At 42.1% G+C, this 144179-nt stretch overlaps 2 protein-coding genes and 1 long non-coding RNA gene across 3 annotated transcripts; 1 reads left to right on the top strand and 2 right to left on the bottom strand.

Moving 5' to 3' along the window:
- The first annotated feature begins 48373 nt into the window (after positions 1-48373).
- On the top strand, positions 48374-116488 carry B4GALT6 (beta-1,4-galactosyltransferase 6). The gene is made up of 9 exons (XM_020902016.2): positions 48374-48488; positions 70307-70423; positions 78659-78772; positions 94452-94576; positions 100038-100154; positions 108613-108800; positions 111433-111555; positions 111837-111938; positions 112805-116488. The coding sequence occupies exons 1-9, from the start codon at positions 48374-48376 to the stop codon at positions 112950-112952; spliced, it is 1149 nt and encodes a 382-aa protein (XP_020757675.2). The 3' UTR covers positions 112953-116488.
- Positions 90533-97106, bottom strand: LOC139030390 (uncharacterized). The gene is made up of 3 exons (XR_011482755.1): positions 96809-97106; positions 91603-91711; positions 90533-91210 (listed from the first exon to the last, which is right to left on the bottom strand). It is a non-coding gene; the product is annotated as an uncharacterized lncRNA (long non-coding RNA).
- Positions 116489-130006: 13518 nt separating the features above from the next.
- TTR (transthyretin) lies at positions 130007-138578 on the bottom strand. Its single transcript, XM_020902015.2, has 4 exons — positions 138469-138578; positions 137047-137177; positions 133663-133798; positions 130007-130257 (listed from the first exon to the last, which is right to left on the bottom strand). The coding sequence occupies exons 1-4, from the start codon at positions 138535-138537 to the stop codon at positions 130150-130152; spliced, it is 444 nt and encodes a 147-aa protein (XP_020757674.1). The 5' UTR covers positions 138538-138578; the 3' UTR covers positions 130007-130149.
- Between the last annotated feature and the right edge of the window lie 5601 nt (positions 138579-144179).

The raw sequence follows: 144179 nt of genomic DNA, 5'->3' as shown, positions 1-144179 counted from the left end.
CCAGGGGAGATGCCCTGGAGGAGGGCATGGCAACCCACTCCAGTATCCTTGCCTGGAGAATCCCATGGACAGAGGAGTCTGGCAGACTACATTCCATATGGTTGCAAAGAGTTACAAACAACTGAAGCAACTTATCACATAGGTTGGTAATAGCTTTTCTTCCACGGAGCAGGTGTCTTTTAATTTCATGGGTGCAGTCACCTTCCTCAATGATTTTGGAGCTCAAGAAAATAGAGTCTGCCACTGTTTCCACTGTATCCCCATCTATTTGCCATGAAGTGATGGGACCGGATACCAATATCTTAGTGTTTTGAATGTCGAGTTTTAAGCCAGCTTTTTCACTCTCCTCTTTCACCTTCATCAAGAGGCATGATATTCAAAATGGCAAATGAATTCATTCATTCTTTAAAACTGTGTAATTCTTCTTCTATGTCTCCTGTGCATCTACCATATGTTGCACTGGCCTCCTGGAGTGTCATCAGGGAAGACGGCGAACAAATTCCTTGCCTCCATGAATCTTACATTCTAGTTGAAGAAGCAGAAAAGAAGTGGACAGACATATCTTTCAGGTAAGTATGTATTTTAAAGCAAAATAAAGCATAGCAAGGTTGCTGGATGGGAGGCTATTTGAAATGGTGTTCTTAGCTATGATGTCTTTGGGGAGAGGACACATGTAGGTGTGGCGAGAGTCGAGCAAAAATCTTGGGAAGTGTGTTCTGAACAACAAGAGCACTAAAAGGTGGACTGGACCATGGTGTTTTCAAGAAATGCTGTCAGACTGGAGCAGAGAGGCAAGAGGAATAACGCTAAGAACTGGCTCTGGATATGTATCTTTGTGTCTACGTTCCGTCGGTCAGTCGCATCTGACTCTTTGTGACCCCATGGGCTGCAGCACGGCTGGGGTTGGAATGAAAACTGATCACCTAGAGTCCTGTAGCCATTGCTGAGTTTTCCAAATGTGCTGGCATATTGAGTGCAGCACTTTAACAGCATCACCTTTTAGGATCTGAAATAGTTCAGCTGAATTCCATCACCTCCACTAGTTTTGTTCTAGTAATGCTTCCTAAGGCCCACTTGATTTCATATTCCAGGATGTCTACACTACTCCAAAAAAAATATTCTAAGTCTGCCCCCAGTTGTGCCTGATTCCAGGAAAATGGCCACTCCTGTAAACAACAGCTCTAGGGTACTAGAGAAAACCCCTGAAATGCACATATTAATGAAGATGGCTGTTATAGTTCACATGTGCATTGCCTCAGATGGATTTTTAAACATTAACATGATTCTAAGATTCATTTATTTGGTCCCAAATATCAGTTGATTACAAGTGTTCTTTTCTTTTTTTAAAAAAGTATTTATCTATTTGGCTCTTCCAGGTCTTTGTTGCACCATGCAGGTTCTTTTAGTTGCTGCATATGAGATCTGGTTCCCTGAACAGGGGTCAAACCCAGGCCCCCTGCATTGGGAATGCAGAGTTTTACCCACTGGATCATCAGGGAAGTTCTTAAGTGTTCCTTTCTAAGTCAGTTAAGAATGCATTTTCTAACAACTGTAGTGCTTATGCATGTGGGTATGCTAAGTCGCTGCTGTTGTGTCCGACTCTTTGCAACCCCATGAACTGTAGCCCTCCAGGCTCCTCTGTCCACGGATTCTCCAGGCAAGAATACTGGAGGGGGTTGCCATGTCCTCCTCCAGGGGATCTTCCTGACCCAGGGATCAAACCTGCATCTCTCTGTCTCCTGCATTGGCAGGCAGGTTCTTTACCACTAGTGCCAATTTTCCAGAATGACTTTCAAAGTCCTGTTTGGCACCTCTGTACTTGATGGTATTAATAATGGTACATAGCCAGGATGATAGCATTATTTCTATGAGGAAGTCAATTCTGTGTTCCACTCAGTGGGGTCAGTTCACACCCTCCTCTCTCCTGTTCTGCATTCAGCTCATTCTTGTTCTGCTGCTTTGTAGCCTCAGAAGCAGCATCCAACAGCGAAGTTTCCAGGGTTCTTGGGGTATCAGAGGTAGCCCTGAGTCATCAAACAGGGCTCTGATAATCAAAGTGGCAGTAGGGAATCACACACACACTTCCCCAGAACCATTAGGAAGGGGCAGTGATCACATGTGTCCTCAGCTGTGCAAGGGAATGGGAAGCACTGTAAGTCCCTGACAGATGAACAAGTTCTGTTCTGAAAGTGCATTCGTTAAGTTCAACAACGTTAGCTTAGGTACCCAGTGAACACAATCGGCTATATACTGCTGCTTTTATGCTTGCTTCCAGACCTCCTGGGCTTGAAATAAAGATACTGTATTACTAGAACTCTCTTCAGTACTTCACAGTAAAGTACACAAAAGCACATCCATTTGTAGAGAATGCACGCACATGACAATGTACACCAGACACGGGAACTAACTTAGGTGACATTTGAGCACACATTCACATCTTTGAAAGTTCGCAACTTGAAGGTTCATATGTAGGGAACTTGCTATAAAGGTGAGGGGGAAGCAAGCAGAAGAGAAGGGGCAAGAATCACTGATGACTGCAGCACCGTAGGGAGAAGTCATCCAGTTAGTACCTCTCCGTGGCCAACACTCGGGAGCACCGTTGTAGCCGAAGGCGTGGCCCTCACTGGGAATTCACCGCCCTTGGCGTTGTACAAGTGGAGGCTCTGCAGGAAATTGGAGGAAGGGAACTCTTGTGGAGACACCTATGTCCAGGTAAGAGATGTTTATATATCAGGTATTTTTAAGTCATAAACGACCTTACACACTTTTATTAATATTTTATAACATTATCCATGTGTTTAAACAAGTATACATTCAATAAACCAGGAGAAACAATAGGATTATATGGCTTCATGCTTTTTCATAGACCAGGATTTATGACCTCAAGTGATATTTTCTCTCCAGAAGTGCATTTTGGACACAACCTTCTGGTTGCATTGAGGATGAATGCAGAGAAAGGTAAATTTGGATACAGAAAGGATAATTAGGAAGTGATTGAAACAATGCAGGTAAGAGATGTTCAGAGCCTGATCTTGGGCAGGAAAATTGACAATGCTTAGGTTGTAAAATTGAACAGGCTTGAGAAATCTGACACGAAGGCAAGGAAGAAGAACAGCAAAGGGTGCTCACTGGCTCTTGGCTGAATAAGCAGATGACAGCAAATGCTGATGAAGGAACAGTCAGGGGGGAAAGATGGTGAGTTCACTTCTAGACATGTTGAGTTAGATGCATCCAGGGAATATGTGTATGGAAAGATGCAGCAAGCTTGGAACTCAGTGAGGAGTCTAGAGTTGGAGATAGTGATCCAGGTATCACATGCAGGTGACAGCTAAGCCAGGAGAATGCAAGGAACCTGCGTTACGAGTTTATAGAGGACAGGATGTCTAGGAAAGACTCTTGAGGCTCAGCAATATTAATTGTCAGAGAGAGGAGAGGTACTGGCAAGAGTTTATATTCTGGAAAATCAAAGGGTGTGTCTTTAACTAGGTTTACAAAGACCCAAACCAGTCTATCTGCTCCCCAACTACTTAAGATTGTTCAGTGATGACTGCCGAGACTACTCACAATGAACAGGGAAGCCTGGTTTGCTGCCATGGGGTCACAAAGAGTCGGACGTGAGTTTCGACAGAACACAACAAAACAATTAACATAAAATAAGTAGCTTCTTCCTTTAAACTATTACTGAAATATATCCTTATGTAATAGTGTGCAAAGAATTTAGCACAAAACAGGATTAAGTAGTCTCTGGTGATCTTTTAGAAGAGACTTTTAAAAGCTATGAATATGTGCATTGACTTGAAAATTCTTGTTGCAGAAACAATAGACTTATTTCTGTCAATTTCATATTGTTTTAATTACTCCTGATAACAGTGTTAAAATTTCCATATTTTTGACATTGTCAGTAATGAATCTGTCATCATTTTTTAATTGGAAAATATATCTTAGTTTTTTAGGAAGAAATTAGTTGGAAGCAAATGTGAAAAATATTAACAATGACTGTGTGATGGTGGAAATATATTATTATTAAGTTTAAAATTATGTAAATTTTTAAAAATTAAATATTTAAAAAAACTCCATTTTCCAGCTGTAGCTTTCAGTGAGAACATGTGATTGTAAAATCCTTTCTATATATTTTGTGTGTGCCGGGATTTAGGATCTGACATCCATGATTTATTATGTAAGTCATTTTTATGTCAAAGGCTATACTCATAAATAGAAAAATCATACCACAATTTTATTTTCTAGTTTTCTATTTTTGACCATAATAAATGATCATCAGTATTTCATTCATGACTGAAAACCTAGGCTCAGTTCTGTTTTAACATGTGTGATTCTAAGAGATTTCAACAGAGCTATGGTTTTTCAAGTTCTGATTCCTCTTGCTTTCATAGTCGTTGACACCACCATTACAGGAACCACTGGCTTGTAGGCAGGGGAAAACCATCTTGTAAGCAATCACTGCATGACTGTACTCCCAGAGTAACTGGAGGCTGGATGGTGAGGGGTCCACAGGAAGGGTATTTCAGGTTCTTCTCAAGGCAGCCTCTAGAGGGCAGAGAAATCACAAGCCTGTTAGCAATTCTGTACAGGTACTCAGGACTCTACATCCTTTCTTTAATAATATTCTGCTTTTCAATTTCATTTCAAATTGATGTTTTCATGATTTATTTTTACCAAATTTCAAAGTTACAAAAGAGTATTCTTATTTCCCAGAAACAACTAACACTACCAACAACCCAACAACCCAACATCGCCAACTCCTTATACATCTTTCCAGAGGCAGCGAGGGGTGTGTGTGTGTGCGCGTGTGTGTGTGTGTGTGTGCGTGTGTGTGTGTGCGCGCGTCTGCACGCGCGTGTGTGCGCGCGCGTGTGTATCACCCTGTCTTCTCCCTTGCAGTGAAAGTGTTAATCACTCAGTCGTGTCTGACTCTTTGCGACCCCATGGACTGTAGGTTCCTCTGTCCATGGAATTCTCCAGGCAAGAATATGGGAGTGGGTTGCCATTTCCTCCTCCAGGGGATTGCCCCAACTCAGGGATCGAACCCAGGTCTTTTGCATCGACATGTGGATTCTTTACCATCTGGACCATCAGGAAAGCCCCATCTTCTCCCTTATTTTTATACAAACGTTAACCTCCATATACGTTATTCTGTATCTTGCCTTTTCCACTTAATATTGCTTTTTTTGTTTGTTTGTTTTTTATTTTATTTATTTATTTTTTACTTTATTTTTTTTCTCCCAATTATTTTTATTAGTTGGAGGCTAATTACTTTATAATATTGTAGTGGTTTTTGCCATACACTGACATGAATCAGCCATGGATTTACATGTGTTCCCCATCCTGAACCCCCCTCCCACCTCCCTCCCCACCCCATCCCTCTGGGTCTTCCCAGTGCACCAGCCCCGAGCACTTGTCTCATGCATCCAACCTGGGCTGGTGATCTGTTTCACACTTGATAATATACATGTTTTGATGCTATTCTCTCAGATCATCCCACCCTCGCCTCCTCCCATAGAGCTGGAGAGGGTGTGGAGAAAAGGGAACCCTCTTACACTGTTGGTGGGAATGCAAATTAATATTGCTTTGGATAAAATTCAGTGTAAGGATAGAGAGCTTTCTTGTTTATGACTGCAAATTCTAGCTACAGGGTGCATAATTTTCCAACTAATACTTCAGTGAAGGGCACTTAATTTTTTCTGCAGTGCTACTGGACCTTAGGCATGTAAAATTTCACTAGCAATAGCAATAGCTCCACCTGAGTCTTATCATACAGTGTTCTGGGGGCTGGTCTTAATTTTGCTGGGGAAGGAGGGGAAAATGATACTGAATTTGATTTTTAAAACATCTCCTTCAAACATTAAATTCCCTTTGTAAACAAAGTTTTTCCCAAGAAAGCCTCTCCATTCCCCTCCCAGCCCCCCTACCCATCCCCACTCCCCACCAAGACACTGCTTTCTCTGTAGGCAAGAAGAGTGCTGAGAATTGTTCTTCTCTTGTTTGCCTCTTCCAGGTCATTTCATCTCCTCCCCAAACACCTATTCTTGAATCTCAAGTCACCGGGCTTTTCAACCACTTCTCTTCACTGCTGGGATTCTCCACCAACCGCCAGATCACATTCCTTCATTTCTCTCTATTTTTTTAAGTTCCTGAATGGCTGTTATTCTCTTCAACTCTATTTCTGTTCCAGTGATTGGCTATTTTAATATCTACACAGGTGAGAATTTCACATTCTGCTCTGGTTGAACTGGATTTCTAAGGACAAGTAAAGATCTAGGCAAACAAGACGAGAAAGGGCTAAAATTAAGGTTTTGTGACTAGGAAAGCAAGGTGTGAAATTCAAGTTAAATTGGGACAAGATCTTGGCCAAATAGAACTTTCTTTCTTTCTTCTTTCCTTTCTATAGAAGATTATTGACATGTGTGTGTGTGTGTGTGTGTGTGTGTGTGTGTGTGTATGCACACGCGCATGCGCACGTGCTCCCACTTATGTCACTTCAGTTGTGTCTGATTCTTTTGAGATCCTACGGACAATAGCCCATCAGGCTCCTCTGTTTATGGGATTCTCCAGGCATGAATACTGGAGTGGGTTACCATTTCCTCCTCCAGGGGATCTTCCTGACGCAGGGATCGAACCGACATCTCTTATGTCTCCTGCATTGGCAGGCAGGTTCTTTACCACTAGCACTACCTGAGAAGCCCATGATTGACATACACTATACTAAATATTGGAGAAGGCAATGGCACCCCACTCCAATACTCTTGCCTGGAAAATCCTGTGGACGGAGGAGCCTGATAGGCTGCAGTCCATGGGATCGCTAAGAGTCAGACACAACTGAGCGACTTCACTTTCACTTTTCAATTTCATGACTTGGAGAAGGAAATGGCAACCCACTCCAGTGTTCTTGCCTGGAGAATCCCAGGGATGGGGGAGCCTGTTGGGCTGCCGTCTCTGGGGTTGCACAGAGTCCGACACTACTGAAGCGACTTAGCAGTAGCAGCAGCAGCATACTGAATATTAGATTGGAGTGTACAACATAATGATTCAGTGTTTGTATACATTGCAGAATAACAATTTTATTTAGACTCTATTGGGTAGATGATGAAAGTCTCAAATATTTTCATTGTAGGAATAACAGACTAAAATTTGTGTTTATGTAGATAACTCTGATTGTAATGTAGAAGATTGATTGTAGAGAATTGTTGTCATGGATTCTACCCAGCTAAAGAGGTGTATTTCTTGGTGGCACATTATTATTTAGATGATGTATTTGTTCATTGTGCCACATCCTGGATTTTGGTGGTCAAGGTAAACATATCCTGATTGGCACTGTCACCCATTACCCAGACTGGAGTTGTGCTCACTGATGAAATATCTTCAGGGCATCCAAGATAAATTAGGTAGGTGGGATTCCATAGCCCTGTGGGCCCCCTCCCTTAAGCAGAGTAGAACTAGGGGGAATTTTACTTTAATTTCTCTGAAGATGGATGGTAGTAGAAACTGTAACGTAGTGGATAAGTGTGCAGTTTTGAAGCCAGGAACCCTGGGTTCAAATCAGAGGTCTGTCTTCCCTGGTGGTTCAGTGGTAAAGAATCCACCTGCCAATGCAGGAGATGTAGGTTCCATCCCTGGGTAGGGAAGATCTCCTGGAGAAGGAAATGGCAACTCACTCCAGTATTCTTGCCTGAAAAATCCCATGGACAGAGAAGCCTGGTGGGCTACAGTCCATAGGGTCGCAAAGAGTCAGACATGGCTGAGCACATGCACAGACACACACACACACACACACACACACACACACACACATCACCTGACAGATAAGACTCAAGCTTATAGAAGAAATAATAGTAGGAGAAAAAACGATTAAAGCCAATCTCAGCATATATTTTCTTCTTCATCAGCATAGAGTTGGCATCACGACAGTAGACACAATCACACTGATTTTTATAAAGAGAGAAATAAGTATTAAAGCTTGGGAGAAAATAAGTAAGCACAAGTCGTGCCAGCTTAAAGGCTAGCATTTATCTCCAGCAAATACTGGGGCATCCATGCCCAGAGATTTCTAGAAGCCCTCCCTCCTCACCCTCTTGCTTCAGTTCCTGATGCCCTATCTCCCACAGTGGCTATGCCCTCTGTCATCCTGGAGGCCTGACCTCTCACTTGCCTATCCACATGCTCTTCATTACCTACCAACTTCAACTGCAAGTCTGAGCCTAGCTAGTGACCAGTTGTCAGCATCATTATTATCCTTGGTACAATATCAGAATGGACCTAGTGGGAAATTTTCCTCAAAAGAGATCACACTGGCTATTTTCTTTTGTCTCCCATTTATGCTGGTTTAGGGGCAGGAACACATATTTGCTGTTTAAACGTTTTATTTTGGTAAGTGTGCATTTGCTCACGTAATATGGGTCTGGAAATGAGTCTGGAAATAACTTCTAAAGCTCTCTGATCTCTAACCTTTTTATTTCCATGGAGGACTATTGTTAAACCAACCGGCACATAAACTCATGGACCCTATTTTTACCTACTCTGATGTCTTATTAAAAGCAAGAGCATGACGTTTTAAGCCTCAGTCAGAAGAAATTCCTTGGGAAAATAATTTTTAGGTTATTTTCCCTGGTTTTTGGAGGAGGTCATCGAGAGGACATGACCGTCATTTGAACTACAAGCTGGACCTGAGTGATCAGAGGCTCCTCACCCCTGCCCCTGACCTTGGAATGAATGTTCTGCCTGCTGTTCCCACAGGGATAACTGTTCCGAGGACACAATCACGAGGGAGGAAGATGTTGTTGAGACCATGTGGATGGTATACATCATAGAACCCCATTAAAACTTCTACATACCCTTGTAAGATTCTGGTGGGCAGGTGTAGAGATCTACTTGTCTTGCGGTGCCCAAGACAAGCCGCTTCAGTAAGTTCCCTTGCTTATTGAACCTGCCACCTGCCAGTCTGGATGGTCCACATCTTCCTTCCATCTCTCCTTGCCTTCTGTGCACGGGGGCCGGTTTGTAAACCAGTACTGGTCAGGTGCAGGAAACAATGCTTTAGGCTTCTTGTGCCTCAGGCTCTTGGCAAGCTTAGAAATTCTCAATCTCATAACTGTGAAAGAGTGAAGGAGAAAGCTGACTGCAAATCTAAGTATTTGGTGCATTTTGCGTGCGAAGTACCGATAGTATTATCTATTATTCAGGAGCACTATTTGAGTGCTTTGGAGGTTAATAGAGAGAGACTTCCAAAATGATTCTATGTCTGAGCTTTTCTCATGAGGGTCACATATTTATCATAATAACTCGTTCACTCTGCTACAACCTAATAAGGGCGCACTGTTTAGTTATTAAGAACATTAACGAGGAACAACAGGATCCTGAGCATGTGCTCTCCTCCCATGCTGATGCGCTGATGGACCACGACATCCAGGCTTACGTGTCTGCAGTGGGGACCTCTCAATCAAGTGTCAGAATTCAGGGATATTTCAAGATTCAGTGGGCTTCCCCAGTGGTGCTCAGTGGTAAAGAATCTGCCTGTGGTACAGGAGCCGCAGGAGATGTGGGATCGATCCCTGGGCCAGGAAGATCTCCTGGAAGAGGGCATGGCATTCCGCTCCAATATTCTTGCCTGGAGAATCCTCATGGACAGAGGAGCCTGGTGGGCTATAATCCATAGAGTTGCAAAGAGTCAGACACGACTGAATTGACTTAGCACGCACACATGCCCAAGATTCAGTATATTAATAGCTCAGAGAAAAGGTTAAACATGAGATATACTAAAATGGATAGATGCTGCTTCAACTCCTTTAATTCTTTTGGAAATTCACTTTACTAATTGTATTTCTCGGAACTGAATAGGTCTCTTCTGGTAGCACATTAATGTTCAATATTATTGTGGATATGTGATGACTTGAGGCACCTCCAGTAAATCGCTCTCAACAGCAAAGAGCTCAAGGATATGAGTTCTGGAGGCAGCTCTGCTTCTGACATCCTCCTTGGGCTTTCATTTGAGTGAAGCCGTTTTCTCTCCTCTGATTCCTAAGAGCCTAGGTTTACCAGGTCTCTCTATTTCCCTTTCTTCCCCAGTAGTAACCCCTCTCTGACCCTGTTTACGGCAAGGCAGCCCAAAGGGTCAGTTCAGGTGCAGAGCTATTCATTATGTTACTGTGAGGAAATTCCAGGGTATGAACTAGGTGGTTGAGGTAAATTACAGGCAGAGTATCTCATTACTCAGTTTAACAACTGTTCTGAGCACAAAACATTCTTTCAGGCATTCTCTGTCATCATTCTCATTACTAGTCCCAAAGCCAATTTCTAGACTATTCTTTGTATCACCCAGTTCTGAGTTCTCTCTGAGACTCCGAGATTCCTGGGGACTTGGGACCTTTTGAATTCTGGGTCCCTGGTCTGCCCCTTCAGCCTCTTAGCTGACTGGTGGGTAAGAGAGCTGTGAGTTTGGGCTTCTCTAGTGGCCCAGTGGCTAAGATTCTGCACTCCCAGTGCAGGGGGTCTGGGTTCGATCCCTGGTCAGAGAACTAGATCCCACATGAAGCAACTAAGACTCAGCAGTCAAATAAATTAAAAAACAGAGAGCGAGAGCTGTGAGTTAACAGAATGGAAAGAAGCCGCCTGCCAAGTAGGAGACACAGGTTCAATCCCTGGGTCCAGAAGATCCAGAGAGGGGAATGGCAACCCCCTCCAGTATTCTTGCCTGGAGAATTCCATGGACAGAGGAGCCTGGCGGGCTACAGTCCATAGGGTCACCAAAGTGTCGAACACAACTTAGCGACCAAACAACAACAACAACAATTGGTTAGTTAGTCAAACTTTTGAAGAAACATTCTCTAACTCAATTTCTCTCTATCTTTGTATCTGATATTAATCTGATCCCCTTTCACTCTCATCCTGATGAGTTGAATGAGCATTGAAATTGGAACCCAGAAGACTTGGGTATGAGTCCTAGGTTTGCTACTTACTAGCAGTTATGCCTGAGAAATTTCTTTAAGTCTCTGAGCCTCAGTTTTCTCATTGAGAACATGGAGAGACTGTTACCTTTCTCACTTTACCGGGTTGTCGTGAAGATCATAATGAAGGCCACAGACATGTTTAGTTTCGTATTTCACTATAGGAGACTGTGATTCCATGAAAAAGACATGTGATAGAGATTTGGCTAAGAAATGAAACATGGCGGAAAGGCATGTGAATTGACTGTGGTCCATCATGCCTAAATCTGAGTGACTTCGAATTAGTGGGGTTAGAAAAACAGTATTTTTACGAGAGCACCACAGGATTTCCAAATCAAACACACATTGCACAGCATGTGGGACCTCTTTATACTAAAAAGTTACTCATTATTTTAGCTGAAACTCAATTTAACTTGGGTTTCCCTGATAGCTCAGTTGGTAAGAATCTGCCTGCAATGCAGGAGACCCCAATTCAATTTCTGGGTCGGGAAGATCCACTGGAGAAGGGCCTGGAGAAGGGATAGGCTACCCACTCCAGTATTCTTGGGCTTCCCTTGTGGCTCAGCTGGTAAAGAATCTGCCTGGGAATCTTGTGTTTTACTTGCTCAAGCTGGTGATCCTACATGGGTGAACCTCACAAGCAAGCTGCTTTTGAAACTTCTGACCCGGATCCTGAGTAAGGCCTGATTGAGAACCAGGGACATGGGGTAACTGACTCTGTGGCAGGACTTCAGATGCCGCAGTGAGAAGATCACGGTGTCTTCCTCTGAGAATAGAAAGTCCTGCCTCACCACCCGCAGGTGTGACATTTTCTTCTTAGAATTGTGTACACTGCAAATGTAAATAACCAAGGGAAAGATAGAGAAACATCAGGCAAGTACCCATTATTTACATTTGACTGTAGTCAGACAATCTAGAAATAAGTTAAAAAAAATTTTTTTTATTGGAGTGCAATTGCTTTACAGTATTGTGTTAATTTCTGCTGTATGACATAGTGGACCAGCTATATGTATACACATGTCCCCTCGTCCTTGGGTTTCCTTCCCGTGTAGGTCAGCACAGAGTGCTGAGTAGAGCTCCCTGTGCGGTGAAGTAGGTTCTCATCAGTGATCTATTTTATACACAGTATCCATAGTGTATATGCATCAGTCCCAATCTCCCCAACCAGCCCACCCTCCTCTTCCCTCCTTGCTGTCTATACTTTTGTTTTCTGTGTCTGTTTCTCTAAAAAAATAAGTTTTTGAGAGTAAGTAAAGAATATGAAGGCTGCCCTGATGGCTCAGGCGGTAAAGAATCTGCTGGCAATACAGGACATCCAGGTTTGATCCCCGGGTCAGGAAGATCTCCTGGAGATCTGGGAATGGCAACCCACAGCAGGATTCTTGCCTGGGAAATCCCATGGACAGAGGAGCCTGGTGGGCTGCAGTCTGTGGAATCGCAGAGTCAGACAGGACTGAGCCACTAACACTTTGACACTTTGAAAGAATATGAGGCCCTGAATCTCTATAGAAAGGGGAGAATGGTGGCCTGACTTTTAATCCCAGAGCCAGGATATGGGAAAGACTAAAGACTCACGTTGCTGCTCCCCAGGCTTGCCCTGGATCTGTCTGTGTGTCTGTCTGGTTTTTAGGCTGCCCCAAGCAGCCGGCAGGATGTTGGTTCCCTGACCAGGGATCAAGCCTGTGCCCCTGCAGTGGGAGCTCAGAGTCTTAACCACTGGGCCACCAGGAGAGTCTCCTGCCCTGGATCTGCCTTGTTCTCAGTTACAGTGAAGCCCAGTCTAGCAGGTGACCTTCTTGACCTCTCTCTGTTCAGGTGGAAGAGAAGTGGCAGGAATGGGCTTAGAGGAGTGGTATCTTAAGCACTGTAGTACCAGCGGGAAGTAAATGACACCGCAACCCAGTATTCTTGCCTGGGAAATCCCACGGACAGAGGAACCTGGCAGGCTACAGTCCATGGGTCGCGAAGAGTTGATCACAACTGAGCAACTGTGTAACAACAAAAATAACAAACGAGTGGGAAGATTCTCATAGAAGACACAAAAACAGCCCAAGTTTTCTTGTTGCTCTAGTTCAGAGCTGTCCAACAAAGCTCTCTGCAATGACAGAAATGTTCTGCACTGCCCATTACTGTAGCCACAGCCACAGGTTGCTACCAATCACCAGGAATGTCACTAGAGTCACTAAAGAACTGGATTTCAAACTTTATTTCATTACCATTAAAATAGTCACAGGTGGCTAGTGGCTACCATATTGGATATGTGGTTTATGGGCCAACATCAGTCTCCAGCAGAGTCACTTGCTGGCTGGCAGCTTGTGGGTTGTTGTAGTCACACTTAGTTTGCACAGTTAGAAAAACAAACTAACCTGATTTTAGTTGCTAACATTTAATAATTAGACTATTTCCAATGAAAATTTGAATTTCTGGCTTCTATGGAAAATGTCTGGCAACACTAAACCAACAGTCCTTCAAGGTACCCATTAACTTGAGTTTATCAGTGGTTGTTTTGCTTTTGATTTATTTTACACCCCACCTGCTTTCCTCATTTATTTTATCTGCCTGGCTGCCATGGGCATTGATTTGGGGATCCCTGTTTGAGAAGCAGTATTTTGGTTTCATCTTTATGAAGACAAATGAATTAAAGACTAACTTTGAGGTGCTTTATACAAATATCAATTAGAAGCTGCCTCTCTCACACTGACTAATAAAGGGGGCCCATGTACAGGAAAGGAGTAGCTTCAGGCTCTGTCATAGCAGGATAGCAAGCTGGATGACTCCTGTCCCATGTGGACAACTTTGGAACAGTCCTTTGGCCTCTCAGAAACTCTGTTTTTCCACCTACAATATGAAGCCAGTAATGGTAGCTACCTCTTTGTGTTGTTACGAGGTTGTTCTACAGTGAAGTATATAAAGAACGTTATATCCATGCTCAATAATAAGCTTAAAATTTAGAAAGTAACATTTTCATTTAAGTCATTGTTTTTATATTTAAATAACATCAATTTTGAAAGAAACTGGTGAGAACTAAGTGCCTGGGAAAAACTTTCTTCATTAATAAAGGAAGAAATAAAGTGCTGCAACCACATGGAGGAAATTTTTAGAAAAGTTACTTTTTGTATGTTTACTGGGTTAAACTAACTGTCATAATCTAATATACCCCACAAAAAATAACTGCATTTTGAGCCTGTCAAGATGAAATTAGCTCATGAACACACTTTTCCTTGCTTAGTGGCATTGCTAATTTTGGGATTTGAAAGAAACCAAATGTAGAAAAAGAAATAAAATTCAGATGGAATTCAATATCACCAAAAGCCCTTAAACATGGGGCAATAAATATAAATGTGAGCACAACAAAGCAAATTATAAAGGAAGAAATAAAAACGGTCTTCCTGAAAGATACTATGTGAGGAAAGCAAAATGAAAGACTATGTTTCAATAGAGGAGCAAAAACCAGTGGCAACCACAAACTGTTGCAGAAACCCAATGGTAAATAAGAAAAGGACTTTATGTTATAGACTGTCTACATCACCAGAAGGGATGACAGGCAAAACTTGTCAAGCTTGAAAAATGGCAAGAGTCTAAACTTGAGTGACTATAATCCTTTTAGGATATTTGGTAATTAAGGAATGTTTAGGAGACAAACATTTGAGCATAAACTAAATGCAGGGAAATGGGAGCAACTAGTCAGGGCTCTGCTCTCAAAGAATTATCATCAAGCTGAGAGAGGTAGGGGTGAATAGAGGATAATATGTAAAAGATAGATGATGACTGGTGAATTCAGATAGGCATTGCCTAATCTTCACTTTTTAATCATCCCATTTCTTTCATTTATAAATGGAGTTTGAAAGATGAATAAGTAAGTAAGAATTTACCAGGTGGACAAGGGGAGAAAGTGATTCCAAGCATAGTGGCCAGCATGTTCAAAGGCTCAGAGATGTAAAATAGTGAATACAAGCTGGAGAATAGTTTATCCTCCAGAGTATGGTACACAGAGAAGATTGGTGGGATGGCTTATAGTAGGAGCAGAAATGTGTGTAAGAATTTGGGGATTTGGGGAAGGAGAGGGTAACATGAGGGGAAAATTGAGCACAATGTTGAAATTGTACAGTATGTGATATATTTTTCCTCTATGCTACCCTCCCCCCAACTGGGTAGTTCTAGTAGCCTCAAGAGATGCTTGATGTTTGGTAATTATTTGTTGGTACCAGTCTTGGGAAAGAGCCAAGATCATGAGACCAGAGGCAAGAGGACAGACATAAAGAACCACCAAGACCATAGCTGATGTTGTCATTTTTGTACAAATGTTACAAAGAAACCTCTTTGGGACCCAGTGGTGGTTTTGTGCCAAAAAGAGGCATCTGCAGCCCCACAGCAGGGGCACAGCTTTGAGGGCAAAGTGCTAATTTATTGCAGCTCCCACTTACCCCCATGGCTGCACACTCTTCTGCAGTGCACAGCCTGAGCAACCCGATGTGGCAAACCCTCAATGGTGAGAAGGTATGCACGGAGGAGGGTTTGTGACTGTGCGAGGTCATGGAAGTGATGTTTAGTCCAGCATCACTTACCCCTAAAAGGATTCAGAGATTATATCTCATGTGCCTGTGTGCAGTGTGTTCAGGGAACTCTGAGCAGATCGGTGTCTTTGGAAACTATATTTCTAAAGGAGTGTGTTTGTTTCCTAGCGCTGCTGTGACATATTACCACAGCCTGGATGGTTTAAAAGAACAAAAATGAATTCTGTCACTGTTATGGAGGCCAGAAATCCCGAAGTCTGAAACCAAGGTTATCAGCAGGGTTGGTTCCTCCTGTGGCTCTAGACAGGGTTTTCATCCTGTGTCTGTCTCCTGTCTCTGGTGGCCGCGGGCAATCCTTGGCTTATAGACACCGTCGAATCTCTGCCTCTGTCTTTCCATCATCTCTTCCTCTTTTACGAGCACAGTTATCACTGGATTTAGGGTGGCTCAGTGGTAAAGAATCTGTCTGCATTGCATGAGATATGGGGTCCATCCCTGGGTTTGGTAAGATCCCCCTGGAGAAGGAAATGGCAACACACTCCAGTATTCTCACCTGGGAAGTCCCATGGACAGAGGAGCCTGGTGGGCTACACTTCATGGGGTCTCAAAGAGTTGGACACGACTGAATGACTGAGCACATACTACATTTGGAAAGACCTTGTAGCAAATTGTGTCACAACCACAAGTGTTGGGTGGACGTATCTTTTGGGGGCCACCATTCAGTCCACTACAAGAGGAGTCATGGTATCCATTGGGCCAGCAAGCAAGCAGGAACCTCCCATCTGATACTGTGTGATCAACATATGGTATTGGCTTCTGGTTCACTGATGCTGAATTATTTGTCCCTTACTTGGTGTTTATGTCAGCCTAAGCAGTCTTTCTTCATTTTATACTGTGTGGTTTGGTCTTAATCCTGATAAGGCAATTGCTTTAATCAGAAAAACGCAGTTTTGGGCTTCCCTAGCGGCTCAGTGGTAAAGAATCCATTTGCCAATGAAGGAGAAACGGGTTTGATCCCTGATCCGGAAAGATCCCGCATGCTGTGGAGTAACCAAGCCCATGTGCCACACCATTGAGCCTGTGCTCTGGAGTCCAGGAGCTGCAACTACTGAGTCCATGGGCCACAACTGCTCAAGCCTGAACACCAGAGAGCCCGTGCTCTGCCACAAGTGAAGCCACCCCAGTGAGAAGCCCTGACCCCACAACCAGAGAGTAGCCCCAGTTTGCTGCAACTAGGGAAAAGCCCATGGCAGCAATGAAGACCCAGCACAGCCAAAAATAAATACATAAAAATTATTTTAAGAAAGAAAAGCACAGTTTTCATTGATGCATTTCTTATTGCTGAAAGATGAAGAGTACCTGAGTTGTCACTTGGTAATCTTCGAGTTTGAGCCTAAATTTTCTATTTGCCTAGAATTTGTTTACAATTGTTCCTATCCTAGAGACATCACTTCCCCAGTTGTAACTCATTGTGGATTGATTTCCATTGAACCATTAAAACCTTCCCGCAGTCAAGGAGCTCTCTTTGGGCCTCTGGGTTGCAGAATAACATATGGTATCCGATGCACCTTGAATGAGAAAGGTTACAGAAGGATGGACATTGATAGCTGCAGAATGTTCATAGTCACATACCCCAAGTCCCATGGGTTTTAAAATTAGAATAAAGAAAAGGAAAAGGCTCTTTTTCTTTCTTTTCTTAACTGGAGGAAAAGTGCTTTACAATGTATTGGTTTCTGCCTGTACAACAAGGCAAATCTGTCATAATTATACATATCTCACCTCCCTCTTGAGTCTCCCTCCCCTCCCTTCATCCCATCTCCATCTCCTCTAGGTCATCACAGAGGACCAGGCTGGCCTCCTGTGCTATACATTAACTTCTCACCTGCTACCTATTGTACACACGGTAGTGTATATATGTCAGGGCTGCTTTCTTCATTCACCCACTGTGTCAAGTCTGTTCTCTATATCTGCATCTCTATTAAGAAAAGGCTATTTTTTCTGCAATAGGGTTAATTGCAAAATAAAATAAGTTACTGTCTCATAGAATTAAAGAATATTGGTGGCAAACGATGCTTTTAGATTAACCTGGATCACACATTTGACAGAGAAACTGATGCAAGAGAGATGAGCTTGCTGAACATTACACAGCTAGCAAGTGAAAGAGAACTCATTTGCTTTTACTGCTTACATTTGCAACAGTTGTGAAAATTAAATGCGTGAGGTAGATGTCCTGATGAAATGAAAACTGGCTGAAAGAAGCATTTCTATTTCACAAGGATACATCTAAAATAACCCACCTGCCCTCATGTTTCTTCAGTCACTTAATTCCAAAACCTGAAGATAGCCTCTCTCACACATTATGTCACCATTTTGCATCTTTCTAATTAAATGTATCAGTTAAATTAATGAATGCTTTGCCTTTTGACTTCATTTTCTTCCTTTCTGCCAGTATCTCCCTATTATCTGTTGAACTCCTTTTTTGGTCCAAGCTTCCTTCAGCACTTTGTTTTCTCCTAAATCTATCTAATCGTTTACTATGGAAAAAATGGGAAAATCAGAGATAAGGAGTAGGGCAGAAACGAGGAAAGCTGGAAAGGAATAAAGGGAGGGAGAGAGAAACTAGATTCTTCTTAACTTTCTACTTCACAGCATATTAAAAAGAGACATTACTTTGCCAACAAAGGTCCGTCTAGTCAAAGCTGTGGCTTTTCCAGTAGTCATGTATGAATATGAGAGTTGGACTGTAAAGAAGGCTGAGCACCAAAAAACTGATGCTTTAGAATTGTGGTATTGAAGAAGACTCCTGAGAGTCCCTTGGACTGCAAGGAGATCAAACCAGTCAATCCTAAAGGAAATCAATCCTGAATATTCATTGGAAGGACTGATGCTGAAACTGAAGCTCCAATATTTTGGCTACCTGATGCAAAGAGCTGACTCATTGGAAAAGACCCTGATGCTGGGAATGATTGAGGGAAGGAGAAGGGGGCAACAGAGGATGAGATGGTTGGATGGCATCATTGACTCAATAGACATGCGTTTGAGCAAGCTCTGGGATACAGTAAAGGACAGAGAAGCCTGGTATGCTGCAATGCATGGGGTTACAAAGAGTTGGACACTATTGAGTGACTGAACAACAGTTCTCTGCTTCTGTTTTCAGATGTCAATATTCTTACAGTATTATAAATAAAAAAATAGAAACTAAATATCCACCAACTTTCTGGTTGGTGGATATAACAACTTTCTTTCTTGTTAACTAAGTTGTTAACTAAGTGGTTCACAAATTTTGGCCTGTATTAGGATCTCTTCTGAACACTCTTAAAAATATGGATATTTGAGCCAAACACTAGACCTTCTGAATCTAAATATGTATAAGTTTGGACACTGGAAGCAGGACAGTCACCAAACCTCATAGGTGATCCTAATGTAAATTGCAATTGGTTAATTAATACATTGAATTACTTCATGATACAGCCATACAAAGGAATATTATGCAGCCACCAAAAAGGACAGTGTAGGTCCATATGAACTGACACTAACAAATGTCCATAATGTGTGAGTGAAAAGGTCAGATTAAAGAATAATAGATTTAAGATGATTTCATTTATTTTTATAATATATATCATATGTATAATCAGTTCAGTTCAGTTCAGTTCAGTCGCTCAGTCGTGCCCGACTCTTTGCGACCCCATGAATCGCAGCACGCCAGGCCTCCCTGTCCATCACCAACTCCTGGAGCTTACTCAAACCCCTGTCCATCGAGTCGGTGATGCCATCCAACCACTTCATCCTCTGTCATCCCCTTCTCCTCCTGCCCCCAATCCTTCCCAGCATCAGGGCCTTTTCCAATGAGTCAACTCTTCGCATCAGGTGGCCAAAGTACTGGAGTTTCAGCTTCAGTGTCAGTCCTTCCAATGAACACCCAGGACTGATCTCCTTTAGGATGGACTGGTTGGATCTCCTTGCAGTCCAAGGGACTCTCAAGAGTCTTCTCCAGCACCACAGTTTAAAAGCATCAATTTTTTGGCCCTCAGCTTTCTTCACAGTCCAACTCTCACATCCATACATGACCACTGGAAAAACCATAGCCTTGACCAGATGGACCTTTGTTGGCAAAGTAATGTCTCTGCTTTTTAATATGCTACCTAGGTTGGTCATAACTCTCCTTCCAAGGAGTAAGCATCTTTTAATTTCATGGCTGCAGTCACCATCTGCAGTGATTTTGGAGCCCAAAAAAATAAAGTCTGACACTGTTTCCACTGAGTGGAAACATCTATTTCCCATGAGGTGATGGGACCAGATTCCATGATCTTAGTTTTCTGAATGTTAAGCTTTAAGCCAACTTTTTCACTCTCCTCTTTCACTTTCATCAAGAGGCTTCTTAGTTCCTCTTCACTTTCTACCATAAGGGTGGTGTCATCTGCATATCTGAGGTTATTGATATTTCTCCCGGCAATCTTGATTCCAGCTTGTGCTTCTTCCAGCCCAGCATTTCTCATGATGTACTCTGCATATAAATTAAATAAGCAGGGTGCCGATATACAGCCTTGAGGTACTCCTTTTCCTATTTGGAACCAGTCTGTTGTTCCATGTCCAGTTCTAACTGTTGCTTCCTGACCTACATACAGGTTTCTCAAGAGGCAGGTCAGGTGGTCTGGTATTCCCATCTCTTTCAGAATTTTCCACAGTTTATTGTGATACACACAGTCGAAGGCTTTGGCGTAGTCAATAAAGCAGAAATAGATGTTTTTCTGGAACTCTCTTGCTATTTCGATGATCCAGCGGATGTTGGCAATTTGATCTCTGGTTCCTCTGCCTTTTCTAAAACCAGCTTGAACATCTGGAAGCTCACAGTTCATGTATTGCTGAATCCTGGCTTGGAGAATTTTGAGCATTACTTTAGTACATGCAATATAAAGTACATTAGGTGATAGTGTGGTGGTTCAGTGGTAAAGAATCTGCCTGCAGTGCAGTAGATGCGGGTTCAATCCCTGGGCTGGGAAGATCCCCTGGAGAAGGAAATGGCAACCCACTCCAGTATTCTTGCCTGGGAAATCCCATGGTCAGAGAGCCTGGCAGGCTACTAGTCCAGGGGGTCACAAAAGAGTCAGTCACAACTTAGTGATTAAAACAACAATAAGAAGCATAATATAAAAAAAAAAAATACAGATGGTGTTCTATAGTGGTATTAAGAGACTTTTGCTCTTTGTTCAATATATCTCTGTTTTCATGTTTTTATAATGAATCTATTATGAACCATGTATAATTGGGGGGAAAATATTAAAATAAGTAACTGTCTAGAAGCCCTTGTCCTTAAACGACAGTGCCAGGGAAGGTTCTTCAGAGCATTAAGTTAGTTAATACATTTAAATAACTTACTACTGTGAAAGATGTTTTATTCATCTCTTTCCTGAGCTTACTCTTTACAAATGTTCTCAATTACAGATAGCACGTGTTTAACTTGTCCTATAAATTAACCTTTTCAACTAGAACAGGGAAGAATACAAAATGTTCTCAATTACAGATAGCACATGTTTAACTTGTCCTATAAATTAACCTTTTCAACTAGAACAGGGAAGAATACAAAATTTCCCTCTCACCTTATTCATTGTGATGAAAGTGAAAACTCTTAAAGAAGTCAGTTGATCAGCTTCTATGGGTGAAGAAACAATAAAAATGATCATCTTTCAAGGCAGACACATTGGGTCACATGCACTACTGAAATATTTTACCATGTACTAAGTCCATGGGGTCGGAAAGAGTCAGACAGGACTGAGTGACTGAACTGACCTGAACACTATAGTATCTTGGAATATAAGTGACTATTTAAAAAAAATTTTTTTTTAGTAGGAGGATAATTGTTTTACAAAGTTGGGTTGGTTTCTGCCAGGTGACTGTTTTATTGATGAGGGAGAAACAGATTCTGTTTTCCTCTTGTTGAGTTGTTTAGTCACCAAGTTGTGTCTGACTCTTTGCTACTCCAGGGACCCCTCCAGGCTCCCCTGTCCACGGAATCTCCCAGGCAAGAATACCACAGTGGGTTGCCATTTCCTTCTCTAGGGGATCTTCCCAGCCCAGGGATGGAACCCATGTTTCCTGCCTTGCAGGCGGATTCTTTACCACTGAGCCACCAGGGAAGCTCCTCTGTTTTCCTAGGTGAAATTATATGTCTAAAAAACTTTAAAAAATAACTCGATTGACTGTTTTTCATAGTTAGAGGTATAGTTAATCATTTTGGGTCCCTCCCTGAGTAAAAAGTTGTAGGATAAGTCTTCCTTCATATTTTTATTTGCAAGGCATTGTGTTGGCTGAAATGTTCATTCTGTCATAAGATGCTATGGGGACCCAAACGAACTTTTTGGCCAACCCAAAAATAGTTTCTCAGACACTCTGTGGTCACTTTTACCAAGAGAGAAGTACAGACAATAGTGCTTATTTATCTTTTTCTGTGCTGTTTCTTCCTGCCTTTTATCCACCTCCCCTGCACATATCTTGGCCACATGAGTAAGTGTCTGTTCAAGATGGATGTTCATAAATGAGTGACTCTTGTGATTTAGGCATGTCATGTGGTTAGTATTTCTCAAGAAGTCTGTAAATGCCTCTTATCGAATTAGTATAGTTCTCAGAGTTAACTTTATGGTCCTGCTATTCTTTCTGCTTTGATCTGTTTAAGTACTTTCAGCTTAGAGATATAAAGCCAAAATCAGACTTGAGTGTATCGGTATTGGTTATTAATATTAATATTTTCTGTAAAATATTAAAGTCAATTATAGGAATATAGAAATATGGAGGTTTCCTAAAAGTTATCTAAGATTCCTGTAGTAAATGTTTTATGTATATGATACCTATAACAGTATAATAGATATAATATATATGTACATATACATATTAAACAGATTTATACACCATATGTATATATATTTATTCCCTCTGTGAATAGTGTTACATCTTTTATAGAGCATGAAACTTAATAAAATCTAATACTGATTGAACATTTACTATGTTCTAGGTGTGTTATCTTATTTAACCATCATAACTACCTATCTAAATAAAATTTTTAAGAAGCTAAAAACATGATTATCATTTCAAAATAGCATGAACACATGCTAAAATGTTTATTAGCTCATTAGTGAGAGAATCAGCATGATGAAAAAGCTGTTCAAGAAGTAGGTTTTTATAGGCATTTAAGAGGACATGCCTTAGTGACAATATCAATAAGAGAGAAATGTTAATATAAGATTGATCAGTAGGGCAATTAAAAAAATTACTTTTGGGGCTATCTTTTCTACCCAACAGAAATTACCTGTGGTTCCACTGTAGCTACCTTCAAGTTAGCACTTATCTCCAAAGAGTCTAAACTCTTAATTCATGTACTCATACCAAAATTTCTGTACAAATGTCAAAAAGGAAAGTTACACTAGATAATAACATAATCCATGAGTGGGCTGATTAAACAGTGTCCCCGTATGACACTGAAAACACATGCTGAGACTTCTGCAGTGGCAATGCAGGAGGCATGGGTTCAATCCCTGGTCTGGGAACTAAGATCCCACATGCTGAGGGACAACTAAACCCATGTTCCTTTGTTGCGTTATAGTCAAGTTTTAGATCATGTCTTTTAACATACCCTGTCGTGTAAGTGGGGGCCTCCCTGGTGTGACCCAGTGGTAAAGAATCCACCTGCTAATGCAGAAGATGTGGGTTCGATCCCTGAGTCAGGAAGACCTGGAGAAGGAAATGGCAGCCTACTCCAGTATTCTTGGAAAGGACATCCCAGGGACAGAGGAATCTGGCCGGCTATAGTCCATGGGGTTGCAAAAGAGCTGGACATGACTTAGCAACTAAATCAACAACAAAAGTGTGTAAGTAATTTTATTATTCTCATTAATTTGGTAGAGATAAATCAGATTCAAATAAGCAAAATCACATATTTTATAAGGCAATGAAATGATCTGAGTAGGAGCAGATCTATTCTACTCTATATTCCCATCTATAAATAGAAAATAGCTATTATTACCATCTATAGATAGAGAATAACCAAATCCACAGAGTTTCATATTTATTACCTAGCTTTCGTCTTATTTGACTGATTTGGCATTGTTGTAACTGTGATTTTTAAATGACAGGCTATGCCAAATTCTTTTGATGGGTAAACAGAATATTAATATAGAGTTTTATCTATAAAGATTTAACTTTGTATGCCTATTGTAAATTAATTACTAATCACTTGACTCTTTCCTCTTTGCTAAAACCCTGAGCCACTTAGCCCAATTGATTATTGTATGTATTGTCTACAAATGAGGTCAATAAGTGTTGCTTGACTCTAATATAAAAAACTCTTCAATAACCATTGTCTGCATTCCTAAACCAATTGGTTAATTCACAAATATGTATGAGTGGTGAGGAGAGAGCAAAAACCTACATATTATGTCTTCTAAAGATGCAATCCATCATCACTCTTAGAAAATTAAGTCCAAATACTTGATTTTATCCAATTTTATATATTTGGGACAAGGCGTGTAAAAAACTTTAGTAAGGAAGGATGCAGGCCTTTTTTGATACGAAAAAGCTCTTTTATGCCCCTTTATAAGATAGCTTGATTTTGCTCACCCAGTTCTATTTTTTCTGTGTATCTTAAAGTCCTCTAAGTTCTACAGATTATTAATTAATTATAAAATTATTATTAATGTTTTGTATTTGTATTTGATGTTCTGATTTATCATTTACTGCAAAACTTGTAGGGCTAGTTTTTCACATTCAGTTTTTGTTGTTGTCATTAACATCATCATTTTGGTGGAAAATAGAGATAACAGAGGATTAAAGTCCTAGGGCCTGGGTACATGATTTATTATGACAGAAAAGTTTTGGTAGTTAGTTATCTTGAGTCATGAGGCACTGACTCTCAACTCCCAGAATAATATTTAAACCTCTTAACCCCACTGCTACACACACACACACACACACACAAAGTGTATTAGTCACTCAGTTGTGTCTGACTCTTTGTGACCCCATGGACTGTAGCCCAGCAGGCTCGTCTGTCTGTGGAATTCTCTAGGCAAGAGTACTGGAGTGGGGTGGCCATTCCCTTCTCCAGGGGACTCTTCCCGACCCAGGGATCAAACTCAGGTCTCCTGCATTGCAAGTGGATTCTTTACAGTCTGAGCCACCAGGCAAGCCCAATATGCAAAAGAGCCCGCACAAATTAGCTGCTCAGAGCTTTACATATTTCTCCATATGGATTCTTAGACATTTACGGAATATACCCGAGTCAGGTCTGTCCTTGAATACACTTATTTGGCTCTCATCTGATTCTATTTATATCACACAGCTTCCCCAGGTGTTCTCAGAGCTCCAGCTATGGCTCCCTCCTCTCTCAATACCGGTGTGATCTCTGACCTTAAATGTGATACCGATGAAGACTTTATAGGGGCTTATGCTTTTCAAAGTCTCGCCCTATATCTGGTTTAGGATGAAATTTGTTTTTAATGTCTGGCCATCTGTAACTCTTTTTCACTCTTATCCTAAAGCAGCTGGAACAACAAACAGAATTCGCATTCCTTTAATCTCTCCCATCTACCCTATCCACATAGCATAAACACAAGGTTTTTCTGAAGGATTGGGGTAACACAGAATGGCGTGTACAGATCCCGTTTTTCAATTCTAGTTCATCCTGGTCTTCCTTCTCCTCGGGCTCAGCCACCCAGCGTTTTCTGGACCCCTGTATTTCTCCTCGATTTTTTCACTTCTCTCTATTGTCTACCTATTCTTGGATTCCCTTGCCCTCTCCAAATGATTCTTATTTTGTTATGCAAATAATTTTTCTTTTATTTTTAATTGTCTTTCTTTTTTGCCTTCCTGATACCCTTTTCTTCAGCCAGGATAACCTACACATGTATATTATCAAGTGTGAAATAGATTGCCAGCCCAGGTTGGATGCATGAGACAAGTGCTCAGGGCTGGTGCACTGGGAAGACCCAGAGGGATGGGATGGGGAGGGAGGTGGGAGGGGGGATCAGGGATGGGGAACACATGTAAATCCATGGCTGATTCATGTCAATGTATGGCAAAAACCACTACAATATTGTAAAGTAATTAGCCTCCAACTAATAAAAATAAATGGAAAAAAAGTAATAAATAAAATACTAAAAAAAAAAATTCTGCCACCAGCTAGTTTTAAAATAATTATATATATGTATGCACTTATGTACACTTGTATGTGTATATATATATATACACATATGTATATATGTGTATACACATATGTATACATATACATGTATACATATGTGTATGTATACATACACATAGTTACAAAAATTCAACAATAAATAAATATAAAATTATAAATAAAATTAGTTTATAAATAAAAATAAAAAGAATAAATAAAAATAAAATACATGAAAGTGAAAATAAAAAGAATGCAGAGAAAGTATGATTTTCTTTTTTTAAAAATTTTTTAATTGAAGGATAATTGCTTTATAGAATTTTGTGGTTTTCTGTCATATACCAACAAGAATCAGCCATAGGTACACCCATAAATAAAAAATACATAAAAATGAAAATAAATGAAAATAAAAAGGATGCAGAGAAAGTATGATTTTCTTTTATCTTATACTTCAACAGCTCCTATTCTTTTTTAAAATTTTTATTTATTTACTTATTGTTACGTTTGGCTGAGCTGGCTCTTCGTAGCAGTTTGTAGGATTTCTCTAGCAGTGGAGCGAGGATTTCTCATTGCAGTGGCTTCTTTCGTTTCGGAGTACAGGCTCTAGGCTGTGTAGGCTCAGTGGTTGTGATGAATGGGCTTAGTTGCTCCTTGGCATGTGGGATCTTCCCTGAGCAGGGATCAAACCTGTTCTCCTGCATTGGCAGGTGCGTTCTTAACCACTGGACCTCCAAGGAAGTCCAGAGACTCTTATTTTTATATGATTCTCTTTTTCAAAGTCCCCTCATGCCAGAATTTTGGGTACTTAAGTATGTGTATAACTCTGCTTTCCATAAAACAGAGCTCTGTGTATCTCCCATTTCCCCCTCCAGATCTACTCTGTACTTTTCGTTCCCTCATTAGAGCTCCGTAATGGATTCATCCTCAGACTTCCTCACCTCTGGCTTCAGGCTGAAAGACCTAAGTGGGAGAAAAGAGAGATGGGGCCTTGGCCTGGCTTCCTAAGGTCCCCTGGTGGCTCTCTCCAACCACTCTCTCCTTCCAGATCCCATAACTGGGCCTTTCCTTCCCTCTTCAGGCCTATTTTATGGTTATACTGTGCCTTGTACTGCTATCTCTAGGGATTTCTAGAGAAACCCCCATCCAGAATGTATAAGCAGTTTCCTTTGAAAACTCCTTAGATGTTGAGTGTCGCCTGCTAGAATCCTAAAGTTGTAATGGGAGCACCAAATGCATGAGTTTTAGGAGCTTTGATGTCAGGCTGTACTGACTCCTATGAAATCGATCTTAGGCCTTTACAAGCATGATTTTCAATTGCATTGATATAATTTGTCCACCCTTTCTGTTATTGATGGCAGGTTATTTCCAGTCTTCCTATGTTTATAACGTTGCTGCAAACATATATCCTTTGCACATATGTACAAGTAGGATTGGAGAATACTTTTTAAAATTAGCAGTGGCTGTACCAAAAACTATATGCATTTAAGACAGAAATATAATGTTGACATTTGCCCCCGTAGAGGTTTGTACTAGTTTATACTGTCACTTGCTAATACGGTTGATTCTTTCTCAAACCAGTAAGTGGAATATGATATCTCATTGCCATTTTAATTTGCATTTTTAAAATTTTGAGTAAAAGACAACAACTTTCTGGTTATTTAAAACTTTTTTTTTCCTGTGAGAACTTCCTTTCCTTATATCTCTTATTGATATGTAAGTGACTTTTTTAATATACTAATTAATACGTTGTCTCTTTTATGTGTTTCAAATATTTATTTTCAGATTGTCCTTGATTTTTAAAAATTCTTTATTTCATTTATTTCTTTTTGGCTGTGCCAGGTCTTCGTTACTACTGTGAGCAAGGGCTACTCTCTAGTTGTGGTGTGCGGGCTTCTCCTTGCAGTGGCTTCTCTTGTTGCGGATCACAGGCTCTAGGGCTCGTGGGCTTCATATTTGCAGCACATGAGCTCAGTCGTTGCAGTTCCAGGGCTCCACAGCACACAGGCTCAATAGTTGTGGTACACAGGCTCAGCGGCTCCGAGGCATGTGGGATCTTCTCAGATTGGGGATCAAACCCGTGTCTCCTGAATTGGCAGGTGAGTTCTTTACCACTGAGCCACCAGGAAAGCCCTGTCCTTGATTTTTATCTTTGCTTAAGGCACATTTGAAATTTTGTTGAGCAACATTTCTTAATCATTTCTTTTAATGTCTTAGTTAGAAAGACCTGGCTCATTCTATAACAAAAGATTCACCTTTCTTTCTTCCAGTATTTTTACCATTTCACCTTTTATATTTTTGTGTTTAAAACTTTAAACTCTCTGGGTATAAAATTAGTGCATGGTATTTTCTTTCCCTGGTGACTTCTGAATATTATTGAAGAAGTCAGTGTCCCTGTGGAGAAGCCTGGAGTCATTCTTTGTGCCCTTATGTCTTTCTCTATTTATATTCCAGATGTGTGTATGAACATGCTTTTTAATTAAAAAGAAATCTATACTGATCTCACTCAGCGTATAATTTTTGATGATATAATCTTTCATACTCCTGTTTTTTTTTCCCCTCCTGTTTTTCTTGTGTTTCATGCTGGCCACTTCTTGATCAATCCTCTTTTGTCTGGAGTTACTCCCAGTCTGCGGAAAGCATGGCAACGCATTCTAGTAGTCTTTCCTGGAGAATCCCATGGACAAAGGAGCCTGGTGGGTTACAGTCCATAGGGTTGCAGAGAGCAGGACACGACTGAAGTGACTTAACAGGCACACACGCACTCCCAGCTTATTAGGGGTGAGGGTCAAGGAGTGCACTTGAGGAGGATCTACGTGACCAGGTGTTCCCTACAAAAACTTCCATGAGGCATTTTTCCCTGTGGCATGATTCTAACCCAGATTAGGAGATGTTGCACTGCTTTTTTATGAATTTCCATATAATCTAAGTTCCCAGTATGCTAACGTGTGGCTTAGCATTCACCACTCTTCAGATTGGCTTTGACTTTGTGTGGATCACAAAAAACTGTGGAAAATTCTTCAAGAAATGAGAATACCAGACCACCTTACCTGCCTCCTGAGAAATCTGTATGCAGGTCAAGAAGCAACAGTTAGAACTGGATATGGAACAACAGACTGATTCCAAATCGGGAAAGGAGTATGTCAAGGTTGTACATTGTCACTCTGCTTATTTAACTTATATGTAGACTGTATCATGTGAAATGCTGGGCTGGATGAAGCACAAGCTGGAATCAAGATTGCCAGGAGAAATACCAATAACCTCAGATATGCAGATGACACCACCCTAATGGCAGAAAGTGAAGAAGAACTAAAGAGCCTCTTGATGAAAGTGAAAGAGGAGAGTGAAAAAGTTGTCTTAAAACTCAGCATTCAGAAAATGAAGATCATGGCATCTGGTCCCATCACTTCATGGCAAATAGACAGGGAAACAATGGAAACAGTGACAGACCTTATTTTCTTGGGCTCCAAAATCACTTCAGATGGTGACTGCAGCCATGAAATTAGAAGAGGCTTGCTCCTTGGAAGAAAAGCTATGACCAACCTAGACAGCATATTAAAAAGCAGAGACATTACTTTGCCAACAAAGGTCCATCTAGTCAAAGCTATGGTTTTTCCAGTAGTCATGTATGGATGTAAGAGTTGGGCTATAAAGAAAGCTGAGCGCCGAAGAATTGATGCTTTTGAACTGTGGTGTTGGAGAAGACTCTTGAGAGTCCCGTGGACTGCAAGGTGATCAAACCTGTGAATCCTAAAGGAAATCAGTCCTGAATATTCATTGGAAGGACTGATGCTGAAGCTGAAGCTCCAATACTTTGGCCACCTGATGTGAAGAACCGACTCGTTGGAAAAGACCCTGATGCTGGGAAAGATTGAAGGCAGGAAGAGAAGGGGATGACAGAGTATGAAATGGTTGGATGGTATCACCGATTTGATGGACATGAGTTTGAGTAGGCTCTGGGAGTTGGTGATGGACAGGGAAGCCTGGCGTGCTGCAGTCCATGGGGTCACAAAGAGTCGGACATGACTGAGCGACTGAACTGAACTGAACTCTTCAGATTATAAAATATTGGCAGCTTAGGACGACGAGTCATCCAAGGTTTTGTCTCGGCAAAACATACCGACAGCCTGCTTCTTAGAGAAATGGTGTGGCTGTACTTTCTGTTGAATGCTTCCCCTGCCATGTTGTAAGAGGAGGTCAGAGAGGCTGTCTCTGCATCCTGGCACCACTTTGCCTTCCACGGATGCAGTGTTGGTTTTGCCTCTTAGGGCTCCAAGCCTCAGAGAACTCGGAGCTCTGACACCTCTGTCTCAAATGTTCCGAGCAGGAAGCCTTTGCCAGCATTCTCTCTGATGGGGGATCGTCTTCCCAGACTTTCTTCCTATAGGCTTGTTCAGAGTTCTAGGTGTTTTCCAGCATCACTGAAGATTTTTCTTGTACTCCTTGTTATTTTTGGTTGATTTCAGGCAGGAGAGGTGGCAGACTGTTTTCATTTTATTGGTTTACACTGGAAACTTCTTTCTGCCAGCCTGGCCTTTAATAACAAGCTTTCTTTCGGCTACATGTATAATATTTTTATTGCTTCAGCCCCTTTTCTCTGTGGCAGTGGAGAAGAGTTGACCAGAATTTTTTTCTTAAAGATAGGAAAAAAGTTAAGGCCATCTCATTTTAATGAAATTTAAATTTCATGGTATTACTATTCCCTCTCCATATATTGCACGGTTCTTGAGACTTGCCATACATGATAAAGGCTCCTAGGGGATTTTAATGTTATTTTAAGTAGGATTGAATCAGGAATTCAATGAAAGTGTTTAAAATTAAATGTCTATTTATTAGCAGCCATGAAATTCATATTGATAAAATTCTTCTACCATTTACAATTTAAAGATACATGAGGTGTGGGGATGCCTGGATGTGAAATGTGAACAGGTACATTTCAGTTGTTTCATGTCATGCTATCAGTTTCACAGTAATGCATATTATTGTGGTAATGTGGGATTTGGGGTTAAGCCAAAAGAGGGAGTTTTTCTTTCCACTGAAATAAGTTATTCTAAAAAAAAGTTGTATCAGGACCAGTAATAACAATAACTCAGTAATAATGGCCGGTTGTTGTGAATATCCATGTGAACAAAAACCCTACAGATGGTGACTTCCCTGGCAGTCCAACGGTTAAGACTTTGCCTTCCAATGCAGGGGGTGCGGGTTTGATCCCTGGTCAGGGAACTAAGATCCCACATGCCTCATGGCTAAAAAAACAAAACAAAACAGAAGCTATATGGTAACAAATTCAATAAAACTTTAAAAATGGGTCCACATCAAAAATATCTTAAAAAAAAAAAAACCCAAAACAACCCTATGGATGCTTATCACTTGACTAGGGAAGATCTTACAGTAAAGGACTCTGAACTCACTTAGGTTCACTCCTTGGTACTTTGTCTCTTATAACCCACTGGAAATGAGAAATCATTCTCTATCCGCTAGCCTCCTAAAGAGGTTGATGTGTTTAAAGATGTCAGGTCTTGCTTGGGATGTATCTGTGCTCTGGGTAATGAGCAAAGGGGTATTATGTTTAGTGCAAGCAATAATGCTTCCATCTAGGAAGGCAAAGTGTTATTTACAAGTGCTGACCTTCTCCATCTCAGACACCTGAGTTGATTAATTGGGAAATGCTTCCTTTTCGCCTTACATCTTCCTGAAGGAGCGACTCCACTTATTTAGAGATGTATCAGTTATCTTTCTCACCCTTATAATAACCATATCTTTCCTGTCTTGTCAGATGAACAATACAAGAAACATAATTGGTAGTGATTATGAATATTGTTGGGCTTCCCGGGTGGTGCTAGTGGTAAAAAACCCACCTACCAATGTAGGAGACAGAAGAGATGTAGATTCAATCCCTGGGTCAGGAAGATCCCATGGAGGAGGGCATAGCAACCCACTCCAGTATTCTTGCCTGGAGAATCCCATGGACACAGGATTCTGGCGGGCTGCAGTCCATGGGATTGCAAATAGTCGGACATGACTGAAGCAGTTTAGCACACACGCATGCACGCATGAATACTGTTACATTACATCTTGAGAGCAGTCTCTTGATTTGGAGGCTTGCTTATTTCTGTGTGTCCTGTCTTAAAGCATCTATTTTGGGAGAAGTGATTGTAACTCTCTAACCTGGTCATTCTCTAACATTCATCATCACATTTAAGGAGAATCCATATCTTTATCATATTGAATTTCCTACCCTTTCCATTTTCAAGCCTTCTATTTGATCTCCATTTGGGGGTAAGTGGCAATCCACTCCAGTATTCTTGCCTGGAAAATCCCATGGACAGAGGAGCCTGGTAGGCTACAGTCCATGGGGTCGCAAAGAGTCGGACACGACTGAGTGACTTCACTTCAAATTAACTTTAAAAAAAATCTGATTTTCAACATGAATTAAATTTATTTTTATTTATTTGGCTGTGCTGCTTCTTAGCTATAGCACGTGGGATCTTTGACCTTCGTTGCAGCATGTGGGATCTAGTTCCCTGATCAGGGATCCCCTGCATTAGAAGTTCAAAGTCTCAGCCACGGGACCACCAGGGAAGTCCCTAAACTGATCTTTAAATTGGTCCCTTATTTTAAGAGATTGGCTTTTTGAAAATTGTTTTTTAAGTGCAGATTCAGGATTGCAGACAAATTGAGAGGGAGATACAGAGATTTCCCCATGTACTCTCAGCTTTCACTTATTCATATCCCCCAGACCCCTCCCATCATCAACATCCTTCACCAGAAGTGGTGCATTTGATACAATCAATGAACCTCCAATGACACATCATTATTACCCAAAGTCCATTGTTTATATTAGGGTTTACTCTTGGTGTTGTATAGTGTACTGGTTTGAACAAATGTATAATGACATGTGGGCTTCCCAGATGGCGCTAGTGGTAAAGAACCCACTTGCCAATGCAGCAGACATAAAGAGACGTGGGTTCAATTCCTGGGTCGGGAAGATCCCCTGGAGAAGGGCATGGCAACCCACTCCAGTATCTTGCCTGAAGAATCCCATGGATGGAGGAGACTGGTGGGCTGCAGTCCTTAGGGTTGCAAAGAGTGGGACACGACTGAAGTAACTTAGCATGAACGTGTAGTAACATGTAATCATAGTTACTGGAGAAGGAACTGGCAACCCAGTCCAGTATTCTTGTCTGGGAAATCCCATGGACAGAGGATTTGAGTGGGCTACAGCCCACAGGGTTCCAAGGAGTTGGGCATGACTGAGGGAGCATGCACGCACACACTCATTCATCACTGCAGTATAATAGAGTATTTTTCACTGCCCTAAAAACCGTCAGTGCTCTGCCTATTCATTTCTTCACCTCTCTTCAACCCTGGCAAGCACAGGGCTTTTCACTGTCTTCACAGTTTTGGAATTATACAGTATGTAGCTTTTTCAGATTGACTTCTTTCATCTAGTAATATGCACTTAAGCTTCTACCATGCCTTTTCATGGTCTGATAACTCACTTCCTTTTAGCCTAGAATAATATTCCATTTTCTGGATGGATCACAGCTTATGTATCCATTCACCTACCGAAGGATATCTTGGTTGCCTCTAAGTTTTGACAGTTACAAATATAAAACTGCTGTAAATAGTTGTGTGCTGATTTTTGTGTTGACATAAGTTTTCAGCTTTGGGTAAATATTGAGGAGTATGATTGCTGGGTCATATGGTTAAAGTGTGTTTAGTTTTGCAAGAAACTGCCCAACTGTCTTCCAAAGTGGCTGTACCATTTTGCATTCTCGCCAACAGTGAATTTGAGTTCTGGTTGCTCCATATCTTCATCAGCATTTGGCATTGTCAGTGTTCTGGATTTTGGACATTCTTATAGGTTTGTAGTAGTATTTCGTTGCTTTTTGTTTTTTCAATTTGCATTTCCTAATGATACATGATGTGGAGCATCTTTGCATATCCTTATTTACTATCTATAATCTTTGGAAACATGTCCATTAAGTTCTTTGCCCTATTTTTAATTGAGTTGTTTGTTTTCTTAATATTGAGTTTTAAGAGGCCCTTGTATATTCTGGTTTGTTTTCTTGGCTGCACTGTGTCTTTGTTGCAGCTCAAGGGCTTAGTTGCCCTGAGGCATGTGGGATCTTAGTTCCCTGACTAGGGATCAAACCTGTGTCCTCTGCATTGGAAATTGGATTCTCAGTCAATGGACCACCAGGTAAGCGCCAAGTGTTCCTTGCATATTTTGTATAACCGTCATTATACATCTGATAGATGTATTTTTGGCAAATATTTCCTCACAGACTGTGGCTTGTTTCCTCATCTTCTTGACATTGTCTTTTGCAGAGAAGATTTCTTTTAAAAAGTCTACCTTATTATGTCTTTTATGGATCATACTTTTGGTGTTGTATCTAAAAAGTCATCACCAAATTCAAGGGATTCTAGTTTTTCTCATATGTTATCTTCTATGAGTTTCATAGTCTTGCATATTATATTTAGGTCTCTGGTCCATTTTGAGTTAATTTTTGTGAAGAGTATAAGCTTAATTTTTTTTTTCATGTGGATGTCTAGTTATCCCAGTATCATTTGTTGAAAAGACTATCTTTGCTTTATTTTATTGCTTTGCTCCTCTGTCAAATATCAGCTGATTAACTATGTTAGCCTACTTGTCTGTTCTTTGGCAATTTCAAACTAGCTTGATTAACACAGCTTTATAATAAGTCTTGAAGTTGGGGAGTATCAGTTCTCCAACTTTGTTCTTCTCCTTCCATATTATGTTGGCAATTCTGGGTCTTTTGCCTTTTCATTTAAGTCGGTTTGTTGATATCTACAAAATAACTTGCTGGGATTTTAATAGGTGTTACATTGAGTCTGTATGTCAATTTGGGAATAACTGACATCTTAATGATTTTGAGTTTTCCAATCCATGAAGAAGAAATATCACTCCATTTAGCTTTTATATTTCATTCATCAGTGTTTTCCAGTTTTCCTCATATAGACCTTGTACATTGTTTGTTAAATTTTATAGCTAAGTATTTAAATTTTTGAGATTCTAATGTAAATAGTATTATGTATGTAATTGCAGATCCCACTTGTTCATTGTTGATATACAGGAAAGTAATTGATTTTTAAAAAGGATTTATTTTTATTTTGGTTGTGTGAGTCTGTTGCTGTGCATGGACGTTCTCTAGTTGCGGTGAGTGAGGGTTATCCTTCACTGTGGTGCATGGGCTTTTCATTGTGGCGGCTTCTCTTGTAGCAGAGCGCAGGCCCTCGGCACACGGGCTCAGTAGATGTGGCTCACAGGTTTTAATTGCTCCACGGCAAGTGGAATCCTCCCAGAGCAGGGATCTAACCTGTATCCTTCATTGGCAGGCGGATTTACCACCAGGGAAGTCCAGTAATTGGCTCTTTTATATGAACCCTGTATCCCACAAACGTGTTATAATTGCTGATTAGTTTCAAATTTTTGTTTTGTTTGCCTTTTGTAGATTCTTTTGGAATTTTTTCCGTTGATCACGTCATCTGTAAAAGACTGTTGTATTTCTTCCTTCCCAATCTGTATACCATTTAAATCTGCCCCCCCCCCTTTTTTTTTTGCCTTGTTGCATTAGTTAGAACTTCCAGTATGATATTGAAAATGGGTGGTAAGAGGGAACACCTTTGCCTTGTTCCTGATCTTAGTGGGAAAGCTTTGAGTTTCTCACCATTAGATGTGATGTTGGATGTAGGGTTTTTTTGGGTTTTTTTGTAGCTAGCCTTTATCAAGTTGAGGAAGTTTTCCTCTATTCTTAGTTTACTGAGAAGTTTTCTTTTTTTTTTTAATTTTTATCATTAGTTGGTGTTAGTGTTGGATTTTGTCAAATGTTTTTCTGTATCTATTGGTATAATCTGTAATTTTTATTTTTTAGCCTGTTGATAGGATGGATTACATTAGTTTTAAATATTGAACTAGTTTTGCATACCTGGGATAAATCCCTCTTGGTCATAGCACATGTTTCTTTTTAGACATTGTTGGATTTGATTTGGTAATACTTTGTTGAGGATTTTTGCATCTAGACATGATGCATTTTTCATCTGGACATGAAAGATATTGGTCTGTAATATTCTTGTCTCGTAATGTCTTTGGTTTTTGTGTTAGTAAAATGCTGGCCACGTGGTATGGATTAAGAAGTATTTCCTCTGTTTCTACCTCTTGGAAGAAAATGTACAAAATTGGAGCAATTTCTCCCTTGAAAGTTTGGTATAATTTACCAGTGAACCTATCTGGGCTTCATACTTTTTGCTTTGGAAGGTTATTAATTATTGATTTAATTAGACATAAGCTTATTCAGATGCTCTATTTCTTCTTGTGTGCATTTTGGTAGCTAGTATCTTTCCAGAAATACATCACTCCACTCTCTTCTTGATTTCTTATCATGATTCTTATCTTTGTTCATCTATAGGTAAGGTATTTTTCCCCTCTGGCTTTTTTAAGAATTTTTTTTCTTTGATTTTCTGCAGTTTGAAAATGATATCTCTAGGTGTAGTTTCCTTTGGCGTTTATCTTGCTTGGTGTTCTCAGAGCTTCCTGGATCTGTGGTTTGATGTCTGGCATTAATTTGGGAGAAATTCTCAGACATTATTGTTTCAAATATTTCTTCTTCTTTTCCTGGTTTTCTCCTTATGTGTATGCTGTCCCACAGTCCTTGGATATTCTGTTTTTGTGGGTTTTTTTTTCCAGTCTTAGTTTTCTTCACTTTTCAGTTTGGTGGGGAAGGGTTTCTACTGATATATTTTCAAGACTATAGATGCTTTCCTCAGCTGTGTCCATTGTAGCAAAAAGCCCATGAAAGAGTTTCTTCATTTTTCTCAAAGTATTTTTTGTCACTAGCATTTCCTTTTGCTTACTTCTTAGGATTTGCATTGCCTGTTTGTTCATGTGTGTGGTCTACTTTATTAATTAGAGCCCTTAGCTTATTAATTATAGTTGTTTTAAATTCCCTCTCTGATTATTCCAATATCCTGCCATGTCTGGTTCTGATGCTTGTTCTCTCTCTTCAATTTACATTTTTTACCTGTTAATATGCCTAGTGATGTTTTCTTGATAGTTGGACATGATATATTACACAAAAGGAACTACTATAAACAGGTCTGTAATAATGCAGTGGTGTGGGGGAAGGGAAAGTGTTCTGTAGCCCTATGGTTAGGTCTCCGTCTTTTAGGGAGTCTATGCTTCTGGGCTGTGAACTTCGCAAGTGTTTCTCAGCGTTTTTCCTCCCCCTTAGGTGGGGTCAGATAACTGGAGCTGATTGGAGTTGGACAGTTCCCTTCCCCAGGACAGTTAGGCTCTGATAATGCCTCAATCAGTCAGACTCTGGTTAGCTAGTTCCTCCTAGGGGCATGCCTTGTTAAGAACATAATTCTCTCCTGGAATCGTGAGGAGATTTTTTTTGCTGATATTTATTACGGGAACATGTTTGAACTCCTGGAGACAGCAGTCACAAAAATGTGGGGTCCTCTATGACTGGGTCCCCTAGAGGTTTTAACCCTCAGGTTTGTTCACACTGAGCCTGTGTTTCTGTGTGTGTGTGAGCTAGTTGCTCAGTCCTGTCTGACTCTTTGCGACCCCATGGATTGTAGCCCATTGTCAGGATCCTCCGTCCATGGAATTCTCCAGGCAAGAATCCTGGAGTTAGTAGCCTTTCCCTTCTCCAGAGGATCTTCCTGACTCAGGGATTGAACCCTAGTCTCCTGCATTGCAGGCAGATTCTTTACCATCTGAGCCACCAGGCAAGCCCACAGAGCTGCTAGCAATTTGTTATTAATAGTTACCGGTCAGGTTTTTCTACACCAGCACTGATTCCCTAGGTGGTTTCTGCTTATCACTTTCTGCCCCCGGAAGTCCTAACTCCCTGTATTTGCTTGTTTCTCCCAGCTTGGGGATAGCGGCTTGGCGTGTATCCTCATCTCTCTTAAGAATCCAAGAAAAATTGTTGATTTTTTTTCAGTGTGTTCAGTGTTTTCTCGTTGATGGGACAAAATAGTGATTCCCAAGCTCCTTAAGTCTAGGCTCCATTTTTTTTTCCTTCATGTTACTTTTATGCATTTCCTTTACAGTTTATTCATAAGTATTGTGTGTGTATGTGTGTTAGTTCCTCAGTCATGTCTGACTCTTTGCAACCCCATGGACTGTAGCCCGCCAGGCTCCTCTGTCCATGGGATTCTCCAGGCAAGAATACTGAAGAGGGTTGCCAGTTCCTTTTCCAGGGGATCTTCCTGACCCAGGGATCAAACCCAGGTCTCCTGCATTACAGTGGATTCTTTACTATCTGAGCCACCAGGGAAGTCCATTTATAAATATTACTTACATGTATTTGCTGCTGTTCATGAGTTCTTTTTGTTGTGGTGTGTTTATTATATAATTTCAAAGGTTAATGTTTGTGCCAGGTAATTTGATTCAATTTTATCTAGTTTTGTAATATAATCAGGTACTTTATAGCTTCCATTTGCTATTCATCTTTATATTTTTATTTATTTATTTGCCACATGGCTTGAGAAGTCTTCAATCCTCTACCAGGGATTGAGCCAGGGCTCTGGCAGTGAAAACACCGAGTCCTAACCACTGGACCACCAGGGAGTTCCCTGTCTTTACATTTTAAAAGCACATGTTATACATATGCTATATATATATATACACATAAACAATGCATTTAGATATAGAGTAGTCTATCACGTCATCCTGTTACTGAGGCTTTCTCTCTGTTCTGAGTGCCATCACATGTCAGCCCTATGAGGGACCAGTGGAATACACCGCTCCTAAACAGAAGCAGTGAGGACTGTCCTGGCCATCTTGAGATGAATGATTCTATCGCATATGTTGTTTTCTCTGCTCTGTCTTCTCCAGGGATTTATTTTCAGTTCTGGTAAATAATTCTGACACAGATTGACTTCCAAAGTTATGGGACCGCAGTACTCTACCTACTAAAAATGAAAAGGGTGAAGGACTAGGCACCAGGTTAGAAACATAAATTTTGTGGCAACTTGTGATGATTTAAGGAAATGCTGCAGGAAGCAGAGGATAAAGATAATTAGGAGATTGGTAGCAATCTTTTGACATTTTGAAGGACATCCTAAACAAGCAAAGCTGAGGTGACTGGGCAATTGCTTAAATATAATGCTTAAAATACTTCTCCATAGAAACTACGGGACTCTGTATAATCAAGCCCAGTTAGAGCTCTAATTGTTAGGGATGTATCCCCATGTTGAACTATGTGTGTGCGTGTGTGTGTGTGTGTGTGTGTGTGTGTATATTTGAGTCACTGTTTATTTTTTCCACTGTATTTATTTTTTTTAACTTTTAAAATTTATTTTTAAATGGAGGATAATTGTTTTACAATATTGTGTGGGTTTCTGTTGCACAACAATGGGAATCAGCCATAGGTATACATATATATCCTCTCCCTCTTCAGCCTCCCTCCTACCCTGCGATGTCACCCCTCTAAGCCACCATGAAGCGCCAAGCTGGGCTCCATGTTATATAGCAGCTTCCCCCTAGCTCTCTGTTTTACACATGGCAGTGTATACATGTCAGTCCTACTCTCCCCATTTGTCCCACCCTCCCCCTCCCCTGCCATGTCCAAAGTCTGTTCTCTAAGTCTGTATCGCTATTCTAGCCCTGCAAATGGGTTTATCAGTGCCATTTTTCTAGATTCCATATATATGCATTAATATATGATATTTGTTTTTCTCCTTCTGACTTCTTGAGTGGCTCTTAAATTAATCTCTAATAGATCTAATATGTTTTCTAGTTAATGCTTTTTATGGTAATCATAAACCTATAAATAAGAATAATTTTTCTTATCACGTTCTATTTTTAGCACTTAATTTTATTATCCAAGCGTACTGGCTAATTCTTTCCAATCCAAATCTTTTTGTGACTTGAATGAGTATGAGTCTACATTAATCATACTGATGCAAATGGTTTGCAATAGCTCTTTACAAAATAGAACATACCTTCATCCTTATTTTATGAAGAGTTTCAACATCAGAAATTGTTTCATTGTATCAAATGCTTTTCAAGCCTCAGGAGACACTGTACGTCAATAAATTTATGAAAAATTGTTCAATCCCACTAACCCTCAGGAAAAGTGCAAATTAAAACCAAAATGAGACACTCATCACATTCTACCTGAAATGCTAATGTTAGTAGGGTTGACTATACTAAGTGTTGGTGAGGTGAGCAACTTGAACTCAAATGCTGCTGATGAGATTGTGAACTGGTGTAATCATCTTGGGAAACTGTCTGCCATTGTCTCTGAAATCTGATCATTCACATATTGAAAAATCTAGAATTTTGACTACTAGGTATATAACCAAAATAGTATGTGTATATCTTAATATATTTTTATTCATAATTGAGTCAAACTGAAAAGCCATATCCTTTAATAAGTAATAGCCTTCCCTGGTAGCTCAGATGGTAAAGAATCTGTCTGCAATGCAGGAAACCCAGGTTTTATCCCTGGGTCAGAAAGATCCCCTGGAGAAGGAAATGGCAACCCACTCCAGTATTCTTGCCTGGAGAATTCCATGGACAGAGGAGACTGGCAGGCTACAGTCCATGGGATCACAAAGAGTTGGACACTAAGTGACTAACACACAAGGTAGGTAAATAAATTGTGCTATATTTATACATTCACCTATTGAAAAAAGACACTGTATTTTTTTCTCTAACCTGTCAATAATTTGCTTAATGTTGCCAGGTTGTTGCGTTTCGGAGACTTTCCTTATTGGTCATGGTAAGGAGGTATTATTCATACTTTTTAGGATGAATATATTTTGGTTTCTTTCTTTTAGTTAGATCTGGTGTATCTGAAGTTCTTACTTTCTCACATGTCTTGTTACAATAACTTACATCAAGCTTGTGAATATGAACTCGGGGATTTCAGCATGCCAGGACCTCAGTATTCCAAAATTCCCTTTCCAGACACAGGCACTGAAATCCTTTATTGAATTTACCTGAGACCTATTTCTCACTTCAACATTTACCCAGTTAAGCTTTGAAACCAGTATTTTTCCCAGAATGATTTAGTCACAGACTGAGAAAATCCTGTGAGGCATATGTTAAACATGAAAATAAATGGATAGAAAGTGGCCTATCACTGTCCTTCATTAAAAGCTATTCTGTATCATAATTTCATTTCTTAAAAAGCTTTTGTCTGCCACAGCTATTAAGATTCTTGATGTGATAGAACACTTTCACACCATGCATCTTTCACCTACTTTATCCTCTACTTTTCTGAGTCATTCACCTATAAAGATGGCTCTTTTGATAAAAAACCTCTGGAAGAGACAAGGTGAACTAACTTGTACTCCTTGTTATAACTGAAAAGAATATACATAACTGTGTAAAAGTTAAGACTGTGTTAATTAATTCATTCACTAATTATCTACTGCCTTGCTTTGTACTGAGTCCTGGGAAATAACTATAAATCATCAAAATAGAATTGTGTTCAGGAAATGACTTCTTAAAAAAATCAACTGACTGAGAGTAGGCTCTTTTGACTCTAAGGAGCAGATTCTTTTAACTGCATCAAGCAATGGGCACTGTTTTTTCCTTCTTTATATTATGAAGTGAAGTGAAAGTCACACAGCTGTGTCCGACTCTTTGTGACCCCATGGACTATACAGTCCATAAAATTCTCCAGGCCAGAATACTGGAATGGGCAGCTGTTCCCTTCTCCAGGGGATCTTCCCAGCCCAGGGACTGAACCCAGGTCTCCTGCGTTGCAGGCAGATTCTTTTGTTTTGTTTTGTTTTGTTTTCATTTATTTTTATTAGTTGGAGGCTAATTACTTTACAATATTGTAGTGGTTTTTGCCATACATTGACATGAATCAGCCATGGATTTACATGTATTCCCCATCCCGAACCCCCCTCCCACCTCCCTTTCCATCCCATCCCTTTGGGTCTTCCCAGTGCACCAGCCCCAGGCACTTGTCTCATGCATCCAACCTGGGCTGGTGATCTGTTTTGCAGGCAGATTCTTTACCAGCTGAGCCACCAGGGAAGCCTTTATATTATGAATATGTATATTAACAAGAAAGGTCTTTCTCAGAGTTACCTGGGACTGAGTGCTGCCTCTTGAGAAACCTGTATGCAGGTCAGGAAGCAACAGTTAGAACTGATCATGGAACAACAGACTGGTTCCAAATAGGAAAAGGAGTACATCAAGGCTGTATATTGTCACCCTGCTTATTTAACTTATATGCAGAGTACATCATGAGAAACTCTGGGCTGGAAGAAGCACAAGCTGGAATCAAGATTGCCAGGAGAAATATCAATAACCTCAGATATGCAGATAACACCACCCTTATGACAGAGAGTGAAGAGGAACTAAAAAGCCTCTTGATGAAAGTGAAAGAGGAGAGTGAAAAAGTTGGCTTAAAGCTTAACATTCAGAAAACTAAGATCATGGAATCTGGTCCCATCACCTCATGGGAAATAGATGTTTCCACTCAGTGGAAACAGTGTCAGACTTTATTTTTTTGGGCTCCAAAATCACTGCAGATGGTGACTGCAGTCATGAAATTAAAAGATGCTTACTCCTCAGAAGGAGAGTTATGACCAACCTAGATAGCATATTAAAAAGCAGAGACATTACTTTGCCAACAAAGGTCCGTCTAGTCAAGGCTATGGTTTTTCCAGTGGTCATGTATGGATGTGAGAGTTGGACTGTGAAGAAAGCTAAGCACCGAAGAATTGATGCTTTTGAACTGTGGTGTTGGAGAAGACTCTTGAGAGTCACTTGGACTGCAAGGAGATCCAACCTGTCCATCCTAAAGGAGATCAGTCCTGGGTGTTCATTGGAAGGACTGATGCTGAAGCTGAAACTCCAGTACTTTGGCCACCTCATGCGAAGAGTTGACTCATTGGAAAAGACCCTGATGCTGGGAGGGATTGGGGGCAGGAGGAGAAGGGGATGGCACAGGATGAGATGGCTGGATGGCATCACCGACTCGATGCGCATGAATTTGAGCAAACTCCGGGAGTTGGTGATGGACAGGGAGGCCTGGCGTGCTGTGATTCATGGGGTTGCAAAGAGTCGGACACGACTGAGCGACTGAACTGAACTGAAGTGCTGTTCAGAATTTTATGCTGCCCAAGGAATGTGTATATTTGTTTGTCTGTTCGGTAGCCAAGTTGATGAGTCTCCTCTCTAGGGCTGAGTTGCCCAGCTGCTGTACACAGCACTGGAGGTGCCTGTGTATCTGGGTTACACATGTGCCAGGACTCCGATTTTCCTCAGCTTTCAGAGGAAGCCTCAAGCAGGTCCGGAGACAGCCTCTGTGTTTACCCTGGAAGAAGCCAGAATAGTGCCCTCTCCACGTAAGGCACAGGGCACTGCCTGGTATGTGACTTGCCTACTTTTTCAATCTCCTATCTTTGCTTTTTGTTGTCTGTAGTCTGTCTCTATCCTCCAAGTTTTCCAAACAGATTCTAATTCCATTGCCATTGGTAGGCTTCTTTTTCAGGGGTAAATAAGCGGCTGCTCAGATTCCTTTTGAGGCAAAACAAGCCATCTGTGGACTAAACCTAGCATTAAACTAAGAAGAATGGATGGAGCAAACACGATCATTTTCTCATTCTGACTTAATAACTGATGATAGGCAAGAACTAAACAATTGGGCCCTAACTTTATGCACCATCCTGTTGTGCTCAGATGCTCAGTTGTGGCTGACTCTTTGAGACCCCATGGAGAGTAGCCCCCCAGACTTCTGTCCATGGATTCTCTTGGCAAGAATACTACAGTGGGTTCCAATCCAACAAATGCTGCTGCTGCTGCTGCTGCGTCGCTGCAGTCGTGTCTGACTCTGTGCGACCCCATAGATGGCAGCCCACCAGGCTCCCCCGTCCCTGGGATTCTCCAGGCAAGAGTACTGGAGTGGGTTGCCATTGCCTTCTCCGAAAATCCAATGAATATAGTTCCTGAAACAGATGTCTGAGACAAAATTGGTAGAGAAAGTTTGAAAAAAATGGATTGCATATATTCCTTTCTAGAAGAATTGAAAATATACGCCAAATCAAACATTTGCCCAGATAGGCAAAGAAATATGTGTGAAAATAAAAGCTAGTGTAGTTTGTGGAAAGGGCACTGAATGAAGCTGTTAACATTCTGGCTCTCTCCTCAGTTCTGTTACTACTGATCACCATGTGACCCAAGGCCAGACATTGTACCTCATTGAGCTTTAGTTTTCGCACGCCCAAATGACATACTAACAATACCCCAAAGGGATGTTATGAAAATGATAGGAAAGTTATTTGATACTTGAAAATGCTACAGGGCATTTTTATGATGTGGAAGAATGATCTGGGATTCAGGATGAAAAGATTAAGGCAATGTAAGATGAGTATGAAATTTGGGTCAACTGCTGAATTAGGGATTGTTGCCACCATGGTGGTTTTCTTTTTCAAATTTAACTATAATATAGTAATATAATTACATATACAACTTTAATATTTTGGCTTTAAGGGGATTATGTTTGATCTCAGATGTAAGATAACTTAAAGGTAAGGACTAATTTTTTTTTTTTCTCAGCAGAACTCTGACTATATTTATAATGGAAATCAGTGGGAAGATGGGCTTTATTTAAGGGAAGTTTCTGTAATAATATTTTGGACTATGTACTCCATTTTATAAATCAAGCCAATATCTAACTCATACAATCTACATGCCAATTATGTAAGTAAAAAAATTCAACTGTCTAAGCACAATTTATCAACCTAACAATTTTCTTGAACTGAATCTCAGATGCTGAGACCATGTACTTAAACATATAAAATTACTATATTTAATCAGTGATTGTAATATGGAGGTCTAAACCGTAAGCAATCATAGAAGTGAGATTCTATGTGCTCTTTCATTCTCTTTCCCCCCCCCAATTCACAAGGAAAAAAACTTACTTATTTTTATTTAACCAAGGTTATGAGCAAGGCCAAAACACTCAATGGGTACTATTTATCCTAGCACAAACCAAGTGAAATGTCATCCATCTCACTAAACAAGTACATTTTTCCTTTTTTCATGGTAATTACAATCTCAGTAATATAGTTTTGATTAATATAAATAGAAAACCATTAGTTGTAACTTAATTAAGTTGGTTCTCCTCAGCTGGTAAAGAATCTGCCTGCAATGCAGGAGACCCCAGTTCAATTTCTGGGTCAGGAAGATCTGCTGGAGAAGGGACAGGCTACCCATTCCAATATTCTTGGGCTTGTCTGGTGGCTCAGCTGGGAAAGAAGCCGCCTGCAATGCAGGAGACCTGGGTTTGATCCCTGGGTTGGGAAGATCTACTGGAGAAGGGAACAGCTACCCACTCCAGAATTCTGGCCTGGAGAATTCCTAGGACCGTATAGTCCATGGGGTTGCAAAGAGTCAGACATGACTGAGCGACTTTCACTTCACTTCAGCTCAAAACAGCTAACATGAAACGTACTGGGTCTTGCTACTATGTCTTACTACCTTAAGTTTAAGGTCTTTTTGGTATCATAAAATGAACCTGAGTAGGTCACCCTTCTGCTGTGGGCCTTACTGGGCTCCTGCGAAAGGATCAGGTGATAATCTGGGCTGAAAAGATTTGGTTCTGAGTATTTCATTGCTCTTTGCTTTATAAACAAGCTGAGACCTTGAGGCATACTTCAGACTATTAGACTGAGACTTCAAGGCTGACTCAGTAGGTGTTTTTAAACAGGAATAGACCAGCATAACTTGTTACTGTTGGCACAGAGTGATCTAAAGGGAAGATTTTAAAACAATTTTTAAACCAAATATTCAAATAGTGCTTACTAGGTACCAGGTTCTCCCAAGCTTTTTAAAGCACTGACTCACTCAATTTAATCCTCACGATGATCCTAACAGGTACTATGGTTATTGTCTTTAGCTGATGAGAAAGTGGAAGCACAGGGAGTTTTAATTAACCTTTGAGGTCATTTGACCAGAATGACTGAGATTCAACCCCAGGCTGCTTGGCAAGAGGCATGGTTACCTCTCTGTGTGGCTGGTGACCAATGGTGCTAAAGAGCACACCGACTCAACTGGTTTTTTAGTACTTGCTCAAATCCGGGGAAGAACTAATCAGTTCTAACAAGTACTGTGGCGAACCTGGAAGAGAGAGAGCAATGGCAGTCGTCTATGCCAGCCAAGCCCATCTATACAGAGACTTCAGAGTTCTTAAAATAAGATTAATCATTAATTTCTAAGATGTTAATCTCATTCAGTTTTATGGTAAACTTTCCTTTCAAAAACCCAGTCTTCCCTGAGAATTATCCATTACCAAGCCAGCAATGGTATTAGTGGTATTAAGCACTGTAAACAATAGTTGATCTGGTGAAAATAAAGACAGATAAAAGTCAGCAGGGTGAGAGAAGGAAACAAGAAAATTTTGCTTTCTCACCATTCATGGATTTCTTCACTTGTATAGGTTATTTTTTTTTACAAGAGATTTTTTATCTCTTATTTTATATATTGCTCAATTTTGTATTTCAGATGTTACAAAATGTTACAAAACTGTCACAAAACTGTCATTTAAATATCAAATTAGCCAAAGAGGTCGAGTAACTTGTAACTACTCCAAAAAGCAAAATGAAGATGAATTTGCTGATTCTATCCAGTCGACCCTCTAAAGAGATGTAAGGAAACCTCTTAGGTGCCAGAACTCATGTTTAGCTTTTTGCATAGTTATCAGGTTTAATCCCATACCCTGCAAGGTATCACACCCACCATTTGAAGACTGAGAAGAGAGGCTTGGAGAGGGTAGTGGCTTGGCATAAGTTTCACAGTTAATAAAAGGCCTTGGCAGAATTATAAACTCAGGTGTTTCGGGCTCCACAGATCATAGTGCTACATCAGAGTCGATGGAAGGCATGGGTCTCTTGCTAAGAAGGTACTAAATCTGCTGGCAATCAAGTGGTAATTCAATACCACTGCATCTAGAAATACTGAGCAAGTCATGGCAGCAGGGGGCATCCAGCGACCTCCTACGTGACTAGTTGCAAAAGAAACACCCACAAACACACTTTGGAAAAATGTGATATAGCTAAGGACGAGCTAGGAGGAAAAAAGTAGCTTTTGAACAAAGGGTAGACCACGACCTTGGAGGTGCACTAAAGCAATTTGCCCATTGAAACTGGCTAGTGCTGCAGCATTTAAGGGCCTATTGGTTGCACAGAAGTCTTTTCTGTGCCGCCTAAATACAGCTAAAGCGGGGTTACCCAGGGCTCACCTTCAGAGCTGAAGGCAAGTTCTATTATGAGAGATATACGTAGATCGTTATCACATCCCGATGGTAATATTTCTATAGTTAGTGCGGGATGGGAGGTTTCATTAATCCAGGATCAGAAAACACCTTGTTTCCGGAGAGTATATTTCGGGAGGAACGCACATCACTGAAGCCTCCTCGTTGAGATACAAGCACAGCATCGTTCATTATCGATCCCCAGGGTGGAACATATCCGACGCTCAAGAGCGGTCCCTCAGCCCCCGGGAGCGCGGCGAGCGCCGGGGTCCCCGCGCGCGGGCGGGGGCCGCGGTGACGCAGGACGCGGTCGGGGCGCGGGTCCTCGCGCGGGGAGCGGGGGTGGCGGCGCGGGCCAATCAGGAGGCGCGGTGTTTCGGGCGAGGGGAGGGGAGCGGTGGGCGGGGGCCGCCAGGTTTCCTCGCGGCCGGCGCAGCGCCGCCTGCAGTTCCGAGCGAGCGCGCGGAGCCCTCGGGGGTCTCCGGCCGCGTCGCCGGGCCCGTGTTCTTCCGCGGCTCCCCCCGCCCTCTGGAGTTCGCCTCTTCAGCGACCCGGACGCGGCTCCGACGGCTCCGGGCCGCCCTCCGTTTGGGCTCCTCGGCCTTGCCCGCAGCGCAAGGCGACCCGCGGCTCTCCGCCTGGTGTCCGCGGGCCGTGCGGGGGCGGCGCCGGCGGGGGCGCTTCACCCCGGGCCGGCGGCGGTAATGCTGCTGCGGTTGCCGCCCTTGCGGCCGGGCCGACAGCGGGCGGAGGCAGGAGCCGGAGCCGGAGCGCGCTCGCCGCTGGCCGGGACGCCGCCCTCGCCTGCATTCGGCTCCCGCGGCCGCCGGGGGACGCCGGGGCCCCGCGCGGCATGAGGAGAAGGCTGTGCGCCGGCGAGCGTCCAGCTCCTCGGCCCCCAGGGCCCCTGCGGGCCCCCGCGCGTCGCGCGCTCCGGCTGCGGCCCCGGCGCCCACGCTAGCCCCGCGCAGGCACGAGACGCCGCGGCCCCGAGGAGGAGGAGGAGGCGGCGCAGGCCTGCCTGGCGTGGGCGGCCCGGACCCCGAGCGCGGGGGTTTCGCGACCTGGACCCCGGCGGGCGCGGGCAGCCGGAGCCGCGCGTGCTGCAGTCGGCCGCCCTCTCCGCAGGGGCGCCGCGGCGCGCAGCCGGCGCCTCTCCCCACCTGCAGCCCCTCCTCCCGCCGCCACCGGGCGCGTCGAACGCCGCTCCTCGCCTTTCCACGGCTTCCTCGGGTCCTTTGGTCCTCGGACCCGGGCCCCGCGTCCGCTCTCCCCACCCCGCATCCTCCCGGCCTCTCATTCATTCCGTCCGCTCCTTCCTTTCTCCTCCTCCCCGCTTCCCCAGAGCCTCCCCGCGCGGCCCCGCTGCAGTCTCGGGGTGGTGGTGTTTTTTTTTTTAGCACATTCATGGAAGTTTAGGGCCTGGACGGTGCCCCCAAGTCCGGCCTGAGAGCGCAGCCCGAGCTGCCGGCCGGGAAGAGGAAGATGTCTGTGCTTAAGCGGATGATGCGGGTCTCCAATCGCTCGCTCCTCGCCTTCATCTTCTTCTTCTCCCTGTCCTCGTCTTGCCTCTACTTCATCTATGTGGCTCCGGGCATCGGTAAGCACCGAGGCACACCCTCCCTTCCCACGGTAGCGGTGAAGGAAGTGTATGTAGCATGTTACTTAGGGGATTGGGAAGCTGTATGGTATGTGCCGGGGCCCGGCAGAAAGCATTTTATTTCAGATGAGACGTGTCACATAACCCGCTTCGGGGCATGGTTTTGGCACGTGAGTTTTGTTAATGAACGTTTAACTTAAAAGACTGCGTTAAATGGACAGAGCAAAATGAGGTATGATGGGCCTGAGATACCCCTGGACACTTTCTTGAGTTTCCTGACACTTTTATCCATTTAATATTAAGTTTTTAAGCTTAAACTTATAGTGCTTAATTGTAATTTTATTCAGATACCCTCAGCTGTGTTAACTGGTTGTAAAAAATACGATGAAGAAACCCACAGTAAGGAATGTGATTGAGTTCAAGAATGTACTAGTGTAGTGTTCCAGGTCACTTTTTTAGAATGGGGTCAATTAACATTTGTGCCTCACTTCAGGAATTTTTAGGCGATGAGTTGTCTTTTAAAAACAATGCTCCAAACAAACAAACAAACAAACAAAAAACAAAAAAAACAATGCTCCTTTATTTCGTCTGCTTGGGTGGTTTTTCAAGCGTAGATAACTTCTGCTACCTGTCAGGATGAATTCTGAAATACAGTAATAAAAGAACAATTATGCAAAATAGCTTAAAATGTTAACTATTTAGTTTTTTGTTTTTGTTTGTTTGTTTCTGGTCCAAAACACACTTTCGTATAATCTGCTTGAATTAGCCTCCTTATTAAATATCCTAGCTTCTCAGCACCTTTGATTGAAAAGGTACCAGTGTGGCATTCTCATGATGGAAAAACTGGAACTTCATAGGGATGTTAGGAAGTTGTTTTTACAGAACACGTTGTTGTTACAGAACTTCTCTGAGTTTTTCCTGGTTAGTATGTATTTAATGTTAAATTAGTAACATTGTGCATTGCCTGTCATTTCTTTTTAGACACTAGTAATATTTTGAGGCAGTACCATTTCTCCCCTGAGTGAGCTGATAATGTATGGCCTCTTACAGAGTGAAAACACCTGCAGAATTTTAAGGTGGAATTATTACCAGGATATTGTCTCACACGGTAGTAGATTATTGTAATGAATTGCAGGGGGAAAGGAAGAAACAGATCATCACCAGACCTCATCAGGACTGTTGAATTTCCTAAAAATCGCTGTGACATTTCTTGATTAAATTTTCAGGTTCAAGTAAGATGTATAGGCTCAGAATGACACTTGAGAAGGCATAAATTGTTGAAACCTTGATAACCCAAAGCAGAAGTTTGAGGTTAAAAGTTTGAAAAAAAAAAAGTGAATATTTTAACACAGTATTTTTTTTAATGCATTTTTTTTTCTTTAGGCTAAATCAGACACCTCCTGAAGCCTGTAGCAAAAATGACAGTGGTAGCTCAGTGGATTCCAGAGTTGTTAGCCAAAATATTCAGCAGTTTTCTTAAGATCCTCTGCCATTTTGGAAATCTTAGCAATTAACTACTCATTCTACAGCAGTTTTTTTACTTGTAGCTCTTTAAAGATTGGACATCATTGGGGGATGTTAGTTTATCTGATATTTCAACTTTGAGAGATTTTGGAGAAAAAGGCTTTTTTTGCACTGAGCTAACAGTTTTGTTACTTTCTTGGTATTTTGAATAACATTACAATTAGGTTACTCAGAAAGCTAACCAAAGGAACTCAGAATTCCATTTTTCACTTTATAATCAGCCTGTTTTTGTTATTGTATTCCTGTATTGTGTATATATTCTTAAAGTTCTGTTGGTGTGAAATACTTAGACATTTTCCTTATTTGCATACTTAATGTTTTACCATAGAACAGCCACTGATATGTCATAAAAATTTTGGCAGTTGTCTTCTACTAGGCAACTAGATTGCCATGACTAAAATTATTCTTGTGGGTCTTCTAATTTATACTTAGAAAAATTGATTGAAACCAGTAAGAAGAATGAAAACCAAAACTTAGTGTTAAGGATTTGTTAAACTGAATCTGTTTCCCAAACCAGTATTACTTAGCAGCAAAAAAAAAAAAAAAAAGCCTGCTTATCTTTTAATTATTGAGAAGCAGTTTTCCAAAATTCAAATTTTCGTTTGAAAGCTCTGATTTTGTCATTGGTAACACATACTGTCAGTTTTTCTGACAGAATGTCAAGCTCATTTGGCTTGCTTTTTGGGAAAGTGTAGGTCAGATACAGAAATCTAAATAACCATAGTTTTGCAGTTGTACTATTTTTTTAAGTAATGTCACGTTAAATTTTTTTTTTTAATTTGTTTTTGGATGTGTTGGATTTTCGTTGCTCTTCTGGCTTTTCTCTAGTTGAGGCGATTGGAGGCTTCTTTTCACTGTGATGCATGAGCTTCTCTTTGCGCTGGCTTCTCTTGTTTTGGAACATGGGTTCTAGGGTGTGTGGGTTTCGGTAATTGTGGTTCCTGGGCTCTAGAACACAGGTTCAATGGTTGTGACCCATGGGCTTAGTTGCTCCAAGATATGTGGGGTCTTAATGAATGAGGGATCAAGCCCATGTCTCCTGCATTGACAAGTGGTTTCTTTACCACTGAGCCATCAGGGAAACTCTTCAGTTGTACCTTTAAGTAAAAATGATGTTCCATGAGAAAAATGTGGCTAGTTCAGCCCACAGTGCAATGATCTATTACATGGTTTGATTTTCAAGATAACCATGGTCCTTTGGTATGCTGCTGAAATGCCTTACGCATGCCTCCCATTTCATCACAGATTTCTTTTGTTTTTAATTAATTTTTATTAGAGTGTAGTTGATTTACAATGTTGTGTTTCTGCTGTCCAGCAAAGTGCGTCAGTTACACGTGTACATATATCCACTCTTTCTTAGATTCTTTTCCCATACAGATCACTACGGAGCATTGAGTTGAGTTTGCTGTGCTTCACAGTAGGTCCTTATTAGTTACCTATTTGATATTGGGTTGGCCAAAAAGTTCGTTCGGGAAAAACTGAAGGCAGTTTTTGGCCAACCCAACATACAGTCATGTCTATGTGTCAATCCCAATCTCCCAGTTTATCCCTCCCCCTTTGCTCTTGATAACCATAAGTTTGATTTCCTGCTTCTGTATCACAGATAACCTTATTAATGAGACATACCCTAAACGAAGTAGTTTCTTATAGTTCGTTTCCATTAGATGTCCATAGACTCTTTTGGAAATAATTCATATTTTAGCCTGGGTTAACATCTTGGAGGAGAGTTATCTTATGGCTAAAATACATGTTGTATAAGAGAACATTTTCTAATTGGTCTCAAATGTTTCAAATCTCCTTTGTTTAAAAAAAAAAATCTGTATGAGCGCTATCCACACCAACCTATTTAGTAGCCATCAGTTGTATTTTCCTAACTTGTCTGCCCAGAGACCTATTTCTGTTGTGTGTCTTCCCCCGGACAGTCCTGTCAGTTTAGTGACTTGTTAGTCTCCATCCCCCGTGTTCCCCCCTCCCTCTCTAGTGCCAGATAGTAGTACATGGGTGCTCATTTGCTCAGTCCTGTCCAACCCTTTGCGACTCCATGGACTGTAGCCCACCAGGCTGTTCTGTCCATAGGATTTCCCAGGCAAGGATACTGGAGTGGGTTGCCATTTCCTTCTCCAGGGGATCTTCCTGATCCAGGGATCTAACCCACATCTGCTGTGTTGGCAGCGGATTCTTGACCACTGAGCCACCTGGAAAGCGCCTTCTTCCTTTGTGATTGCAAAATGATGAGCACAGTTTCCCTCTAAGGTCTTGCCTTGGTTGAATTGAAACTGGAATTCCGCTTAGCAGGGAACTGTTTCCAATATAACGTAGTATTGTCATTTTTTTGCTGTCATATCAGAGGAGTAGGTGAAGTGACTTACATTCATTCACCTAACACGAGTGGAGCACCTTGGATGGGCCAGACTTTGTCTGAGGGAGACAGGTGACTAAGACAGGCCTCCTCCCTCACGTGATGGGGTGAGCACCACGCAAGGGCTGCAGCCAGTCCTCGGAAAGCACGCAGTGGAGCGTGCGGGCTGGTGAAGGATTTCCCGAGGAGGTAACGGATGGGATTTATCTGGACTGAGCAGAGGGATTCTAGTCGGAGGGAACAGCAGGAACAGAGGTAGGTTCCAGAAAGTAGGAGTATTTACGTCTGGTACCACTTAGGGTGTGGGGTGGTGGATGGGCCAGACTGGGAAAACACATGGGTCTCCCCTGCCCAGCCTGGTGGTCTGGCTCTTTAGGTCCCTAAACTTCCTGGCTGAGAGCGACTGGCCTCAGTTCACACAGCTCTATGAAAGTGGTCTGTGATAAAGAAATTGATGTGCCTTGACTCAGTGGAGCAGTGTCGTGGGGAAGATCGTACAGCTGCCCTGGGAGTGGGGATTTCGCTGTCCATTTGACTCACCAGCCATCCTGACCTTTGCTTGACTTGCTGATAGGCTCTTTCATTCTTTGAGCAGAGGAAGAATCTGGTTGGATCACTTTGGTGTGAATTCCTCTGGGCCCTTCTAGGAATTACCAGGCTGTGTGCCTCACTTTTTGGGTCTCAAGTGGGTGGATGCCTGGCTGGGACAGGTGGCGTTGCTGATGGGCGGGCCGGGCATGGAGGCTGTGGCTTAGTAGGGCCTGGCTCAGAGCCTCCTTGACATTTCTGACTGGTTCCTGTCACTTTGCTCAGAGAGTAGCTTGTTTGTTGCCCTGTAGCTTTCTCATCACAGCCTTTCACCCTTCTAGGGGTGAGCCTGATGGTGGTTTTTTTTTTTTTTTTTGAGCTGTTAAACTTTGCTTTGTATTTCAAAGTTCCTCTTAGTTATTTTCCTCCCAAGTTCTCTGGTCACCGTGGCCCCTTTTGAGGGTTGTTTTGGTTGGGCCACGTGTTGGGCATTTCTTTTTTGTGGACCTCTCTTAACAGGCTTCCCAGGCTAATGTTTTGGTCCTGTCAGTAGCAGGAGACATCAGACATTCTGAAACTAGGAATGCTGGAATCCTTTTGTTTTAGAGCAGTTCTTCTAGCCTGGAGTACAGGTTATACAGGACAGAGGTACCAGATGGGAAGTTATTTCAGTGGCTCAGGCAGTAGAAAATTTGAACCTATCAAGGCAGACTTGAAGAACGTGGATAGCAGAACTGAAGGAAAGGGAGATGCTTTAAGACAATACTTGTATTCTGGTCAAGCACTTGTATTCTAGTGGGAAAGGGGCTATAGAAAGGCAACTGCCTTGAGGGGGCCATTTTGCTTTTAGAGAAATTGAGTTGGGATGCTTGTAGGATAGCGAGGAAGAACTAGTCAGCAGGTGGACCGATGGAAAAAAAGGGCTTAGAGCCCACAGCAGAGGTCTAACAGGAGAGAGATGTCATCAACATGCAAGTGAATGATATGTACCTGTTTTCCCCCTACACACCTGAGTTAATAAAACTAACTCACGCAAGTGACTCACTAAGTTAGTTACTCATAAATATGGAATGATAGGTGTTAAACGGGAGTATGATGAAGGCCCAAGTGTAGTTTGAAGGCTTTTGTGGTGGCTCAGCAGTAAAGAATCTGCCTGCGAAGCAGGAGACGCAGGTCATCTGGAGGAGGAAGTGGCAACCACTCTAGTAGTCTTGCCTGGAAACTTACATGGACAGAGGAGCCTGGCAGGCTACAGTCCACGGGGTCTTGAAAGAGTCGGACACAACTGAGTGATTAAACAAGTGTAATTAGAAGGATTTCCCATGAGGCTCTGTTACCTTTTCACTCTCCGGCCCCAAAAGGGGGCGGTGTGATCGACCCTGGAAAAGTTCAGGCGGCCACCCAAGGAGAGCTTGTGGAGGCTGAAGACAAGGTAGCCCCGGATGACATCCATCAGCCTAGGGCGAGTGCAGAAATAGAAACAGGAAAATGAAGGGAGAGAGGTACCATGAACGTGAAGAGAGTTGGAGGCCTTTGCAAAAATGAATCTGTCAGTAAGTAAAAATGATCAGCAAGACAGGCATTGCAGTGGGCTATAGTTCAGTAGGGTAAAGTCTGGAAGGAGAATCATGGATTTGTTAAGTAGGAACTCTGTGATGGCCACTAGGGGGCCTGTTTCTGTGGTGTTAGAGGGCACCAGTAAGACTGCCTGGGGTTGGATAGGATTAATAAAGTCAGATGAAAATGGCTGATTTCCAGGGAAGTAGGATCAAAGGGATCTTAGAAGATGGGAAGACCTGAGCTTATGTGGATGTTCAGGGAGTGAGGACATGCTTTGAAGATTTGAAGAAGGGAACAAATTATGATGTGATCTTGTTCAGTCGCTCAGTTGTGTCTGACTCTTTGCTACCCCATGGACTGCAGCACACCAGACTTCCTGTCTTTCAGTATCTCCTGGAGTTTGCTCAAAATAATGTCCAGTAAGTCGGTGATACCATCCAATCCTCTCATTCTCTGTCATTGCCTTCTCCTGCCTTCAATCTTTCCCAGCCTCAGAGTCTTTTTTTCAGTGAGTTGGCTCTTTGCATCAGGTGGCTGAAGTATTGGAACTTCAGCTTCAGCATCAGTCCTTGCAGTGAATATTCAGGGTTGATTTCCTTTAGCATTGACTGATTTGATCTCCTTGCTGTCCAAGGGACTCTCAAGCGACTTTTCCAGCACCACAGTTTGAAGGCATCAGTTTACTCTTCCATACATGTTTGTCTGGTTCTGCATTGAACAGGATCCACATGGTCCCTGTTTTCATAGAGCTGAAGCATGCATGTTAAGTCGCTTCAGTCGTGTCTGACTCTTTGCGACCCCATGGACTGTAGCCCACCAGGCTCCTCTGTCCTTGGGATTCTCCAGGCAGGAGTACTGGAGTGGGTTGCCATGCCTTTCTCCAGGGGCTCTTCCCTACCCAAAAATCTAACCCGAGGCTCTTATGTCTCCTGCATTGGCAAGCAGTTCTTTACCATTAGTGCCACCTGGAAAGCCCCTCATAGAGCTCAAGGCCAGTGGGAAATTCACACAGTTGGCAGAGTAACTATTCTGGGAGATCGTGCCAGTTTGCTGTGGAGGCACTGGTTGGGTGGATGAGTAGGGCACTAAACTAGTCTAGGCATCAGGGAGAACCTAAGGCCAGAAGCTTAGGTTAGGTAATTAAAGACCTGGGGAAAAGTGCTTCAGCTAGGAATAGAATAGTTGAAGGTTAAGAGGTGGGAGAGAAATGAAAAGTTGAAAAAAAACCAAAAAAGTAGAGGCTAAGGCATAAAAATTGGAGGGGAGCGTGGGCCAAAGCCAGAGACATAAATACAGACACCTGTAAGCTCAATTTGAGAACTTGAGCTTTAGCCTGAGAACAATGTCAAACCATTGAGTTTAGATTTTCAGTAGGAGAGTGACATGATCAGGTTTGCATTTTATAGGAATACTAATGCTATATTGGTGTGGATGGATTAAGACAGCAGTTCTGGAATGAGGGAGGCCAGGTGGAGTAGGGTCAAGTGTATAAGGGGATTAATTTTAGAGGTGGGGAGTAGATAAAGATGCTCTTGATAATAAAAATTGGATGCATATGGAGAGGGAGGTTGGGGACATTCATATCTGATAAGGTGGGTGTCTGAGCTGCTAAGAGGGGCTCTGTTCTTGTGAACAGATCTTAGTATAGAGTAACGTGTTTGCTTGACCAGCTTCAGAAATTTGGTTTTTGCCTTGGCACATACTAGAGGCTTAGTGAAGAGCTGTTGAGTGACTGAGTCTTTCCAGTTAATCACTTCTCCTGGTGTGGCTGCTCTAGTTCCTTCTCTCCCCAGCCCACCCATCAGTATCATCCTGGTGTTGGGTATTAGACCCCTCGGGAGAATATGGAGGGGCTGGCAGGAGATGAGAAACAGTGAAGATGCCAGGGTACTTCAGTGTGTTGTCTGTTGTTCGGTCACTGTAAGTCATGTCTGACTCTTCTGTGACTCCGTGGAGGCTCATCTGTCCATGGGATTCTCCAGGAAAGAATACTGGAGTGAGTGTCCATTTCCTTCTCCAGGAGATCTTCCCAACCCAGGGACTGAACCCAGATCTCCTGAATTGGCAGGCGGATTCTTTACCACTGAGCCACCAGGGAATTACCTCCAAATTTAGGGGCTTAAAATAACAAATAAGTATTATCTCCTAGTTTATGTGGCCAGGAATCTGGACATGATTTGGCTGGATGGCTCTGGTTCAAGGTCTCTTACTTGGCTACAGAGTGTAGGTCAGGGCTGTGGTTGGAGGCTCCACTGGGGAAGAATCCACTTCCAAGGTCAGCCGCATGCGTTCGGCAGGATTCTGCCCCCTGAGGATTGTTGCACTGAGGTCCTCAGTTCTCTGCAGGTGGTTGCTGGAGGCCTCACTCAGATCCTTGCCCCGGAGCCTCTCCACTGGGTAGTTTACAACCCCACCACTTTCACCATATTGTCTTTGTCAGAAAAGAGGCATCTTGGGCCAGTGCACAGTCATCGGCTAGGGAGCCATCTCAGAAATTGCTTACCTCCATCAGGTTGCCATTCTTGTATTTTTATTATTTTACTTTATTTTCTGGCCAGCATTCTTGAACCTATGTGTTAATTCAGCTGTATTGTTCCAACAGAAGTGAACCTCAATTCTATGACCTTGTGAGGCATCAGGTAGTTTTAAAGGGAAAATGAATTTATTGAAATCTGATGGTGCTTCACACCATTCTCCATGTTACTGTTTTATGAGTAAATTTCCTTTTGTAACTGGCGGGTAGTTGCTTTACAGTGTTGTGTCGGTTTCTGCGCTACAACAGTGGGCATCAGCCGTACGTGTGCATACGTCCCCTCCGTCCTGAACGTCCCTCCCACCCCATCCCACCCCTCTTGGTTGTCACAGAGCACCAGGCTGAGCTCCCGGTGTTACACAGCAACTTTCCACTGCTGTCTCTTTCACATGTGGCAATGTATTTGTTTCAGTGCTTCTCTTTCAAGTCATCCCACCCTCTCCTTCCCCTGCTGTGTCCTTTTCTGAGAGATTATTCTAGAACTTGAATGTCCTAGGTCCTGTTTGGGCATTCCTGGCCAATGGAGAGCCCCGCAGACCTTGTGTATTTCCAGTTTTCTCCTTCTGGTCCATTTTCCTTGCCACCTGAGACCAAACTGAGTATTGTCACTACTGCTTGGACTGCACCTGACCAGTTTCATCAGAGTAGCCTGCCCCCAGCTCTTTCTCCCTCCTCCTCTTTTTCTTCTGAATCATTTTTTCCTTAATTCCCAAAAGACCGAGTGATTGAGTTTATAAAAGATCTTTCTGTTTCTGCCTTTTGTCAGGGTAATAGCAGAGAGGATAATATATGGGTAATATTGTGATTAGAGTTGAAGATTGGGTCAGTTGGAGGTTAAAAGTAGGTTTTCTGAGAATACCTACAAGGCCATTAACGTGCCACTGGGAAATCAAGAGTTTTACTTCAGTTATTATTAGGTATTTTTTCCTCTTGTCTTGTACCCATTGGAGAATTTCAGGTAGCATTCCAGTTTTATTTTTCTCCAGCATGTATATCCTCATTGGGCTGACTTGATTTGTTGTATCATGGGCATACTTGTTTTTGATTGTAGCAGAACTTGATGGTGTTTGGTTTAAGCCACAGCAAAAACCCTCCTCAGTTAAAGTAGACAAGAAAGGACGTTTATCCTTGTTTGTTGGTTTGAAAGTTGCTTTGGTTGTGGAAATCTTTGAAATTCATTTTCCATGCTGTGTCCCCTTCTCCTTGTTTTAGAGTCATTTTCCTTTCATGAATAAGTAAGTTGAAATTATGAGATGTTTTATTTTTGGCTGTGTAGCATGGCAAAATGTTTAGGAAAACATAACTTAGTGCTTTTAAATCTTGAAATTGTAATTAATTTTTTTTTCTCCAGAGGGGTAATAGATAATGACTTTTTGCTTGCATCTTGGTTTTCATGATTAAATAGTCAAGTTAGTAAAAGTCTTTGGCTCTTAACCCAGTCTTTATGTTGTGTGTTCTTTAAGGATGAAACAGATTTCTTCATTGTCTCAATGAATTGTGCATAAATTAGAAAGCTGTATAAAAGAGGATGTATTTATACAAGTTAAACTGTAAAAGGAGACTTCTATTTTTTTGCCTGTTACAAATGTTAGTGATGTTTAGAGAATTACTACAAGCAGTGGTTTTCAGACATGAAGGTGCTCAAGCCTTATTTAAGGCAACCCATGTCTTATCTTTAGAGAATCTAATTAGGATCCTGATGGATTTGGCTGCATTAGGTCTTAATTGTGTGCAGGATCTTTTTTTTTGCATTAAAAATTTTATTTTTAATTGGAGGATAATTACTTTACAATATTGTGTTGGTTTCTGCTATACATCAACATGAATCAGCCATAGGTATACACATGTCCCTCCCTCCCTCCCTCCCACCTGAGTTTGATCCCTGGTCCAGGAACTAGGTCCCACATGCCATAACTAAGAGTTCACACGTGGCAAGTAAACAATCCTGCATGCTGGAAATAAAACTACCATGCAGAATCTTTAGTTATGGCATGTGCACTCTTAGTTATGGCGTGTGAGATCTAGTTCCTGGATCAGGGATCGAACCCTGGCCCACCCCCCCCACCCCCACCTCTGTATTGGGAATATGGAGTGTTGGTCACTGGACCACCAGGGAAGTCCCTGATTGATTTTTTAATTAATCCTTCACCCTGGGAACTTTATTTCTGACACATACCCCAAACAGTTGGGAAATCCTTTAGTGTAAAATAGTTTTACATTTGAAATTGGTTATCTCATTTGATCTTTCATCTAACTATAATCTTACCTGTTGAAAGCCAGATTAATTTGTTTATAGCATTGTGTTTTTTTTTTTTTTTTTCATTTATTTTTATTAGTTGGAGGCTAATTACTTTACAATACTGTAGTGGTTTTTGTCATACACTGACATGAATCAGCCATGGATTTACATGTATTCCTCATCCCGACCCCCCCTCCCACTTCCCTCTCTACCCGATCCCTCTGGGTCTTCCCAGTGCACCAGGCCCGAGCACTTGTCTCATGTATCCAACCTGGGCTGGTAATCTGTTTCACCCTAGATAACATACATGTTTCGATGCTGTTCTCTCGAAACATCCCACCCTCGCCTTTGTTTTACTGGAGAAAGAGCTTTCATGGTAAAGAATTTCTTTCCTTCAGAATAACAATGGGCAGAATGTACAGATAACTTAAGGCAACCAGGATCATGTGTTTCTTTATGAACACACTATGTGATTGAGTTTTAGATTGATCCTGAATTTGTTATTTAATGTTTTTCATCATTAGATACATTATAATTCACTTAATAGGATCAATATAAATAGTACATCATGAGAAATACTGGGCTGGATGAAGCACAGCCTGGAATCAAGATTGCTGGGAGAAATATCAATAACCTCAGATACACAAATGACAACCACCCTCATGGCAGAAAGCGAAGAAGAACTAAAGAGCCTCTTGATGAAAGTGAAAGAGGAGAGTGAAAAAGTTGGCTTAAAACTCAACATTCAGAAAACTAAGATCATGGCATCTGGTCCCATCACTTCATGGCAAGTAGATGGGGAAACAGTGGAAGCAGTGACAGACTTTATTTTTGGGGGCTCCAAAATCACTTGCAGATGGTGGCTGCAGCCATGAAATTAAGACACTTGCTCCTTGGAAGAAAAGGTATGACCAACCTAGACAGCATATTAAAAAGCAGAGACAGTACTTTGCCAACAAATGTCCATCTAGTCAAGGTTATGGTTTTTCCACTAGTCATGTATGAATGTGAGAGTTGTACTGTAAAGAAAGTTGAGTGCTGAAGAATTGATGCTTTTGAACTGTGGTGTTGGAGAAGACTCTTGAGGATCCCTTGGACTGCAAGGAGATTCAACCAGTCCATCCTAAAGGAAATCAGTCCTGAATATTCATTGGAAGGACTGAAGCTGAAACTCCAATACTTTGGCCACCTGATGCGAAGAACTGACTCATTGGAAAAGACCCTGATGCTGGGGAAGATTGAAGGTGGTAGGAGAAGGGGATGACAGAGGGTGAGATGGTTGGATGGCATCACCAACTCAGTGGACATGAGTTTGAGTAAACTCCGTGAGTTGGTGATGGACGGGGAGGCCTGGCGTACTGCAGTCCATGGGGTCACAAAGAGTCAGACACAACTGAGTGACTGAACTGAACTGATGGCCCTACATGTTAGCTAGTGGAAATAATTTCAAAACGAAAGACTTCTAAAAATCTCTTTATAACATGTTCATAGTTAAGCAGCTCTGTGAAGCTTGTCATTGTACCGTCACACCTTGATTGAAATATTATCTCTTTTTTTAAGTATTTGAGGCTTGCTAGTGTTAATAATTCTTAACTGAAATCATGTTTTATGTATTGCCTTCTTGGTAATTAAGTTAATGGCTCAGATATTATGACTTCTAATCATAGTGCAATGTCCAGCTTGACTTGGAGGAAGAGAACTCTGACTCCATTTTCATTTGATTCAAGAGGACCAGTGGTAGAGAATTAAAAGATGTCTTGTTTTTTGATTTGAAAATATGCCCTGGCTTTGGAAATCATTGAAATTCATTTTCCATGCTGTGTTCCTTCTCTCCTGCTTGTTTTAGAGTCATTCTCCTTTCATGAATAAGTAAGTTGAAATTATGAACGATATTTTAATTGTGAAAACACAGGGAAATTGGGGATAATTATAAAGCATATAGTTCACATAGGACTCCCTTTTATGTCCTCTTATTATGGATAGCATTCTCAAGTGGGTAGAGGTTCATTTCATTCACTTTAAGTGCATTCTGAAATCATTTATTTTCAGCAGATTTACAGTGTTTCCTGAGTGTTTATTTATGGCTTCATCCTTTATAATTTCATTAGGAAAGTTTCCTTACTGATTAGATTAAAAATGTAATTGCCTGCGTTTTTCCTTTCCTGGTTCCCTCATTTCCTCCTGATTCTACTTTTCTCCAACGTGGTTTATAACTCTTGACTCTTTAGGCGCCTGTCATGCTTTAAAGACATGTTTAAGTGAGTAACCATGAATTAACAAAGGACAGTGCTGCAAGCTGTCATGTGTTAGATCATGTGTTCAGAGTCTAGTTTTTAAATTTTCAGCTAAGTTTAAACCAGGCTGAGCTGGTCATCTGGTGATTGTAGAAGTAATTCCAATGTTTTAGGCAGTTTACCCTTTCTTAGAATTCTGGTTTTTGCAGAGGAGACCCCCATGGCTCCTTAAGTCGCTGATACTGCTTGGCAGTTGGTGGTTATTCAACCACCAACATATTTATTGTGAATAAACACATCTCCACCTCGAACATCTTTAATAAGACTGTTAGAAATGTCGTCCTCAAATAACTTAAAGCTGTTAAACTGCAGAGTGAAAGTGCTAAAAAACACCTGTCAGAAAGAATTTCTTGTTAATTTTTGGTGCCCACACAGCAAATCTTGAGCTGTTGGCTAATATCTGAAATAGATCTGTGCTGTATGTGATCAGTGTATTCATAATTGATAAAATGGGATTCTGAGCACAGAATTCTTTCATTCTACTTATTAGTCAGTTTGTGATTTACTGGAAGGATGGGGAGGAGGATATTATAGGCTAGTAATCACTTGCTCTGCAGATTTTCTTGAGCCCATACTTGACTTTGAATTATCATCACCATGATAAAATAGTCTGTTTAAATAGTGCTTTGACATAAAGGGAATCATTTGTTTTGCAGCCTGGCATAGCCTAGAAGTCTGTTATGTTTTGTTTTTAACTTAAGCAATGCTTTGGTTCTAGGCAAAGTATGAACTCTTTTTCATATGTCATGTGGCTGCATCCTGGGGTTTACGGCATTATTATTAGAGATGATACATTTAGCTCTTACAGAATCAGACGAGTAATTTCTGGGAACTTGTTGAACAAGGGGATAGATGTAGAAAGAAGAAAACTTACAGGCATGTGAAATAGATGTTTAAAAGGTTATTGTGAGTTCTTAGAAGTTCATAGAATACGTGATTCAAGTGTCTGTGGTTACTATCAAGGGATGTATATATGCAGCTGGGCTCTAAAGGCTGAGCGCCAGAGAATTGATGCTTTCAAATTGTGGTCCTGGAGAACTCTTGAGAGTCTCTTGGACAGCAAGGAGATCAAACCAATCAATCCTAAGGGAAATCAACCCTGAATATTCATTGGAAGGACTGATGCTGAAGTTCCAATGCTTTGGCTACTTGATGTGAAGAGTCGGCTCACCAGAAGAAACCTTGATGCTGGGAAAGATTGAAGGCAAAAGGAGAGGAGGGTAGTAGAGGATGAGATGGTTAGACAGCATCTTCGACTCAACAGACATGAATTTGAGCAAACGGGGAGATAGTGAAGGATGGGGAGTGTGATGTGCTGCAGTCCATGGGTTCCCCAAGAGTTGGACACCACTTAGCAACTGAACAACAACAAAGATATGAAGTGGTTTGCTTTTTTCCATGTTGTTTATTTCATTACATGTTCTGTAGATTATATGGGAAAGCATTTTCTCTCCTGTGACTTTGAAGTACTACTTCTGATATCCTCCTCGCATTGGCTGCAATCTGTTAATCCCCTCTGTTGTCATTTCCCTCATAACTTTTTGCATTGAAGAGTTTTCTTTTTCTTAGTCTCTCTCTCCTGTAGGACTTCCAATCATTGCTTATCCCAGATTGCCGCCTCTCAGAGTCATTTAGAGCAGTCCTTGAATCTTGAGTTTTTAAAATTCTATCTGTGTAACTTGTGAGTTTGTTTTTTGATTTCAATATTTATTTATTTGCTTGCATCAGGTCTTAGTTGCAGTATGTGGGATCTTTGCATCATGTCAGATCTTTCATTGCAGCGCACCAGTTCTCTGATTGTGCTGAAAGTGAAGTCGCTTAGTCCTCTCCAACTCTCTGCCACTCCATGGACTGTAGCCCACCAGGCTCCTCCATCCATGGAATTTTCCAGGCAAGAGTACTGGAGTGGGTTGCCATTTCCTTCTCCAGGTATCTTCCCGGCCCAGGAATCGAGCCCGGGTCTCCCGCATTGCAGGCAGATGCTTTACTGTCTGAGCTGCTTGTGGCGCAATTCAGTAGTCTAGGGATGCGGGCTCAGTGGTCCTGGTGGGCCGGGCTTAGTTACTCTGAGGCATGTGGGATCTTCCCAGACCAGGGATTGAACCCATGTCCCTGCATTGAAAGGTGAATTCTTAACCACTTGACCACCAGGGAAGTCAGTTTCTGGTCTTACAATGCGGAAAGTTGTGCCTGTATCCTGAGAATGGTATATTTGTTTCCTAGGGCTGCTATACAAATTACCGCAGTCTGAGTGGCTTAAAGCAGGAACGCATTCCCTCACAGTTTCATTGGCCAGAAGGCAGCGCTGTGCAGCCTCTGAAGGCTCTGAAAGACCCTCCCTTGTCTCTAGCTTTGGGTGCTTGCTGGCATTCCTTGGCTTCCTAGGCTGTTGGCCAGTCACTCTAATCTGCCTTTGTCCTCACGGTACTTTTTGTGCATGCATGTGTGTGTGTGTGTGTGTGTGTGTGTATGGAAGTCTCACTCTGCTTTTCTCTTGTCTCTGCATTTTGATTGGATTTAGGGCCAACCCAGATAATCCAGGATGATCTCTTCATCTCGAGATCCTTAACTTAATTACATCTACAAAGACTCCTTTTTCAAATAAGATAACATTTGCAGGTTCTGGGAATTAGGATATGCACACATCTTTTGGGTGGTCTCCGTTCAACCTGCTACAGAAGAATTAAATGTAACACTTAACATTTAGCTCAGTGCCTGATGAATGGAGGTACTCAATTCATGTTAATTCATTTCCCTTCTCTTTAGAAACCCACGCCCTGCAACATTCCACACCCTGGGATGATTTCTGAGTTATGCTCAATTCAGAGCCTTCCTGCTCCACTCTGTCCCCCTTCTCTCCAGACCATAAACTTCCTAACCTTCTACATCTGGCACTTTCTCACCTTCATTAATGTTACTACTACTACTTTTTTGAATGTTGAGAATGACCTAGTTAACTGCTTATAGGGAAGTACTTAAAAAAAATTATTTTAGTTGTTGCATGTGAACTCTTGGTTGTGGCATGTGGAAACTAGTTCCCTGACTAGGGATCAAACCCAGGTCCCCTGCGTTGGAAGCGCAGTCTTAGCCACTGGCCCACCAGGGAAGTCCCCATTAATGTTACTTCTCATCTTCACAGTGACCCCCCAAGTCCTCTCCTCGCCTTTCTGTTGCTTGACACCATTTACCTACTGGGACTGTTACAACTTATGTCCATTGCTGCCGGCGCTCCTCAGGTTGGACGGCTCCTCCCTGTGTGTCCTCCGCAGCTGTGCCGTCCCATCGGTGGAGACGTTCTTCTCCCTCTTTCCTCTCACTCACTTAGAGCCTTCACTTGAAACTTCTTTCCTTGCTCTCCTCAGGTCATGCTGAGGTCCCTCCTGCCCAAGAACACTTCCCTTGACCTGGCTCTCACTTACCTGTTCCAACACCAGACTGCTTTCACTTGTCCACTCAACTCTCTGATTTCTTTTTTTCCCCATTATTTGGGTGAAACTGCTCTCTTGAAGGTTGACCAGGATCTAATATCACTTTTATTTATTTGTTTTAAAAAATATTTGTTTATTTGGCTGCATCAGGTCTTAGTTGTGGCATTTGGGATCTTCGATCTTTGTTGCAGCATGTAGGAGCTAGTTCCTTACCAGGGATTGAATCCAGGTGCCTCTGCATTGGGAGAGCAGAGTCTTAGTACTGGACCACCAGGGCAGTCCCTCTAATATTATTTTAAAAGGCTGATTGGGATGGTGATGAAGAGTTGGGTTGCTGAAGCTGACTGCTGGGAGTGAATCGTAGCTCCACCACTTGCTAATAAATTACTGTGTGACCTTGAGCAAATCACTTAACTCCACTTTCCTTATCTGTAAAATGGGAATATTAGTACCTGCCTTATAGAGTTGTCAGTTAGTTTATATAAAGAACTTCTAAGGATGCCCAGTAGAGTAAGTGCTAGGTATTAGCTTTTCATTTTTTAAGCTTTTTTCTTTTTTCCTTATTGTCTTTCTTCTTCTCTGTATTGACATTTGTTGTGGTTGACCATTCCCTTTTTCTTTTGTCCAGTGGTGGCTTCACCATGTTTCAGCTCAGATTAATTCATCTTAAGGTCTTTTAGTTTTATATCTTCTATTTGCTGTCTGAACTCCACCTTCTTATCTCCTTTCTAGATAATTCTTCCTGTGGTAATTCATCACCGTGGTTCCCACTTTTACTTTTGTATGAATGTTTCTCCCAATTGTATTTGTACCCCACTCGTCTTAGCTCTACCACTGTGTTTATAATTGCGTGTGAGAATGTCTAACAACACCGTCTCCCCCTCAGAATCAGCTGTGCAGTTGACTTCTGGTTTGTTAAAGGACCTGGAGATTGTGGCAGTCAGGAACAAGGCTGTTGAGATCAGAGGGATGTTGTGTTTGAAAGTCCTTCAAAGCCTAGGAAGCCCTTGCCAGATCACTGCAGACTACAGAGCTCCTTGACTTGACTCTGTCCTGTGCTTTGAAGGAGCAAAGCTGCGTATGCAAAGGGGTGTGGAGACACAGCTTTACAGCAGATTCATTCCCTAGTTTTCTCAAGTGGAGAATGAAGCACGTTCATAAATCTCTTTCCTCATAAACCTAGGGTAACATGCCTACAAGCTATTGTAAGCTGTTGATATTTGAAGTTTTTTCCCCTTAGGTTATAGTTTTCCCCCCCAACCCCTGGAAAACAGACTAGGTAAATAAGTGAAATTTATGTCTCACAGTGCAGAGGCAAATTGCAAATGAACTAAATTAGAGAACATAGCATCATTTTAATGAAGCAGTGCTGGTTTTTAGTGTTCTTCTGAGTCGTCTTGAGACCAGTGGGAAAGATTTCCCTATTTTCTGAGATGTAGTCACTTGTAAGATGGAATAGAAATCTCTCTCTCTTTTTTTTTAAACTATTTTTTGCAGCATTTAGGCTTCTTAATTCCCCTACTAGGGATCCAACCCATAGTTCCTGAAGTGGAAGCATGGAGTCTTCACTACTGGACCACCAGAGTAGTCCCTGGAACAGAAATTTTAGACAAGGATTTCCTGACTTGCCAATAAGACATTCTATTTTACAATAATAATTATTAGCAGGCATGTAGAATTACCTGAGTGTGGGTTACTGTAGTTTTATGATGTTTGGTGGTCAGTCTGGATTATTCCATGCTGGTTTCTTATGCCTTGAAACACTTTGACACATGGCCTTCCTCCTGTTAACAGTGCCTCTATTTAAATACAGCTTCGTTCCTTAATGGGTTTTGATCTTTAGGGATTAAACCCATGAGGACCATTAACCTAAGGAATGTAACTCAATTAGCTGTGAATGATTTAAAATAAACTAATAGATTTTCCGTTTGGAGAGCTTGGTGTCTCATCTTTTTCTCCATCTGTCTAATGCATAGTAAATAGTTGCTTTTGGTAAATAATTCACCCTTGTCACAGGTGCCATCAGTAATCATTTTTTTTCTTAACAGTTTGGTTACCTGATACTTTGAAAGTTTTTAGGAAAATTTGACTTTGTCCTTTTCTATGCTGGTTATTGTCCTTGTTTCTTAAATTTGACTTGGTTTCAAGATTCGGATTTGATTCCTGGGTGGGGAAGATCCCCTGGAGGAAGGCATGGCAACCCACTCCAGTATTCTTGCCTGGAGAATCCCATGGACAGAGGAGCCTGGTGGGCTACAGTCCATGAGGTTGCAAAGAGTTGGACACGACTGATCGACTAAGCACACAAGATTCAAGCAGTTTTCTCTATGAGAGTAGGTATGTTAATTAAAAGAAAAAGCTATGTAGTTTGTGAAAATTCTGTCTCCAGGATGCACGTGTTCTTACCTGTGTGTCCTTGTTTGGGGCAGTCTTGTTTCTCCCAGTACTGGTCTTGGCCTAATAACTCTTGACTCAGTCCTCCTTCTCCAGGTCTCTCCCCCCCCCCACACACACACACACCCAGCTTGGTGCATAACAAATATAGGCTATTTACACCACTGATAACAAATTTCATATATAATTTTAGGATTAAATGATCCAAGATAATTGTAAATCAGTAGGTACTCATAATCCACTTCATTTTTTTCTCTGTGTCATTTCAGTTGAAATCTTGGTTTAGGTAGAATTGCTAATGTTACTTTGGCTTTTCTTGAACATTTTCCCATATTTTTGGTTGGCTGTTGTCTTTAGTTTCATTTTTCACTTTGTCTCATCTGTCTTTGAAAGTCCACTGAAAAAACAAAAATGTGCTAAAAACGTGTGGGGTTTGTAAGCCTGGCTTAATAAATTCAAGCCTAAACAAGTTAGATCTAATTATAGGACTGATTTCCAGAGAGGATGTGGTGAGTGCGTGCTAAGTTGCTCAGTCATGTCCGACTCTTTGCAACCCTATGAACTGTCTGTCCATGGGATTCTCCAGGCAAGAATACTGGAGTGGGTTGCCATGACCTTCTCCATGAGATCTTCCTGACCCAGGGATTGAACCCGTGTCTCTTACATTTCCTGCATTGGCAGGCGGGTTCCGGACAGGTGCCTAAAAATGATTGAGCTGGAGCTTATGTAAAACCTGCATTTCTCTTTTATGGATTAAAGGTGAAAAAAAAAAAAAGTGTTATTTTACTCCACTTCTCTGTTCTATTTATTCTGTCCTCACTGGTACTTCGAGCAAGTTCAGATTTCAGTAAAAGGAGAAAGGAGGTGGCAAACATTTTGCTCATCTCCCTGTACCATCTCAAAGAAGCAGAACTGGGCCCAGAAAATGAGTTGGCATTTTTGATCTTTTCATTCAGCATTCATTTTTCGAGAGTGCCATTAGTGTGTTGAGAGACAGCTTATCTTAAAATTGAGTCATTAACCAAGCCTTGCAGTTTCTTGGTTTTTCTGTGAAAATGAGCCTCCTCCTCTTATCTGAATGGAGCTTCTGATTTTTAGCTTTATGCCTGGAGCATTTAGCGTAGAAGGGGCTTCCGAGAAACCTGGTGTAGTACTGCTGTTTTTAGACAAGGGTACTGAGATCTGGTGAGCTGTCCAAAGTTATGCCCAGCACTAGGAGAATCAGGTCCAAGAAAGAAAGGGTCTTCTTTCGACTTCTGTGCTTTTCTGAGGAGGCTTGGCATCTCAAAAGGCAATGACTTTTGTAATCTTTGTCATACCAGTTTCTCCCAGAGGGAAAAAATACAAATTATTCTTGAAGCACTTACCTTGGAGATTGGAATTAACAACTTGAAAATGTTGAAAAACCACTTTGATTTTTTTTAAATTAAAATGAGACCAGTAATGATGTATTTACAAATTTTTTTTTTCTATTGAAAGACAGTTGCTTTATAGTGTTGTAGAGGTCTCTGCTGTACATGAATGTGAATCAGTCATGATTATGTATGTATCATCCCACCCCTCTCGGTCATCATAGAGCACCAGGCTAGTTACCTGTTTTACACATGATGATGTATACATGTCAATGCTACTTTCTCCATTTGTCTCACCTCTCCTTCTCCCACTGTGTCCACAGTCCATTCTCTACGTCTGTGTCTCCAGTTTTTCTCTGTAAATAGGTTCATCAGTACTATTTCTAGATTCCATACTGATGTGCTCAGTCGTGTCCTATTCTTTGCGACCCCATGGATTGTAGCCCGCCAGGCTCCTTGTCCATGGAATTTTCCAGGCAAGAATACTGGAGTGGGTTGCCATTTCCTTCTCCACTAGATTCCATATGTATGCTTTAATAGATGATATTATAATAATGATAATAGATGATTTGTTTCTCTGACTTCACTCTGTGTAATAGGTTCTAGGTTCATCCACCTCACTACAACCGACTCACATTTGTTCCTTTTGATGGTTGAGTTGTTATTGTACACAGGTACCATATCTGCTTTACCATTCCTCTGTCGTTGGACATCTGTGTTGCTTGGACAGCATCTATGTTGTCATTGGACAACGTGGTTGCTTCCGTGTTCTGGCTATTGCAAGTAGTGCTGCCATGTTGATTTTGATTTTGTCTCCTTTTACAATCCTGGCAGGTAGATTTGTGATTGAGAGTGTAAAATTTCAAGTAATCAAGAGAAATTGCCAAAAGAGATTGTGATTCTAGATCATCCTACGTGTGCCCCCCCAACACTGAGAATATGAAAGATCTGTATCCAGATTAGACATGGTGATTTGTGACATATATTTGATTCATGAGGGAATTCTTACCTCTGTGGAGTCCTTGGTTTGAGGGAATTAATATAGAATTAGAGAAAGTGAATTTTAGGATTATGTGGTTGAATGTGGTAAAGAATTACGTGGTAAAGAATGCCTTCCTGAAATTCCTGAGTACTTTATAGTAGAAAATCATATGTGGATAAAGGAATTATGATTTTTGGATTGCTCATTTAGTCTCATTCTAGTTTATGGATGGATATTAGTACTTTAATTTTTCATTTTATTGTTTTTTAAAAGGAGTTTGTTTTTGTGAGTTTTCGATAATGGGAAATAGTAATTTTATATTTGTTTTCCCATTTGATGTACTAATTGAATCAGTTAGGTCTATTGAGCAGTTCCTCAATTCTGAATATTTTTTTTTTATTTTTATTTATTTATTTATTTATTTCCATTTATTTTTATTAGTTGGAGGCTAATTACTTTACAACATTGCAGTGGTTTTTGTCATACATTGAAATGAATTAGCCATGGATTTACATGTATTCCCCATCCCGGTCCCCCCTCCCACCTCCCTCTCCACCCGATCCATTTTTTTTAATGTAAAAAAGCTAATTGAGTCATGTCATTCTTTTTTTTTTTCCTTTTATAGCCAACACATATCTCTTTATGGTTCAAGCTCGAGGAATAATGTTAAGAGAAAATGTGAAAACAATAGGACACATGATCAGGCTGTACACAAATAAAAACACTACTCTCAACGGCACAGGTAAGACTGCTTCCTGTTTTAATTTTGCTTTACTTCTGCTTCCTAGCCTTGGCATCATGAGTTAGTAAACCAGATCTCTTCATCTTTGTCCTGCCTGCAAGTAACTTCCTGTTAGGAAGGTCTACTAAGTGCGCCGGGAGGGTCTTTCACTGTCAGGACTGTCATGTATTCCAGGACATAAAAGGTCTGATCACCGAGGTAATGGGGTTTTGTATAAAGATACTTAGCTTAATTCTTGAAAGCATAAGCAAAATATGAAAAATAACTTGTATTTTTCAATTTGCCTTCCATATTAAAGACAAATTAACCACAAAGAGAGTCATTTATGCATCTTAGCTATGCTGCCATCTTTCTTCATGCCCATTTTAATTCCCAAGATGATTTGCCAACTTTGTCTAGAAAATACTTGTTTCAGTTACAGAGGAGTGTTAATAATTGTATGACCTTTTTAGGAGCGAAAGGAAGAAATCATGTAACATTGGAAATCAGTAGCTGCTCTTAGCTTTTTAAAATATAACTTAGAAGAAGAATCTCCATCAGAATCACAGGAAGTTAAAGCCTAAGTAATAGGCCCAACTCATGATTTAATGATGGTAGAGCTAATGTGAGTAGATTCAACTGTTGTGGAAGAATGCCTGTGTTCCTTTGTAGCAGTGTTTTCCACATTGTCTCTGGAAGCTGTGTTAGATGTTATTTTAGGGTTCAGCGGCTGATTGTCAGTTGTTGCATCCACTGTATTCTTATTTTAAGCAGTTAAATTTGAAGATTTAACTTACATCACCAGTTCTTCATTCATTATGTCACTATAAATCACACACATACACACCCAACTTGCTAATAGGAGGTCCCTGTCCCCCCCAGTCATAGGTGCATTTTCTTAAAATGTATGTTAAGGTGGGTAATAGTTTTAGACCCTTCTCACATCTCAAGACTTTTGTATATTGATTCTTAATTTCAGTGTCACACATGCTTCTACAAAATCTGTTCTAGTTATTTGCCTAATTTGTGTTATTATGCCACCAATCAATGTTTTTTAATCACTCATAATTTTCTTCTTCCTTTTAACTTTAAAGAAATTTCCTTCAGAAGGGTGGTCTCATCTGAGTTGGTATTTTAATAGTACAGTGAAAGTCTCATGAACTGGTCTTCTGCCTGAATTAGTCTTCTGAATAATAGGTCAATTTTAGAGAAGTTGAAATATTTTAAAAGCTTCACTGGGACTTGTCCTGGTTGAATAAGTTGGTTGTGAAAGTGTTCGTTAAAAGTTCATTCAACTGAACAGAAGTATTAAGCATCTTCAGGTTACTGTATTTGTGTAAGTGAGTGCTTATAAAATCTGTGTATAATCAGGTTCTTTTCCCAGGGTGTGAATAAGTTATATGTGTGAATATTGTGCTTCATTAGGAGAATTAGTTATTTGGGCAAGATGAACCCCACCTCCAACTCCAACTGCAGTACTTCACAACTGAAAAGAAATTCCCTCCTCCCCTCACTAAGTCAGAGCTTCAGTGAAGACCAAACAACCAATGCATCCTTTGATTAAAGTTTGCTTTTTATGAACCTTTGGAAGCCTTTCAGTTGGTTCCTTTACTGATGGTGCAGCTCTTCTCAGGAGACTGTCGTTGTCAGTTAGGAATTGGGTTTGGTTGTAAGAGAAAGCTGACTGCAGTGGTTTAAACACATGAGGCTTATGCTCTTGTATAAATGAAGTCTGGAGGTTGGATAACTTCCTTTTGTTGAGAAACTCTTCACACACTTTCCCGTTTCTGCTCTGTCTTATAGTTTCACAGGCTAAGACACTGTGGGTCTCCAGGCTTCATGTTTGCTCTGGGTCATTAGAAGGAGCAGTGGAAGAAAGGGAAAAGAAACAGAGTTCCCCCTTTGTAAAGATCCTTCCCAGAAGTCTCACATGGTAATTCCACTCATGTCTCGTTGTTGTTAAGTTGTGTCTGACTCTTTCTGACCCCATGGATTGCAGCATGCCAGACTTCCCTGTCCTCCACTGTCTCCTGGAATTTGCTCAGATTCATGTCCATGGAGTCAGTGATGCTGTCTAACCGTCTCATCCTCTGCCTCCCTCTTCTCCTCTTGCCTTCAGTCTTTCCCAGCATTAGAGTCTTTTCCAGTGAATTGGCTCTTCGCATCAGGTAGCCTAAGTATTAGAGCATCAGCATCAGTCCTTCCAGTGAATATTCAGGGTTGATTTCCTTTAGGATTGACTGGTCTGATCTTCTTGCAGTCCAAGCAAGAGACTCTCAAGAATCTTCTCCAACACCACAGTTTAAAAGCATCGAGTCTTCAGCGCCCAGCCTTCTCTATGGTCCAGCTCTCATATCCGTACATGACTACTGGAGTAAACCATAGTTTTGACTATACAGACCTTTGTCAGCATAGTGACATGCTAAATTGTGAGGGCAGCCGGGAATGATAGTCTTTGAGCTGGGCTCCTGGTGCTCTGAATGAAATTGGGCTTCTGTGCCTGGTGGTTCAGGCGGTAAAGAATCTACCTGCAGTGTAGGAGACGGGGCTTGGGAAGATCCCTTGGAGAAGGGAATGGCAACCCAGTCTAGTATACTTACCTGGAGAATTCCATGGACAGAGGAGCCTGGCGATCTACAGTCCATGGAATTACAAAGATTCAGACGTAACTAAGGAACTAACCCTGTCACTTTACCTAGGAAGAAAGGGAAAATGGAGTTTGCATAGGTAACTATGAAGCACTGCCATGTTCATTTATATTGAGCAGCTAGTATAGTTAATACTCAGCTAGATATTAGAGATACAACATGAAGAAAAACATCCTCTCAAAACTGTTTTCCAATAGCATGGTCTTTCTCCCACATTGCCACAGTACCTTTTTTAGGGAAAATAATCTTGAAACTTTAGAGCTAGAAGGACCGTTAGTGATTACTTGCTTCAACCCCATTATTATACATCTGGGACAACGGGGCCCAGATGAAGTGACTGACCCAGGGATGCACAGCTTGTAACAGGTCAACCAGGGCGAGAGCTTGTCTTCCCGATTGCTGATGTTCTCTGGTTTAAGGATCAAAAGATTCTGGATCTGGTACTTGTTCTTATACCAACTAGCTGATGAATATTTAAAAGATTCTCCAAGTTTTTTGTGCCCAGCTTTTTCATTTACCTTGTTTCATAGAATTACTAGAATAAAATGAAAATTTGGCAGGTAGCATTCATTGTAAAAGGCAGATATTATTGTAAGTCACGTCCAACTCTTTTGCAACCCTATGGACTGTAACCTGCTAGGTTCCTCTGTCCTTGGGATCCTGGGCAAGAATCATGGGTTGGGTTGCCGTTTCCTTCTCCCAGGGGTCTTCCTGACTCAGAGATTGAATCCAGATCTTTCTGAATTGGCATGGGGATTCTTTACCACTGAGCCACCAGGAAAGCCCAAAAGGCAGATAGCACAATTCAAAAGTAAAGGATTCCTACCTCCCTCCACCCCCCCAAAAAGAGTAAAAGATCTTCCCTTCATGGAAGATCTCTAGGCTTTTGGGAGAGATGGAACCTGTAAATAGCTACTTATAATACAGTGATTTATTTCTGAACAGATGTGTACAGATAAAGTCTGCCCAAAAGGAGACAGTGGTCAGTAAGGTGTACAAAGGACTAATTGGGCTCCAGGGAAGAGTTGAGAAATATGTATTGACTCATTGAAAATTTATCACTTAGATCTTTAAAATTCTCATCGCAAGAAAAAAATATGTAACTATGTGATGGATGTTAATTAATTAGCCTGGTGGTAATCATTTCACAATATATCCAAGTATCAAATCATTATGTGGTACACCTTAAACTCATACAGTGTTATATGCCAATAAAACTAGTTAGCAAAAAGCAAAAATTTTAACACCTAGTGGCAAATTGTGATATTTCTAAGTACATTTCATTCCAAATAAGATTTTTTAACCACATGTCTGACATTCTGAAGCATCAAGTGTAAAGAGATTTATATAAAATTTTTGTAAAGAAATCATATACTTTTGTAATCAGATGGTACCTTGCCTTGTAGCCCATGGAGTCAGTCAAATTAAGAAAACAAAATGTATTCAGTGGGCAGTTATCAAAACAGATGACAAAGGTCACTTGCTGTTAGAGCCAGTAGGCTTGTTAGAAATAACCCAGCACACTTCCTCATTCGGTGGGTGCGTGGTCAGAGGCCCTCGGACTTGGCCAGCCTGACACGGCAGCAGTAAATAGACCAGAGCACTCCCTGGGTTTCTGTTACCTGCTTTAAGCCGCAGGGGAAACAAAGCCCTGGAGAGGACTCATTTGGCCTGTTCTCCTCAGGTCCAGTGAGAGCCAGAGGGGCTTGTCTAGCAGTTTTCATTCTGGGTTCCTTTTTTTTTCTGGCGTAGCTCTGAAAGAGAGGAAGAAGGCAGGGGCCCAGGTCTCATTGTGTTTTCATCCGTTCCTTAGATGAAATAATGTCTACATTTTACAGTGGTTGTGGTAGATCGGCCTCTGGAGCATTTGTCATGCATCACCTTTTAAAGCTCCTGGGTTTTGAAGCAAGGGTTATGCTACATGGGCCTCAGCACTTTGGTAGGAATAACAATTTTGTGGGTTTATTACATCATAGTCTCCCAAAGTTTAAATCATTGTTGGCCACATTATCAGTTGTGAAGTATTCATTTGTAGTGTCTTCTGTGTTGTAGGTGCTGTATTAGATGCTAGAAATCAAAGGCAATTTGATCTCAATTAAAAGAGATTTACAGACATATGGCAAGGGGGTACATAGTTCTTATATACACAATACACTGGGATGATGTAACTACCACTGGATGCATTACTGAAGGGTACAGACATTTTTATTAGTCTGACAGTGAGTTGAGATCTTGTGATCATTTATAAGGATGTTGTCAAGAGTCACATGTTTTAGCTAAAAAAACTTTGTATTTAAAGGATAAAATTTAATGATACTGCATGTCTCTGAGGGTGTTTTAAAATTGATTCTTTATAAACTGATAAAAGTGATCCGTGGTTTCTTTTGTGACAAAGTGAGTCATTTTAGCATGAAAATAAAAAGTGAAAACATTCCTCCAGCCCTGCCGTTGACACGAGACTCCCCAAAGGGAGCCGTGTTAACAGTCTGTTTTGCAGAGAAGCCTGGAGAGCTTTAAACCTCTGTGACTTGGATGTGGATTTTAGAGTCAGAGTCTGTGGCTAAGAGAAGGGGCCCGGGCTTTAATGACAAGAATTAATAAATTATGTATAGTAAGAAAATGCTCTTATTTAAATTTATATGGCATTAAGAACTTACTTCGGGATTGTGTGTTAATATTTATCTTCTTTGGGATTATAATAAAATGGGCCTTTGGAACACAAAAAGGTGCTGGACTCCCAGGGACAAGCTTATTTATCTTCTATTTTCAGCTTCTACAAATGCACAGTATAGAGTAGATGCTTGGCTGGCATAGTTTGAGTCCCCATAAAAGGAGAAAAGTTTTGTTTTTTTTTTTTTAAACTAGAAATTTGATACATATATCTAGATATATACTTTTTAAAGGATTTTTTAAAAAGAACTTTATTGGACTTCCTGACACTTTTTTTGGAACTTCCCAGGTGACGCTAGTGGTAAAGAACCCACCTGCCAGTGCAGGAGATGAGGATTTGTTTGGGTTGGGAAGATCTACTGGAGAAGGAAATGGCAATCCACTCTTGTATTCTTGCCTGGAGGTGGGGCTGGTAGGCTACAGTCCATGGGGTCACAAAAAGACACAGGATTGAAGTGCCTTGGCACACACACTTATGTCATGTCTAGTATCTTTAAATCTTTTGGTATCTATGGATGAGATACAGGTGTGGCCTCCTAGACGGGTTTGTTTCTGTGGTTTTTGTCCTTGCATGTATTGGCATAAAAACTGCTAATGTCTGCTGAACCCCTCTTCCCTCTGTCTTGGAGGGCCTTCCTTACCAAACACTCTGCAGGCTTCCCTGGAGAAAGGCATGAGCTGGGGAGGACTTTGTTACTGGGACTTTCTCACTTTCTGATGGAATAGGTCTTAACCATTGTACCGTCACTGGGCCCTATTTGTCACGTTGAGGTTTTCTGGTAATACACTTACCTTCAAACCTGACTGACAACTTGCCAAATTCATGAGGAGTTTCCACGTCTTCATAAGGGGTTCTGGTCTGCAGGACCCTTCCAGCAGGTAGGCCTGAAGGTGGGGTGTGTGTCTTTGCTCCAGAGTGTCTTCCTGGCTCCCAGCCTGCATTTCCATCTACTCTGTGTGTGTGTGTGTGTGTGTGTGTGTGTGTGTGTGTGTGTGTGTGTGTGTTTTAAGAATGTCTTCAGTTTACTTTGTTATTTATTTATTGGTCACACCTGTGGCTTGCAGGATCTTTGTTCCCTTACCAGGGATTGAACCTGGGCCCTTGGCAGTGAAAGCAAGAAATCTTAACCACTGGATCACCAGGGAATTCCCTTCATCTATTGTATTTTGATGATGCATGAATGTTTATGTTAGGTCATGATATGGACCAGAGGTATTTAGGTTTCTTTGATTCTTCTCATGTGCTTCTTACTCAATTTCCAGGAGTCTGTGGTGAGAAGGTTTAACTTTTACAGTTCAGTAAGCCTGTGATTTTGACCCTCAGTCTTGTGCTTGCTGGTCGCTGGCAGGCAGACCTCCCTTTTAAGTCATATGTCTCTTTTCCCCTTTCCTAACTCTTCTTGCTGGCCAGTTCTTAGAAGAATGCCTTTTTCTTTAGAGCAGATTACTGCTCTACTGAGGACTGAAATAAAGTCTTCACATTTTCCAGAGTGGCTGCTGGAGCTTCATTTCCTGTGGGTACAGAGTTTGTGATCCAGAAGACAGACAGTGGTGTGATCAGCCGTGTCCGTTTCTCGTCTCTTACTCACTGCTTGCTGGTCTCATCCTCTTGCACCAGCTTCCTCTTGCCTAGCAGGAAGCAAGCCGGTCATGGTTCCCAGATTTGCATCTCGGAACTTCTCAGAACTTTGTTTCAGAGAGGGACCGAGATGTCATCTCTCCTGTTCTAAGTTAAAAAATTCCTAAGGCTCTTGATTGTTCCAGGTTGAGGGGCTGATTTCTAAAGCAGTCACTCAGCCGAAGTTCCTGGATATGCATATGGACTTGGGGTTGTTCTGAGCACTTTGTATGCTTATCTTTCTGAAATCTGAAAATAACAACACGAGGCGGGTGCAGAAGAGAAATTTTTCTTCTCTTGCTTTGTACCACCAAGCTAGTGCTTGTTGGCGCAGGATTTGAACTCAGTACTTGATTTTGGCACTCTAAACCAGTACCTCTGTGTTCCATAATTTGCTGACTCTAAAAATAATAGACCTAATGCAATAATAGTTCCAGGGTGCTCCAGAAACTACAGCCCACGGGTTGGGTATGACTAATTTAAGGCTTTTAATTGGGCTGTATTGCAGAAGTCAGTTGAGTGGGTAAATCTCAGTTTCTTAAGTGTGAGGCAGTGAGAAAACATTACTCCCACCGTCTGCTCTCTGTGGCTGCACATGCAGCGTGCTTGTGGCCATGTGGGTGTCCAGAGCACCCTGGGCTGCCTGAGAGTGGAGATGATCCCCCTGCAGCACTTTCTTTATATTAATATATACGTATTACTGTATTTTTTTTTTGGCCATGCTGGCTCTTCATTGCCACGTGGGCTTTCTCTAGTTGTGGCAAGCAGGGGCTGCTCTTCGTTGCGGTGCACGGGCTTCTCATTGTGGTGGCTCCTTTGGCCGGGGGTTAAGAGTCTCCCTGCCTGTGCAGGGGACGCCGGTTCGATGCCTGGTCGGGGAAGACCCCACATGCCACAGGGCAGTAAGCCCGTGCACCACAGCTGCTGAGCCCACGCTCTCGCACCCCTGCTGTCCTTTGACTCCCCCTCTGCATCTAGCTCGGCTGGGGGAGGGATGGGAGCAGGTGTTTTCTGCTGGCTGCAGATGAGTCTGCTGTGTGTGTACACGCATGGATCCGACCGCTCCTCTCCCAGACGCGTCCCAGGGTCCCCGGGGAAATCATGCTGAGAGGTCCCTTCTGGCAGCCGTGAAGGGTGAACCGGAGAGCAGTCCCGGCAGGTGTATTTTGCTTTTCCATCGTTCTTTCTAGATAATTACCTTTTAAGTGCTGCTGTGGATCTCAGAGTGTAGTCTTTACACAGTGACAGCGACATATTTCATACTAGGAGCAAAGCAAAAGGCAATTTTTTGGTCGTAACTTTTTTCTCTCTCTCTCTAAGATTATCCTGAAGGCAATAATTCAAGTGATTATCTCGTTCAAACAACAACATATCTTCCGGAAAACTTCACATATTCACCATACCTCCCCTGCCCAGAAAAACTGCCTTACATGCGTAAGTTTCATCTCGTTTTCACTTCAACTGTGTGCTTGTATTATAATAACATAATAAAATTCACATGGTTTGAGCACACCACACTCAGGTCATTATCAGGGTGCTCATGTTCATATCGTGTAGCATGTCATTATATTTGACTTTTGGGGGTGCAGAGCAATTTTTTGTAAGGGGGAGGAGGATTGAAAAACTGAAGAAAAGCTTTTCACTTGCCCAGAAATAACCTCTGTTGTGAGTTTCATGTGTATTCTTAAAATTACTCTTAGAGTGATTTTAATATCTTTTATATAGATAGAAAATTAGAATATTTCAAAGGCTTTAAGAATTTATATAAATGGTTTTAAAATTGCATTTTTTTCTCTAACTTGCTTTCTTAGTTATTTTTTGAGAACTGTCCATGTTGATACATAGAGATCTACTTATTGTCATTAACTATTGTACAGTATAAAAAAGTGAACTGTGTGTGTGTGCTCAGTCGTGTCTGACCCTTTGGACTGTAGCCCACCAGGCTCCTCTGTCCATGGGATTTTCCAGGCAAGAATACTAGAGTGGGTGGCCATGTCCTCCTCCAGTGGATCTTCCCGACCCCGGGATCAAACCTGCAGCTCCTGTGTTTCCTGCATTGCAGGTGGATTATTTACCACCGGGCCATTGGGGAAGCCCACTGTATAGTTTATTTTTGAATAAATGTATGATATTTCATTTGCCTTTCTCTCTGATGAAAATTTAGTTTGTTTCTAATATTTTACTATCACAAAGCAGTGCTGTAAGGACATCAGGCATTTCTTTGTGCCTGGAAGCGTAATTGCTGGGCTGACTGGCGAGGTTGCACTCCACAGCAGCTATACGCGTTAATATCCCCAGGAGCAAACCACGAATGCATCCCTCTGATACTGATGGACTTTTGAGATTTTTGCCTTTCTTTTTTTTTTTTTTGAAATAATTATACATTTATTATATGATTACAATGAATATAGTTACATAAATTTCCCATGGGGTCCTATTGAATTACATAGAATTTTTTTAACTGAAGCACTAAAAACATCAGAATAGAACGATGGCTGTTTTATATACATAAATTCTGCTGAAGAAAACACTTTTATTTGTTTTTTGTTTTTTTTAGATTTTAAGATTTTTGCCTTTTTTAAAATTTTTATTTTTGCCTTTCTTATGGATAAAACACTTTTTGCTACTATGGTAAATTTAAAAAGGTATCTTGTCTAAATTACTTTTCTTTATTACTAGCGGCCTTGAGTGACTCTTCCTGTGTTTGTGAATAGTTCTGAATTTTCTCTCCTGTGACTCAGTCACTGCTTTATTGGTTCCTTATTGTTTAGTTAGATTTTTGTATGGATCAGTGGGAGTTCTTTGTGTATATTCTAGCGGTGTCCTACTGTCTGCTATTTGTATTGTAATTGGCTCCTCTTTTCATTTTGTCTATGGAGTCAATTTATTTTAAAATTCTGTTTCTAAGTGTATCAATCACATTAAGGCTTTCACTTTTCTTGGTCTCAAGAAAGCTTTCCTTGTTACCCAAAAGCCATACAAATACTCTCTTATTTACTTCTAATAATTTTGTTTTATATTTTTGTGTATAATATTTTAAATATGTCTTTTTCTCAAAATTATGAAGATAATACATTATCATTTAAAAAAAAAAAAGCTCTATAATCACTCAGAAGCCACAGAGCTGTTAGTTGCAATTTTCCATTGTCTGTCTGCATGCAACCCCCCCATGACTTTAAGCATACTTCATACATATAAGTTAGTATCGTGATCTCTATATAGTTAAAATTTAAATAAACATTATTTTGAACAATTTGAACAATATAAATAATCATTATTTTGAATTGCTTATTTTTAATGTCCTAAGTAAGTGTGTTTTTTATGTCTTTATATAACTTTTCTTTATTGAGGAAGTTGGCCTGTCTTCAGTGTATTTTTGATAGATACTATATAACTATAAAAGTAAGATTCACCTTTTATTATCATCTAAGGCCATGGTTCTCACACTTTAGGGTGCATTAGAATCTCTGGACCATCTTGTAAACTGCATATTTCTGTGCCCAGCCCTCAGCATTTTGGTCGGTAGATGTGGAGTGGGGTCTGAGAAGTTTCATTTCTAGCAAGCTCCCAGGTCACATTGATGTTGGTGACCCTTGGGCCACAGACCCACTGATCTGGAATCGACCTTGGCTGCGCTGTAGCCTGGGGAGCTTTTATAATTCTTGGGCCCAACCGCTGAGTTTCTGATTTTTATTAACTGGATGTGGGACCTCTGTTTTTTTAATTAATTTATTTATCTTTGGCTGTGTTGGGTTTTTGTCGCTGTGAGGGCTTTTCTCTGGTTGCGGTGAGCAGGAGCTGTTCTAGCTGCAGTGCTTGGGCTTCTCACTGCAGAGCGCAGGCTCTGGGGTGCTGCGTGTGCGCTCAGTAGCTGGGGCTCCTGGGCTCCAGAGCGCAGGCCCTGGGGTGCTGCGTGTGCACTCAGTAGCTGGGGCTCCTGGGCTCCAGAGCGCAGGCCCTGGGGTGCTGCGTGTACATTCCGTTGCTGGGGCTCCTGGGCTCCAGAGCACAGGCCCTGGGGTGCTGCGTGTGCGCTCAGTCGCTGAGGCTCCTGGGCTCCAGAGCGCAGGCTCTGGGGTGCTGCGTGTGCGCTCAGTCGCTGGGGCTCCTGGGCTCCAGAGCGCAGGCTCAGTCGTTGCAGCACACGGGTTTAGTTGCCTTCGACATGCAGGGTCTTCCTGGACCAGGGATCAAACTGGTGTCTCATGCACTGGCAAGTGGATCCTTTATGCTGAGCCATCAGGGAAGCCTGGGGCCTCAGCGTTGGTTTTTTTTCTTAAATCTCAGTTGATTCTAGTATTGTAACCTCCTTTACTGTCCCGTAACAGGGACTGAAGCTGTGGTTTTTGTCCCTGTATATTGTCCACTTTGTCATTGCAGTTTAGGCCTTCTAAAAATGAATGTTTCTGTCTGTGCGGTGCTGAAACTACTGGGTGATGCTCTGTTGAAATATTGATTACAATAATTTCATTTTCATAATTTGCATATTCAGGAGTTGAGAAGTTTTAGGAAGTCTTTCTGTTCTTGGTTTAGCTGCCACTTTCTTAATTAGTGCTTTGTGGGTGCTAATTGAAGTCCTATTTTGGAGCGCCTGCCGGCCAGGCCATCCTGTCCCCCGTCCTCTCCCCTCCCCTTCCCCCAGCCCCATAACTCGTGAACGCTCCTGTCACTGGCTTGAAAGATGGTGTCACGGCTGCAGCTCCCTGCCTTTCTCGGAATGTCTTGGTGCTCCTGCTGGTTCCCTCTGCTTCCATCAGTCTTGCATTCTTTTGCAGAGGAGGATTCACGTCAATTTGTCCAGCCACCTTTTCACAGAAGGACTCCTCAGGGCTCTGCTGGCTTTGGGTCCAGCTCCAATCCCTTGTCCAGTTAGCTGTGGCCAGCATGATGGGACGTTTGATAGAAGATACGGTCACATGCAGAAACTCTTGAGGAGGGGGCCACGGGCACAGCCACCACACATTGAGGCTTCTGCCAAGAGGGCTGGCGTGAGCCACCCCGGAGACCCCCTTACGAGCCATGTGACCACTGCACAGCTGAGCCTCAGTTTGCCTGTCTGTAAAATCTGGAATCATGTCAACTTTGTGAGGCTAAAGAGAAGCACAGCACCTGAAGCTTGGCTATTGTAATTTGCTATTCCCTCTCCGTTTCCTCATTTCTTTGAGTGATGGAGTGAGAAACCTAGGAGAAATGTGTATAGTGAAGGCATTTATTTTTACTTACCTATGCATCCTTAAATTTTTTTTTAATTAGCAGAATTTTTTCCCATCAATGACAGAAAAGCATAATAAAATACCTAATTATAAATAGCTTGTCATAATGTCACACAAAGTGATTGAATCCCATACCTCCCCAAATAATAGTTAAGGCAAGGCTGTGTAAAAAGATGAGCTACTTAGATGAAAACCATTCAGGTAGGAATGATACTGAATTTCCCTGTAATCACTGAAAATAAGGTTAGAGCTTAAAATTGGTGTTTGATTATCTGGCTGTCTTTTCTGATTTTTACTGGTGCTTGATTACCATAAGATAAAGAGTGAACTTCTCCAGTTGGAATTCACGTACAGTTGACTGCATGGGTTTCAGCATTTATTTCACATTCAGTCAATTACATTATAAAATCTATTTTAGATGTTATTTATATAATATGAGTGAATACTTCTTCATTGTTAGGGTTTATAGATTCTCCAGAGGGCAAATCCACTTTCAGCTTTATTAAATTTGCGGGAGACTCTCCATGCTAACCTGGAGAGGGAAATGGCAACACACTCCAGTGTTCTTGCCTGGAGAATTCCATGGAAAGAAGGGAGCCTGGCAGGCTCTAGTCCATGGGGTCGCATAGAGTCAGACACGACTGAGCGCCTGAGCAAGCACTCTGTACTAATAATATTCACTTTATCTGGAGCTGTAAAATAATGTTTAATATGGATGTTTTGATTTTTCTGTGTGAGGTTAGTGATGGAAAATGTCAGCTGTGCACTCTGCATTAAAATGAAGAGACTTAGCTGTAGATTTCCTGTCATTCAATTTCTATTCAAAGAGAGTGCCTCTGTAGTGACCCCTTAATGCATTTTGTCCGTAGCATTTTTGGAATAGTTGCCTTTGTGGTTTAACGTTGATAGTTTCTATGGTTGCTAGCCTTAGGACCACAACAAAAGCCACAAGCACTTTTTGAGATGAGTTTAAATAGTTCAGATGAAAAACCAGCCGAGAGGGAAAAGATAAGCAAGTAAACTTCAGACAAGCTCCAGTAACGCTTACGGTAACAAACCGTGGTGCCTGTGTTTATCGTAGACAAAAGCCACGGGAGCCGCCTGCAGAGTCGTGAGCCGCCTGCAGCAGGGCCTCCGTTGTCCAGCGGGGCTGGTGGGGAGAAACATGGCTGAAGACGTGCCTGCCAGCTGAGCAGGCGACACGCCCAGAGAAGGGGTTCTTTCTGTAAGGAGAGACTTCAGAGAGAGGCGGCACGCTGCACGTGGGTCTCGCGGGGTGGTTTAGTAGTTAGCTGAGGGGGCAGTTTGCGGGCACAGGAGGCTGTGTATCCTGAGAGCGGGGAGTGGTCGGCTGTGACTGGGCTGGGTGTGTAGTGGGGCATGTGAGAGGGGAGGCTGCCCGGCAAGGTGTAGTGGTGGTAGTAGTGTCAGGCGCTCAGTCGTGTCTGACTGTTCGCGGCCCCATGGGCTGTAGCCCTCCAGGCTCCTCTGTCCATAGAATTCTCCAGGCAAGAATACTGGAGTGGGTAGCCATTCCCTTCTCCAGGGGATCTTCCCCACCCAGGGTCCTCTGCATTGCAGGCAGATTCTTTACTGTCTGAGCCACCGTGTAAAGGCCTCAGCAGTCCGAGGGCTGCCTGGGTCCCGTGAATCACGGGGCATCCACGAGGTGGACGTCGGGGAAGCAGAGCCCTGAGCGTGTGTGCAGAGGGTTGACCTCCAGCCAGGAGTGCATCTCTAAGTATGTGGGGTTTTCCAAGAGTCCAGGGACAGAAAAGGGTAAAACAAAGCAGAAAACAGTACTTTGGGAAATGTAACCTTTACCTGCTTTCAGTCGATACATGGTGGGACTAGGATGGGACTTTGGAAAGATGCTTCTGATGAGCAGCTGAGAGTGAATAAGAGTGGGGAAGAGCCACACAGAGCTCCTCGCATGGCCTGGAGGAGCAGCGGGGGTACGTGCTGGGCGGTGGTGCTGAAGAGAAGAGAGATGCTTTTGGTCCGATATGGTGACCAACTTGAGGGATCAGGGTCGATTTCCAGGTTTTGACTCAGTGGTGGTTAACTGAAAGGCGAATTGCAGGAGAAACCACACACTTGAAGAATGGGGAAGTGAATGAGTTCGGTGTTGGGCTTGTTCTGTTGAAAGCTCAGGAGACTTTGTTTGGGGTCTGAATTTTTTCGGAGATATCTGGGCTGGAGGTGGAAGTAAGTGAGCCTGGACGAAGGCTGCATATGAGTGGACCCTTGGAGAACATCAGAGCCTGAGGGTCAGCAAAGAAGGAAAAGAAGCCAGGGACAGTGGCAGTGGGAGGGGGGCGGTCAGGGGACGTGTCCCGAAGGACAAGGAGAGGGCTCCGCCTTGTCCCATGCCTCGGAGCAGTAGAGGGAGGGTCTGTGAGAGGCTGTTGAACTGGGCACATCTCACACTCACGGGACCACTGTCAGCATGATTTCAGTGGGGTGGTGACGTGAGAAGCCAGGTATCCTGTCCTGAGAATGCCAGGTATCCTGACCCAGAAGTGTGTAAAAACTAGTTGGTTTGAAACAAGTTCAGGACTTCCCTGGCAGTCCAGTAGTTAGGACTCAGTGCTTCCATGCAGCGGGGTGTAAGTTCAACCCCTGGTCAGGGAACTAAGATCCTTGCATGTCTCCGGTCACGACCAAAAAGAGCGAAGCAAACAAAGCAAAGCAGTTTTGTGGGAAGGGGAAGGAGACTGGGGGGAAGGAGTCTGTGGATGAGGTGGTTTAAGGGAAGACGATTTAGGAAGAGATGGACTTAAGTGAGTTTTAAGCGCCGCGGGGGAGGACACTGTGGACAGACTGAGATGTGGAGTGCAGGGAGAAGGGAGGTGTCCAGGGAGCCTGGATCCTGGAGAAAGTGACAGGAGACAGAGTGTGCTCCTGTGGAAGGACTAGGAGGGAGGTAGCAGGGAGGGAGGTAGCAGGGACACTGCCTCCTGCAAGCAGGAGTGAGACCCACTTGGAGATGAGGGGAGAAACGTGGAGGGGACTCAGCCCTGTTGCTTCTATGTTCCCAGCAGAGCAGAGACCGCATGCATATGGGGGGCGGGCATGAAGGACTGGGCAGCTTGGACCGTGAGAAGTAAATATTTAAAAAGTAGTTGTAGGGAAATGCAAAGTGGAGTCAATAAATCATACATTAAAAGGTGCTGAACTTACCTGTTAACCAAGAGAGCCCTCCCCCCCACAGGGGTGGTCAGAAGCTACAGATAATGTGACTCTTGTTTCTGTTGGAAGATTATTCTGTTTAAGGCAGTCTATTGGATACTGTCACCTCAATGATGAGTTTAATCTGTGTGCTTACTTGATTTTCTAGGGGGAAGAATTTGAGTGGTATTTCTTGGGTGACGAATTTGAGCATGGAAAATTGTTGATCAGGTGTGGCACGTCAGGAAGGGAGGGAAAATAACAGTATCTGTGAGTGTCTGGGTGTGTCTTAGTCTGTTCGGGCTGCTAAAACCAAAATACCATAGACTGGGTGGCTTAAACAACAGATATTATTTCTCAAAGTTTTGGTGGGTGGACATCTGAGTTCAGGGTGTCAGCAGGTTTGATACCTGGTGAGAGCCCGATTGCGGGTTCATCGATGGCTGTCTTCTTGCTTGTTATCATGTGGTGGAAGGGCCGAGGGGTCTCTCTGGGCTCTCTTCTATAAGGGCACTAATCCCATTCACGAGGACCTCATCCTCATGATGTAATCACTCCCCAAAGGCCCTGCCTCCTAGTTCCATCACATTTGGGGTTAGGATTTTGCCATGTGAATTTGAGGACAGGGGGACCACAAACATTCAGCCCATTTCTCTCAGGTGTGCCACGATTGGGTGAAACTCATGGAGCTGTGTTGCTCCAAGTGTGGTCCAGAGATGATCAGTGTGTGCCAGAAGCAGTGAGGAGGAGGGTTAAAAATGCAGGCCTCTAAGCCAGCAGTCCCCAACCTTTTTGGCACCAGGGGCCAGTTTTGTGGAAGACAGTCTTTCCATGGAATGGTGGGGGGATGGTTTCAGCATGATTCAGGTGCGTTACATTTATTGTGCACTTATTTCCATTATTATATCTGCTCCACCTCAGATCATCAGGCATCAGATCCCAGAGTGTATGAAGTTGGGGACCCCTGCTCTAAGCCAAAGCCCAGAGCCATAAAGAAAGGTTTATGGGTTGCCAATCACAGGATGTAACTTGATTTGGTTTAAGAGGAAAGGGAATCCATAAAGAGGTATCAGGCAGCCCCGGAAAACCTGGGTGGCTGTGGAGTTCCGTTCAGAGGCTGAGCAGCCAGAGAAAGGCCCAGGCCACTCTGGGAAGCATCTTCTGCCCCCACTTAGCTGGGATCACAGTTCCTACCAGCCCTGCGCAGGTCTGGGGACCAGAGGTACCACTCCAGGGGCCCTTGACACCAGAAGCTTCTGCCGTCACTGTGATGTCTGTTTCAGCATCACCATTAGGTGCATCTCATCTTGACTTGACTGCTTCTCTCTGCTGGGAGGTTGGGGGAGAGGTCCTAGCTTCTTCTGGGAGGCAAGAAATCAACAGTGGGCAGTTGCACAAGCCCTGAAATGTGTGGCAGTGAAGCTGGATGCCCACAAACGCGACCCACTTACTGACACAGGAGCTCTGAGGATGGGCCTGAGACCCTCATTCTCAACAGGCAGGCCTGGTGATCTTTAGCCACTCCACCAAAATTAGCAACTGCTTTTCTAGGAGACTGGGGAGACAGAAAAAGTGGGGAGACAGCAGAGAGAACTTAAAGCCAGGACTGGCTGCCTTTCAGCTCTGACGCTGCCAGTCATTCTAGGTGACAGTGGGGCTCAGGGTGTGAATTCAGAGCTGGGTATTACCAGGAGGATGTCCAGGGAAGGAAGTGAATGTCAGTGAATGTGGCTCCTTTTTGGAAGGTAGTTTGGCTAAAAGCCAGAAACTTCAAAGGAGGTAAATTTATGAAAAAAAGAAAGTAATGATTTTTTTATGAAGTGTAGGTATGAATCTGTGGTGTACCTTCTTATTTGCCTCACCCCAACCTTGTGGATCTCAGACAGTAAGCAATGAGCACGGTTTGAGAAGAATAGTGTTTCACTTAAGATGAAGAGTAGGGGTGATGTTCTCGAAAAGACATTGCAGTACAGTATATGGGAAACTTCTCGGCCAGTGTAGGAAATGTGGGTTTAATCCCTGGGTCGGGAGTATCCCCTGGAGGAAGAAATGGCTCCCCACTCCAGTGTTCTTGCCTGGGAAAGCCCATGGACAGAGGAGTCTGGGGGACTGCCGTCCACGGGGTCTCAGAGTCGGACATGACTGAGGGGCTGACATTTCCTATTCTGTTCTCCGTAGTGATTATACCAGTTTACCTTCCCACCAGTAGTGTCGGAGGGTGGAACACTTTCTTGAGTGAAACCTGGAGGGGACACCCGGTATGTAAGGAGATGAGAGTAGCCTTGGTGGGTACCGTGGGAGGAAGGACTTGGGGTCCCGACCACAGGCTCCCCTCTCAGGTTCTTTCCCCCGAGGGTAGTTTGGAAACCGTGTCACCACTCGCTCACCTGCGCTGTGCTTCTTCCTGGCCACTCTCTATTATATGTCCCTTTTCCTTTTTTTCTATGCACAGAAATGAGTATCTTTCTGATACCATGTGTTGAGTAGCTGGGGCTGGTGTATGAAGTTAATAAGAGGCATGTTATGACCTGTTTGAATAAAGGGTGGTTGGCAGGGAGCTCCCTCAGCATCTGAGCTTCTGCTCTGGGGAAGTGGCACCCACACGATTGTTGTGATTCAAGGTGCCATTTCAGTACACCTCACACGGGCAGAAGAGTCACAAGGTTTATTACTCATGGATGCCAGAAACTGGCAGGGGCACGGAGAGCTGGTGGAAGGGTGGTCTGCCATCCCAGGAGGTAGAGAGCAGGTGCCAGGGATCTGTTGCTTAAAAGGTCGTTGGGGCAGAGGTCACTGAGTCTTCTTGGCCTTAGTTCTAAGTGGTTGTTATTAAAGGGGCCTCTGGAAAAGCAAAGTGGGAGCTTTTTGGCAGGAATCCCAAACTCAACCCCTTATCTGAACGTCCAGACTCAGGATGTGAGCAGGGTTATCACACCGTGAAATGCTGAGGCAGCAGCTCAGGAAAACAAAGGTTGTTTTTCTCATCACAGTTGATCCCGTGATGCCTCAGCATTATTAATCTTCAGGGCAGATCACAGACACTGTGTGGATGATGGAGATTTAAAGGCCGTTGGCAGGGTGTTGGTCACCCAGCACACGAAACATTTGAGCAAAGCAGAAATGTCATCAGCAGTATCAATAGACAAATGCCAATTTGCAGTCCCACCTGTAGCCACCCTCTCCATTATTGGGGTCCAGCCAAAGAAATAAAGCCCTTGGGTAACGTTAGGGTAGGTATTTATTTAAAAACTCAGGCAGACTGTGGAATACTAGTACCTGTTGGGCCATCTTTTGAACATTTGTCTGAAGTTTGTGTGGAATTACTGACACACACACAGGGGGGTGCCCCTTGCAGCGCGCACACACCTTCTTCCCGGGCCAGTGAGTACGCCGTTTGTGCTGAAGACTCGCTGCCGCCGCTGCCACCTGATGGCTGGGCTTTGCGCCGTGTGCTCGGCCGGGGCGGCTCCCAGGTTGGATTTTCTGTAATGACGTGTTGTTTTGTGCCCAGAGCAGTGGCTCCTTGAGTCACCTCAGTCCCACTGAGGGAGGTAGCTGACCTACTCCCAGTGTAATGGCATGAATGTCTCAGGCTGTGAGGAATTGGGGGTTTCTGTTCAGTGATGTGGGTGTTTCCAGGGAGACTGAAGGGCCTTGGTGTGAAAATGGGTGCAGGGAAGTGGAGGGAAGGAGAAGTCAGGGGTCCTCCCCACATGGCTGTACTGTGAGACCCAAGATGGTGGGGATTATACTCCTTGGGATCAGGTCTGGGTCCTAGGACTCCATGAGTGTGGTCAGGGCATCCATACCTGTGCCAGGAAAGGGTCGGGGTAGATGGCCACCACCAGGAGGTTGTTAAGAAGGATGGTTTCAGTAGTGACATCTGTTGTCCTACTTGTTATGCCTCGTAACAGGGAGCCGTTCACTTCTGTTTGGAGCGGTTCCAGAGAAGCAAAGCACTTTGGCCTCCAGTGTCAATGAGAACATCCCACTGGATAATTAGAGAACAGGTGATCATCCCCCAGAGGAAGGGACAAGTTCAGGGACCTGCAGGGTCCCTAGGGCAGGGTCTTGGCAGCTGTCACTCTCAGAGATCAGGCGTGGGATCCTAGGTTCTGCTTCTGGGGGGTAGCACCGCAAGAGGTGACAGCAGCATCCTCCGGGATGGGACCAGCATCTCCTGAAGAGCACCTGGACAGAGGCATCTGACTTGAGCTCAGCTGTCCCGAGGTTAAGTCACCAGGGACCCCGACCTCCTGAGCTGCAGCACGGAGCCTGTCACTCATCTCATGAGGAAGGCCGAGCTTCTTTCTTCTGTCTCTATAGGCTTGGAAGGGTCTTTTTCTCCGTAAATAGAGCTCAGAATCAGTTCCAAAGACTTCTGAGAGCCAATAGGTACCCTTCTTCCTCTCCCTTTGAATGAATTTTCCTAAAAAACAAAACTCTTGCATTTCTATCATGCTATAGCTAGGTGTCTCCGTTCCTCACTCACACTGGCCATCGCTGGACATTTTGGTATATGCTGCACGGTAACGAGGAACGCCTGGGGCAGAGGTCGCCTCTTCCCCAACTCCTATGCTGCCGCCTCCCATTCCAGGGCGTCCCAATCGACCGCCGAGGGGTCGGGACCCACCTCCACCAGTGCAGCATTAGTAGACACATTTGGGAAAGCTCCAGGCACTGAGAATGTAGCCTTCACAACTTGGTATGTGCATACGCCACCAGTAATGCCCAGACCATGAGGATCTTATAAGCTTCCAGTAGGTTTTTTTTTTTTTTTTTAATATTTATTTATTTGACTGTGCCAGGTGTTAGTTGCAGCATGTGGGATCTAGTTCCCTGACCAGGGATTGAACCCGGATTCTCTACATTGGGAGTGTGGAGTCTTAGCCCCTCGACCGCCAGGGAAGTCCCTCTAATGGTTTTTTCACCTCCTCTGGGGGCTTGGGAGGAGCTGGTACCCAGGGCTTGGGGCCCTGCTTTCAGCAACACATGATGCACTTGCTTCCTGGGTGCCATGAAGGCACTGGTAGAGCTGCCCCCCCTCAAGGGTTAGAGCAGCTCTCCAAGCTCAGCATCCAGTCCTGACCCAGCACAGGGGTCCCCGCGGCTGGCCTCCCCCTCTGGGTCCAGGGTGCTCTCCTTGGCTCCTAGAGCCTCAGAGCCCGTGCCTCCGCCACTGCCCAGGAGAGAGAGAGGCAGAGGCCTTACCATCCAGCGCCCAGACCTCCACAGGTGGTTGTAGCCGATCACCTCCACACCCGACGCCAGGTGGGGTCTCATGCAAGAGTAGGGGGATGCAGAGGTGCTTCAGCCTGGGGGCTGCTGGCCGGCTCTGCGGGGGAATCTGACCCGGCACAGCACCAGCGGCTCGGCAGGGGTGGGGGGGCCTTCTCTGCCAAGCCTGGCAGCAGTGACACACGGCAACCCAGAGCTCCGGAGCTGACCTCCGGCCAGCAGTGGTTCCTTCCCCGAGAGACTGAACATCCTGGAGGAGGAAGTTAGCCGTTTGCAGCTCCTAGGCATCTAGGAGTATGGGGCCCCAACCGTACCCACCATCCCATCCTCCTTTTCAGGTGTATTGAGCAGCTGGAGCTGGTGTATTAAGAACATGCAGATGATGACCTGGTGAATGAGGGGGCACCTGCCACCCATAGTGGTTGGCAGGTGGCTCCCTTAGCATCCGAGCTCCCACTTGGGGGAAGTGGAGCCCGGGGGTCATTTCGATGGAAGGTGCAGTTTCAGTATACCACAAGTCTCTCAAGATTTTCTCATGGCTTCCAGAGGGGACCAGGGCCCAGGGAACCGGGAGAGGGTGGGGGAGGACTACCTTCCATCCCAGGTCACCAGCCAGCAGATGGAGAGCAGGACAATACACACCTCAGGAAGCTTCGCCAGGAAAAGCAGAGAAGGCACTTCAGTGATGGACATCCTGCACTCAAGTTCTTATTTCAATGTCCAGACTCCGGGTGTGAGCAGGGTTATCACACTGTGAAACGCATAGGCAGCAACTCAGAGAAATGGTATTGTTTTCAAAGAAACAGAAGTTGGTTTTTCTCGTCAACCCACCCCACGGCAACCTCCACTAATTAGTGTTCATTTTTCCTTCTCTTTCTGATCACACTCTTGCTATTCCCAGTGGTGAGTCATCTGTCCTGGAGCCTGTCCCCCACCCCTTCATACCCACCCCCCAGTAGTGAGGATGCTGTTACTCCTGGCATGACAGCCTCATGCCACTGGGTCATGTTTAGCCTTCAGCCAATAAGATGTTAATATTAAGATTCCAGAGCAAAGAGCAATAAGCACATAGAAAAGATGCAGAGGGTCTCTGAAGACTGTGAATGGGGGGCTGCTGGGGGGGGAGGAAGGTGAACTTCGGGTGCCTCAGCCATCAGAGATTAAGTGATGGGCACTGCAGCCCCCTCCTCCACTGGGGAGAGAGAGATAAGGCCCAACTCTTAATTTGCTGGCACATGCGTGTTCAAAATGAAAATTAAACTACAAATGATGCCGGAGCAAACTGCTGACAATAATGATGATTGCAGCTGTTGAAGCTATAAAGCTGGGCAAAAGGCAAAAAAATTGGTTTAACAGTGCATAAAGAATACCAACTTCGGTTCCCTATATGAACTGCTTACTTAGTCTAATTACTATCATTTGCGGAATCATGCATACCAAGAAATGCATCAGATTTACTTGTGTGAATTTTATCTGATTACAGTTATAGATTCTGTCAGCTGAGTCTTGATAGTCTATGCTCATATCAACAGATGGATCTTACGTTTGATCTGTCCTTTCTCTGCAAGTTCATAGGTTAGGTAAACCTGACCTTTCTAAGATTAGCTACTTTGCATATCTTGTCACAGTAAAGGGTGGATATTTGGTTATAAAAGACAGCACACGTTAGAGGAACAGACACGAGAAGATTTTTTCCTAGCTTACTCTATGTAGGAAAGCCATTTGCATTTTGAAATACTTCTCTCTAGCATGCCTGCCAGTGCAGGAGATGCAAGAAATGCTGGTTCAGTCCCTGGGTGGGGAAGATTCCCTGGAGTAGGAAATAGCAACCCACTCCAGTATCTTGCCTGGAAAATCCTGTGGACAGAGGAGTCTGGAGGACTGTAGTCCACGGGGTCGCATAGAGTCAGACACGACTGGGAATGCACACAAAAATGAAACAAGTAATGCCTCAGTGCTTAATGGTAGTGACTGTGTTCCTGTCTAGTTAGGTTGAGGAGGGAGATGGGAAGATGGGCGGCTGTGAAATCTTATAGAATAGAAAGTAGCAGGAGGAAAGGAAAGGGGCTCTCTCAAAGAGCGACTGAGTGTTTTTCAGTTGTCCCTCGGTATCTGAGGGGCATTGGATCAAGGGTCAAGATATGAGGATGCTCAAGTACTTCGCTTATTCTGTCGGCCCTCTGTATGTAGGCTCTGCATTCACAGATCTCAGCCAACTTCATGGATACAGAGGGCTGGCGGGCTGCATGTGTGGAGTCATGGGCACTGAGCTCGGACACCTGGAAGTAGGAAGCCTCGATATCTGTTTGTGTGTGTTTTATGAGATGAGGCGGTGAAAGAAGTTAGTCGTTAGTCCTTAGTTCTTGTTTGTTTGGTTTTTTAAGTTTATTTTTTGTAACATTTTGTTTTATATTGTGGTATAGCTGATTAACAGTGTTGTGATAATTTCAGGCGAACAGCAAAGGGACTCAGCCATTCATGCATGGTTGCCAGGGGAAGGATGGAGGGAAAGGACAGTTAGGGAGTTTGGGATGGACATGTGCACACTGCTGTATTTAAAATGGATAACCAGCAAGGACCTACCGTATAGCACAGGGAACTCTGTTCAGTATTATGTGGCAGCTTGGATGGGAGGGAAGTTTGGGGAAGAATAGATACATGTATACATCCTTACTTCTCGGTTGGTTTTGATTGAGTTAATGGAAATGGTTTTCCATGCAAGAGTCATTCCTGTTTCCATAATATATGTTAGAAAAACTGTTAGTAAAAACAGCTCCAAGAATATTATATGTTTGTTAATTTGGAGAGAGAGTGCAAGGAACATCTTAGAAGTTTATAGTGTTTACTTTGCATGTCAAGGTGATGCATGGTAGGTGCTCAGAATAAATTTGTTGAATTGTGTTTGCAGATTCTCTCTTAAGAAATGTCAGTAAACTGGATGGTAGTAGTAACAGCTACATTTCCTGACTGTACCTTTGTGCCCAGCATCTAATGGATGTGACCACAGTGGGAGGCACGTCTCTTCTTAGAAATAAGGAAACTGAGGCACAGAGAAGTTAGGTAATTTCCCTAAGACACAGAAGCTAGGATTCAGCTCCCAAACTAACTGTGTAATTAACTTATATACAGGGCATTCATGTCTTCTATGTTGATTATGTTGAAACTAAAAGTGGTTTTTTAATAGTTGATTAAATTGAAATGATAAGCTACACTGTCATGACTGCAAACATTTACTAAAGAATATTATAATATTCATCATATTACTCAAAAGTAAAAAGCTTAGGTGCTTTGTTTTTCTTTGGCTCATGTGCCAAAGATAGTAGGGTAACCATATAATTTATCATCCAAAGTAACACTGAAAGGTGGTGTTAGCAATTATATGGTGAAAACAAGACCAATGGTACTACGCCAGCAAATACGTTATGCCAACACGCTACTAATTGTTGTCTGACTTCATGTTAAAGCAGTTCTTCACATTTTTGACCTTCTAGGGGGATTCCTCAATGTCAATGTAAGTGAAGTCAGTTTTGATGAAATTCATCAGCTCTTCTCCAAGGATTTAGATATTGAGCCAGGAGGTCACTGGAGGCCTAAAGACTGTAAACCCAGGTGGAAGGTAAGGTCCATTTTTTCATAAATCACGTGACTGTTACTATGTATTCGAGAAAAGTGTTTTCAATTCAGAATATATAGTGAAATCTCTTTGTCTTGATAAATTAAGACAATTTTGTGTTTAATGTTAAGTATTCACAGTTCACATGTGGGTTAATTGTGCTACCTGAGAAGATGCACTGCACCTGTGCTTACACACATGCCAGGCTGCTGGGTTCAGTCTCTCAGAGCCTGGTGATTCGTTCCTCACTTGAGACTGGCCTGGGAAACAAATGTTTTTCTGTCCTGCTTGGAAGAGAGGCAGTGATTTCTCTGCCTCCCTCTGCTCCTCCTGACAGCTACTGACACCTGCGGCATCCCCCACCGAGGCCTGGAGCCGCTGGTTTCCAGTTGGGCCTAGCAGTGGGGTTCCTGAGTCCCAGGATTCCAAAGAGGCTGCTAGGCGGTCACTGCAGGACACAAAAACAACTTTGGGCCGTTTTTCACCTCTATTTCAGAAAGCAGAGTGTAAGCTTTTCATCTTTTTGATGTGTCAGAATCCTACTTTTAATGTTTTGTTTGAAAAACTGTAAGGGAGTTGGCATGCCCCTGCTGCTTAAAAAAAAAAAGAAAGAAAATCGTGGTTTAAGTCAGAGTTGCTCTCAACACTGTGAAACTGGTTAATAAGTGCATGCCCATGTAATGTTATGTTTGAATAGGAAGTAGCATTTATGCAATTCAAGTGAAAACTGCATATGATTAAATCAGATGTATGATTAAATCGGATGTTATATCCTGAAGGGCTGTGATGTAGCCTTAATCTGGGAACATTTTTCAGTTCTTCTTTTAAATATTAGTATTTTGTTAAAATATTTCTCCTTTGGTACCAAAAAGCAATAATCACTCCTGGGAAGGAGAATTGTATGCTGTTAAGCTTTTGATGAAAGCTGTCTGACTTAACTGGCCTTGAATCCTTTGTATTTGGGGATGCTGGGGATCTGTATTATTTATGTTGGCATCCCTAATGTAGACACCAGTCTCTTGTGTAAGGTAAGCACTAAACCAGCTTTGCTGAGTTGAGTTTATGAGACAGATAAATGCCTTGTTATAATTTATGAAATCATTTTTTCCCCTCAAAAAAAGTTGTAAAACTGCTGAAATGGATTCCAGTACAAATGTTGGCAATACATTCTGTTTTACAGTTGCCTTATGCTGTTTTGCAGATCAGGTTCAGATAATAAATTAATTTCATGATCGATTTTATCATTTTTGTATATAAAATATGGCCCAATTTACATAATAACTACTTTTTAAAATGTCCTGGGCAAAATAAATTGTTTTTCTTATTTGGGTGATGAGTATGTATGTTGAATGCTAATGGAAAAAGTGTCCTCAATCACAGAGGCTGTGGGAAAGCATGGAGGTTGATCCTCAGATGTGTTAATACACGTAATATATACCCCTCAGGTGTGCGTTGTGTGGTATCACAGGATGACCTGGGGTCAGAAAAATTGAGTATTTTGTGCTTTCTCTAGTGGTCTATATCAGATGTTGCATTTTAAAGTGCTTTAGTGTTTGTTTTCTTCTCTTTCTCCGGAAGAGAGCTATGTACCCCACACAGGTAGCTCCTGTTTACAGATTTTAGTAGACTGTTAACTCCAGTGGATGGGTAGGTGACACTGTTGAAAGTGGAGTTTCAGGAGCCAGCTAATTCAGGGTTCTAAAAATCAGCTTATTTTTATTCAAGAACTGTATGGTACTATTGCTCTTATTAGGGTTGTATCTGGTCTCAGCTTCTGAGCTATGCAGCTCAAGGTATGGGAGGGGATTTGGAGATAGCCCAGAGATGACTTGTACTTGCCACGTTTAATCAGATAACCTTCCTCCTGACCCAACCCCCTGTTGACATTCTGATAGTGTCCCATTTTAATCTTGGAACTGAGGTGAGAGAGAAGACTCAACTAGATTCATGTGAAACATCTGCTGCCAAGTTGATTCTTAATATATGAGGTTTTTTTTTTTTTAAGAAAACTAAGTTGTTGTTAAAAAAAAAAACAACTCAGTTTGTTGATGGCCAGTTAATTGGAACCGAGATTTGCTAAAACTAGTGATTTCAGCAATTCCTAGGTATTCTGAACACCACAGGTCCCCATTGAAGGTTTAGCACAGGACAGATGCCTTATAGAGGAAGGTGGTTTCTAAAAGGGAGGTTGAAAGAGGAGGAAGGTAATGCTTTTCAGATCATTAAAGTGCTTACCTATGATGTTACCTGTGTTCCATTCAGGGTCCAGGTGGAGGCCCGAACCACTCTGGTCTAAAACCTGAAGGCTTTAAAGAAGCAGGCAGCTGCTTGTTGGGCTTATCTGGTCAGAGGCCTAGAATTGTGTTTCTAGTCCGAGGTTCCTCGAAGATGGGTCTTGACACCTGTTCCAGAGCTCCCTGGGGTGTTTGGTCGAGATGAAAATTGTTGAGCTCCTTCCTCAGACATTCCGAGGGAAGGCTTCTCAGCTTCTTCTCTGTTCTGTCTTAGTGGGTCGCAGACAGCTGGTGCTCCCTTCAGGTAGGCAAATCGGAAGCTGAGTCATTTAGGGACCCTGTAGCGGGAGGTGTGCTTAAAGTCTGAAAGCAGAACAAAATCTTGGTGGGGACAATGTATGTAGTCAACATTTTTCTTACTAATCTCTTCATGGTGAGTGTAAGAGAAAATGAGCAGGGAAGAAAAATAGGTGCATAAATTCAGTTAGTTTAGTGACTTTAAAGAGGTGTGGAGAGATTGACGAAGATGACTTATTTTTCTGAAGATAATGATCAGATGTTCTCCATCTCCAGTGGAGATGCATCAACAGAAAAGTGGCTCCAGAACAAATTAAGGGCACATGTAAGGAAGAATCTTCTGAAACAAAGGCTATCAAACCTTGAAATAAATTACTGCCGCATACTGAGAGCTTGTTTTTCTAGAAAGTAAGCTGTAAACTATTGAGAGTCATTCCAAGCCACAGGAAGGGACATACCAAATGAATCTTTAGATGCTGTTTAGCTTTGTTTTAATAAAAACTTCAGGCATATTCAAAATCTTTAACATCTGCCTCATTAAAATGTGGGCATGTATTTGTTACAAAAATGTCAGTCTAACTTTGAACTTGCCATGACAGTGGGGCATTTTTTTTCTCTTATAAACTCTCAGTTTCCACATAAGATTAAGAAAGGAAAAAACTCAGTATTTTAAATGTTCTGTTGGAGAAATTACTGTGTTAGGGGCCATGACTACCTTTGTCTGTTCTTACGTTCAATTGATAACTCGGCCTAATTGTACTTAATTAATACGAACTGTCTTTAATTTGACTCTACACTTTTAAAATAGCTTCTTTCCTTAAATGTAGGACTTCCCTGTAACTCAGATGGTGAAGAATTTGCCTGCAACACAGGAGACCCGGGTTCGATCCCTGGGTTTGAAAGGTCTTCTGGAGAAGGGAATGGCAACCCACTCCAGTATTCTTGCCTGGAGAATTCCTCCTCCTGGACAGAGGAGCCTGGCAGGCTACAGTCTGTGGGGTCACAAAGAGTCAGACACGACCGAGTGACTAACACCACTACTGCTGCCTTAATGATCTGTTCAGTTCAGTGTGTCTGACTCTGCGACCTCATGGACTGCAGCCATATCTGTAATTTACCTTAACTGCTTTTATAGCCCATTTATATCATAGGCTACCAACTTGTGCCAAATTCAAAACCAAGAAGGGCAAGCTCAAGCCTAATTTGCTAGAAACCTGGTCTCCTGCATTACAGGCAGATTCTTTACCGTCTGAGCCACCAGAGAAGCCCAGGAAGTGTCCACACTGATACATATCAGATCAGGTCAGCGGCAGAGCTCAGTACTCAGCCATCCACTTCCTTTTTCTCCTTTTGCCTTTCACAACAGTTTCTTGTCCTGAGACGAAACCTAGGGGCTCCTGAGCTGCTCTGTGAGTTGTGTAGATTTGGGAATTCTGTAAATATGTTAGCAGTTGATCCTGAGGCCCATCAGCAGGTCCTCGCTCAGTACAGAGCACCCAGCACCAGCAGTGACCACTGTGTGTGGAACGGAAGGGACCCCCTAGCTCTGGGTTCCGAGTTGCTCTAGCAGCCTTGTGGTCCTTAGGCTGATAAGCCAAGAGATTCCTTAGGGAGCAAACCAAAGGAGAATGGGGCCCAAAGTGTGGCTGGCAGATATGCCAGAACCTCTTTAGTTCCTGCCATGTACCAAGCCTGGCACAGTGTGGACATGAAAATGTCAGCCTCCAGCAGACATAGGTCTCTTTCTTTTTCCACTGTCTTTGTCATCATTCTTTGTCATCATTCAGGTAAAATTAGTGGTGGAGTTTTTAGTTCAGATGTCTTCAATTTTCTGAAACCATCTTTTGTTCTCTTTTAAAATAAAACTATTTTAATAATCTGAAATTTTCTCTCATGTATGATCCTGGTAATGTAAAATACACAGGTAAACATTACTGTTTTCTATGACTCTAATGTTATGTCCTGATTCTGCAAGTAAGATTAGATCCTAAACCTATGCTCTGTCAATTATTTGCATCTGTTCATTCATTAGTAAAATGTGTTTGGTATAGTTGAAGTTTTAATAAATCCCAGATTTTCTCTTTAACCAGTTTATTAGGCTTTATTAAAAACCCAGAATATAGAATGACACATAAGCATTGTTATTAGACATATTTTGACTCATACTCTTTGAAAATCTCATGATTTTGGAATTTTTTATTTGTTTAGCATCCTTTTATTGAACTCTAGTTGATTTGCAATATCTTATGCCTTTTTGTTAAATGAAAAATATTAGTATAATTATCAAACTTCATTTATTTCCATGCTATGTCTTTTAATACTATCTCTAGGCCAGATAAGCCATATTAGATACTAGATGTTCAAGTGGAATCTCTTCTAAATTCAACTTGAAATCCATAAAGTTCTATTTATGATCTAATAAAAAACCTAGAATTAGTCTTGACACATCCGTCTCATTCACTCCTTACATATCCAATCCATGAACAAATCCTGGTACTTTGCCTCTTAAATGTTTCAAAAATCCATGTGCTACTATCCTTCTTGTCCTTCTCAAGCTACCGTTACCTCTTGTCTTGACTTTGCATTTATTTTCTAACCAGCTCCCTGAGTCCGCTTTTGGTTTTCTCCAGTCTGCTCTCTCCAATAGTGTTTGCTGTCACCAAAGGTGGTTATATCTCTCCTTTCAAATCTTCCCATGACTTCTGTGGTTTTCATGGGATAAAGACCACTGTCCTTAGGACGTCCCGGTTATACCACCGCAGGTTCACAGGAGCGTAAGTGGTACAGAAGCAGGGGCCATATTTGTTTCTGTTCACTGTTGGATCTCTGGTGAGAAAATGCATAAGTAGAGGATTTCAAGGGTCGGTTTCTATTTTTTACCTCTAGGGCTTGCTGCTGTATATATTTATATATGTGACTGTTTTGTTTTAAAGGTGGCAGTCCTCATTCCTTTCCGCAATCGCCATGAACATCTTCCAATTTTTTTCTTGCATCTGATCCCGATGCTCCAAAAACAGCGGCTGGAATTTGCCTTTTATGTCATTGAACAGGTGAGGCTAGTTTTCAAAATGGTAACTAGGTATACTAGAACTTAATAAACTCTTAGATATTGTGTGATTAAGGTGTTTAGTATCTTGGTTTTATATTTGGGTACAGTTCCATTTTGGATTGAACCTGTTAATTGTGTATACCACATTTGGTTAATCCATTATATCAGTTGATATGCTCCTATCATTTTTAATAATCTAATGTTTTACCTATTAAAGTGAAATACACATGTAATTATTCTTCATGCTACCAGCTCGTTTTTTTCTCTGTAAATATTTTTGTCTTGGGATTCAATGTATACAGTTTCTTTTGGTACTAAACCTTTTGGAAATATTCTCTCTACATCTGTGTTTTTCTCCTTTGTCATCACTTAGTTTTGTGCTTAAGGTTTACTTCCTTGGTCTTTCCCTCATCTCACTTCCCAAACACTAGAGCCTTGGTGAATTTTATCACTGATTTCTATATACTGTTTCTAAAATGGTGCATTTTGTTCATGTTTTGAATACATTGTAATTTGGATAGTTTCAGTTTTAACATTGTTGACCTCATTTTATCCTGATTGTTCCTCCTTTTTACTAAATCTGACTAAAAGCATATTTCCTTATTTTATCAGTAGACAGAAAGTGACCTAGTTTATATTAGATGCTTCTGATTTTTTGTTTTTGAAATATTAGAAAATATCCAAATTCTCTTCCTAAGATTGTTCCATTTAGTGTTTTTTTCCCCAGCTCCTTTATGGTTGATTCTCCATCTTTTTTTATTCTATTTTTTCACTCTTAGCTTTTTTGCCTACATTTCCCACCCTGGAAATACTTGGTATTTAATATAACTTAAACTTGGTCTGTATGTAAATCACCCTTTTAAGGTCTGTTTCCTGTTCATATGATAATGTATTAATATATAGTGCATATGTGCTTTTTAATGCAACCATGTATATTATGAAAATTAGCTTTTTTAACCTGATAGTAAATTAAAAATTTTAGCCACTTACATGGTACCCAAGGGACTTCCCAGGTGGTGTGATGGTAAAAAAATCTGCCTACCAATGCAGAACACGTAGGAGACACAGGTTCAGTTCTTGGGTCAGAAAGATCCCCTGGAGAACGAAATGGCAACCTGCTCTAGTATTCTTGCCTGGAAAATCCTATGGACAGAGGAGCCTGGTGGCTATAGTCCATGGGGTTGCAAAGAGTTTGACACAACTGAGCACACGTACACAATAGCCAAACTTCTTGATCGTTTTACCAACTGCTAGTTTCCTTTTTTGAATCAGTCTTCATAATGTGGACGATGAGATACCTATACCTACCTGTGTCTTTAAAGGCTTTTCGTCTGGGAGTCTGACACAATTGAATCACTTTGTATATGTGATGAAAAAGTCTGCAAAGCAGCTAAGATCCTTATTTTCTAAATCTCTTAAGTCTGAATATCAGCCTTGATCAATATTAACTCAGGCGTATAGATTTGATAGTGTGGGGCTTTGAACTAGTAACATCTTTACCACGTAGGAAATGTGAAGAGTTATTTTCCTGCTGGACCGGTGCCTAGAAGAGCCAACCCATTGGCAGGCAGCTCGGAACCCCCAGTTATATATGAAGGATAGTACACATATATCTGTCTCTTCCTTCTTTGGCTGTTGAATCAGATGTACATTTTGAGTGATGGAGAATGGTCAACCAGGATGCAACATTTTTGTCTTGAACAAGGGTGTTGCCATATTCCGAGCTGTGGGCACACAGAATAGTAGTGAGGAGAAATGGGGCTTCTGTTTTTGTTTCAGTTTCGTTTAGGGATTTGCTCGAGCATATGCGTGTGTGTGAGTGCGGTGCCACAATCTCATGTACCTATGTGGAGGTTCCCCTCAGCCTTTTAGTGCCTTACTCTCAACCATGATGGATAGCCAAGCGTTCCCACAAGAGGAGACAAAGTCAATCTAACAAAAAGGACTATAGAAAATAGTGGCAGGAACTGTGAACATTTTTGAAAAAAGAAATTAATAGTAATACAAATTCATGATCACTATCCACAGAGGGTAAAGGAAAGATAATGAACCTGTGAAATGAAAACAGGACTTCATTAAAAAAAAAAGAAAATCAGAAAAAGTTAGAAAAGGAAATGGGATAAGTGAAACAAAGCTTTTAGTAGACAAACTTAAGATAACTCTTAAACTAGAATCACAGCAGGAGAAGTTAAGACAGTTAATCAGAAAGTACCAGTACAGCTCAGAGGTGACCATCTCTAAGACGGTCCCCAAGGATCCCTGCCTCCTCATACGGCCTCCTGCCCCAGTGAATATGGGAAGCACTCTGAGGAGTGACTGTGTGATTTTTGAAGCGGGGTCATAAAGGACATTGCTGCTTCTGCTTTGGTCTCTTGGATCTCTTGCTCTTGAGGAAGCCACCTGCCATGTCATGAAGACACTCAGGCAGGCCCCATGGAGAAAATTGACTTGCTAGCATATCTTGCTGGCCATGTGGCTTAGCTATTTTGGAAGTGGATATGCCAGCTGAAGTCCAGACATCATAGAGCAGTGATCAGGGATCTTTGTCAGAATATCCTATCACAGTGCTTTGAGCATCGTAAATGCTGTGGTGTGATTAACCACCAGTTTTGCTGTGATTTGTTACACATCAGTTGATGAAGAATGTGCTTCCTAATCAGAGTTCTGCAAAAATATAGCAAAGAAAAAAAAAAGAAAATGGGGATGGGGAGGGGTAAAACAACCAAAGGAATAATGTAAGACTATTTCCCAGAAGCAAAGACATGAGTCTTTAGATTAAAAGGGTCCACATGTACCCATGAATAAAATACAGATCTATAAAGCATATTACTTTGAAATTTTTTAATACAAATTAAAAAGAGAAGATAACAAAAACATTCTGTAGAAACAGTTGCTCATGATTATGTGTCAGAATCACATGAACCTTCTCAGCAGTGCTGATACCTAGTTGATTGTGGAGCCATATGCCTTTAAAATTCTAGGGGAAAGTAATTTTTACCTAGAATTTTTTTACACAGTCAGTATATCAGTCAAGTGTGCAAGTAGACTGATGTTTTCATTCATTCATTAGCTAAATACACACACACACACATACATACATACATACATATATATGTGTGTGTGTGTGTGTGTGTGCTCAGTCACTTAGTCCTGACTCTTTGCAACCCAGTGGACTGTAGCCTGCCCATGGCTCCTCTGTCCATGGGATTTCCCAGGCAAGAACACTGGAGTGAGTTGCATTTCCTTCTCCAGGACATCTTCCTAACCCAGGGATGGAATGTCCATCTCTTGCATTGGCAGGTGGATTCCTTACCACTGAGCCACCTGGGAAACCCTCTCTCTCTCTCTGTCTCTCTCTCTCTGTGTATGCTGCTGCTAAGTCGCTTCAGTCGTGTCCGACTCTGTGCAACCCTATAGACAGCAGCCCTCAGGCTCCTCTGTCCATGGGAGTCTCCAGGCAAGAATACTGGAATGGGTTGTCCTGCCCCCTCCAGGGAATCAAACCCCTGTGTTTTAGTCTTTTATGTCTCCTGCATTGGCCGGTGGGTTCTTTACCTCTAGAGCTACCTCAGAAACATATATATATATATATATACACACACACACACACACACACACACACACACACACACACGTATATGTATATGTATATGTATACATATATATGCTATATAAATACATATATGTATATATTTAATTTTCCCCCATGGATCCTGACATAGGAAGCTGCTGAAGGAGATTCCTCAACAAATTGACAGAGCCAAGAGAAGGGCACAGCTGATGTAGGGGGTGTAGGAGGCGGCCCAGGATGATGGCCACAGCTGCTCAGACCAGGCCAGACAGGAGCAAGATGTGAGGGCAGTGGGAGCGAGAGCTGAGCTTGGAGGGTGGAGGAGGAAGTGATAGATGGTTTGATGTATTTGAATGATTGCATCAGTTATTAATAAACATAGCATGCCTATTGGGGCTTTTGTACAAAATAATAACAGTTGTATATTAAACTAAGAAAACTGAAGACAGTTATTAATCCCAGTTTGAGGAAGAAAACAGAATCGTAATTTATTCAACACAAATATTTACATAGTTGTAGTAATGCAAACATCATTGATTTAACAAAAAATTGTGACATAGCTCTGTTGGGAGAGTGGATGGAAGGGCAGTGAGTGTAGAGGTATAAATCCTCAGTAACCATGATAAGAAATCAATAGTGTCTAAAAAGTGAATGAGGCAAGGGAATATCAGAATTTTCATTACCTTGAAATATAGAGGTGAGTCTAGAATAAACTTCTAGAGGTTAATAAATGTATTGCTTTTGGGAGATGAAGGGGGGTTAGATATAGAACTTATTTTTATTATAAGCCATTAAGTATTAGGTCCACATTTAATGAAAACAATTTTTTATAATCTTAAAGGAAGGTCATTTGTTCAAACTGATGATGTACCAGTAATAACATTACAATTTAACTGCCTTTTGTTTTTATCCTCTCCATCTCACTGGTGAGGAAAAGCTTTAAAAAATAAAGTGATTTCTGTTATCTCAAGTTAGCGCAGGACTCAGGACTAAAACTTAGTAATTTTGCACTCTTGAGGGAGCATTCTGGTGATGACTACACTGTGTATCTCATTTGCTTCTGTCATAATCCTTTTTTTGTTTTAAGTTTTGGAAATGATTTTGAGAAATATTGCTAAGGCATAGGTGATTTCACTCTGATTTTCTTTAGCTGTAGAATGAAAGTTTTTATTGCTAATGTACCTTTATATAATTTCCCTCATAAGTAAAAAGAAGTAGTAATAATATAGGAAGCTGGATTCTATGTAGTAAGTTCCCACTTTGTCTCTTAAAATGTTCTTGTCCAAAGAAGACATACAGGTGGCTAACAAACACATGAAAAGATGCTCAACATCACATATTATCAGAGAAATACAAATCAAAACCACAGTGAGATACCATTACACGCCAGTCAGGATGGCTGCTGTCCAAAAGTCTACAAGCAATAAATGCTGGAGAGGGTGTGGAGAAAAGGGAACCCTCTTACACTGTTGGTGGGAATGCAAACTAGTACAGCCGCTATGGAGAACAGTGTGGAGATTTCTTAAAAAACTGGAAATAGAACTGCCATATGACCCAGCAATCCCACTTCTGGGCATACACACCAAGGAAACCAGATCTGAAAGAGACACATGCACCCCAATGTTCATCGCAGCACTGTTTATAATAGCCAGGACATGGAAGCAACCTAGATGCCCATCAGCAGACGAATGGATAAGGAAGCTGTACATGGATAAGGTACATATACACTGTGGAATATTACTCAGCCATTAAAAAGAATTCATTTGAATCAGTTCTAATGAGATGGATGAAACTGGAGCCCATTATACAGAGTGAAGTAAGCCAGAAAGATAAAGACCAATATAGTATACTAACGCATATATATGGAATTTAGAAAGATGGTAACGATAACACTATAGGCAAAACAGAAAAAGAGACACAGATGTACAGAACAGACTTTTGGACTCTGGGAGAAGGTGAGGGTGGGATGTTTAGAGAGAACAGCATTGAAACATGTATATTATCAAGGGTGAAATGATCACCAGCCCAGTTTGGATGCATGAGACAAGTGCTCGGGGCTGGTGCACTGGGAAGACCCAGAGGGATCAGGTGGAGAGGGTGGTGGGAGAGGGGATCGGGATGGGGAATACATGTAAATCCATGGCTGATTCATGTCAATGTATGGTAAAAACCACTACAATATTGTAAAGTAATTAGCCTCCAACTAATAAAAATAAATGAAAAAAAAATGTTCTTGGTCTGTATCATAAACAAGAATAATAAAAATAGAAACTCTTACCTGGATCCTATACAGTGGAAGTGACAAATTCACGGGATTAGTTCTGATAGAGTGCCTGAAAACTATGGACAGAGGATTGTGACACTGTAAAGGAGGCAGTGTTCAAAATCATCCCCAAGAAAAAGAAATGCAAAAAGGCAAAATGGTTGTCTGAGGAGGCCTTACAAATAGCTGTGAAGAGAAGAGAAGCAAAAGGCAAAGAAGAAAAGGAAAGATATATCCATCTGAATGCAGAGTTCCAACGAATAGCAAGGAGAGATAAGAAAGCCTTCTTAAGTGATCAGTGCAAAGAAATAGAGGAGAACAATAGAATGGGAAAGACTAGAGATCTCTTCAAGAAAATTAGAAATATCAAAGGAGTATTTCATTCAAGGATGAGTACAATAAAGGACAAAAATGATACAGACCTAACAGAAGCAGAACCTATTAAGAAGAGGTGACAACAATACACAGAAGAACTATACAAAAAAGATCTTCATGACCCAGATAACCACAGTGGTGTGATCACTCACCTAGAGCCAGACATCTGGAATGCAAAGTTAAGTGGGCCCTAGGAAGCATTACTACCAACAAAGCTAGTGGAGGTGATGGAATTCCAGTTGAGCTATTTCAAATCCTAGAAGACAATGCTGTGAAAGTGCTGTATTCAGTATGCCAGCAAATTTGGAAAACTCAACAATGGCCACAGGACTGGAAAAGGTCAGTTTGTGTTCCAATCCCAAGGAAAGGCAATGCCAAAGAATGCTCAAACTACCGCACAATTGCACTCATCTCACATGCTAGCAAAGTAATGCCCAAAATTTTCCAAGCTAGGCTTCAACAGTATGTTAACCATGAACTTCTAGATGTTCAAGCTGGATTTAGAAAAGGCAGAGGAACCAGATCAAATTGCCAACATCCATTGGATCATTGAAAAAGCATGAAAGTTCCAGAAAAACATCAACTTCTGCTTTGTTGACTAATAAAGCCTTTGACTGTGTGGATCATGACAAACTGTGGAAAATTTTGCAAGAGATGGGAACACCAGACCACCTTCACTGCCTCCTGAGAAACCTGTATGCAGGTCAAGCAGCAACAATTAGAACTGGACATGGAACAACAGACTGGCTCCAAATTGGGAAAGGAGTACGTCAAGGTTGTATATTGTCAGCCTGCTTATTTAACTTCTCTATTGAGAGTACATCATGCGAAATGCTGGGCTGGATGAAGCTCAAACTGGAATCAGGATTGCCAGGAGAAGTATCAATAACCTCAGATATGCAGATGACACCACCCTTATGGTAGAAAGTGAAGAAAAACTAAAGAGCTTTTTGATGAAAGTGAAAGAGGAGAGTGAAAAAGCTGGCTTAAAACTCAACATTAAAAAAACTAAGATCATGGTATGCAGTCCCATCACTTCATGGCAAATAGATGGGGAAACAGTGGAAACAATGACAGACTTTATTTTATTGGGCTCCAAAATCACTGCAGATAGTGACTGCAGCCATGAAATTAAAAGATGCTTGCTTCTTGAAAGAAAAGCTGTGACCACCCTAGACAGCGTATTAAAAAGCAGATACATTACTTTGCCGACAGAGGTCCATATAGTCAAAGCTGTGGTTTTTCTAGTAGTCATGTATGGATGTGCGAGTCAGACCATAAGGAAAGCTGAGCGCCGAAGAATTTGATGCCTTTGAACTGTGGTGTTGGAGAAGACTCTTGAGAGTCCCTTGGACTGCAAGGAGATCCAACTAGTCCATCCTAAAGGAAATGAGTCCTGAGCATTCATTGGAAGGACTGATGTTGAAGCTGAAGCTCCAGTAAATACTTTGGCCACCTGATGCAAAGAACTGACTCATTAGAAAAGACCCTGATGCTGGGAAAGAGTGAAGGTAGGAGGAGAAGGGGACGACGGAGGATGAGATGGTTGAATGGCATCACCCATTCAAAAGATATGCGTTTCAGCAAGCTTTGGGAGTTGGTGATGGACAAGGAGGCCTGGCATGCTACAGTTCATGGGGTTGCAAAGAGTTGGACACAACTGAGCAACTGAACTGAAAGGAAAATGGTTGTAAGAAAGGTAGTTGAATTTTACATAATAAGTTCCAATTGTTTTTGTCTCTAAAAATGCCTTTGTGTCTATTATAAGCATTTAGTAATACAAAGTTAGCCCTCTCTGGCCTTATTATATAAGAGAAGGGTCACTGCTTCTTGGTTCACTTTATTTACTGCTTCTTTTAGTCTTGACACCATATGGAAAGCTTCACTAAGAATGCAACCTGTATTATTTTCAGTGGCTTTCTCCCCCCCCCCCCCCCCCCCCCGGTCATAAATAACCTATATCCTGATGCATTTGAAGTAAAACAGAAACCTGAATTACATCATTATATAAATGTGATGATCTCCTAATGGACTTGATAATAATAGTGTTTTTGCATGTGTTACCAAAGTAATAAAATAAGGTAATAATTCAAACAGTATGCTTTATAATCCTAAAGCATGTTTACTGTTTTATCTGTTTGCTTTGGATGTATTTGTTTTTTCTATTTGACCATGATTCAACAAGTTAGAAAGCTACAGAAAAAACTCATGGCAGAGCCTGAGTACATTTCTCTTCTTCCCTCCGTGTAGACCGGCACACAGCCTTTTAACCGAGCAATGCTCTTCAACGTGGGCTTTAAAGAGGCCATGAAAGACAGCGTCTGGGACTGTGTCATCTTCCACGATGTGGATCATCTACCTGAAAATGACCGAAACTATTATGGATGTGGAGAAATGCCACGTCACTTTGCAGCCAAGCTGGATAAATACATGTATATGTAAGTAATGGCAGTCTTCCTGATACGGTGCAACATGTTCGCACTCAGTCACGTCCAACTCTGTACAGCCCCATGGGCTGTAGCCCGCCAGGCTCTTCTGTCCGTGAAATTCTTCAGGCAAGAATACTGGAGTGGGTTGCCAGGCCCTCCTCCAGGGGACCTTTTGACCCAGGGACTGAACCTGCAGAATTATATCATTAAAATGGAAGCAGCATTATGTGCCTGGATCTGAGGGGCCCAAGAGCCTAGAAAATGCCTGTCACTCCAGCCCAGCTTCACAGGGAGCTGCTCCATAGAGTCACTTGTTATCCCGGTGCTTCCTCACACACAGGTTTCAGTGTGGGGCGGTAGGAAAGAAAGCCTGGTTTCTACACTCAAGGAAATGTGGGCCCAGGTTCTGGCTTTTACGTTTAGCAGTTAGAGGGCTTCGTTGTCCCAGGACGTGCATTTCTGAAGGCTGGCTTCCTTGTTCAGGAAGCTCTGCGCGTTCCCAGGCCCTGGGCTGCCCCAGGTAAGACAGGGCACTGCTTGGCTCCTCTGTGTTCCCCTCCTCCGGGGATGTTCCAGTGCAGGGAAGGCCCTCTCCTGCATCCCATTTCTCTTCTTCTGAAGCTGTGTTTTCTTGACCTGCCTTTAATATTAAGAAACATTTTTTTCATTTTGTGATGGGAGATATGTTGAAATGATACCATCATTGGAGGTGTGACTGTAAACTTAAATTGACATTAAAGCAAGCAGGCCAGATCTGGGAAAGAGATCACAGTTTTTATTGACTAACAGAAGTGGAGAGGAGAGAAAATAGCTTGGAGCAGGGAGATGTTGGCTCCGTCACCGTTTCTCCTGCAGCCTGACCTGCAGTCGAGCAGGGTGGTGTTGGCTCCATCACTGTTTCACCTGCTGCCCGACCTGCAGAGCTCGAGAAGCAGAAAGTCTCTGTGATGGGACCTGGTGAATCAGCTCAGAAATGAGAAAAGAGTGCTTTTTGTTTTTAAAACTGGTCATTGTCATCATTAGAAAATCTCCTTTTTACCGTGGTATCAGAAATCCAAGTCTGGCATTACCTTGGGAAGGTCACCCTGGTTCAGGATTTGATTCTTTGTACTTCTAGAAACTCAATTTTGGTCAATCTGCTAGAGTACATTAAATTCAGGGGAATTGATTTTTACTAGGGCTTTCCTGATAGTTCAGTTGGTAAAGAATCCTCCTGCAATGCACGAGACCCTGGTTCAATTCCTGGGTCAGGAAGATCCGCTGGAGAAAGGATAGGCTACCCACTACAGTATTCTTGGGCTTCCTTTGTGGCTTAGCTGGTAAAAAATCCGTTTTGTTTTCGGGTTTTTTTTTTTTTTTTTTTTTACTAAATTTTACTAAAGACTTTTATTTAATCTTATAAATTAAAATTTAATAAATTTTAATAAAGATTCTTGCTAAAAGATAATCATGAGTGTCATAGAAATGAAGACTTCTCAATTTTTGTTTGGAAATATTAATTTCTAATGAATAAAGTCATCTCATCTACCTAGAGTAATCCTAGGACTTCCCAGGTGGTGCTAGTGGATGATAATGATGACCCTATATGCGAGACAGCAAAACAGAAACAGATAAAAGAACGGACTTTTGGACTCTGTGGGAGAAGCCGAGGGTGGGATGATTTGAGAGAATAGCATTGAAACATGTATATTACCATATGTGAAATAGATCGCCAGGCCAGGTTCAATGCATGAAACAGGGCACGCAAAGCTGGTGCACTGGGATGACCCTGAGGAACGGGGTGGGGAGGGAGGGAGCTGGGAGGGGGGTTCAGGATGGGGGACACTTGTACACCCATGGCTGATTCATGTCAGTGTATGGCAAAAGCCACTACAATAGTGTAATGTAATTAGCCTCCAATTAAAATAAATAATTTTTAAAAAAAAAGCACCCGCCAGCCAGTGCAGGAGACAGAAGATACGTGGATTCAATCCCTGGTTGGGGGAGATACCCTGGAGGAGGGCGTGGCCGCCCACTCTAGTATTCTTGACTGGAGGGTCCCATGGACAGAGGAGCCTGGTGGGCTACAGTCCATAGGGTTTCAAAGGGTCAGACACAACTGAAGCGACTTAGCATACAGACTAATCCCAGGGTTCATAGGGTATCTTAGAAGGGCATTGCGGGAATAGGCAGCTAGTTTTTTCAAAATTAAATGCTAGACTTGCTTTATATTTATCCTCATCTATCTAATATTGTATTTAATAAATTAAGATCAGTTAATTTAGGAAATTAGCTTGGTAAAATCTAACATTGCATTAGCAGCTCTTGATGTATTTGATCAAGTTTACTTTTGGTGTGAAAATAGGCCATTTTTTGAACACTAGGTTTTAAGTCTTACAAAGTAATAATACTAAATAGTGGATTTCAGTTACCACAAGTATTTTATGTAATACAGTTAGGTAAACTTATTTCACTAGAATATGAAGATGCTTTGTTTCTTGGTATGCTTTATACTTCCAAAAATATGATTTAATCAACATGATTGTTTATATGGAAATAGAGGTATATTTTGCAAAGCACATAGAAGATCTAAAAGTTGACTTCATATGGCAGACTTTCTTGATTTTATTTTTAGAATGATGTTTTCTGCTTTCTTTTGTAGTCTTCCTTATAAAGAGTTTTTTGGCGGTGTAAGTGGACTAACAGTGGAACAATTCAGAAAGATCAATGGTTTTCCTAACGCCTTCTGGGGCTGGGGAGGGGAAGATGATGACCTTTGGAATAGGTATGTTGAGGTACAAATTACTTAAAATTGGAATTTCTAATGATTTCCTTTCTATTAAGTAAACTGTACTTTCTATCCCAGGAAAGGATTCTTTGGCATGGAAAATCTTTGTGGTCCTAAATCCTATGTTGTGTTTTTCCTTTTTTTTCTTTGAGTGCCCTTTTAAAATTACTGACAGCACATGCATTCAAGCATTCTCTTGTATTTTAAATAGAACTCAATCATTTTTATGTCATATTTTATTTCTTAATGTATTTTCATTTCTGTATATTGTATCTTAGGGTTCACTATGCTGGATATAATGTAACAAGACCAGAGGGGGACCTGGGAAAATACAAGTCTATTCCTCATCACCATCGAGGTGAAGTCCAGTTCTTAGGACGGTAAGTTTAATATCACCTTTAGATAGCGAGGTTTCAAAGTTATTTAACATATGAAAGATCTTTTTTTAAAGTGCATCGCACTCTCCACCAAAAAAAAAAAAAAAAACGTTTTGAAGGGAATTTTCTGTAGATACCATTTTTCTTTATAAAAGTAAAGCATTCTTGTGCTTGTTTTTTAAAAATAATTTGTTAAATTTATTTACTCTTTTTGGCTGTGCTGAGTCTCTGTTGCTGTGTGGGTTTTTTTCTAGTTGTGGTGAGTGGGGGCTGCTCTCTAGTTGCAGTGCGCAGGCCTCTCATTGCAGTGGCTTCTCTTGTTGTGGGGCACGGGCTCTGAGGCTTGCTGGCGTCGGTACGTGTGGCAGGTGGCATCAGTAGGTGTGGCAGGTGGACTCATTTGCTCTGCGACAGGTGGCATCTTCCCAGATCAGGGGTCAAACCCGTGTCTCCTGCATTGACAGGTGGATTCTCCACCACTGAGCTACCAGGGAAGTCCTTTACCTTGTTTTGAAAAGATACACATGTATGTATACTTACATACACACACACACACCCTTATATATTAAAGAGCCTGGTTAATTGTTCATATGAAAAGTTTTTCCTTAGTATAAAGCGTAATGCATTTCATTTCTTAAGGATATGTAAGTTGTAAGAGTACAAGATAATTATTTTTCAGGTAGCATTTTCAGACTAGTAAAAATGCTGATTTAGAATGTGGTGTAGAAGGGTTTTTAATTATGTGTAAGAACCAAGAATTGTAAAGGGCTTTAAGTGCTTTACTGATGAGAATGACCTTGAGCATATTCTCATGTTTTTCTTTTGAAACCTGTTTCTGTTACTTTTAATTTTTTTCTCTAATGCTGTAGGTATAAATTACTCAGATACTCAAAAGAGCGCCAGTACATCGATGGGTTGAACAATTTAGTATACACGCCAAAAATACTGGTTGATAGGTTGTATACAAATATATCTGTAAACCTCATGCCAGAGTTAGCTCCAATCGAAGACTATTAAAGGAAGTAGCTCACGTGGCAAGACCGCAGTGCTGGATCGGAAACTGGGAGTGCGCCCCTAGTGGAGGTCAGTGAATGGATGCGGCACAGCGCTCTGGGTGGTGAGAAGAGCTGTGTTCTCAGTGTTTCTTTGCGGGATTGTACAGTCAGCCTTCTTCCACCCACCCATCTTCTACCCTGAGACACACCCCCTGGCGAGCACCGCAGAGACCAGATGCAGTTAAGTCTGGCAGTTACAGGAGCTCCCTACGAAGAGAAAATTTTTATACTAAAATCTATAATTCAAGAGAATGCTTTATTTCCATTTAAACATATTTTGTACATATGTGATGTAAATTAATGTGTTCAAATTGTTGAAAAATAAGATGTGTTACAGTTTTGCATGTAACGGGTGATGCCTTTATGGGACTTTTATAAACATTTTTTATTTGCATGGAATAAAACCCTGTAAATTTATGTCACTAAACAAAGGTTAACCTTGTGTGAAATGAAGGAACTGTCAATAATTGACAGCCAACTAATACAGTACACTGTTATACTAGTTTTGAGCTTTAGACCCTCAGCTTTTTGTGTGGAAGAAGTCACAGCTTCTGTACGGTTTTTAAGGGTAAGAAGAAAGGACTTAAATAGCTTTTCTTCTTACCAGAATTACCAATTTTTTTTTCCTTGCTTGCAATCTCATCAGATTTTGCTAAATCACAACCATATTATTTATGCATATTGCATGAGTATTACTAAGAAAATCTTAAAAGTTGTGATGTGACATGATATAAAGGACCTCTTTGTTAAATGTCTCTCATGTACCTCTGGTGTAAAGTGTCAGGGATTTTGTGCCTCAAAAAATGTTCCCAAGGTTGTGTGTGGTTGTACACTGTATTTTTTTAATTCACAGTGAATAGCACTTTTATTATTTCCAGTTCAGAAGAACCAAAAAAAATTTTCATTTAAGAAAACAGCAAAACAATTTTTTGAAAGATTGAGTTAGGGAAAACCCAGTAGTACTTAAAACATACAAATGAATTATACTATGAGATAAAAAATTAAATGTTCTATTTTTATTAAGGTAAATGCTTAGTAGATAAAAGCAGATTTTAAGTTTAATTATCAGACTCATAGAACTTCAAGTTTGGAAGGGACCCTTTCTAATGTTGGCTGGTTTCATTCAAACGGCGTGTATTTTTTTCACTTTTAAGATATTACATCTCTGGTGTTAAAATTTCCTCACTAAAAACATAAATTAATAGAATTATATTAAAATACATTACCAACTATTTAAATGCATTGGCTTTATTAAGACACTTCTCTAAAAACAGGTCTCTCTACCTGATATCAAGTGTATTACTTAATCTTGAATTTGGATGGCATTTTCATAACAAAACCAAACAGTATCCTTACTTGGAAAATTATCAGTTATGATTGACCAAAGATTCTTTAAAATATCTTAAGATATTTCCACAAATTTAAAGGAAAAAATTACATGTCTATCAAATGAACCTTCAGTATTGAGGAACAAAATGGATTATTCACCTGACATGGATATAGTTATTTATCTCTCAGGTTGTAAGTTTAATTTTAAAATTGTCATTTTCTATGGCAAATATTGATAACACAAATGACTTCAAACGAAACCATAAAATAATTTAAATTCTTACACTTGGAGAAAACTGATAGCTCTCTGTTATAACACATTTTCTACATTTATTTCTTAGAATTCCAAAATATTTGTTTTTCATTTTTTGATGAAAGGTCAAACCTTCTGGAAAGCAAGATATTTGTTCTTAAATTGTGTATTTATCTCTCAAAGCCAATGTAGTTTTTTAATTTGATGGAAGAAAGTAGATTGAAAAGTTAACATTTGTTGATCACTAACAAGATAGTAGGGGCATAGGAGCATAATTAACCCAATAATACTTAAATACTTAAATATTAAGGGGGAAATTGGGGCTGTTTCTGAGTCTTAGTAGGAAAACATATTTTTGTCTTTAATATGGAGCTGCCCACATTTTGGAATAGTCTCATTTTGATACACATTTTTATAGTTTCAAGAGAATTCCATTCAACTAGTATTTGCCTTATTTTCTTGGATTAAGTCTACTAATAATTTTGTTTTAAGTGAGGGCCGTGACTATTTTGCTTTTTTCAGTTTTGGATACAGTGTGGCATCCTGTGAAAGCCATCTCATTAGTTTGCTTTTTGTCTTTTGCTTTTTAAGTGCAGACCTCAAATTGATTTTTGCATATAAGTAGTAACTTTTATGTTTGAGTATGTGTGGTAGAGCTTTGCCAGTTATCAGTATGAAAAGAGCTCTGTCCCATGATGGTGGTGGTGGTTTAGTACCTCAGTTGTGTCCAACTCTTTGCAGCCCCATGAATTGTAGCCCTCCAGGCTCCTCTGTCCATGGGATTTCCAGGCAGCAATACTGGAATCGGTCACCATTTCCTTCCCCAGGGGATCTTCCCAACCCAGGGATTGAACCCTGGTCTCTTGCATCTCCTGCCTTACAAGACAGTATCTTTACCAACTGAGCCACCAGGGAAGCCTGTAACTCTGTCCCATAAAAATTAACAAATACATTACAGATGCAAGCTCCCTTTATAGTTCAGTGGATTTATTAGCATGCATGTATTGATTACCTACTCATTAGGTGCAGTGCTAGGTATGTCCACAGAAAACATCTTATTTCAGTTCTAAACAAATCAAGTCAAGCAAGTTAAAACCTTTCTAAAATTATGAAAACGTCTTCTGTTAACTTACGCATTATATTTTTTAGTCTCAAAGGCAAGAAATGTATATAGATAGACATAATTCTGAGCTCCCTATAGCACTACTGGGAAAGTTACACAGTGCCTTTCGACTAGAGAAAGTAGTAATGATTAATGGGCCAGTTTGTAGAAAAGAAAAGGAAAAAGTGTATGCATTTGCTGTAACATTATGTTTCATTCACAGTGGAGATTATCATTTAAGTCTTTGCCAAAACTGGGATTTAATGAATATTTTTTTAGTCTAAATATAAATTTCTGTTTGTAGTTTGTGAAAAGGTATTCCGTAAAAAAAAACCCTTATTTGCAATATTATGTAAATACAAAATTATGTGTTACAACTTGCTTATTCTTCTTTCCTAGCCAAGGTATTGATATCCATTTTAAAACAAAATGGAAAGATATCCAGTTCAATATTCTCCTTCATTTTGGAGGTTCTGTACAAGTAAAAGCAGATTGTGTGTCGTTTTATTTGGCCTTTGTTTGCCTGTGTTATATTTCTTTGTGTACTTTCCAGACAAATACTGGTACTCTAGAGTTATTATCTTGTATTTGCAAATATGCCAATGAGAGAACTGAAAAGGTCATAGTGTTTATCAGAAAAAGGAAGTGTACTTAAGATTATTTTATTTATTAAGATCTAAAAGGCTTCTATATAAATGCACTGAAATAAATGCTAGTAATTTCTTGTACTCTCATTTTTTTTGTTTTTTGCTTCTCATGGAAATGTTTGTACTTTTTTATCATTGTCTTTTATGAAATATAATGTTCTAAAGACCTTGTGTGATGATGTACTTATTTTCTCAGGACCTGTTTTTGGGTTGTCTGGGGTTTTGTGTTTGTGTTCCTGATATTCAGGTGGATTATTGCTGAGTACTGTGGTTGTACTAGGATTTACACTGTAAGCATGAGGTGATCACGTCTGCCTTTGCAGCAGTGTCAGTTAAATACATTTAGACATGACCTCATAGCCTGAACCTCAGAGGACACACAGTGACATTTAAATACTGTTCATCAATACAATTAGTAATTTACTGTATCAAAATGAATAGTTAAGTCATTTTTGGCATAACTTTCTTCTCCCTGCACAACTTCAGTAAGCTAGTGTGTTGTAGGCAGGAATCTGAAGATCTTTAAGGCAGTCAAATCTCAGAAATACCTTGAGACTGGATTTGCATTTGGGACTAGATCATGAGATCATGACTTCTGTCAGTTTGAATTATTTGTATGAATTCTCAGTGTTATTAATTTTTATGCATAGTGTGACTTACTGGGATATTGTCACTATACATCACAAATAAAGCCAGTCATTAAATCATAATCATTTAGGTATTCACATCCTGCTAAGCCAGAAAATGGAGTTTGCTTAGTCTGCCCCAGGTTCCCACCTATAGTATTAGTGTGTCCTCTGATGACTAATGCAGCATAATTCAATGGTTTTATATTTTTTATTGTCTTTATTATTTTTTCCAATTTTATTGAGATATAATTGACATACAACACTGTCTGAGTAATGGTGTACAGCGTAATGAAATAATGACCACAGTAAGTTTAATTGAACACCCATCATCTCATATAGATGCAAAAGAGAAGGGAAAGAAAAGGGGTTTCCTTGTATGGATTTAAGGTTGTGGAGATATTCTGGACCAAGTAATTTTTTTTTTAGAAAAAGTGCTTCTTAAGGAGCATGTACTCTATTGCTCTTGATTTAAGTGACTTAAGATAGTCCTGTATCACCAACAGAATATTACAAGAAAAATATATGGATTGAAAAGTAAAACTTGTGTCTTTCTCAACGCATTTCTAAGATACATTTTGGTGAACCTGAATTCCATATCTAATTTAATCTTCCCAACTCCGTCAGTTGAAGTCTGTGCTCTGGAAGATCTCTAAGAAGCATCAGACATTAACTACTTTCAAGGAGTGTACTATCCTCTGTGTAAAACTGGCAGAGTGGGACACTTGAAAACCTATGTGTGCTCACTCACTGAGTCATGGCTGACTCTCTGCGACCCCGTGGACTGTAGCCCGCCAGGCTCCTCTGTCCATGTGCTTCTCCAGGCAAGAAGACTGGAGTGGGTTGCCATGCCCTCCTCCAGGGGATCCTCCCGTTGAGTGAGGTGCTCTATTAGGCTCTCTGCAGACATTAGTTGTATAGTTCGCTCACGCAATATTTGAGAGCCAGTGGGGAATCTTGAAGGAGCAGCTTTTTTCCAGGTGCAGAATATTTCTCAGCCAATGAATAACCAACACAGACCTCCTGTAGAGCTCAGGGCACTCTGCTTGATGTTACGCGGCAGCCTGGATAGGAAAAGGGCTTGGGGGAGAATGGATAGGTGCTGCACACGTGGCTGAGTCTCTCTACCTGCCCCCGAAACGGTCACAACGTTGTTAATTGGCTATACAGTACAAAATAAGTTTTTTTTTTAAAAAGCCAAAAATAGAGTATTTCTCTGCGGGAAACACTACATGTCAGAAGGATAGTTGAAATAATTGCTTTTCTGCAACTGTGGACCTTGATTTGCAGTTACCTCTTAGTAGAACTTTGTTGAAAGGTGGTAGTTATAAGTGAAGACTCTGGCATGAGACTGAATGGAGTTTGAATTCACACATTCACTGTTATTAGCTGTGTGTGTGCTCAGTCGCTGAGTTGTGTCTTGACTGTTGTGACCCCATGGACTGTAGCCCGCCAGGCACCTTGTCCATGGGATTTCCCAGGCAAGAATACTGGAGGGGGTTGTCATTTCCTCCTCCAGGGGATCTTTCCAGCCTAGTGATCCAACTCATGTCTTCCGTGTGTCCTGCATTAGCAGGCAGACTCTCTACCACTGAGCCACCTGGGAAATTTTACCAAAATTTTAAACCACTCTGGCCCTCGATTTCTTGGTCTCTATGGAAGGTGAGGGAACTACCCAAGGGTCATTCAAATGATTAAAGTAACTAATTCTAATAGAACACTTAACACAGTGCTGGACTCCAAGCACAGACTTGGCTTATATTAAGTCAATTTCCAGTTTTAGAGTGAATTTCTTTTCATACAAATCGGCTTGGATCATATTTTAAGAATGATACCACGCTCCTTAATTCTGCTAGGAAATGTAGTCAGTGATTACCCTATGCATGAGAATGTATGTAAACAATTAGTGAACTGATGAAAGTATACAGTTATAACTTGGCGATAGTAATCATGAGAAGAAATGTATGGCAAATGAGAATCTGGCTTTGTTGTTGATCTTAAGTAGATGATGTGGCAAGCACCTGTTACAATACTGAACTCACGGAAAGGATTCTGTAGTTCTCTCTCTCAGTGGCTGGGGAAGTTCAGCGTCCCCCTCGACCTGAACTCCTACTATTTCTTTCTTACCTTTTGGGTGTGGCTTCTTCACTTATTCTCTTAGTTTCTTTTAAGATCCTTCTTTTTCTGCCTTCCATTCTTCATCCCCTCTCTTTCCTCTGATCAGTAATTCACTTTCTAGGACACTTCCCAGCACTGCCCAGTAGAATATCCTGTGATGATGGAAGTGTTCTGTGATATTACTGTGTGATAGTCACGACCCATGCATGGCGGTTCAGCACTTGACATGTGGCAGGCAGGAGTAAGGAACTGGATTTTTAATTTTGTTCAGTTGTAAATAAATAGCCACATATACCAGATGATCTCTTGTATTTGCAGAACTGAGCGCGTGGTCCCCCAGGTGACTGCAGGAGACTCGCAGGTAGTCTGTGTCCATTCATTTCTGTACTCCCAGCATCTAGTTCACTGCTCAGTGAATGAGTGATGCTGTCAGGGGAGACTGTTTAGCATCTAACAGAGCAGAACCCACCACAGCGTTACCAATGACTGCTTCATTAATGCACACCCATCATACCCTTTTACTGAGCTGTGTTAAGTAGGATCGGTGCCGTATTATTGAAGGTCATTGTCAAAATGTGTTTTGTCCCACCTACAGATTTACCTGAATAGAGAGGCTCATCTTTTTACCCAATATATTTGTAAATTAAAATATTTGCTAAGTTTTAAAAATTTTAAATGGATTAGTTTATAAAACCAAAAAACCAGAATAGCAAAGAGTTCACTGCCAAGATAATTTTTGCTTGCTAAATTAAAAAATCTAACAAGGAAAGTGACAGTCATCCCTACTGTAAAATAAATGTCTCAAGGCACAAATATGATGATGAAAGAGTTTGAGGGCAGATGTTGTAAACACCTGCTTGATGTATCAAAGAGAAGGTGTTTGTTTATGTCTGGAATATTATTTCCAGTTTACTTAGTTCATTTCCAAGGATTTGCTTCATTTACACAGTTTTTCCTCCCCTTCTTCCCTTCCTTTATCTGCTCTTCTCTCTTCTTCCACCATCACCATCATTGTTAGAATCAGGAAACATCATGGTGGATGGCGGATGGCTGCTGTTAGTTTCCCTGAAGTCTTAAGGAAATCCCTTGAGTACTTCAGTTCAGACAGAACAGGGTTGCTATGGTAACCAGACCTCCCCTTTATTCCTGTATCCCTTGACCTTGTATAAATGTCATTTTGCAGAGGGTAACTGCAGTCTTTCAGTCTGTAGCAGCTTCTGGCAGCCTAGTCTCTAGTCTCTCCGATCTCAATATTTTAGGCCATTTATTAAGCACCTGCTCTGTCCCAGGCACTGGGCTCTGCTGGTGGCATGAGAGTGAATAAGACCAGGTTCCTTCCCCTGAGGGGACTGCAGCCAAGTAAGGGAGATGCTTGCCAAGGGCTTCTCATAGGGTCCAACCCCTTATCCCTTTATTTTTTTTTATAGAATTTTATTTATTTTTGGCTGTGCTGGGTCTTTGTTGCTGTGCAGGGTTTTTCTCTAGTTGCGGCGAGTGGAGGCTACTCTCTGGTTGTGGTGCATGGGCTTCTCGTTGCGATGGCTTCTGTTTTTGCAGAGCGTGAGTTCTAGGGTGCGTGGACTTGAGTAGCTTCCGTGCATGGGCTCAGTCGTCGGGCTCCCAGGTTCTAGAGCACAGGCTCAGTAGTTGGGGCACACAGGCTTAGTTGCTTCTTCACATGTGGCATCTTCCTTGGACCAGGGATTGAACCCGTGTCTCCTGCATTGGCAGGCAGATTCCTTACCACTGAGCCACCAGGGAAGCCTTGTGCATTTTATAACCTACCTGGAAACCCAGTAGAAAATGGGGCAGAAGTCTTAGGCTGCATAAAGGAGGGGAGTCCCCAGAGTTCCTTCCCACAGGCTCCTCACCACAGAGGGCATGGGGGTGGGTGCTGGTGGGGAACAGGTTTGGCCACCACTGCTCCCCAGTGGGGGTGGGGAGGGCCCTGGCTATTCTTGGGGTGCTCTTCTGAAGATAGACAGTATGGTTGAATGGTGCATGCTAGTCTGCAACCTTCTAGGTTCTCAGGCTGAGGACAGCAAGCTTTTCTTGTGGGGCTTTTTCTACTTGGGTCAGTTATATTGCTGACCTTTTTAGCACCCAGGCTGGGATATCTAATGAAGAGGCAAGTGAAGAACTCCCAGGATTCATGGCTGAGGTGTTACTTGAGTCTCCGAGTCCCCGGGGAGTTGGTCTTCCTTACCCCACCTTTCAGAACCTTCCAATAAGCTTTCACGGTTGTTGTTTGGTCATTGGTGGGAGAAGTGAATGGGATGCATTTACCCCAATTTGTCCAACTCACAAAAAAAAAAAAAAGGGCTCATAAAAAGGGAAGATCGGGAACTCTTCCGTACTTGATGGTGTGGATGTCAGTTTGGTGGCTGTGACATTGCATTATAATTTTGTACCATGTGAGCCCAGGGAGGGGAGCTGGGTGATGGGTCCAGGGATCTCTCTGTATCATTTCTTAGAACTGCATGAGAGTCTACAATGACTTCACAATTTTTAAATTATCATGTTTTTTGGCAGAAACCAACAAAATATTGTAAAGCAATTATCCTTCAATTAAAAATAAATTTAATTAAAAAAAATTTTTTTTAAATGGCAACCCACTCCAGTATTCTTGCCTGGAGAATTCCACGGACAGAGGAGCCAGGCGGGCTACAGTCCATGGTGTCGCAAAGAGTCGGACACTACTGAACGACTAACACTACCTATATGAAAGATAATCAACTCCACTCACAACAAGAGAGATGCAGATTCAGGTCACATCAAAGTATCAATTCCAACCTATCAGACTGGCAAAAATCCAGAAGTTTCACCAACACTATCAGTGAGACTAGAGAATCAAGGACTCTTATGCATAACATACAAAATGTCACAACCTCTGGAGGGGAATTTAGCCATAACCAGCAAAATGATGAAGGAATTTGCCCTTTGTCCCAGAATTACTTCTTTAGGCATCTTGGCTAAAGACACACCTCTACAGATATGAAACAACAGACGTACAAGTTTATTCACAGAGGCATGAGAGTGCAAAGGCTTGGGAGCCCCCGAATCTGCAGGGGGACTGCTGGTTGAATGGCACCGGTTACCCACTCCGTGGGCCCCTCTCCAGCCATGTGAGGAGGCACAAATTCTACACGCTGATATCTACTGATTTTCAGACTAGTAGTGTCCTTCGGGAAAAAATAAAGCTCACACGCTATCTAAAATGCTACCTTGTATGTATATAAAAGGGGAAATAAAAATATATGCATTCTTGTCTGTGTTGTTTTTCTCCTACAAAACCTAGCAGAAAAAACCAGAAACTAATAAAAATGGCCTGTGGGGAAGAGAGTGGCAGGGGGCGGAGGGCACAGGACTGGCAGTGAGATTGAGCCTTTAATACATTTTTAAATAGTTAGCAACTGGAACTGTGTCCGGGTTTTTTTATATAATCACAAAATCCAATTTAAAAAGCAAACCCTAAAATAGATCTTAAACAGAAACAAATTTTAAAAATGATTAGAACAAAGCAGAACAAATGTTTAATGAGTTTGTCTTTCATTAGCTGGTGATCAACCTTAACAAGTAGAAAGATGATGATTCCTATTCGATCACTGTTCTTGCTGCGTTATATAAATGTCCCTAATGCATTTTGCAGGGTCTTATTTTCTTCCTATTTTTTACTGAGTGTTTTTCTTTTTTTGTACAATTTACTTTGCATTGTTAAGGTTGTATAAAAACCTTTCTAGAAATGAATGCCTGACTCTAGACGTTTAACTTCAAAGTCCAATAATTTATTAAAGTTAAAAAAAAGAAAAGCTGAACAGCAAGCATTGCTTGTTTTTCTAAGTCTGCAGTCTGAGTTTTGCTGCTTCTGGGTTACAAAAAAATATGGCATTGCTTTATAGTGTGCTTTTGTAAGGGAAAAAACTAGGCTTATTAGTATATGTTGGAGGAAATAGGAGTAATAAAAGTTTTAGTAGCTATTTATCTAAATACTTCTTTTATGAGTCATTTATTGTAAGTAAGTGTTAGTTGCTCATTCGAGTCCAACTCTTTGCGATCCCATGGACTGTAGCCGGCCCGGCTCCTCTGCCCGTGAAATTCTCCAGGCAAGAATACTGGAATAGGTTGCCATTTCCTTCTCCTGGACTCCTGTAGGGGAAATTAGAATTTAGTCTATTACTGGGAGTGCAGCAAATACAATTTTTTATTCTAGGCCTGGTAGCTAAAATATAATTCCCAATCCCTTTGGGAGAACAAATAGAATCATGAAACCACAGAACTTTAGATCAGGAAGGTAACTTTGAAATCAACTAGTTTATTTCTTTCGTTCCCATTTCTTTTGTTACATATCAATTTAAAATATGTATAAATGGAATTTACTGCCGTCCCCTGGACAGTTGTGACAGCCTTCAGGCATCCCTGTCAGTCCACCCTAGACTCAATGCTGGGATCTCGAAAACCTGGGTCAAATCAGCTCATTTATTTACCTTCACTAACTTCCCTGTTGCCTACAGGATTTCGGCTTCTTAGCACAGCCCTTCAGTCTTTTGCTACTTTGATCTGAAATCTCCTAGCCTCTAACTAACTAAACCAAATTGCTTGCCTTTCTCTGCATATTTAATGTACTCTCAAATCTTTGTCCCTCTGCAATTCAGCCTCCTCTCCAGAAATGGCTTTTTCCTGCTTACGTGCCTGCCTCCTGCTTGGGAGGACAAGCTTAGTTGTCCTTTCCTCTGTTGAGGCCTCTAGGATCCCAGGAATGAAAACAAGTTTTTCTGTTCTGTTGCTATAGCATTTTACTCTCTTTGTGGCAATGCTGACTTCCCTTCCTTGTTTCCTTTCCTGCCTTTTCTCCTCCCTCCCTCCCCCTCTCCCTCTCTCTTTCCCTTTCATGTCTGTCTCCATTGCTAAGAACAGACATGAATTCCTTGCAGGCAAACCCTCTGTCTTAACGCATCCTTGCAGCTCCAGCACCAGGTCTCAATCAGTGTGTGTTGGATGAATCAATACCTGTACGATGTCAGACAGAATAATGGCCACCCGCATGCTAATTCCCAGAACCTGTGCCAGGAACTTTGCAGGTGTGACGCTTTATTTATTTGGCTGCACAGGTCTTAGTTGTAAGACTCGGGATCTTCCATCTTTGTTGTGGCATGCAGGATCTTTAGTTACAGCATGTGGGATCTAATTCCCCCACCAGGGACTGAACCTGGGCCACCTGCATTGGGAGCTCGGAGTCTTCTCCACTGGACCACCAGGGAAGTCCCTGGATTATTTGAGAGATCCAGTGTAATTGCAAATTGTCCTTATAAGGAGGGGTGATGAGTCAAGGAGGCAAATGGCCTCCGGAAATTTTTAAAAGCCAGAGAACTACTTTTTGAGGCCAAGTATCCAGAGGGAACACACCTCTGCCAACACCTTGATTTTGGACTTCGGACCTCTGGACGTGTAAGAGAATAAATTGGGGTTGTTTTAAGCCACTGAATTTGTGGTATTTGTTAAATCATCAAGAGGAAACTGATGTACATATTCTGTGAATTAATAAGTCTCATACATTTTAGACTGTTAGACATAACTTGAAAAATGTGTCTAGTAAAGGGAATAAACAACACAGGAAAAATAAATCCAGGAGAAATGTTTAGTAATCAAGTAAAAAGTAAAGCAATTGTGAGCTATAATTATATATCTTATCAAAGTGGCAAAAAACTTAATAAGAACTAGTAAGTCTTCAGTGTCATAGAATTTATGACATTAATGTGTTCATGTTCTATATTATTCCAAATAATAATACTTTTAGTTACAGTTCTTAAGAACTTAATGTATCCAGTGCATGTTTTGGGCTTTCCAGGTGGTGCTAGTGGTAAAGAACCTGCCTACCAATGCAAAAGAGGTAAGAGACTCGGGTTTGATCCCTGGGTCAGGAAGATCCCCTGGAGGAGGGCACGGCATCCCACTCCAGTATTCTTGCCTGGAGAATTCCACGGACAGAGGAACCTGGCGGGCTATAGTCCATGGGGTCGCAAAGAGTTGGACACGATTGAATCGACTTAGCACACATGTGCATTGCTTTAAACTCCTTAATGTGTCTTATGACAATTGGTTTTAAATAACTCTCTGGAGGTGGTGCTATGATTATTCCTATTTTACAAATGAAACCAAGGCAAAGTAAGTTTATATAATCTGTCCAAAATCAAAGAGCTTGTAATGGTGGAGACAAGACTGTTTTTCAGGCAGCTTGATATCCAAGGCATCAGCCTGAGTTAAAAACTTTAGAAATGTTACATCATTCACTTAATTCAACAGAAGCAAAAATCTATATGCTTCCTAAAATGTTCATTACAGCATTAGCTACAAGTGCAAAAAGTTGAGACTAAGTATATCACATTATGAGCAGGGTGTAATTAAACTGTAATAAGATAAATTTTTCAAAAATTAAAAGTTATAAAGATCACATAGAAATATTAGTAATTGTTCATGGGAAATTAGAGCATGAAAATTTATTTCAAATTATGGTTGCAACTTTAAATATGTTTATCATATTCTATTAATAACATTCTATGGTGGTACATTTTATGGTGGTCTAGTCTATTAATAACATTCTATGGTGGTATAACTGGGGGTTACCATAATTTTAGTTTATTGGACATTATTATAGTATCTTTGAGAAAACTGCCAATTTTATTAAATCATAGGATAAATTCTTTCAATTTAATAATATACATGCAAAAACCTATTTTCAAACCCTTCCTGATTCTTTTGTACTTTTTTTTATCAAGAGGAGATGAATATCAACTGAGATGTTTCTGTCACAGGTGACAAAATAACTAAATTAGTACATCTAAAGCTGTTCTAAATTACCTTAAAAACTTTTTAAAAAACATAAAACATTTTAAAAAGTCATTGTTTTAAATAAAGTTGATTTACAGAAACTGAATCAAATGCTCTTGAAAAGTGAGGATATTATTGGTTAATGCCACTGAAAATTTGAGAAATATTCAGTGCTTCAGCTGCTCTGCCTTGTCATCAAGACTGACTTGCCACCTTTCTGGAACTGGCTCTCTCCTGAGATCGCTCCCTTCGTGGTCATAAGATGGCAGCCAGTACCTCCCAGAACTGTGTTCTTCCAGGAAACATGTCGTTTGATCTCATCAGGAAAGAGAAGCCCTGGGTTTCCTTCTGATTGGGCCATTTTAGACCTCAAGTGCTCCTAAGTTAAACACCAGGACAAAGATTTCACTGGTTGACTTAGACGGAGAAGCTTGCATTCCCCATCTCTGGGAGCTAAGAGTAAGAGCATTTTCTTTGCTACTCAGTGGAAAAGAGATGGATGGAACAGATGCTGGCGATAGAGCCATAGTGTTCATTATAGAATTGAATTGATGCTTTCAAACTGTGGTGCTGGAGAAGACTCTTGAGAGTCCCTTAAACTGCAAGGAGATCAAACCAGTCAATTCTAAAGGAAATCAACCCTGAATATGCATTGGAAGGACTGATGCTGAAACTGATACTCCAATAGTTTGGCCACCTGATGGGAAGAGCCAACTTATTGGAAAAGACCCTATTGCTGGGAAATACGCTGAAGACAGGAAGAGAAGGGGACAATAGGGGATGAGATGGTTGGATGGCATCATCGACTCAGTAGACATAAGTTTGAGCAAACTCCAGGAAATGGTGAAGGACAAGGAAGCCGGGTGTGCTGCAGTCCATGGGATCACAAAGAGTCGGACATGACTGAACGACTGAACAACAAATTCATTATAGAGCATTTGCAAAGTTTGCTGGGTATTTGCCTCTACACAGAGTATGCCTGGACAGGCAGGGTCTTGCCTCTGGCAAAGCCGCATCTTCCCTGCAGGGCTCAGACCGTCTGCAGTGCCCCAGGCAGGCCCCCCCATCCAGTCCTGCTTCTCTATGGGGAGACCTGGAATGGCAGAGGGTCTTTGCCTTTTAAGACAATGAGGCAAAACCCACTCAGTGGGCTTTAGTTGTGGTTTTGAATGAAGGTCTTTTTCTTTTGGTCCTGGGCCTAGGCAATGGAACATTTTAGAGTCTCATGCTGTATTGACTGAGCTAGCCAGGCACTCAATGGGACATTTTAAATCAACTGATTTTACAGTAGACATTCTCAGTGACTTACATTCTTGAAGTCAATCCAAGGATGCAGAACTTGGCACTGAGTATTTGAGATTACTCCCAGGAGCTGATAGCCTTTTAGTGTTTCCCAACAAACCGGTCCATTTCATGGCGCTGTTTCTCACACGTCTGTGTGAGAGGGGAACATGCCCTGGTAAAACCCAGGGGACTTGTAAAGGCTCAGAGGAGAACTATTTGCCTACCTGGAGCCAACTTTCTGTTCATTCCTTCAGCAGATAATTACTGAGCCCTGACTGTGTACCCGGAACTGTCTTCCGTGTGCTTGGAAATACACTCCCGTGTATTTTCCAAATACCCTTTCCCGAGGAAGGCAGTTGAGTCGTGTGCTTTCAGCTCAGTGCGGGTCTTCATCTGGGCAGCTGCCAGGACTTACCCAACAGCCCAGTGCCCTCTCCCAAGCCCACCGCTGCATTCCCGCCTTACACCCAGTCTCCCAACCTTCGGCCTCCCCAGGAGCCACGTCAGTGACGGCTGCAGAAAGTGGGTGACTGCCGAGCCCCCGAAGAAGCTCCACATCTCAGGGCTTATTTAAGCAGCTACATGTAACCGCACTCTCCCTGCTGACGACAGTGGTTCTGGAACAGACCTCAGCACTTGCCTTGATTGCCAGAGATGAATTACCATCTGCCTCGGCTTTAAATTAACTGGGGCAGTTCTAACCCACAGAGAATGGGGCGCGAGGAAAATGGAATTGATTCTGAGCTCATTTCCATTTTGAAAGACAGGAAGAAGTAGTCATGGGGTTAAGGGGGGCGGGGTGTTCTGTGAACCGAGACATAAAGGAATGGTTATAATACTGAGGGTTTGGGTGAGAAATAAAAGTTCTTAGAAGGGTCACCTTTGTGAACAAAATACAGGTTATAAAGCGTAAGTATCCTAAATTTCCTTGTTCAGCAGGGGCTATCCAAATGTTTCAGGAGGTATTTTAATAATAGTGAGTTTTGTTTTCTGGTTGTATGTGTATACCCAGTTCTGATTTCCAAGGTGTGAGATTGAAAACTGGCTTGATCACTTCAAGCTTGGTGTGGCTAAAATTGAGCTCACCATTGCTGACTACAAATCTGCCCTTTGCCCGTGTTTCCAAGCTCACTTATGGGCTGGTCCATTCAATCCGCTGTCCAGCACTGATGCCTAAGTTTTCATGTGTGCATGCAGGCTCAGTGGCTTCGGTCGTGTCCAACTCTTTACAACCTCACTGACTGTAGGCCACCAGGCTCCTCTGTCCAGGGGATTCTCCAGGCAAGAAACTAGAGTGAGTTGCCACACTCTCCTCCAGGGGATCTTCCCAACTCAATGATCAAACCCGCATTTCTTAAGTCTTCTGCATTGACAGGTGGATTCTTTACCACTGGCACCAAGACTTAATGGATTTTTCTAATTCTCTCCCCCTTTCACAACAAAGCTATCTCAGCTATTTGCTGATATTTTGCAGATCAGCAGCTCTATAGACATTGAGGAAGAGGGTGGGAAGGCCTCCTGACTTCCGGGAACTGGCCTCAAGGTTATTACAAGCTGGTTGGGGCTGTTGGTGCTCTGTTGGGTGTGACAATCTCACCGAACATCAGACAGTGTCGGTCTAAGACCATGATAAAGCCAGAAAAAAAAAAAATCACTGTGGCACTCACAAGATCTCAAACCTCCCTTCTCACTGAAAGAAGTAACTGTGTCTGCTTTTCTAAGTACAGCTTTGTATCTGCACCGGTCTGTCTGCCCTACAGATAAACAGAGACAGTCATAGAATTGCCCCCACTTTATGATGACATCCAATCTAGAGTGAAGTTCCACTTTCTTAGACTCCCCCGAGTCTCCCAGCCAGAGCATAAAATCCTTCTGTAGGATCTAATCCTTTCTCAGTGAGAGTATTGTCTGTTCTCTCTCGCTGAGATGAGTAGGAAGTCCAGTGGGTCAGCTACACAGATGTGTTCATCTCTGTGGATTTGGGCTGCAGAGAATCGATACACTGTCTTCTCTCCATTTTTGAATCTTGTTATCATCCTGCATGTGTGCTAAGTGGCTTCAGTTGTGTCCAACTCTTCGCGATGCTGTGGACTATAGCCTGCCGCACTCCTCCGTCCATGGGATTCTCCAGGCAAGAATACTGGAGTGGGCTGCCATTTCCTTCTCCAGGGGAATCTTTCCAACCCAGAGATTGAACACAGGTCTGTTCCACTGGCAGGTGGAGTCTTCACTGAGCCATTGGGGAAGCCTGCCTTGGACCATAGCCCTTGTCAAATCATGTTGACACGGTTATCTTCTTAAAAGGCTGTGAGCTCTTCATATGCAGGCACTCTGTCTGTCCTTAGGATCACAGCATCTAAAGTAATGCTTGGCATAGAGCAGTCTCTCACTACCTGAATTTTGGGTTAATCTAGGTGAATTAGGGGTGCGAGGGTCCACTGATCACATCTCCTAGTCTGCGTCGGATTACAGGGCTTGAGTCACTTAAGTCTGTCCCACTGGAGCTGGGCTACTCTTGAGATCAGTAAAGCCCTTAAAGGAAATGCACAGATTGAAGAAGAGGACTTTAGGATTTGCCTTTTGCTACTCACCAAAGGTGAGAGGCAAAGATAGCTTTCTCATTTTCAGAATGTGTGTTTTGAATAGCCACCAACCAGAATGAATATGTGCTTAGCTTGAAAAACAGTGGAAATTTGGGAGTTCCCCAGAGCACGTCTGGAGACATTTCTTTTAGTTCTTTTGCATCTCTGTCAAGTTTAGATTCTTTTTTTTTTTTTTCCTTGAGAGGATGACAAGGGAATCAAAAAAAGCAAGTACAAATGAAATGGGAAGTGCTTTAATAGGCATGTTTTATTGTTTCTGCCCAGTTTCTAACATAGCTTATAAAGTGAAAACACTGCTTTAATAAAAATGGAATACTCTTGGTTACACAAAGTCCTGTCCTTCGTCCTTCAAGTCCACCGAGGCAGGCGCCCTCACTCCTTGGGACTGCTGACCAGGGCGGTGGTGGAGTAGGAGTAGGGGCTGAGGAGGGCGGCGATGGTGTAGTGGCGGAGGCCAGAGTCGTTGGCTGTGAACACCACCTGCAGGGAACCCAACCGTGAATCATTCAGAGACCACAGGAAGTACAGTGCCAAAGAAATTATTTTTATTTTCTTGTTTTCTGGAACAGTGGGTGCAAAAGGCAAAATTCCAAATATACTGGCCAACTAAGCTGTCGGAACCTTGCACAGCCCTTTCAATAAGATCCTTCACTCCCCACCACCCACCCATATAGTCAGATCTCTCTTTGAGGGGGCAAAATTCACACTGATAATCAGGGTGGCTCTAACCTGACCGAGGGAAATCACAGAGCTCCTAATTGCTTGTGCCTCATGTTGTTGGTTTTGGAAAAAGGAAGAGAAAATGTAGAAACTGGCATTAGTGACCAAAAGCCTGAGAATGATGGTTGCCAAGCTCACCGCATACTTAGAGACTCTAGAATTTTGATGCCGGAAGGGAGCATTCTTCCCATTTCACAGACAAGTGAACCAGACCTCTGAGTTAGGGTGTTTGGCCCACGTTGATGAAATGACAGAGCCAGGCTAGGAATTAAGCCACCTGCCTCCAAACTCGAGACACTTTTTTCCCCACCATTCCTTTGCATCTCCCAACATGCAGAAGAATTAGTGTATTTTGTGTATATAACATGCAATGCAATATGGAGTCAAAGCATTGGAGGGTTCTATTTACAGTGCAAGCAGAGTATGGAAGATCATGTTGGAATTCTGCAATGCACACATTTTGGGGCTCTTTTGAGCTTTGGAACTGGGCAAATTGTCTATGAGAGCATGGTTCCCTTTAGTTATATACTTCAGGCAAGTTTCATAGAGCTGAGACTCCAACTGCTGGAATAGTCTAGGTGCCCAGAGTGAGGCAAGTTGAGATAACTTGGTTCAGAAGGGAGGTGGAAGGCAGCAAGCAGGTATTTAGTTTTACTTAGTTTATACAGAGGTCCTGGGTTGAAATTTGAATACACCCTGTATAAACACCTTTTATTTTAAACATGGACAAAGGAAACCTTGATGACTTGGGGATGGGATAAAAAAAGATCCAATTAAACTGTACTGAAAACAAAAATATCATCAGAGCAGGAGGAGGTGAGAATCACTTAAGAGTGTCTGCAAGAAGGAGAAATAGTGTATGGCATCCCTTAAATGTGGAATCTAAAAAGAAATGATACAAATGAACTGACGTACAAAACAGAAAGAGACCCACAGAATTAGAAAACAAACTTGGTTGCCTGGGTGGGAGGAATAGTTGGGGAGTTTGGGAAGGTCATGTACACACTGCTATATTGAAAATGGGTAACCAACAAGGACCTATTGTATAGCACATGGAACTCTATTCAATGTCATGTGCCAGCCTGGATGGGAAAGGGGTTGGGGGAGAATGGATCCATGTATATGTGTGACTGAGTCCTTTCGCTGTTACCTGAAACTATCACAACATTGTTAATTGGCTATACCCCAATACAAAATAGAAAGTTTAAAATCTGAAACAAAAAAAAAGAATCTCTCTGCAGGAGAAAGGGCATTCCTTAAAGGCCAAGTTTCTGGAACCAGGTCAGGAGACTTTCTGATCTCTTGTAATGACGTTGGCCTCCAGACTCGTTTGATTCTTCCTAAAAATTGTAAATGGCATGATCTGCATTCAGAAATCCACGAGGTCGAGAGGACTGATAGTTCCTCTTGGAACAAAGGAAATTTCTTGTCTTGTTAAGTCTAATGTGGCTGCCTGGGTCATTGGCCAAGGCGGAGGTGACTAGTGCTGAAGGATGGCAGTGTTCTGGAAGGTCCTCCTCAGAAGCTGACAAAAGAGGAACTTATAGTTGAACCCACCGTGCACCGCAGTCATCCAGGTGGGGCACTGGGACTTAGAGACGACTCCTCACGCTCTCCCTCCTTCCCCGGACCCCTTCAGGCTCCCAGTTGGGCTCATGGTCCTGCCTACAATGTCTTACATCAGTCACTTTCCCTCCATCCCAAGGGCAGGGATGTGTTTTCACTTCTGAATCTCTAGCTTCTAGCAGACTTCTCAACAATAGCAGGTTTTCATTTTTCAAATGTTTGTTGAATGAAAACTGAAAGTGAAGAGCAGGCTAGGAAGCTAGCCATCTGCTGGACGGGAATAGCACATTATGGGCAGGACAGAATGAAGTCGTCTCAGATGGTCTCATCAGGCTGAGACCAGGGGGATAAGGATTACAGGGGGTTGGTCCGGTGCTCCAGGGTGGGGTCTACGACTCTAGGGGCAAATGTCTTGTGCTGGACAACATCTAAACCCTGAAACCCACCCAAGACAGGAGCTCCGCATCTTGTTGCCTGGCTGAGAAGTAGCCAGAGACATGTGTCTGGGTAGATAGGGCTCCCTCGGTGACCTGTGGGCCCCAGAAATCAAACAACCCTAAGGTTTCCCTGGCAACGCTGTCTACTAAAAGAACCGTTTTATGTCAACGAAAAGTCTCATCCATGACTAAGCCAGAGAGAATGGTTCCCTTTCATGCTGAGCTATTTTTGATGCAATTAGTTGATCTTTAACTCTGACCAGCATGTCTGGATTCTATTTCCATGGCAGCCATCTGTTTTACATGACTTGAGGAATTACAGACAAGGAAGACATAGGGATAACTTTGAGGTTCCCACTGCCTCATCGGCAGAGGAATAGAGTATGAACCAGGGGTTACGATTGTGTCTTTATTATTATTGTTATTAGCTCAACTTCTCACAGGAAGAAAGCTGAAGCACACCCGAGGCTAAACTCAGCCTGGCCCTGGTGGCAAATATTACTGTTCCTCCTGTTACTGGCCCCATGACCTTGACAAGTTACTTAACTTCCCTGTGCCTCACTTTCTTCACCTGTAAAATGGGGATAATAATAGGAATGACTGCAAGGGGTTGTTTACAAAGATCAAATAGATTAAATATAGAAAATGGTAGTAGTCTATGCTGGATAAGTTTCATCTGTTGTGTTGCTATTATTATTTTGAATTTACTGTTTCTGTATATACTGTCCAAATTCAATTATCTAAACCTCTGGAAATCCAGATGAGTTCTGGAATGAAAAAGTTGTCAGATTTTAGAGAAGTAAAATGATGCATCTAATTTTTGTTGTGGAACACCCTAAATTGGGGTCTGGAGCATTGCCTAATAATCCAATCTATTACTATTTTTTCAGCAGACAAATAATCACATTCAGGGGAAGGAATGAAATCTCTCAGGAACATCTCGTAAGTTCAGGTCCTGTTATTGAATGAATTATTGTCAAACAAAGAAGAAGTTTGCTTTTCAGAGTTTTGTGGATTTCTGATTAGAGAAATGGGAAAAGCACTGTACTAATCTGATATTTTCTTTCTGACTTTTCTGTGGTGTGCAAAGCGCAAGCGGCACATTTCCTGGGATTGCAAACAGACAAAAAATAAAAAACAATGCTAGCATCCTTACACTCACCTCTGCATATTCATGGAACGGGGTAATGCCAAGTGACTTCCAGTAGGATTTGGTGTCTAATTCCACTTTGTATAGTCCTTCTACAAATTTGTCCTCTGTGGTGAGCCTGTGGAGCTCTCCAGATTCACTGGTTTTCCTAAAAGGTGCAAAAGTCCAGGTTAAGTTAGGCATTGAGGGAATAAATGCCATGGCAAGGTGACACCACACACGGACACACAAACACAACACACGCACACACACTCACATATACAGTTTGTGTATGGGCGTGTGTGTGTTAGTCACTTAGCTGTGTCTGAGTCTTTGTGACCCCATGGATTGTAGCCCACCTAGGCTCCTCTGTTCATGCAGTTCTCCAGGCCAGAATACGGGAGTGTGTAACCATTTCCTTCTCCAGGGGATCTTCCTGACCCAGGGACTGATCCTGAGTCTCCTGCCTTGCAGGCAGATTCTTGACCATCTGAGCCACCAGGGAAGTCCAGAATACTGCAGAAGGTAACCATTCCCTTCTCCCGGGGAGCTTACCTGCCCATGTGAAGATATATATATAATTTTTTTCCCCCTCAATTAGGTCAGGATAGGGGAAATTCTAGTGACTGTCTAAAATTAACTAACAGAAAACTTGTCGGGAATGTTTCCAAAAGCTCGTTGTAGATTTTTTTTTTTTTCTCTTATGAGCTTTCACTTCAAAAAGAGACTTTGCAACTAACCATTGGTGTCTGGGTGAAGTTTCGTGAGTGCCCTGGAAGTGGCTGTGAGCTGCTCTGACTGCGGTGCCTTCGACCCCAGGGCCTCGCTCCTCTCCCCTGTGGTGTGAGAGTGTCTTCCAGAGGTGGTATCACCTGTGCACACGGTGGGAACCCCAGAGTACAAGGAGAAACCTGCATCTGACTCGTTGTTTACATAACTAAGCTCCTTGGCAGCTCTGAGCCATCAACAAATACTAGGCAATTCATTTTTCTTTTTAAACTAAGCAACTTCTATTTCCGTATAAGTACTCATTTGATAGGCTTCCCTGATGGTTCAGTGGTAAAGAATCCACCTGCCAATGCAGGAGACGTGGGGTCTACCCCTGGGTTGGAAAGATCCCCTGGAGAAGAAAATACTCCAGTATTCTTGCCTCGGAAATCCCGTGGACAGAAGAGCCTGGTGGGCTACACAATAAAGGGGGTCGCAAAGAGTCAGACCCACCTGGCAACTAAAATGACAACCTGCTTGAGCTGGTGTTAGAAATCATTCTCAATTAGACAGCAAAAACTAGACAGACTAAGACAGAATGGCTCTGTTCATTACTCTCCCACCTTTTTTCTTTGCCAGGAAGAAAACATTGATTTTCCCTTTTTTGTCATCAGAAAAAAAAATTCCCACAAACATCTTATGGCATCCATTTTATCTCATGCTTAGAATATTCTCTTAATTACTTTCCATGGTGTGCTTGGCTTTTTATAGAAACATAAATGAATTAACAAATAGAAACTCAGTTGAAACCACACCAAAGAAAATGGTCTTTCCAGTGATGGATAAAGAGTCATCATGTGATTCTTGGGGTTCAATTAAAACCCACAGAAAATCTCTTCCTGGGAGACATAAACACTTAGAAGTATTGCTTGGTGCTGAGGATTTCTTGGTTGTTCATTCTTTTAGTTAGTTGGTGGAAAAGAATCAGCCTGCCAATACAGAAGACGTAAGAGACATGGGTTCGATCCCTGGGTTGGGAAGATCCCCTGGAGGAGGGCATGGCAACCCACTCCAGTATGCTTGCCTGGAGAATTCCATGGACTGAGAATCCTGGTGGGCTATGGCCCGTAGGGTCATGAAGAGTCAGACACGACTGAAGTGACTTAGCATGAGGTGATGGATGAAGCGTCACTGTGTGATTCTTGGGATCCAGTTAGAACCCACAGACTCTCTGTTACTGGGAGACATAAACACTTAGCAGTATTGCTTGGTACTGAGGGTTTCTTAATTGTTCATTCTTTTAGTTAGTTGGTTTAGATTTACTAATATGTATTTTCTTTGAAACAGTTACTAGTAGAGGTGGAGAAACGCTATGAAAGTTCTAAAGCAGCCAGAGAAGGGGAGAAATCATTTGGGCTCCTGGTGGGGCGGATGCCAGGCTGGTCTGGGTCTGTACTTGATGTCATGTACTTTTCTCTTCTGTGTCCTTTCTTACGGAGCTTGGCAATCCCAGCCTCACAGAGCAGATGCTCCACTAGGCTTTGCTGGACAACAGCCCTGGACTCGGGATGATCCAGATAAACTATGGACAGCTGCCTAGTCCGCACTATCCCTCAATTCCTTTTCTTTCACTAATATATGAACATAAATTCTACATCTTTCCTAATAGCACAAATCAAGGACTCTCAGCTTGAGTGATATGTGAAGGCATCTAGGAACCTGGAGCTCCTGAAATTAAATACACATTTTTGTAGGTGTATGCATATGTGCATTTTTCTTGGCATGGAATTCACAGTTTTCATCACCCTTTTCGAGTGGTTTGTGACCTCAGAAGGTGGTGAACTGGAGTGGGGGGATGGGAAGCTGTTCAGGGTCCTGGTCCCTCCCAGCTGGGCCAGGCAAGAGGGCATCCTTCTTAGGGCCCACGTTCCCTCTGCCCACATTTTCAATCTACTTGCTGGTCCCCTTAGTGAATGATGTTATGAGGGACACTTTGGCTGAACCCACCTGCATTGGCCAGGGCACAGTAATAACTGCTTGCCTGAGCTGTCTCACAACAGGAGGTCCTGATAAGTAACCCAGAGCTGCTGCCAAAAACTAACCAGGAGAATTCAGGAGGGGTCAAAAGGAGGGAGGAGATGCCAGACCATGTGTCCTGCCAACTTCCCAGAAACCCTTGGGCTGGAATCCATCTTGGCTGAGAGGTGTGCTTGCCACCAGGTGGGACCCTGAGTCAGACCAAACATGGGCACAAGCAAAATGATTGGCCAGAGACAACCGAGAAAGCCCAGCCCACCTCCATAAACCCTGAGACTGCGAGCCAGGAGTAAGAGCGGTCCTTCTAGGCTCTTCCCCCTGCTGCTCTCCACTTGGGTGTCCCTTCCCAATAAAGTCTTTTGCTTTGTCAGCACATGTATCTCCTCTGACAATTCATTTTCAAGGGTTAGACAGGAGCCCACTCTCGGGCCCTAGATGGGGTCCCCCTTTAGGTAACAGTGTGATCCAGATAAACTACAGCCATCTGCCTAGTCCGTGCTGCCCCTCAATTCCTTTCCTTCCATTAATATATTAACACAAATTCTACATGTTTCCTAACATCGCAAGACAAGGACTCTCAGCTTGAGTGGTTATGTGAAGGCATACCAACGAGTGATGGGGGAATGGAAAGATATAACCAAGCCCCATGTCTGGGAGCCCCAGGCAGCTCACCCCGAGGCAAATGGCTCCCAGGTCTCATCAGCAGCCTTCTTGAACACCTTCACACCCACGTTCGCAGCAGGACTGCCCCGGACGGCATCCAGGACCTTGACCATCAGAGGACACTTGGGTTCACCAGCGCCCTGGGTGGAGAGAAGACAAGTGACAAGGCAACAAAGTTGGTCAGAGCCACAGGCTGCATCTTTGTGGTGTGAGACCAGGAACAAGGCAAGAAGGATGAAGAACCCCATTTTCAGCAACAGATGGATGGCTGGTTAATTAACTTCCCTTACTCAGTGTAACACAGACACAATTGTCTCCAAAGAAAGAATAGTTTCTGCCTCCGGACATGCTGTGCTCCAGTGGGGTGTGCATTATGAACTTGAAGGGGGATAATGGCCCCTCTGAGAAGAGTGGCTTTGTTAAGCCTCCTCATCTGAGTGGAGTTACTGCAAAGATATAATATGCCACAGAACCAAATAGGGGCTTCCCTGGTAGCTCAGCTGGTAAAGAATCTGCCTGTAGTGCAGGAGACCTGGGTTCGATCTCTGAGTTGGGAAGATCCCCTGGAGGAGGGCATGGCAACCCACTCCAGTATTCTTGCCTGGAGAATCCCATGGACAGAGGAGCCTGGTGGGCTATGGTCCGTGGGGTCACAAAGAAGCAGACAAGACTGAGTGACTAAGTATAGCACAGGACCAAATAGCTTTTCCTGAGAACATTTTACTCAGCTGTTGGTGTAGCATTTCCTTCTTACTAGTTGCTGTAAAATAAAGTCAGGTGATTTTATGATCCTTTTAATAGTTTTATTCTTCTAAGCCAAGCACCCCCAACTTCTGGGATCTAATGCCTGATGATCTGAGGTGGAGCTGATATCATAATGATAGAAATAAAGTGCAGATAAATATAATACTCTTAAATCATCCCCCAACCACCCCCCACCCCCCACCTTCCAGTCTGTAGAAAAACTGTTTTCCATGAAACCAGTCCCTGGTGCCAAAAATGTTGGGGACCACTATACTAGGGGATTTAAGAATTAGATATTGGACTAGAAGTTTGTTCACCAAGCCTTTGAAGAATTAATCGGTACATACATTTTGATTAGCTAAAGGAAAATCAGCTTTATCAAAGGTCAAGCTTCTGAAAACTCAGTAGTCACAGTTTCCAGAATATCAGATCTTTATTTCTACCATTTATCTGAGGGAACCGAGGCACCACTGCAAAGTCATAGAGGAGGGCGCCCAGGATCCGAGCCCCAGTTTAGTAAGCTCTGCAGAACTTCATTCTTTTTGAAGTTTGGATCAATGACATTTAAAAATAGATGCTGGCTGCCCTGTCCCCAGTAACAAAAGCTGGTTTGCAAAGCAGGAAGAAGTCACTTGTACTTCATCCACAGGAGACAGATGAAAGAACATCAGAGAGTCAGACACTCACCGGAGGGCCAGCCTCAGACACAAACACCAGTCCAGCGAGGCAAAGGAGGAACAGACGGAAGGAAGCCATCCTGCCAAAAACTGCTGGGTCCCTGAGCAGACTGCCCCCAGCTCCAGACTTTTATACTCACTTCACCCCAGCCAAGCTGCTGATCCCTGCCAACCGGACTCCAAACCTGCTGATTCTGATTATTGACTTAGTCAACAAAGGGAGAATAAGTAACCCACACAAATATGAACCTTGCCTAGAGAGATTAGAGCATCAGAACATTAGCTCTATGAAATATTCCTTTTTAAAAAAAAAAAAAGCCTTTATGGAAATATTCTTAACAGGTCATTTGACCAGCTAAATCACCAAAACAAAACCATCAAAACAAAGCAAAAATATTCTTGTCTGTGCTCGGCTGGATGCAGTAACATTCTTGGAATGTTTTTTCTCCATAATATTTCTATGCATGTTTTTCCACTTTCTACACATTTTATCATTTATTTTAAATGATCAATGCAAGTCATGATAATTTATTTCACATGGAATGATATTTGGCTGTGCTCAGTCGTGTCTGACTCCTTGTGACCCCATGGACTGTAGCCCACCAGCCTCGTCTGTCCATGGAATTTTCCAGGCAAGAATACTGAAGCAGGTTGCCATTTCCTCCTCCAGGGGATCTTCCCCACCCAGGGATCGAACCCGCGCCTCCTGCATTGGCAGGCAGATTCTTTACCACTGAGCCACCTGGGAAGCTGAATAACATTTGGCTGCACAGACTTAAATACAGTGCACCAGAAAACATCATTACACTTGATCTATGTCTATGAGTCAACAAGGAGAAACCTTTGGCAGTGCTTACATTTTAATAACCCATGTTTCAGCCGAACTGAAAGTCATTTGGAAGTTTGGCTTAGTCAGCAATTTCTCCACGATTTTTGTATTCTTTTGAGAAAAGATTCTCGACCCAAGGAATAATGACACATTTAAAACTGTCATCCAAGAGCCTGAAATAACAGAGAGCCAGAGATTTTTTTATGGCCTCTCCTGTACTGTATGTGCGGAAACAAGTTTCTCCACCTGACTTTTGTCAGAATCAAAATTTCTGGATGGAAATAGAAATGACCGTGAGAGATAGAATCCATAGTTGACAACAGAATTTCTTTCTCTTGACCAACTTCCAAGTCCAGCATTTATACTCATTTGATGATTCATTGATCGAGTACTGGCTCTTGTGTGCATGTGTGTGCGCCTATATGGATGTGGCATTGTTCATGGATTGAGACAGGTTTTGTCCTGATAGGGACATATATGGATAAGATGCAGAGAAGATGGACAACCATTTTGGACAACCACATGTCAAGGGCTACTTCAGTTTCAAGCTTGAGAGCTGGGGGAGGATTCCCCTAGTTGACAGCTTGGAAGAAACTACACAAAAGATCATGAAGAGCTTTTAGAAAGTGGTAGAAGGTACAGGAAGGCATTCCAGGAATATGGAAATGTGCGGGAGAGTTGGTTGACCCCAGGAAAGCAACAAGCAAATCCAGTTTAGAGCATAGCTAGAAATGGAATCTCACGGGCTTAGAGTCTGACTCTGAAATAGCAAAGGAGTTTGAATTTGAAGAGTTTTGAATTTGAAGTTCAATGACCTGTGTCATACATCTCAGTCCACTTTCTAGGATTACCTTCTCTGAATTATTTAATATCTCAGATACTCAGATACTTACACATTTGTAAAACGGAAATACCTACTTTTTTTTTGTCCACTCCTCACAGCTTGTGGAATCTTAGTTCCCTGTTCAGTTCAGTTCAGTCATTCAGTCATGTCCAACTCTTTGCGACCCCATGAACCGCAGCATGCCAGGCCTCCCTGTCCATCACATACTCCCGGAGTCCACCCAAACCCATGTCCATCAAGTTGATGATGCCATCCAACCATCTCATCCTCTGTCATCCCCTTCTCCTGCCCTCAATCGTTCCCAGCATCAGGGTCTTTTCCAATGAGTCAGCTCTTCGCACCAAGTGGCCAAAGTATTGGAGTTTCAGCTTCAGCATCAGTCCGCTGACCAGGGACTAAATCTGGGTCTTGGCAATGAAAGTGCTAAGTCCTAACCACTGGGCAGCCAGGGAATTCCCTGAGATACCCACTTTTCTACTTCAAAGAACTATTCTAGTAACTTTTTACATGAGCTAATACAAAAGCTCCTAGTAAACTGTTAGCCTCATTCTGTTATAAAGTATGGTTATAGTTTACAAAAAGAATTCAACATCTCTGCTAAGGAGAAAATCCTTTCTCTTATATCTTTCATATATTGTCAACTAATATTCTCTGGACTATTTCTCAATGCTCAGAACTTGGATGGAGAGTCTGTTTTTTGACTATGGATATTAAACATTTGAATATGCTCTCATATCCCAAGTCAATCTTCCTTCAATGCATCTTAGTGCTGTTTCTGTTAGAGCCTAGAAATATCTCCTAGAAATGTCTAAGTTAAAACCTAGATATTGTGAACCAGCAACCCTAGGCTACCTCCAGCCCATTGACACATTCTATTTGGCCTGAGGAATGTGTCTTTAAAAAATTTTGAAACAGTTGTTAGAATTGAGACATTTCATAAAAATGTGGATTTCTGGCTTCTCTTGGGAAATCAGAAAAGAATGTAGCATTAGACCTGTTTGCCCACCTGATGATAATCACCAGGCTCTCATTCTACAATGCCCAGGCCTCTCCTTCCACCCCAAGCCTACCAAACATCTCTAGTGACATTCTCACGCTTGAGCATTTTTCTCTCCTTACACATGTTCTGTTTCTCTCATCTATGTTCCTGCCTGGCCTCTTGGAAATTTGAGTTTGAAACTGCTGGTCTTCTAATAGCCACTTGAGAAGTGAGTGACAGCTTATTTTCTATTTGCCAAATAGTCCCACTTCTCTGAACAATTCCTTTTCAGACATACTTCCCAGAATCCTCACTACCCAGAACTTCCTCCTCTGATATATTCCAATTGGTGGCCAAGGCTTCTTTTCAAATAGGGCCCTCTGAACTGGATACATGCTCCAGCTGGAATCAGGCCACTGTGCAGGACTCTGAGACTGTAACCTTCTTTTAGTCAGAGCTATGGTCTGGTCAAGGCTATGGTTTTTCCAGTGGTCATGTATGGATGTGAGAGTTGGACTGTGAAGAAAGCTGAGTGCCAAAACATTGATGCTTTTGGACTGTGGTGTTGGAGAAGCCTCTTGAGAGTCCCTTGGACTGCAAGGAGATACAACCAGTCCATCCTAAAGGAGATCAGTCCTGGGTGTTCATTGGAAGGACTGATGCTGAAGCTGAAACTCCAATACTTTGGCCATCTCATGCAAAGAGTTGACTCATTGGAAAAGACCCTGATGCTGGGAAGGATTGGAGGCAGGAGGAGAAGGGGACGACAGAGGACGAGATGGGTGGATGGCATCACCGACTCGATGGACATGAGTTTGGGTAAACTCCGGGAGTTTGTGATGGACAGGGAGGCCTGGCGTGCTGAGATTCATGGGGTTGCAAAGAATCAGACACAACTGAGCAAATGAACTGAATTGAACTGATGGGTTTCCAGTAGTCATGTATGGATGTTAGAGTTGGGCCATAAAGAACGCTGAGCACCAAAGAATTGATGCTTTTGAATTATGGTGCTGAAGTAGACTCCTGAGAGTCCCTTGGACTGCAAGGAGATTAAACCAGTCAACCCTAAAGAAAATCAACTCTGAATATTCATTGGAAGGGCTGATGCTGAAGCTGAAGCTCCAATACTTTGGACAGCTGATGTGAAGAGCCAACTCATTGGAAAAGACCCTGATGCTGGGAAAGATTGAAGGCAGGAGGAGAAGTGGGTAACAGAGGATGAGATGGTTGGATGGCATCGCTGACTCAATGGACGTGAGTTTGGGCAAATTCCAGGAGGTACTGAGGGACAAGGAAGCCTGGTGTGCTGCAGTCCATGGGGTCGCAAAGAGTCAGATGCGACTTCCACAACAACAACTACTGTGACTGATGCATCCCCATCCTAACACTACCCATTTTGACCGCTTGGTCACAATGGTCTAAAATCACCATGTATCATCCATCATCTGTGCTTTTGTCATTTATGAATCTTATTTGGTTTTTACCTTTATTGAGGTGTAATGGACAAATGAAGTTGGAAGATATTTAAAGTGTATGTTGTGGTGATTTAGTATATGGATACATTGTGAAAGGATTCCCACCATCTAATTAATGAACATCCATTACCTCACGTATTTATGTATTTTTTCTTTTTTAGTGAGAGCATTTATGTTCTACTCTCTTAGCAAATTTCAATTTTATAATACAATGTTATCAACTTGGCCCTGTGTGCTCAGGACTCAGTCCTGTCTGACTTCGTGACCCCATGGACTGTAGCCGGCCAGGCTTCTCTGTCTATGGAATTTTCCAGGCAAGAATACTGGAACGGTTTGCCATTTCCTACTCCAAGGGGTCTTCCCAGCCCAGGGATCGAACCCCGGTCTGCTGCATCTCTTGAATTGGTGGGCAAATTCTTTACTGCTAGTGCCACCTGGACAGCTCATTATAAACTTTAGTCACCGTGTTTTACATTAGGTCTTCAGACCTTATTTATCTTATAGCTGGAAGCTTGTACCCTTTAACCAAACCCTTTCTATTTCCTCCACCCCTCCAGCTCCTGGCAATCACTTTTCTACTCTCTGTTTCTGAGTTCAACTTTTTTATACTCTACACGTGGGTCAGATCATACAATGTTTGTCTTTCTCTGTTTGGCTTATCTCAGTTAACATAATGCCCTCAAGGTCTATGCATGTTGTTGTAAACGGCATTTTTTCCCTTCCTTCTCATGGCTGGATTACATGTCATTGTATATACACATACCACACCTTATTTATCCATCCATTCATAGACAGATATCAGGTTGTTTCCATATCTTGGCTGTTGTGAATAATGCTGAAATGAACGCAGGATTATACGTACCTCAGGATCCTTTTTTCATGTCCTTTGGATACATACTGAGAAGTGAGGTTGCTGGATTACATGCTAGTTCTATTTTTAGTTTTTTGAGGAACCTCCATGCTATTTTCAGTAGTTGCTGTACCAGTTTACATTCCATCAGCAGCACCCAAAGTTTTCCTTTTCTTTACATCCTGGCCAGCTATTTATCTCCTGTCTTCCTCATGGGGCTTCTCAGGTGGCTCAGGTGTAAAGAATCCACCTGCCAATGCAAGAGATGCAGGAGACATGGGTTTGATCCCTGGGAAGGTCCCCTGGAGGAGGAAATGACAACACACTCCAGTATTTTCATTTAAAAATTCCATGGACAGAAGAGCCTGACAGGCTACAGTCCACGGGGTCTCAAAGAGTCAGACATCACTGAATGACTGAGCACGCACCCACATCTTCTTTATGATAGCCATTCTATCAGGTATGAGGCAATATCTTACTGTGGTTACCATTTATGAGTTTTAACCTAAGTACAGGACCCTATATTCGTGTCTGATCTATCTCCTCGGGTTAGTTCCACCCCCCACACCATCCATTTACATCACCTACTAGTTGATGCTATAATTTGTTGCAGCTGCACACCCTCCAGGTCTCATGCCCTTGGCTGCTTTGACTTGCTTGCCTGCTAAACTACCGTTGACCTGGAAACCATTAATGCATTTTGAATTTGAGCAACACAAGGAGGTAGAGGGAAGCATCTTGAAT

The sequence above is a fragment of the Odocoileus virginianus genome, chromosome 22 (genome assembly GCF_023699985.2).
Source record: "Odocoileus virginianus isolate 20LAN1187 ecotype Illinois chromosome 22, Ovbor_1.2, whole genome shotgun sequence".
Taxonomy (NCBI): domain Eukaryota; kingdom Metazoa; phylum Chordata; class Mammalia; order Artiodactyla; family Cervidae; genus Odocoileus; species Odocoileus virginianus.
Note: the sequence above shows the minus strand (reverse complement) of the source record. Positions and strands in the feature narration are given on the sequence as shown.

Bases quoted from the DNA above. Each gene is read 5' to 3' on its own strand.
- B4GALT6 (XM_020902016.2), top strand. From the start codon at position 48,374: ATGTCTGTGCTTAAGCGGATGATGCGGGTCTCCAATCGCTCGCTCCTC. The intron at 70,424-78,658 runs GTAAGACTGCTT...TCTCTCTCTAAG, and splicing joins CACTACTCTCAACGGCACAG to ATTATCCTGAAGGCAATAAT. The intron at 108,801-111,432 runs GTAAGTAATGGC...TTTCTTTTGTAG, and splicing joins CTGGATAAATACATGTATAT to TCTTCCTTATAAAGAGTTTT.
- TTR (XM_020902015.2), bottom strand. From the start codon at position 138,537: ATGGCTTCCTTCCGTCTGTTCCTCCTTTGCCTCGCTGGACTGGTGTTT. The intron at 133,799-137,046 runs GTGAGCTGCCTG...TGCACCTTTTAG, and splicing joins TGGGAGCCATTTGCCTCGGG to GAAAACCAGTGAATCTGGAG. The intron at 130,258-133,662 runs GTGAGTGTAAGG...GGTTCCCTGCAG, and splicing joins CGTTCCATGAATATGCAGAG to GTGGTGTTCACAGCCAACGA.